Source organism: Sciurus carolinensis, chromosome 3 (assembly GCF_902686445.1).
Source record: "Sciurus carolinensis chromosome 3, mSciCar1.2, whole genome shotgun sequence".
In the NCBI taxonomy this organism is placed as follows: Eukaryota; Metazoa; Chordata; class Mammalia; order Rodentia; family Sciuridae; genus Sciurus; species Sciurus carolinensis.
This window is the reverse complement of record NC_062215.1, coordinates 147,727,004-147,871,182: the sequence shown is the minus strand read 5'-3', so window position 1 is coordinate 147,871,182 and position 144,179 is coordinate 147,727,004. Positions and strand designations below refer to the sequence as shown.

Here is a 144,179-nt window from a genome sequence, read left to right as displayed (position 1 = left end):
GCATACTTCTCTTCATTTGTTGGACCAACACAGGATGCCTTTCTCTCTACCTGGTCTACCTCATCATGATGCTCATCATCATTTATATCCACCACCTTCCACAGTTTGGCACATGAGGTCAACAGAAACTGAGCTCCCTCAGCTGTCGTTTTCAAAGTTCACTCCCTTTCTTTGGGTGATTGACACTAGGGATAGTCTTCCTATTCAGCAAGAGCCAGTCCACCTCCTGATGTGAGCTGTGTCTTTATAGACACCACCAGGACACTACCCTCTCAATAAGCCCAAGAGATATGCCAGGTAGGCTGAAGTAAGAGCAGGGTTAGTTTTTGTTGCTTCCAGTGAAACCTCTTTTGCCTGTTTGCACAAACACCCTTATCTAATGTGGTACTTTGCTCCAGTCCCCATGCTATTGGTATGGGGCTGTTTGGGTCATCACTGGCTTGATTGACAACTTTTATAGCAAAGCCCTCATTTGATTAGAGAAGAGGGTCACAACAGGCAGGATGTAAGGCAAGATTTATGGAGAGCAGGAAATATTAAGAAAATACCAAATGCTCTATCTTATTAGATAATAGGACTGAAAAGTATAAATGCCTAATCCATGCAGATGGCACTAAAATTTTTCAAAAAATTCCTCTGTCCTGAGATGTCCACTCTATGCACAGGACTATTAACATGGCAGTTGGAAACCTGTGACTGGTTTATAGGTAATAGGGCATTGCATGTAGGAAATTTTAGGACTCATCTCAAAATTATCAACCTTCTTGTCATGATAACATAACATTTCTCTTTCAACAAAAACAAAGTAAAATAAATAGAATAGACAAAATAAAAAAGTGTAAACAACTGAGCACTACTTTCCAAAGATCCTTTTGTAAAAGAAAACAAATTTAGGACAGCATTAGATACCTCTTACCTAAAATGTTGGTGGTAGAGAGACTAATGCTTTTGAGAAAAAGCTTCTCTGACCTGCAAAGAGGAATATTGTTAAAGGAAAAATAAATAACTGGATAAAAGAAGCAAAGTGTGAGAAAACAACCATTTTTTTGACTGTCATACTCTTCCTTATTATTGAGATATTGTTTTGCTGAATGAGCAACAAGCATATTACCCAAGTAGGTTCTGACACATGCTCAAGAAGTATGACTGGCTTGTCTGACTTCCCCTGAGGAGATGAAGCCACTGTTTTGGTGGCTCCATTTTAAGAACAAAAGGAAAAGTGATGAAGGTAGATGTCTGTGCTGGAAGTTTAAGTTCAGGGTTACCAAGTAAAGTCTTTCAAAGGATTTCTATATCTTCCTATTGCCATACCAAGGGAATTGGGCTGAGGGTGGAGCTATGGCTATGGTACACACACACACACACACACACACACACACACACACACACACGTTTCGGAGGACCCAAGTGAAAAAAAGAGGTAACTTTGATAGATTACTCAAGCTGTGTGATCCAGTCACTCAAGCCTGTTTCATCCATCGCTACTTCACGAGGTTTTCCCATGAAACTTTGTTCACTCTCCAACAGCATGAATGAGCACTTACAGGGCTTTGCAGAACCTCTGCTCCTTCAATTTCTGGGTCATGGTCTAATTTAAAACCTTCATTCTTAAAGAACATGAACTACCACCCAGCTAATACTTACCCAGTTTTCCCCAAGAGTGTCTGAAATGGCTGTGTGGAAAGAGGCAAGTGTCTGTAACCTTCACCAAAGATGCTTTTCAAAACTTGATCCAATATAACAGCTTCTGCTGCAAGAGCCCCCCTTAAATGCTCGCTATTTTCTTTTCCTGCAACTTTCTAAAAGTGAACCAGATGGCATAGGCTCTACTTTCCTTGATTAATAACCAGCTATATATGAAGTTATATTCAAATAAGAATGACATTTAATGCCTCTGAGCTACTCCTCCAGATGAACCAGAGATTTCTGTCAATAGGATCTGGTTGCAAGGTGCATTATTGGTCGATAATCTCTTGCTACTTAAAGCGTAGTCCAGCAGCACAGGAGTTACCTGGAAACTTAACAGATATGCAGACTCTGAGGCCCACGCAGGACCCACTGAATAGAATCTTCATTTTAACAAGATGCCCAGTGATCTGTCTGCTCCTTGACAGTTGGGAAGCACTTCCCAGTACTGATCAGATGCTTCAGCCAAGTGGTCCCCAGGAGCTGTGTGGCTTCGGCCACACATGGTACTCAGCCACTCTTCCCTGGTGCCATTAGAACTCTGGCTGATGATGGGTTGCAGGCATCCCGTGAAGGTCTGGCAGGCATTCTACAGGTCCCTGTTTCCCTCAGGTATCTCCCACGTGGTATGTATCCAGTATGGAGAAGGGTCAGGGCCTGTTGTCCTGGAAGTGATGCTGAGATGGAACCTTGGGGGCCACCTCAGGAGGTGAACAAGGAGGTCAGAGGGAGGCCAGACAAATCCCACCCGTCCAGTTCAGCCAAATGGCTCTTCTTCTGTTTCATGGGTCAACATTTCATTTATAATTTCCCTAATGTTTAGTAAATTTATAAAAACCACTGCCCAGGAAAGTGAATGCAAGAGCTGTTCCCGATCAGGCCCACAGAAAGGCAGTGCAGTGTGTAAAGAGAAATGTGCATTTTGAGCTGGATGTCCTGGGGTCGAATAGCTCTGCTGCTTCTCAGCATTCAATGACTTTTACTCTGCAGGCATTGGTAACTTCATCTGTGACATGAAGACCCCAGTACTAGGGGACCCAGGCAGCCTGCTTTGCCCAGATCAATTCCCATTTATACTCTCTGTCTTTGCTTTTACATCATGCTCTCCAGAGTGTTGCATTTTGGATGATATCACCCTAGATGGTACCTACCTTGAAGGGTTTTTAAAAATATTAACAAACCAGGTAACCACAACACTTGCTATTATCTCAGTTAGTGTATTCTAGAATCACTCATTAAAGCTTTATGGAAGAAGAGCCTGGAACCTGAGTGGCAACAGAGTTACCAGGATTGAGTAAGTTACTCTTGGCATTGGTATCAAGTTCAACTGACCAAACCAGGAAAATCTGACCCCTCCCTCCTTTCCTCCTTTCCTTTTTTTCTTCTCTCTCTTTCTTTTTTGTGATACTGGGGATTAAACCCAGGGGTTCTCTACTACTGAGCTGCATCTCCAGCCCTTATTATTTTTTATTTTGAGATAGGGTCTTGACAAGTTGCACAGGTTGGCCTTGAACTTGCAATCCTCCTGCTTCAGTTTCCTGAGTCACTGGGATTAAGATGTCTCCTTTCAAAGTAGGACATCATATTTGCCTTTTTTTGGACACCAGGACCCTTAGCTCAAGACTGCTTTCTATCCTGCTGAGAGGATATCTGAAGGGGTCTTCAATGTAGGGGCTTATTATAACTTTGTTCTACTTGGGCATGGAGAGTGGAATGCTAAGGGCATAGGAGTGGGACCAATTTACATTGAAAGCCTTCAAACAGGTAACCACCTTGCACTTTAATACAGAACTGAAGATAGAGCAATCTCACCTGATAAGTGCCCCTGTGGCCTTGCCTTCTGTGGGTCCTATTACACTCTGTATTTCAGATAATACTTCAGGAAAAGGGGTGATGTTGCCTGCCTTTGTGAAGTTAGGGTCTTAGGACATTCTTAAAATATATTTAGAAAAATTAGAATTTATGTTGCTAAACAATATTCTGGTGCCTGCTACTTTAGGTGGTACTGAGGCACATTAGGAGATGGTGTTTTACCCTCTTATCTCCAGGGTTCTTGTGGGAAAGCACTGGGAGAAATTTGCTGGACTAGAGAATGCTCCTCTGGTAAAGGACTTTGAGATGGAGAAGGAGGTTGAGAGTCAGTGAAATTGTCATTTGCACTGCTTTTCCATTGACATTGGCACCAGCAGAGGCCACAGTGCTGATCGTGTTGGACATCTTCATGGTGTTCATCTTGCTAAGGTGGATATAAGTCATTGGTATCTTCACTTCATGACTGGCCACCTGCCCAGAAAAGCAAACAAAATATTCCAGTTTATGGTGAAATTATAAATAGTAAATTTTGTTTTCTGTTTTAAAAAGTTAATAAGGAGATTTCTGTGGCAGGCGAGACCCAGGGCCCAGGGTTATGCCACATGCATCCAAGATGGCGACTGGCAGAGAGCCAAAGGGCGTGCTGAATGCGCCTTGAGAAAAACAGGAAGCGTTTACCATTGGCTGTATGATAATTAGTTCAGCCACTTAGCGTGTGGACAGATATATCTTACGTGTATGCTTGAGCTCGTGATCGCTTGACCTTTAATAGGATTGGATGGACGTATCTGATTACAATTGCTTATGCATGAGACTGCTTATATATTGAGGGTGTTATCTGAATAAAACGGGAGCTGCTTCATGAACTTCTGAAGAATACGTGTCGTTTGTCCTGCTGGTCGGTGGCAAGCGGCAATTTCAAAATCTATGATTTGGGTAAACATACAAATCATAACTTTTAAAGAATTTTAAATATGGCAAGTGCTTCTTCTACCTCAAACCTGTCAAGTGACAGTGGATGGGAAAAATCCCCTGATGCCACATGGCAGGATTTAAAGCAGGCTTATTGAGGAAGGGGAATTTGGCAAAGCTTAGCACAGATCCTCCACCTTTTCATCACCCACAGAGAGACCTGCTGGACATGTGGTAGGGGGCTGCATTCTAGAGGAGGGAGCACTAACCTTACTCTGGGGTCCCTACCTACAGAGTGACCATGAGAAAGTGAACTTGTTGCTAGGGAAATGGACAGGTTGTCTGGAACCAGGGGGTTTGAATTTGCTGTGCTAATTATATTCAGTTGTTGTCTGGGAAGGCTGGTTCCCTAGCACCTGAGTTTTGGAACCCATAAGAAGTTCTAACTGCTGCAGCCAAGGGTCAGAAGCCACTGACCCCTTGGGACACTGAGTTCTGGTGAAGTCCCTCCAACTAAAGAAGGGAGATGAAGCCCTCTTTCCAAGTTCCAGTAGATCCATTTCCAGGTAACCCAGAATGAGCTCCTAGGGACACTCGTGGGCAGGTGGTCAATGCATCACAAAGTCCAAAGTTCATATAATACAGAGTCTGGGAATATCTTACAAAGTCTAATTTTGGATGATGGCAAAATTGAAACAGCTTCTCTCGCCTGTATCATTTTGGTGTTGATACCTCGTCTGGGTTCAACTCTACCATTAGCAACCCAAACAGACCTATCTGTGTAGATATGAATCAGAGCAACAGCCTGAAAATAAAAGGAAAAATTTGCTCTTCTTGTCATCTGTCCTTGAATCTTGGACAGTGAGGCAGTCACAAATCAAATACCCAAAGCCACTGAAATAAAGCCGCAGCTTCATTGCTACCCGACCAATGACTTCTTCAAAAGTGTTCCACTTGAAGGTAGATAGTGAAGGTGCCTTTCCATGAAAACTGTGAAGTAAGGTGAAACCTAAATGCATATCTTGTTATTAGAACATGCAGACACTGTCGGGTCCTCTCACCATTTCCAGCAGCATTGACTAGTTATACTTTGCTTGCTTGCTGGGCATTGTCCTCCCTTTTGAGTCTGTTCTAGTGTAAAGTTGAATTCAACAAGGTGAGCTGCTCACTCTGCAAAGTAATAAGAACTGATCCAAGTTGTTAACAATCAGAAGAATCTAGAGTTCATTGTTCTTTGTTGAGTTACAGACTTTCTTGGCCCTTAGTTATCACTTGGGGATTGAGATTCTATCCTAACGAATACTTTCTCTTTGTTCCTCTGGGCATATTATACTTAATTGCTTCTGGGGATAAAAAGTACATAGAGAATTATAGAGTAAGATACAGCAAAGTATTAAAAAAAAAAACCCTCATGTGTCTATAGTCTCACTCTCACATACTGTGTTGTTATAAGAAAAATTGATAAATGCTAATATAAGTCCATAATCCTTTACCTGCAATTCTGAATTCCAAAACCCCTGAAAACCCATGTGGTGGATAAATTTCACCCAATCTTATCTGGTCTGGTGAGATTCGTAGTCTTTTTAAGAATCTCTTTTTGCCGGGGGCAGTGGTACATACCTGTAATCCCAGTGACTTGGGAAGCTGAGGGAGGAGGATTGGGGTTCAAAGGCAGCCTCAACTCAGTGAGATCCTGTTTCTAAATAAAATACAAAATAGGTCTGGGGATGTGGCTCAGTGGTCGAGTGCCCCTGAGTTCAATCCCTGGTACCCACCTCCCAACAAAAAAAAATCTCACTTAGCGTGAATAATCAGACACTCTGCTGCAGATATATCACCATACTCAAATGTGATGTGTTGACTACACTCTGCTGAGGATTTCACATAATAAATGGAATATAGATCATGATCTTATATCTGGCCCTGAGGGTTTCATAGGAGGGGTAATGAACGTGCACATGTTCCTAGTTTTATATGCAAACATTTTAGGAAGGTACAAAATAAAGAGTGAACACTACCTTGCCCACTTGTTAGCCCTGTCCCAGTTCCTAAAGGAAACCAATCATCAATTTTTTACAACTCCTTTCAGATTTTTTTTGTGTGAACACACCATAATTTGGTAGGATTTTTTACAAAAGATTTAATAGAATAAACGCCAACTGCTCTCAATTTTGTTTACTAAATATTCAATCCTGGGTATTTTTCTCTGTCAGCATACATAGAGCCACTTCATTTGTTTTAATATCTGTACAACATTCCATCATCTGTATATATCATGATTTATTTAAGAGGTTTCTAAATAAGGAATGCTTTGTGCAGGTTTCTGTTTTCTGGTTGCACTCTTGTAGGACTATCTTCCAACAATGAATATCTTTGCATATATATCTTGGAAAATAATTTTTTAAAAAGTGAAGCTGGTGCCATCCGTGTGTCCTCGGACACCCCTCATTTACCCTGTGCCCCTGGACTGAAACGATTCCATCTGTGTCCATCTCACCTCTTTGGATAACATTTCATACTTTCATTAAGGGCTGCCTCACGCTTCCTTTACATCTCTCACACTAACATGCTTTGTAACTTAAGAAAGGATTATCTCATACAATCGTCCCATAAATCCTATGAGATTTATTATACCCATCCCATTTTGCAAATGAGGAAACCAACATGGGAACTATAGACCTGTCAGGGTCAGTCATTAAACAGTCAGATGCAGGTACAAAATCAGACCTTCTGTCAGCAAATTCCTGACAGCAGCCCAAAGCCTGACGATGGTGTCGGTCAACCAGGAGGTATTGAAGTGGAAAAGAACCAAAGTAACGCCATTTTGTTCTGACCTGACTTGATTTTATGCTTGCTTAAATTGTTTTCTTTTCAGCCTCCTGAAGTTGTATCTGTGTTGACAGTACAGTAGGACCTTCCCACATCCCTGACTTGGCCCTGTTGTATAACAAAATGACTCTAAAATGTATAATCAAAACAATTCTCTCATATAATCAAAATATCTGTCTCAACAGGGTCTTTCTGACCTGCATTAGCCTCAACTGTTCTTGTGGGTTTTTGCCTTTATAAACTCTGTACTTCCAAAATTCAGGTGCCGGGAGTTCTTTGAGGCATTAGCCTGCTCCCAGCCACTGCTTGCCTGGCATGCTCATTAAAAAACCCTTTTTTCTGTTTCAGTTTGGTTCAATATGCATGGTGGTTTGTCATTCTCATGAACTCCGTTACAGTATCAGTGATGGTGTACTGAGTTGACCAGGCTCTGGGTCTTCCTTCTTGACTCGGAGATGACTGAGGTGACTTGAGAGGGGATGTGCCAAATGGAATTTTAAGGGAGGCAAGAGGTTTTACACACCAACCCCACCCCTGCCTCATTACAGTTTTCTTGAAGCTACTGCTTTTTCACTGAGCTTAATGTTAAGTTGGTTTCCAGGTGCTTTTCTCCAGGTAAGGTAGAAAGATGGTAAGTGGGAGATGAGAGGGACATTCTCACACAGCAAGGTTAGGATGCCATATATCAAACTACTGTCTATGTGTATGAATGTTTACTCATGATTATTTGCATAGGAGAAAGAAATGGGAGGATGTGCCCCATCCTGCTAAGTTTGGTTACCTGATGGCTGGGGTGGAAGGAGAAGGCTGGAGGAGGGGAGGAGACGATATTTCTTCTAAACTAAAACAAAATAGAAAAATGTTCAAATGTGTCTGCAACTAAACAACATATACAAAATGATCTCAATAGCGTACAATTATATGGACATGTGTATAAATGCATAGAGACTTGTAGAAAAGGATAGTAACAAAATATTCATAGCAGTTTCTGTGATGTGGTTTTAATTTCCAGGTGATTTTAATTTTTTTCTGGAAACTTTTTGCATTGTTTAAATTTTTTTTAAATAGTGAAAATATATTATTTATATAATTATGATGTAATAAGCCACGTTCATTGAGATAAAATATTGACCACTAAAAATATATTCTGACAATTTTCTTTGAAAGGCGATGTGCTAAGCAGCAACTGATGGTTGGGTGTAAATGGTGCTTGGATTCCCCTTGACCTATGGGGCGGTCCTCTTGGTGATGTCCCAGGTTCCAACACTAAGGAAACACGGAGATTCAAGCACCACCTCTAGAAATCCGTTATTAAGAGACCGATTTTACCAAGGAAGAACAATTTGTGATTTCAGGTTACCTTCTTCTGAGAGCAGAGCAGAGAATGTTTGAGCAAGTAGAATTTTGATCAGGTACATTTTGAGGGGTTTTATAGGAATATTCTGGAAGACAGGGGTAGATCAGGGTTAAGCAACTCTTGACATGTTAAAAGTATACATAAATGTATTAATTTGAATTTTAAAAAACTAAACTAGTCCTTGTCTTCCCTGAGGTTTGTGGTTGCTTTAAATCACAATATTGGGTGTGGTCAATTAAACATCTGAAAGAAGCTTGTTTAAAAGGAAGGATGTTTCCAAACCATTCATTGGTAAAATATGAATAGTGTGATTGATGGAGGTGCCAAAGCAGAGACGAGACCCAGCTCCAGCCAACCTAGTTCTTTGGAGTTGTTCCCTCTCCCATGGCCACCCCTGGGAAGGTGTTTTCTAGAAGTTTAAGAAGTAGTTTGAGGAGTCTCATCTTTCTCAGACAAGGAGCCCATGAATATTCAGTGTAGGAATGTTTAGATATTTTCATCTGTTTTTTTCTTCTAATGCTACCCTAAAAAACTCAATTCTTGTAAAAAAATTTGTTCAAAAATCCCACTAATGATAATAATTTTCAGGGATCTGTCTGCCTGATTGAAAAAGACACATTGTTAGCTCTGGCTATTTCTACACACCCAAGATAAAATGTATTCTTTGGGAAATCGACAGACAGTAACAATGGATTGCTGACAGAAATGTTTTCTCTGTATTATCCAATTCCACTGGAACTTTGTGGGAAGGACCAAAATAAACCCCAGTTTATTTTCCTAGAACTTGTAGAGTGATTTCAAGGAAATTACAAAGGAAGAATCAATACAAAAATTCTTTCACTTTCTCATTGCATTCACCCATCTACATCTATTATCTATCTGATCCAATATATACCCTACTCATCCATCCTTCCATGCAGACACGTATACACTGTGCTAGGCAAAGAAATAAACAGATGGCCAAAGTAGGGGCCTGTCTTACAGCCTGGAGTGAGCCATAAGGGCAATCAATCATTTAAAAATGGTGTGACTGTGTTAGAGTTAGGAATCAAGGGTTGGTGGTGCAAGACAGGTTTTGCAGGTCAGAGATGCTTTCCAGAAGTAAAGCTTAAGGGATACACAAAAGCACGACAACAATGTTACATGAGATGGTGATTTAAGGCACTCCCCAAATGATCTGTAAATTCAAACTTGGTTTTCTTCTTCAGATCTTTTCTGTTATCAACAATTATTCATCAACCAATAGTCCCATGGCTCTAGCAGAGGGAACAAATGTACCAAACTAATACCAAAACCTCTGGAACTGCTAAGTTATTTTCTAAAAATTGGTATCAATAAATCTTTTATTATAAGCCTTTGGAAAATTTTATTTTAGACTTACACACATTCCTGAAAATTATCTGATGATAAATGTCATTGGATATCCAACTGTGAATTTCATGGGGATGATGGCAATTCCCCTTTTCTTCCAATAACTCTGTTGTTTAAATTCCTCTGCAGCTCTTTTCCTGCTGTTGTATGAAGAATTTTCTATGCATTTCTCCCAGCATTTTATCAAATCTTTGTATCAAATTCCTGTTTGTGGGTTGTCCTATCAATGATTTTGTACATGTTTAACTCTCTAACCGGGTGGACGAAAATGTCAGACTTCACAACAAGATCCACAGGGAGTGAGTCCCTAAGAGAGGTTTGCTGTAGAATAGTAAAGAACCAGCATGAGAGAACACATGGAAAATAAATTAAACATTTAAGAGAAGGTGATTTTGAGAATTGAAAGACTGCTTCTATCTAAAGACTTTTTGGGTGATCAGTTTGTCATCTTCTCTGGTGGTACGGGGCATTTGGCTACCACAGTTGTCATCCAGGTCCCTGTTACAAATCCTCCCTAGGAAAAATGAAGCCCCCAGAAGGCTGTGTTGGATGGCAAATTGGTGTCCCAGACTCAGCCTCAGACATGCAGGTTGGGGATCTGATCAGCATTTTCAAGTTTGAGCAAAGCATATTCAGTGCTCCAGTACGCTGTACAAAGTCCACTGAAATCATGAAATCTGGATTGATGTCATCTTAAGCAGGAAGTAATCAAATTCCTTGTCAAGGAAGGAGGAATACTTCTGAGATATATTTCTTTATCTGATCCTCTGCATCACTGTAGGAGGAATCACATAAGTTCCCCAGTCACCTACACCTACTTGAGTGACCAACTACTTAATTTTAAATCACATGCACTTCACACACACACACACACACACACACACACACTCACATACACACACTCAACATGTATATATGCCCACGTTTATAGGAATGGATAAAAGACATTTCTGGGGCTGAGGATGTAGCTCAGTGGCAGCACGGGCTCAGTATACATAAGGTTCTGCATTCAATTCCCAGTACCAAGAGGGAAAAAAAAGGAAAAGAGAAAGGCATTTCTTCAATTTATGTTCTGAATTTGGTAGAAATGGAAACAACTCAGTGTTGTTAGCTTTAAAAAAAATTCTCTGACACCCCCAAAGTGTTACGAGTGTGTGAACCGTCAGTCTTTTATTTTTTTCTTTAGGCTGGAGACTTCAATTTCTTTAATATTTCCTGTGACAATTTCCATTTTTTCTTGCATACTTAAAATATGAAATCTTAGCAAAGCCCATGGTTTCTGATAATGACCCAACAAATTATAGCCAACTCTCCACATCTGTGGGTTCTGCATCTGAGGATTTAACCAACCTCAGATAAAAAATATGCAGAAAAAAGAAAAACTGTATTGAAAATGTACAGGCACTTTTTTCCTTGCCATCATTCCCTAACAATATAGTACATAAAATTTACAATGTATTTGGTATCATGGGTGACCTAGAGATGATTCAAAATAGACTGGAGTGGTGTGTAGGTTATAAGCAAATGCTGTGCCATTTTATATAACAGACTTGAAGCATCGGCAGATTTTGATATCCTCAGGGGAACCAATCCCCCACAGACACTGAGGGACAATTGTGGTTTGGTATTTATGGCATAGACTGACTCTCCTGAAAATATTACAATAGTGCCTTAGAAGAGGAGGTGCTGTCCTGAGATCCAGCAAATAGTTGTTTGTCCATCTCATCAGAGAGTTGGGGGCAGTTGAACCCATCTGCATAGCTGTTCTTTCCACTCTTTTTTCCACCTGGAGTCATATGCAAAATCGTTGTCACTGTTGGTTAGGAAGAGTGTAGTTCTAGTGTGCTACCATGCTCTTTTCACTAGGAATCATATCAGTTAACAGTGATTTTCTGGTTGCTGAGTCTTCCCTGACTATAGTAGGTACATCGTCTAGACTCAAGGACGGCATGCCTGGCTGTTAATCATGTGCCACCAGTTCATTATGAACTGCCATTTGACTTCCTCATGTGCACAAGCTGCATCTCCAGCAGGATGGGTACCATGTGTTAGAATTCTGCCAAAACTCCTCGCATAATGCCTTGTATGCAGTGTTTGGAGTTGGAAAGAACTTGAGAGGTCATCTGCTCCAAACTCTTCCATGGCAAGGCTTCTTGCTGGAGATATGCCTGTGTCCCAAGCAGTTCCTAGAAATTCAGATTCAGAGTGTCTGGGTGAGGCACAGGGGTCTGCATTTTTACAAACATCTTCAAGGCTCTGACACAGGTACTCTTTGGTCACCCCAACGGAAATGCCACTTTGTCCAGTGCTTGTCAAACTATCCAGTGTGGCACATTAATAAGTAATGAAATTAATTAGAGTGAGTTGGTACCAACATATTTTAAAGAATAAATAGAAGAGAAGGAGGGGGAGGAAACAGGAATGGAGAGGAAAAGAGAGAAAGAAAGTATCAGTGCATCACATTTACTAATTGTAAATGTGTGTGTGTGTGTGTGTGTGTGTGTGTGTGTGTGTTTATGTATGTACTGGGTTCCATCATAACGTGTATTTTATGGGTCATGGTAAAACAGTCAAGAGGTGGCCTACAGCATCCCTCCAGTTGACCAGCTGGAAGAGCATCAAGGAGAGAGCGGTTCCAGTGCTGGCCAGCTCTCATAGGGGATGGAACTCTGTCTTCCTCTTGTGCCCACTTTTCTGGCTCTGCCTGCCATCAGAACATGAAATGACTCTACTCCCTCCTTCCACAGGTCTTCAGAGGAGGGGTTGCGTCCTGGTTGTCTGGGTTGGGATCTGGGTTGTCTAATCAGCCAATGGGAAACTGAAGAGGGGGAGCTGCAGCCAGTGTCGCGGAGCTCTGGTGTGGTTACAGCAGTTGTAGGAGCGGGGAACCTGACACCCAGTGAACCCCAGTTTACAGGCTGCAGGACGGGGGCAGACACGGAGGGGGTCTGTTCTACGTTGACCAGTGATGTATTTTCTTTTAGTCACCCACACGAGCAGTCCTCCCTCCCTGGTGTGTTTCCAGTCTCTGGAGAGGGGCTCGCCCTTGCTCCTTAACTAAACATATTGCATTTTTTTCCATTACATTTAGGGGCGGTTCACAATCCCTTTATTGTTTTGGCTGACTCAACTGATGCTCTCTGATGGTCTTATTAAAGGACCATGAATGGGTATTTATCTGTTGAATGAATAATCACTCCAAGGAAAGCAGCTTACTTGATGCTCATCTTGCCTGACCTTCAAGTCCTTTAAAAATGTCAGTTGTCACCTGCTTATTTTGACATGTGTTGATAAATCATCTTTGATATGCTAGATACTAGGAGAAAAGAAAGGCAAAGACAGAAACTTTACCTCCACAGAAGAAACCAGTGGTCTAGTAGGGAGACAGACTTGTCCCTGGCCATTTGATTCAGAATGAGATGTCCAAGGCTAGAGGTCTGTGTCAGATACCCAGTAGGGAATGAGCTGGATGTAGTTTGTGGGTGTAGAGGGAATTGAATCTGTAAGGATTTGGGGCTTAGCTGCAGAGCGTGATATCAGATCAGGGGTTTGCTTTTAATCCACAGTGGAGTGAGAAACAACACAAGAATCAAGTTAGAGTTGATAAGATTCTATGTAAGAACAAAAGGTCCTCTCTTATGGACTGAAATCCCTAGGGCTTAGAGTTGTAGTCTTGTGATGTTTATTTTACTGCTTATTTCTTGGTAGTATTTTCTGCTCCCTTCTAGATATCAGGCTATGTTCCATGAGACTGAAGCTGCTAGAATACTATACGTCAAAGAGGTGGAAGTATGTCTATAACTAGATTAATGAATGCACAGGATGAATCAAACTTGGACAAGTTCACCACAAATCCAAACACATCTGTATTCCAGAGGTCCCCAGAAATGGGGATACCTGCAGTTGCCAGAGCTTCTGTTCACACTTTTGACCTTTCTTCTAGTCCCTACATTAGTACTCCTTTCTCTTTTGTGCACAGTGACTCAACTGTTACACTATTTGGTACCAAAGCCTGGTAAAAAGATCCATCAATCACATCAAGTGATTGCTGATTTTGCAATTGTTTCCCATCCAGTGACCTTATATTTCCCCACTAGAGGGTGGTGTCCTTCAGTTATCAACGTGCCATTCCCACACTTTAGAATAAAATGGATTGGGCAGCCAATCCTAGGGAGAGGTAAAGAGGGTCACAATTTTAATTGAGATTTCAAGCTTGGTTCTGTGGAATGTTCCAGGAACCATTGTCGTCCATTGGCCATACAAGAAAGACTCAGGGCACAGTCACTCCTAGAAAGAGAAGGAAGCGCTGTTTTTTGCTGTTTCTTGATAAATGAGGCAGTTAGAAAGCTGTGTGTTTCAGGGTTTCTTTTCTTTCTTTTTAAAAATTTTTAATTAATTTTTAAAATTTGTTCTAATCAGTTGTATATAAAAGTAGAATGTATTTATACATTTGGATAGATCACACATAAATGGAGTATAATTTCTCATTTTATTTTCTATTGATCTTAAGTGCCATGATTGAGAAACCTTTTGTAGTTGTTTGGGGATCTGATTCATTGTTTTTAAGAGTGGTCAACAGCTATTCATTGGATTTCCCCCTTGGAGTAACTTGGGAATTTAAAAACCCTCTGAAGTCTGAGCTTACAGTGATTCCTTAATTCATTTTACTGACCAGATTCTTCATTTATATTAGTGGTGTCAATAATTAGCTTATCTGCAAGTTCAGTTTTAAGTCTTAATTGCTCACATTCTTTATCTGAATACCAATTCATATTCAAATCCTGCCATTTATTTCTCCTGCTACAGCATTTCTCGGATCTAATTCTCCTCTTTCAACAGCCACTCCCTGTGCTGAGCCTTTATTTCTTTACATTCAGACGACTGTAGTTATTGCAATTCTGGAGTCTTCTCTGGACCATTTCCACCTTCAATCTACCCCGTAGGAGCAGCAGAAGCCACCTTCCAAGGAAACATCACTTTGATTATGACCTATACAGAAAAACCTGAGGGTGTCCATTTAGCAGATTGACCTAACCTTCCCTTCTTTCAATATTTCAGTAAAGATTATCTCATTTAGGAAATTCTTAGGCTCATCGTCAACCTAAATTTGGTTGAAACTACTAAAATTGAACACATGTCTCATGTCTTTGCATTTGTGTCCTTTTCTAGAACTTTGTGCGTGTGTGTGTGTGTGTGTGTGTGTGCGTGTGCGTGTGCGTGTGCGGTGGCCCATGACCCCTGGGTACTGCCCCTAGATACTTGGTTACATGAGAATAGATCTGGTCTGCTTTAGAGAGGCAGACTTTATCATCTGGTCCTCTGAGCATTATATCATTATATTCTTTCCTAGCTGCATGCATCGGTAATGTCTGTAAATAATTTATTTTTTGAATAGGTAGTACATGCACATGTCACAGAGTTTAAAAAGCCAAAAGGGTGCTAAGTGAGAACTGCCACTTCTACTCTGGTGGCCCAGTTATCTAGCTCTTCCAGGAAGCACAGCTGTCAGCAGTTTCTCAAGTGTCCTTCCAAATACATTAAATTTTTAATGTGTGATCAGCTGTCCTCTTCCTTAAGAAACAGTAAGCCACCCAAGGGCAAGATATTAATATTCTTTTTTTTGTCCTACTTTCTATATTGATGAAGCTTTGCCCATGTCTCAATAAATATTGTTGATGAATCAAATTGTCTGTTTCAGTTATTCTTATTTCCCTTGCTGGCAGAGATAGGAAGGACTTTGAACTAAAAATACAGGGAAAAAATCACATCAGAATCCACCCAGCGCTATGGACTCAGCTGGAAGAATAGAGTGTGTCCAACTCGGCTTCATACTGTAGTGACCCTCCTTCATTAGTCCTGGAAGGGGTCAGCAGCCCTTGGCCTTTATCCTTACTTGTTGTTGATAAAACTCTGGAATTTAATAGGAATGAAGGGCTAAGAATTGGAATACAGAGGACCCAGGTTCCTGTGAGCATGGATCACAGATAACACTCACTTGTGTGCTTGACTTCTCCCCAAAAGATCTGCCAACCCTTTTCACACAGCAGCTGATCCCATTCTTTGGAATGCCCAAGGTACAAGCCAGCATTTGCTGTGAGTCTGGAGTTGTTACAGAAAATTGCACAGTACATGCATGATAAGCAAGAAGTTCATTCACAGGGAAAGAAATTTCCTGTCATTTTCCCATTGTCCAGAATAAAAAAATATATTTCTTTATCTATTTGGGGAGAGTGACTTTAGAAAATGCTATAGATGCCTGCAAAGTCCCAGTTGAGGGAATAAATTAATATTTCCTTTCAAAATTTATTAGTGATAGATCACAAAAGTGATCATACTGGGTTCCCCATTCTTCTCTGCTCAGCAGCCCCTAGTGTCCTGTACACGGAGATTTTTAGAGATCGGTATATAAATGAGCTGCCAGGAAAGACAGTCAGAGGGAACTCTGTATCACCCAGAAAGAAATAATAAAGATGATCCTGAGTCAGTCAGGCAGAGCTGACCAGCAGTCAGGTGCAACATGGAGATAAATCAAGGTCTGCCACTGACCCAGGGAGAGGCTGAAGTGGAAGCCAGGGGGTTGGAGGGAAGCTGGTAATGACACCCAGCAGCAGGTGAGAAGTGATGGTCTGAACTCGGCAGCAGCTGGGCAGGAGGAAGTTTACAAAAAGACACCTCCATTCTTTATATGATCTATGCTTCTGCTCAGTGGAGGATCCATGTTTAACTCAAACATCAATCAGGAAATAATTCTTCCAGCCTCACTGGGCAGAATGTGGCCACCAGCATAGAATGGAGAGCTTATACTTGGAGCAGAATGGTAGAAAGTAGGGCTGGAGGGCAGCTGGTAGAGAGGTCATGGGCAAAGCTGGAGACATCCTCTGCAGCAAGCACTAGGGAAGCAGCTCTGAGGAATCATGATAGATAGATTTAGTGTCTGTGGACACTGAGAATAGCCTGTGTGGTTGGAGAAGAGCCTGAAATCAAAGATGTGATATCCACAGAGCTGTGTAGGAGTAAGAAAGATACTGGAAACACAGAAATACCATAGAACTGGGGCAGAGAAAGAAGAAAAGACTTTAACTACAAACGGCTGAAGGTTTACCAGTTCTTGGATGAGGAATGAATAGAAAATGAATACCAATGCACCACTAAATATAATTTTTATTTTACTCTCTATGATTACATTTAAGTTATATAAGGTTTTAAATGATTTCTAATGGCTCGTAGATGCATGAGAAATTCTTGATACAATTCTGGGAGAAAAAAAAATCGTCCTTCCATAGATTTATAAACAATAGCCATCTGAATTGGGAGGCAAGCAGAGAATCTTGTGCCCAGGGTTTGCAAACCTGATAAGTAGCTTCCCCTAAAGCAATACTTTTTTTTTTTTTTTTTTTTACAAAATTTGCTGGGGGCCCACACCCAGGATTTTGATCTAATTTGTCTATGAAGGGGAAATAAGCATCAAAGAGCTCCCAGGAGATAGATTACATTGTGCACCAGGGATCAGAAACCCTGGTTCCTCCCCAAAGTGGAATTAACTGAGTCATTTCCTCCTGGGACTGATGTGAATCACAGGAATACCCCAAATACCAGGGCTAGGGCTAAGGGGAATTAGAGATGCAGATAAAAACCCTGGGTCCCAGCTTGCATCTCATATGTGGGGTCACACCTAAATAATCCATGGTGGTAGGTGGGCAGTAAATGGTACATCACCATCTCCAGTGTGCAAAGACACTGAGGAAGAGTAAATTATTAGTAATATTTGTGAAAACGCTGGGATCCATGAAGAAATCCTTATAAAATCTGAAGGTAAGTGCAAATACTTTGGTAGTGAAATATCAATATCTGAAGCATTATATTCCACCATTAATATTTATGAAGGTATTTTATGTAATAAAAATATTGAACTACAATGGAAAAACCATTTAAAATTTAATATTTAAACAAAAATAAATGAACTTAGCTGTGTGTAAATTGCCATAAAACATTAAGCCAAGTAAACTTGGAATTTGGTGTTCTGGCTTCACACTCTCCCTGGGAAAGGTTGTAAGAATAAAAAGAAAGCTTAAATGTGACTTACTAGCTTATTGTTGGTAGTGTTGAAGGTAGTGATTCTGAAACTATTTTGTGTGTATTACAGGATTGAGCAAATGAATAAATGTAAAGTATATTGTTGGAAACCAGGGTTCTCACTGTGGATGAAGGGAGACACAATATGGAAAGGAGGAATGAGAGAGGGAACCCTGGAGTATTGGACTGTAATTATTGCATCAGTACGATCTTATGTTTAAAAAATTTTTGTTCCAGCTCTGAACACTGAGGGAACCTAAGAGCACTGACACCCCAAAAGCAGTGAACACACTGAACACTAGATTTGGTTTCTAAATACCATTCTCCATTAAAAGTAACAAGAGTTCAATGAAGAAAGGCCAATCCCAGGTCTGGGTCAAGTAAAACTCACAATAAACCTGACACATCCACTGAGCCAGAAAGTTAAGAAAGTTCTGAAAAGCTGGTAGATTCTATGTCAAAAGATTGAAGAAGGCAGCTTGAAAGTGCTCCTACTGGACAAATTCAGAGTAATTTGAGCACCGAAAATCATGATCAATGCAATGCATTTTAACACCTTAATTTTTTTTTAAAGAAAAATCTATAAGTCCATATTGACACAAAAAAGTTTGAAGCTCTTTTTGCAAGAGTGCTAAGTAATAAATGCAAATGTACAATGGAGTTGGAATCTTCAGAGAAGAATCATCAGTGATACTAAAACCTTGGGAAAGAGTTGTATACTCAGACTTAAACCAGCAGTCCACAGTTTGCTTCATTACAAAGGGGAAAAGGTACCTGTACACAAGAAAAACCTGGCAGAATTGACTTTACATGGCAAACAGAAACTTGTACAAATGACATTCAACCCTTCATAATTTTTTTCACTTGTTCTTTGGTTCAACAAATGACTACTCATTAATGGGCCACAGCAACCTTGTGTGCCTAGCCCCTACTATGATAAGCTCAAAAGACATTCCTGTGATGTTCATGCCAGAAATGTTCATCCTGAATCAAATCAGGAGGAAACAACCATCAAGTCCACATTAAGGGATATCCTGCTTGGCTCTTCAAAAATATCTATGCTGTGGAAGAAAATACAGTCTTGGAAATTGTTTTAGAGTAAATGAGATGAAAGAGACAAGCTATGCATGATCCTGGATTCAATCTTAGATCAGAAGAAGACAAAAAGACAAAAAAAAAAAAAAAAAAAAAAGTACAAAATCTAGGACATTAGTGAGACAATTATAGAAATTCAGCATGATCCGTCTAGGAGATAAATAGGGTTTGTCAATGTTAAATTTCCTAAGGATGATTATGTTGTGATTGTGAAGGAGACTATTATAGGAATATATGTATTATATGTTTACACCTGTATGTTTAGCATATTTTATTTCCTTCTCATGTTTTACTGTTTAAATTCTTACTTTAAAAAAGTTTAATCATTCATCATAAAAAGAAATTCGAGAGAGTAGCATCTGAAGAGTCAGGAGTGTGAAGAATGTCAGTGCCCAAATGGTCTTCAGTGTGGAAGGCAGCAGGGACATCCAGGAAGGACAGGACATCTTTGATATTTGAGAAGTAGCAGGCAACTGGTGACCTTGGCAGAAGCAGTGAATTGAGGCATAAATGGGAAGCAGCAAGTATAGGTAACTGTTCTAAAAACTTGTATTAGAAGAGGAAGAGAGACAAGCAGTAGCCACCAGGTTACTTGAACAGACTTGAGTTTACAGAATGATAAGGAGAAAGTGGAACCAAAGGTGCAGGTGTAAAGTTAGGCCTGGAGGGGAGGGAGGACCTCTCACCTGCAGAGACTGTGCATGTGATGAGGATGGGGAGGGGAGATGGGGACCGGGGCACTTCAGACCTGATGGCCTCAATTTTTTTTTTCTAATGAAGTAGGTGACTGTCATCCTTGGTCAAAGGGGTAGGGAGTGGGTAAAATTTTGTAGAACACTAAAGGTAACTAGTAAAAATTGGGGCTAGGCTTGGTTGGCCTCTGTCCCGATGTTCAGCCTTTGGTTAAACATTATCTCGTTATCTTGGTTACACAGCTATAAATGCCTCATTTAGAAGTTCTGCAATTGTGACCCAGAAGTCTTGACTGGAAGGGAAGTCACCTGTGTGAACGCTGCATTCTGGCTTGACCTGTATATGTCCATTTCTTTGTCCTTTGTCTTCGGTGCCACGCGTACACTTTGAGTCTCCCCCTGGGGCTCGGGTTGTGTCTCAATGGTAGAGCGCTTGCCTGGCACATGTGAGGCCCTGGGTTTGATCCTCAGCACCACATATAAATAAATAAATGAATAAATAAATAAATAAATAAAATCTTACCTTAAAAATTAAAAAAATGTTCCTGAATGCCAAAGTGCACTCTCCCTTTTAGACACAGTAAGCACAGGTGCTTTATCTTTAGAGAAACTTAATTTATATATATTCAAAACAGAATGTAGTATGTTTTACTAAATGTTAATATTATTTTTTTTTTCAGGTCATGGGGACAACATTTTGTTTCCTGTCTTGATTTCAAATAATCCTTGGTCAAGTTTCTATTGGCAACTGTTGTTACATGCAAGATAATCGAGCAATTAACATTCAATTTCAAAAATCTCCCACACATCTGGCTCCATTTACCTGCCTTCCTACACCAGTGTGTTCTCAAGACTAGAAACTAATTTTTATTGACTTGAGCAACAAATCTTGATCATCAGGGAAGAACAAAGAATAAGATGCTTTCACCTAAGTTAAAGCCATCTCTGTAATGCAACTGCCTGGGGGCAGAATTGACTTTACACAGTAAACAGAAACTTGTACAACAAGTGACATTCAACCCTTCATAATTTTTTCATCTGTTTGCTGGAAAGTTTAAACCCCAAACCACAACTCAGCCACCACTGAGTTGAAATCTCGTTCAACTTCGTTAAAACCCACAGCAGGGCTGGAAGAGTAGCTCAGTGATAGAGAGCTTGCTAGCACGTGTGAGGCCCTGGGTTCAGCCCCAGCCCCACATAACAAATAAAGAACCCCACGGGACTTGATGTATGAAAAGTAAATGAGTGTATGTGAGGGAGGAAAAAAGGAAAGAAGTAGAGGAAAAGTGTCTCTCTCTCTCTCTCTCTCTCTCTCTCTCTCTCTCTCTCTCTTTTCAAATTTTCCCCAAGTGGAAAAGAAAAACTTCAGAGACCTATGACTAATCATAGGTTTTTAAAGATAAGCTTTGTTTCCACTCAAGAAGAAGGAGATGGTATAGAAAAGCCTTGGGCAACTCATAGATATAAATTTTAAAATCATTAGTATCAAAAATATATATGGGTAGCCTTGATTCTAATCCTGTGTCCTGGAGGGACATTCTGGATTTATTAGTTCATCCAATTTTCTATTTCTCTCAGTAACAGAAATCTGGTATCTAATAACTTCAACTGCGACTGCCAGGAAAGATTCTATCTTTAGACATTCTCTCGCATTATGTCTGTCTTTTCCCACATTTCTGCTATGAGTTTGGTAGCCATAATTTTCGTTAATCATTCATAGCACTAGATTACACTAAATTTGGTCTGAGGGTGTCTCCATGCCTTGAACACTAGGTAATGAACTACAAGCTAACTTGGTACATAAACTGAAAGCCTAACTAGGAGTATTTATTTATCTATTTATTTATTGTAACAGGTAAGTCTTAGACATTCACAGTAACTGAGTTTCAGCTAATCATAGGCTGCCAACTGACCAGGACGTGTCCAAATAAGGACAGCCTGAGATATAACGAACTGAGCTGTTTCTGGACTTCGGTTCTGTTTCCTATCTATAAATCTCTGCTCACACTATGGAGCACAGCTTTCTGAACCTCTTCCAGTTCTGAGGGCTGCCCAATTGGAGACTCATTCTTTGCAAATTTAATTCAATTAAAGTTTTTCTCTCAACAATAGCGATTTCTCTTCTCTCCTCCCTCTTGATATCAGATTTCAGTCTTAGATTACTTGTCTTTTTATTTAAGAGTCAGGTCAAAACCTCTGTTGAAGATACATATTTTATTTTACTTTATTTTTTTGGTACCAGGGATTGAATTCAGGGGCACTAAACCACTGAGCCACATCCCCAGACCTATTTTGTATTTTATTAGAGACAGGATCTCACTGAGTTGCTTAGTGCCTCGCTGTTGCCGAGGCTGGCTTTGAACTCCCGATCCTCCTGCTTCAGCCTCCTGAGCCTCTGGGATTATAGGCATGTGCCACTGTGCCCGGCTAACATACATATTTTTTAAATGAATTTTTGGATATCGTTCTCTCCTTTGGTAACTTTGTTTATTTTCATGGGGTCTTCCAAACTCCCATCTCTAGTCCAGTATTTCTCAAAGCACTGGAATTTCTTTCCAACTGCCTGTGAATAATGCCCATGAATGCCTGCTGGCCCCTGGGAACCCTCATCTTCTGCTTGCCTTCATATGTCATAAAGTCCCCACATTGTTAGTGATATCACTTCTCCCCTACTCATCAAATCTCTAATTTCAGAGTCTTCTGGATTCTCTTTTTGCTCTTAATACTAGTCAGTACCTGACTGTCTCTTGCCCTACTCTATTGCAACAGTTATCATCTCTCACCTGGAATGCTGTAATGACCTTTGACCTTGTTTGCTGGTGGACACTTTCTTCCCATTTCAATCCAAACTGCACTTCCAGGTTCATTCAAGGGCAGTTTTGATCCTGTCACCTTCTTTTCCAAAATCGCAAATGTCTTCCATAGTCTGTAGATCCAGTACAAATTCTTTGGCCAAGGAATCAATTTCCTTCATAAAACTCCCTCCTTCTCTCTGAGTCTGATGTTCTGGATTGTTTTTCTTCTAATTTCCATGAGAAGATATTAAGATATATAAATTTCACTTGACTTGAATAGAAGTAACATCAATATATCAAAAACTCCCATGATAAAAGGGGGTTTTAGAATTCACCTTCAATGATTTGATGACACGTTGAAATGCATCGTCAATGTTTCCTTGTTCTAGTTTTTTTTCAGGTCCAATGAATGATTTATGTTGTATTGCATCCTGTGAAAGGTAACAAATAGCAGGTATTACCAATGTTGCCAAATTCAAGGTTTCTGACTTTGAGCATCTTCACATCCCTCACACTGAAAACTACATGTAATGTTAACAATTCCCTAGGTCAGTGCAGATTTCAAACATGACTTTCTAGTGCCTCAATGGGAATGGCTTCACTTTTCAACTACATTTCCTGAGCTAGCACATTTTAGAGAGTATGATCACCATATAATGGAGTCCTTTAAACCTCTTATGGAGGCTTAATGTTAAATTAGTCTAAACCCTGCAGGCAAACTTCAGAATTCTCCACCTGTCTCCCATTCCTAGCTAGGATTTTGATAAATATGTTACCAACAATGATTTCAATACCCGACCTGCCCAGAAACGGAACCTTTTTTCCTTAGTCAAGTTGTTCTCAAACTCAAGTCTGTTTATGTTCTGTAGTTTACAATTGAACCCAGGGCTTCATAGGCACTAGGCAAGTGCTCTACCCCTGAGCTATCTTTATCAATTATTCAAGGGACTTTTCCTTTTTTTTTTTTTTTTTTTTGCAGTGCTGGGGATTGAACCCAGGGTCTTGTGTATGCAAGGCAAGCACTCTACCAACTGAGCTATATCCCCAGCCCTTTCAAGGGACTTTTCAAACTTACACTTAAAAGTTCTTTTTCAAAGTTAGACAATGCATTCCAATAGTTTAAAAGTGAAACAGAATCTGAATGTATCTGGTGAAGAGTCCTGGCACCCCCATCTGATTTCCACCACTTCCTCCAAGGATCATTAGTTTCCTGTGTATCTTTCCAGAACTTCTCTATGCAAATGCAAGCAAATATGAATCTGTTGGGACTAATGACACGTTAACTAACTCAGGCTGACTCCTTACTCCATGGCAAGTGAGCAAGATCAAGGCCTCAAAGGCGGTTTCAAAGTTAATGACGATAAATCAGACCACTGTCAGGGATTGGTTAAGGACAGTTCCGTGAACGTGATCAGCTCCTGCTTGCCATATAGTCCTATGGGACTCTCACCTGCCTGAACCACCGCGCTCCCCTTGCTGACCTTTAAGCTGATTGGTTCCCGCCTACCCCCACCCTACATAAAAGCTGTGTGACTTCCTCATTAAGTGAGTTCCTGCTGTGACTGGTCTCCCTGACGCGTCTGATTGTCCTCCACCCGGAGGGCTGGGTGCGGGCGGTCATTCGGCCCTACCTATCCCGGTCTGGCCTTGTTGGGGAGTGTCCCCTTCCCTTGTCGCTGGTCGAGAAGAGCAAGGGGGCTTAAGACCCTGACATGAATCTATTTTACTACACTTTGTACACCTTTCTGCATTTTGTCTTTTGCTTGTCTGAATAACTTAGAGATTCTTCTATCCCATGGAAGGTAACAAATAAAAGATATTACCAGTGTGGCCAAATTCAAGATTTCTGACTTTGGTCACCTCCTCATCCCTCACACTGAAATGTGAGAATGTCCTCATTAAAATGTTATGCCTCTACTTCATGTACAGAGAAACAAGATGTATCCCATTTGTTTACAATAAAAATAAATTAAAAAAAATCAATTCTAGGAGAGTCAAGATCATGATATAAAGGAAAGAGTATCTTGAAAGCCAATTGGCCAGAACTGCTTTGTTTTACCTTGATCACAGGATGTAGCACTTGTGGCTATGTTACTAATGTGTGCTGCATTTTATATGAATTTATATCCTTTTAACCATCAGACTGTCCATAATTGTTTCCTTATCACATTATCATAATTATATTAAATTGTGCCATATTTAATTTAATTTACCCACATTAATAAAATTATTTATGGCACGATTTTTATTTTAGTTTAGTTTTGTTTCAGAAATTTTCCAAATTAGTTGATGTTTATCATGTTGTTAGGGATAGGAGCTAGGACTCAAAAATGGGGCTTCAAGTTTCAAGTCACTATTAAGACTCATTTAATAGTGAAATCAGTGAGATATTAAAAAAAAAAAAAAAAAAACAGTTTACTTACCAGGATACAAAGAAATAAATGCTTTAGAAAAAAAAAATACAGCCACATAGAAGGCCCTTCCATAAGTAGATAGACACTTGATTTGTTTCTAGTAATTTACTATTGCCAACAACTGTACAAAGAAAAACATTGAAAATACGTTACTTTACAGGTGTACAAGTTAAGCTGTAGGATAAATTCCCAGACTAAGGTTGCTGGTTAAATGGCATATACATTTGGAATTTTGGAAGATATTGCTTAATATTTCTTCATAGAATTGTGCTAGTTTGCATTTCTATCAGGAAGATAAGAAGGCATCTGCTTTCCGATAGCCTGACAACAGAATGTGTTGTCAAACAATGTATTTTGCCAATTTGTAGGCTAAAAATGGCTTAATGGTCTAACTTTTCATTTAAATGTCTCCTGTTATTGACCAGACCAATCATCTCTTCCTACCTATAAGGACCATTTTTATGATTTATTCCTGTGATCTTTGTGCTGGCATCCTCTGCTCATTTTTCTATTCTTTCCTTTTCATTTCTAGGAAACCTTTATATAATTAAGAAATTAGGAACAATTAAGAAATTATTGCCTATGATATGGTTGACAACTATTTTCCAGTTGATGTTTATCTTTTGACTGCCTATTATGTTTTTCTTTTGTTGATGTGTGCTCCTTTCTGTAGTTGAACTGATAAATCTTTTATGGAGTTTAGAATTTGAGTAATAGTCAGAAATACTATTGAGGAGTCCCCCATGCTTTCTTTCTTGCTCTTCAGATTTATTTCACTTTTGACCTTTTAATTTTTAATCCTTTTTTCTTATTTTATGTTGGTGTCATGGGGTAGTATGTTAAGATTAATTCTGATCATTTCTTTTCACTTTGAACCTGACCTCCAGTGCGAGCAATTCCATGGCATTTATCTGTGAACAAATTTTCAGCTTCTAACCTTAGAAGGAGCAGAGGGTCCAATGACCTGGCCATTGTAATGCAAATGATTCCTCTCATTGTCCCACCTCTAGGCAATGTTGTTATGTCCCTCTTTTTAGTGTATCTATCACAGAATGCACAGAAGGCATCATTGCAGATTTATCTTGGAACCTGGCAAAAAGTGATGAAGAGCCCAGGCAACAAAGGTTACTCTCCACATTCAGTGAGGAATGAGCTAGTTAACGTGGGGCAAGAGAAAACTTAAGGGCAATGAGGGACCTGGGCTTTTGGAACCTGGGATAGGAGTTAAGGAAAATAAATTTCAAATTTACAAATGTTAAAATCCACCTAAGAAACAAAGGTTTGAACTTTGTAAGATTCAAATGTCAATCTTGGAATTTGAGACTTTCCCTTTAGGGAAAACCAGAAGCATTTTAGGTGTACTTAGAAACACGGGGCGTGATTACAGTCTGTGGTGGGCTAAGAGGCACATTTCCAGCTAGAAGTACCTGGTGGTAAGAGGAAGGGAAACTGAAAATTTCAGGAGAAAATAAGTTTTCCAGTCTGTGTTATATCCATAGCCGATGGAAATCTCAAGATTAAGGGTTTTCACAAGTACTGGGGTAACAATATTCTTTGGAAGTGTCTTTCTTTCTAGACAAAAGAACAAGCAGATGCTGACATTACCTGAATACTCAAAATCACAAGCTCCATATCTTGATACACAGTCTTCACTATTTTTATGACCTGTTTGTCATGGGTGTATGAATCTTCAGCCACAGGACAGACAATTTGACCCATACAAATTACCTGCAGAATAAAACAGACCAAGGAATATGCTACAAGGGAATGAAAATGTGCACCAAAAAGACCCTTGTCAACTGGGGTGGGGGCAGACATGCCGGGAATGATGTGTGGGGTGACCTGTGGCATAGAGATGGGTCTGGGTTTGCATTCTGGCTCTACCACTTGGAGCTATAGGGCCCCAGACAGTTTACTAAGATCATCTAAGCCTCCATGTCTTCATCTTAAAATGAGACACTGCCACCTTAACAGGGGTCTTAGCTGCTTTAAGTCTGCTCCAAAACAAGGCTTAGTACAAATCAGCTCCAAAACAAGGCTTAGTACAAATAAATATCCTAAGGTTGTGAGACGGATCATACGTGGTCGTGTGTGTGTGTGTGTGTGTGTGTGTGTGTGTGTGTGTGTGTGTGTGCAAAGTCGCCTGAAAGACAATCAGTTCCAAGGACGAGCAGCTGCCACTGTTACTATGGTGCTGTGAGGGTTCTGGGCGCCATCATGGTACTACCTTGTCCTGGGTGTACAGTCTTCTTCACTGTCATTGTCACCAGAAGTGTCCTGAGTTATCATATCAGCAACACCAGGCAGTGCCAAGGCCTCAGATGCATAAATGGAACTGGGGAGGAAACAAAGCCACACAGGAGCTGCAGGATCAAGTGGTTCTTTTCCGGGTAAATCTGCAAATCCCAAGAACCACACTGGAATTCACAGGGGCCAGGCAAATCCCTCAGGGGAGGTGTGTGAAACTGACACTGTGGGAAGAGGGGCACGTGGGCTCCACTGGGTGGAGAGGCAAAAATAAAAGTGGGGATCCTCAGGAGAGCACTTGTTACTCTCCCCTTCCTGGGAAGGAGTATCCTTGAGCTTCCATGACAGCACGCTCAGTTGGTGCTGCTTTCAGGAATACAAGGCTCCTCTGAAGACAGATTCAGAAAAAAGGGAGAGAGAACCATCGCTCTTTGGGTTTTCTTGAACCAAGGAAGTTGTTCTCACTCCTTTTCATTCTCAGATAACAATGACCAGATACCGGCTTCCTGTCTTGACAGATGCTTATAAATTAACAAATTCACATAAAACCTATTTCTGACTTCTTTTTATTTGAACAAGGTATATTCTGAGATTTGTGTGTGTGTGTGTATGTTTGTGTGTGAGTGTGTGTGCAGTCCTTCAGTGTGCAGAGTTGAGTTGATTGCTGACGGATGACGGTGCCCTTAAGTGCCTTCCAAGTCTGGCATTTGGCCTGGCGCAGGTTACCACTGCCAGGAAGAGTTCCTCCTCACAAAACACTGCCTCCCCTGTGGCGTGGTTAATGTCAGACTAATGCATGATGGGGTGTCCGCCTGGGTCTTACAGGGGTTTCTGGGGATCAATGAACTGTGTTTAAAAAACAAAGCATAGGCACAAAGCAGACTGATGAAGCAGGAGTGTTATGAGTCAGCAGCATCCACAGAGGAACGGGTACATCTTTCCCTACTCTAGGTGCCTCAAGCCCCTGTCGAGCTCTAACTGGAGTTTTCTTCAGCCTCACTGCTTATTTGCATGAAGCTAAAGAGGGTACATGTGATGAGGATGAGGCAAGGTGGGGCCTGGACCAGGGGAGTTTGATTTTGAGAGAGCTGGCCTATGGGAAACTGCTTTTATGAGAAAATCCACGTGACTTAAGCAGTTTTTAGTTAGAGGCCAAGTACTTGAGGTAAAATTTCCCATAATTGGCATGTCCCTGTTCTCTGGTTAGGTCGTTAAAAATTGAGGCCCCCTTCAGGCAGGGAGGCAGGGTTGACTGAACAAGCTTCAGGTGGGAAATGGGGAGACACAGGTTCTGGTCCCGGAACTGCCATATGTAACTTTGGGCAGGAGTTTTTGTCGGTTTGCTTGTTTGTTTTCAGATTCTTTGGGCTTCAGTTTATGAACCTGCAAAATGAGGGTGTGAGATTAGATCCATGCTTTTCAGCTAAAACAACATTTTAAACTTGTAAATTTAGAGACTTTTTTTTTTTCATCAGATATTGAACCCAGGAGTTCTTAACCACTGAGCCACAGCACTATCCCTTTTAGTATTTTTAATTTCAAGACAGGGTCTTACTAAGTTGCTTATGTCCTCACTAAGTTGCTGAGGCTGGCTTTGACCTTGTGATCCTCTGGTCTCAGCCTTCCAAGTTGCTGGGATTACAGGCGTATGCTACTATGCCTGGTAGACATTTTTTTTTTTTTTAAACTAATCTGGATCTGGGTCTATGAATTTGGAGCTGGGGTGAGGACGAAGTTTTCTCTTCCTTCATTGAAGGCAAATTTTATAACACAATAGCAAAGATCTTTAAAAGGTGTCAGTTCTCATAGTCTGTGATTTCAGATAATTGAAGTTACCCAGGACCCTAGGTACTGGGAACTCTGGCCCTGGAAGCTGTCTCATGGTGATCTTGGGGATGAATACCTGGCTATTTTCCAAATAATAGGTTATTTTCTTCATTTGATAAATATACATGGACCAACAACCAACCCAGCTTCAGAACATCAGTTGATTTGAGAGGGTGGACCAGGCTCTTTGGGAAAAATATCTGGACACTGCTCTGTCCTCTCGCCCCTGAGGCCCCCGTGTAGAGTGGTGGGTTAGCTTGGGGCGATGAGGGTTACATGCAGATGACCTTAAGTCCTCCTTCTAGCTAGAGGGCAAATGAAAAACCCTTTTCTCATGTTTCCTTCAGGCTTCCAGCTGCCCTCTGGTTATATTTTGTCCTTCGAATCTATCGTTAGTGTTCATTTTAGGAGATTTCATCAGCATAAAAGCATAACAGAGTTACAAAGGGCTAGTGAACATCTGAAAAAAATAATTTCACTAATAATTAAAGTAATGCTAATCAAAATAACTAGATACAATTTTTTTCCAAACTGTGAAAGATTGAAATACATAATACCCAACGTTGGTAAGGTAAGGGTTGCTGAAATGGCTTGCTAACCGTGTGAATTGAAACAATCTCTCTAGGCTCTTTTTAAGTTTAAGAAGTAGAAATTCTACAAGTAGGAATCAGTTTTAAGGACATAATTAGAATTGTGTACAGATTCATGTACTCGAGTATTTGCTAAAACCTTCTTTGTTCCCCCAAATTTGGTTTAGTTAAGTAAATAAGCGCATATCCATTTGAATAAAAAACACATTTCTGTTAAGAATCCCATTTTGAAAAATATTTAATGATGTTGAGAAAGGTTCATGATAGCACTATTGGGTGAAAACAGAGGGATGTAGGAGTATAGATACAATATGATGCTCATTCTATAAAAATGTATTTTATTTACTTATTTCTTATACCCTAATAACTCTTAAGATATAAAGTAAATCTATTAAAATGATAATAGCATGTTAAAAACATTATCCAAAACTTGGAGAAAGAGACAAAAGAAGGTTGCATATTCTTTTAATGTCACACTGGAATGCAGGCCAGCAAACCTGCTCAATGGTTACATTGTTCTTTAGGGGATCATTTAAATAGAAAAAAACTTTTTATTTAATACTGAGTAGGCTGAGATTCTGTGAAATTACGTAGTAACATGGAAATTATTTTTCTAACAGAGAATTAAGTGATTTCTTCCCTCAGAACCGACAACCTTAAATTTTACAGCTTTATTCTAAGATATTTACCACTCTGTATATACACCCTATCTACACCCGCCACAGCTTTCATTATTCTTTCAGTGCCTTTAATAATCAGTCTCTCAAATTTATTTTCGTTCAATTGAATCATTTTTCTGGTTGCCTCATTACTGAGCTAAATAAGTCTGACACATGCTTACTTTAGATTTGCCTGAGAATTAGGTTTTTAGTATTTGTAATATACTTTGACAGTGAGTGTATATGTATACATGAAAGATTTCCAGTAGATTTGGGTTTTCTTTATTTATTTTTTTTGTATCTGTCAAGTGTTCATTAAAGGGCGTTTTACATTTTGTAATAAGAAAGTTCAAACATGCATGTGTGTGTGTGTATTCATGCATTCTATATTGATTTCTCAATCCACACTTTTCATAACCGGGCGAAGGGCACACCATCCCAAGGATCCTTAGGTGGTTGTACAGCTGACAGGACAGATCCTGACTGTGATATGGAAAAAAGTTTTATCACGCTTCCTGCTCATGTGTTGAAGTCTTTGTTGTCAACCTGGGGTGCTATTGGGAGGTGGTGGATTTTTTAGGGGGTGGAACCTAGTGGAAGGAAGTTAGGTCACTGGGAACGTGCTCTTGCAATGGCTATTAGGACTTTCTCTCTCTTTCTCTCTCTCTCTCTCTCTCTCTCTCTCTCTCCATGACTACAATGAGGTGAGCAGTTCTATTCTACCATTTGCTCCCTGCCACAAAGGTGTTGCCTTGCTACAGGCCCCCAAACAATGGAAGCAACAGGCCATGGTCAAAACTACTGAAACCATGAACTAAAATAAGCCTTTCTTCCTTTTCAGTGGATTTCCCCAGGTGTTTTGTCACAAAAGCTGACTCACATACTCCCTGAAACCTAATCTGCACTGCTGGATACATGCAGAGGTGTCCGTCATCACAGCCAGCTGAGTTGGACATGGGTCTGTCTTCTGCAGTGGAAGACATGGAGGACTCAGGCCTCAATAGGCAGCTCCTTTGTTGATGAAAACTGGAGTCTGAATCCCATGGGAGGAAATGGGAAGCTTGGGAGGGTCTGAAATTCAAAGCCCAGGGATGACTGGAGAAGACCACCGGTGGAAATGGACCCACATCACAGGAAAGAGCCTGGAGGTAACAGTCTGCCAGAAAAGTCTGTGATGGCCCAACTGCCCCCTCCCAGGCAGGGAAGGGAACAGGGTCAACCTACTTCCTGCCCTCATGCTCTGATTTTTTTCTTTTACCTCCCCCTCCCAACCTCACCTCTTCTGCAACCCCAAAGCCCTGCAGCTAAGATGACTACAGTCATTGCTGTTTGCTTAGTAATGCAAATGAGAATTTCTGACAGTGACAGTTTCCTTATTAGTTTCATTGTTCTCCCTCGTTTATTAACTGGAAAGGACTCTCAGTGAAATACTCAGATTTGAGTGTCAACTCTTCAAATACCAGCTTCCTCAGGAACACCACTGTCCCACTCAGGACAAACCAGGACAGAGGTATGGCCCTCCACTTGGTCTGATGGTGGGTTTGACTAGATTCCTCGCCTCGGGCACATACGTCCTGGCACGGGCACATCCTGGCCTGGTGAGAAGGCCTGAAAGATAACATTGAGTCAGCTGCCACCTGATTACTCACTGTCACCAAGAAGATGACAAGAACTGAAAGTACATCTCTCTTCTTGCTGTATTCAGCCAACTCAGAAAGAAAGCGTGTCACTGGAACACAAGGAGGCAGCAGGGAGGTCTCTGCTGCCCCCTGTTGCTGGGTCCTGGGAACCCTGGCCGTTTTTACCAATATGCTCTCCAGCTTAGGTAATTTTATTGTATGAAGGAATAAGATCGCAAGCAAAACTTCAAATTTCATCTGTCCTGGCTATTGCCAAAATTTGAAATTGTTGCCAGTCTGAGAGATGAAAGTTATATCTTGTTTCTGTCTTAATTTGCCTTTTAAAAATTCCGAATGAGGCTTTATAAGTTTAATGGTTTTATTTCCCCCAAGATCTGCCAGTAGGAATGCTTTGCTTATGTTTCCTTTTTTCTGACTTATAAAAGTTTTTTGTTGCAAATGATTTTTACTTATTTTTTTGTAAATAAAACTTTCCCTCTTCCATAGTCAAATTTGTCTGTCTTCTCCTTTATAGCTTCTGGATTTCATATACCCAGAAGTCTTCCCCCAGCTATGGACTTAAAAAAAAAAAAAAAAAAGAATCATGCATATTTTTTCCTAGCAATTTGCTGCCTTTGATTTTTAATTTTTAAAACTTTAATCAATCTGGGATTTATTTTCATTGTAGGATGAGATATGAGACAGTTTTATGTTTCTTTGTCTTTTTTTTTCTTTGTTTTCCTAGTTTAAGTTTATGCTTTATTCTTAAAATTGTAATTTTCAACCAGAATACACAATAGGTACGAGTGGGGAAGATCAAAGTTACTAAGGTTTTGGTTGGTCTAACTGAGAAACTCAAATTTTTTTTTTTTTTTAAGAATGATATATCACTCTTTATTTTGTGAAGTAAAATTGATTAGAGGAAACAATAAATATAATTCTTTAACCATGAAACCTAATATATTTTGAATACGTGGCTGGGCTGTGTAACAATGGCCCTGAGTTCCTTTTCTGAAGGAGGCTGGGCTGAGCCAAAGGCCTCCTGGTAAACAGCCCTCACTGTATTTCTTCTTCTTCTTCTTCTTCTTCTTCTTTTTTTTTTTTTTTTTTTTTTTTTGCCTTTTTTTTTTATTGTAAACAAATGGGATACATGTTGTTTCTCTGTACATGGAGTAAAGGCATACCATTTGTGTAATCATACATTTACATAGGGTAATGTTGTTTGATTCATTCTGTTATTATTTTCCTCCCCCGCACCCCTCCCACCCTCTTTTCCCTCTATACAGTCCTTCCTTCCTCCATTCTTGTCCCCCTCCCTAACCCTAACCCTAACCCTAACCCTAACACTAACCCCTCCCACCCACCCACCATTATGTGTCATCATCTGCTTATCAGCAAGATCATTTGTCCTTTGGTTTTTTGAGATTGGTTTATCTCACTTAGCATGATATTCTCCAATTTCATCCATTTGCCTGCAAGTGCCATAATTTTATCATTCTTTATGGCTGAGTAATATTCCTTTGTATATATACCACAGTTTCTTTATCCATTCATCAATTGAAGGACATCTAGGTTGGTTCCACAATCTGGCTACTGTGAATTGAGCAGCTATGAACATTGATGTGGCTGTATCTCTGCAGTTGCTGATTTAAGTCCTTTGGGTAGAGGCCAAGGAGTGGGATAGCTGGGTCAAATGGTGGTTCCATTCCAAGCTTTCTGAGGAATCTCCATACTGCTTTCCAGAGTGGCTGCACTAATTTGCAACCCCACCAGCAATGTATGAGTGTACCTTTTCCCCCACATCCTCTCCAACACCTATTGTTGCTTGTGTTCTTGATAATCGCCATTCTAATTGGGGTGAGATGGAATCTTAGGGTAGTTTTGATTTGCATTTCTCTTATTACTAGAGATGTTGAACATTTTTCCATATGTTTGTTGATTGCTTGTAGATCTTCTTCTGTGAAGTGTCTGTTCATTTCCTTAGCCCATTTGTTGATTGGATTATTTGTATTCTTGGTGTAGAGTTTTTTGAGTTCTTTATATATTCTGGAAATTAGTGCTCTATCTGAAGTATGATTGGCAAAGATTTTTTTCCCACTCTGTAGGCTGTCCGCATTGCTGATAGTTTCCTTTGCTGAGAGAAAGCTTTATAGTTTGAATCTATCCCAGTTGTTGATTCTTGCTTTATTTCTTGTGCTATGGGAGTCCTGTTAAGGAAGTCTGATCCTAAGCTGACATGTTGAAGATTTGGACCTACTTTTTCTTCTATAAGATGAAGGGTCTCTGGTCTGAGTCCAGGTCCTTGATCCATTTTCAGTTGAGTTTTGTGCAGGGTGAGAGATATGGGTTTAGTTTTATTCTGTTGCATATGGATTTCCAGTTTTCCCAGCACCATTTGTTGAAGAGGCTATCTTTTCTCCATTGCATATTGTTGGAACCTTTGTCTAGTATGAGAAAATTGTATTTATTTGGGTTTGTGTCCATGTCCTCTATTCTGCACCATTGATCTACCTGTCTATTTTTGTACCAATACCATGCTGTTTTTGTTACTATTGCTTTGTAATAGAGTTGAAGATCTGGTATTGTGATACTCCCTGCTTTGCTCTTTCTGCTAAGGATTGCTTTAGCTATTCTGGGTTTCTTATTCTTCCAGATGAATTTCATAATTGCTTGCTCTATTTCTGTAAGGTACATCATTGGGATTTTAATTGGAATTGCCTTGAATCTGCACTTTTGGTAGTATGGCCATTTTGACAATATTAATTCTTCCTATCCAAGAACATGGGAGATCTTTCCATCTTCTAAGATTTTCTTTAATTTCTTTCTTTAGTGTTCTGAAGTTCTCATTGTAGAGGTCTTTCACCTCTTTTGTGAGATTGATTCCCAAGTATTTTATTTTTTTTGAGGCTATTGTGAATGGGGTAGTTTTCCTAACTTCTCTTTCTGAAGATTCATCACTTATGTATAAAAATGCATTGGATTTATGAGCATTGGATCTTGTAACCTGCTACTTTACTGAATTCACTTATGAGTTCTAAAAGTTTTCTGGTGGAATTTCCGGGTTCCTCTAAATATATAATCATATCATCAGCAAATAGGGATAGTTTGAGTTCTTCTTTTCCTATTCGTATCACTTTAATTCCTTTGGTCTAATTGCTCTGGCTAGAGTTTCAAGGACGATATTGAATAGAAGTGGTGAAAGAGGGCATCCCTGCCTTGTTCCAGTTTTTAGAGGGAATGCTTTCAGTTTTTCACCATTTAGAATGATATTAGCCATGGGCTTAGCGTAGATGGCCTTTACAATGTTAAGGAATGTTCCCACTATCCCTATTTTTTCTAGTATTTTGAGCACAAAGGGATGCTGTATTTTATTGAATGCTTTTTTCTGCATCTATTGAAATAATCATGTGATTCTTAACTTTAAGTCTGTTGATATGGTGAATGACATTTATTGATTTCTGGATGTTGAACCAACCTTGCATCCCTGGGATAAAACCCACTTGATTGTGGTGCACTATCTTTTTAATATATTTTTGTATGCGATTTGCTAAAATTTTGTTGAGAATTTTTGCGTCGATGTTCCTTAAGGATATTGGTCTGAAATTTTCTTTCCTTGATGTGTCTCTGTCTGGTTTAGGTATCAGGGTGATATTAGCTTCATAGATGAGTTTGGGAGGGTTCCCTCCTCTTCTATTTCATGGAATACTTTGAGGAGTATTAGAATGAGCTCTTCTTTAAAGGTTTTGTAGAACTCCACTGAGAACCCATCTGGTCCCGGACTTTTCTTTGTTGGTAGACTTTTGATGACCTCTTCTATTTCATTGCTTGAAATTGATTTATTTAAGTTGTGTATGTCCTCCTGGTTCAGTTTAGGGAATTCATAGGTCTCTAGAAACTTGTTGATGTCTTTGAGGTTTTTTGTTTTGTTGGAGTATAGATTTTCAAAATAGCTTCTAATTATGTTTTGTATTTCACTCATGTCTGTAGTGATATTTCCTTGTTCATTCCGAATTTTAGTAATTTGAGTTTTCTCTCTCTTTCTCTTTGTTAATGTTGCTAAGGGTTTATCAATTTTGTTTATTTTTTCAAAGAGCCAACTCTTTATTTTGTTAATTTTTCCAATTGTTTCTTTTGTTTCAATTTCGTTGATTTCACCTCTGATTTTAACTATTTCCTGTCTTCTACTACTTTTGGTGTTGGTCTGTTCTTTTTCTAGGGCTTTGAGCTGTAGTGTTAAGTCGTTTATTTGTTGATTTTTTCTTCTTTTGTTGAATGTGCCCCATGAAATAAATCTTCCTCTAAGTACTGCTTTCATAGTGTCCCAGAGATTTTGATATGATGTGTCTTTGTTCTCGTTTACTTCTAAGAATTTTTTTATTTCCCTCCTGATGTCTTCTGTTATCCATTCATCATATAATAGTATATTATTTAATCTCCAGGTATTGGAGAAGTTTCTGTTTTTTATTCTGTCATTTATTTCTAATTTCAATCCATTATGATCTGATAGAATACAAGGTAGTATCTCTATCTTCTTGTATTTGCTAACAGTAGCTTTGTGGCATAATATATGGTCTATTTTAGAGAAGGATCCATGTGCTGCTGAGAAGAAAGTGTATTTGTTTTTTGTTCGATGGTATATTCTATACATGTCTATTAAGTCTAAATTGTTGATTGTGTTATTGAGATCTAGGGTTTCTTTATTCAATTTTTGTTTGGAAGATCTATCCAGTGGTAAGAGAGGTGTGTTAAAATCACCTAGTATTATTGTGTTGTGGTCTATTTGATTTCTGGAATTGAGAAGGATTTGTTTGACGTACATGGATGAGCAAATGTTTGGGGCATAGATATTTATGATTGTTATGTCTTGCTGATTAATGCTTCCCTTAAGCAATATATAATGTCCTTCTTTATCCCTTCTGACTTGTTTGGGCTTGAAGTCCACATTATCTGAAATGAGGATGGATACTCCAGCTTTTTTGCTGTGTCCGTGTGCATGGTATGTTTTTTCCCATCCTTTCACCTTTAGTCTGTGGATATCTCTTTCTATGAGATGAGTCTCTTGCAGGCAGCATATTGTTGGAGTTTTCTTTTTAATCCAATCTGCCAGTCTATGTCTTTTGATTGATGAGTTCAGGCCATTAACATTCAGGATTATTATTGTGATATGATTTGTATTCCCAGTCATTTGACTCATTTTTGTTTTTTGACATGATTTGGTTTCTCCTTTATTTGGCTATTCCTTTAGGCTAGTTCCTCCCGTTGCTGATTTGCATCGTTGTTTTTTATCTCTTCCTCATGGAATATTTTGCTGAGAATGTTCTGTAATGCTGGCTTTCTTTTTGTAAATTCCTTTAGCTTTTGTTTATCATGGAAGGATCTTATTTTGTCGTCAAATCTGAAAGTAAGTTTTGCTGGGTATAAGATTCTTGGTTGGCATCCATTTTCTTTCAGGGCTTGGTAAATGTTGTTCCAGGCCCTTCTAGCTTTTAGGGTCTGGATTGAAAAATCTGCTGATATTCGTATTGGTTTCCCCCTGAATGTAATTTGATTCTTTTCTCTAACAGCCTTTAAAATTCTGTCTTTGTTTTGTATGTTAGGTATTTTCATAATAATGTGCCTCAGTGTGGGTCTATTGTAATTTTGTATATTTGGAGTCCTATAAGCCTCTTGTACCTGGTTTTCCATTTCATTCTTCAGATTTGGGAAATTTTCTGATATTATTTCATTGAATAGATTGTTCATTCCTTTGGTTTGTTTCTCTAAGCCTTCCTCAATCCCAATAATTCTCAAATTTGGCCTTTTCATGATATCCCATAATTCTTGTAGATTCTGTTCATGATTTCTTACCATCTTCTCTGGTCAATTTTGTTTTCAAGATTAAATATTTTGCCTTCATGTCTGAGGTTCTGTCTTCCAGGTGTTCTATCCTATTGGTTATGCTTTCTATGGAGTTTTTAACTTGGTTTATTGTTTCCTTCATTTCAAGGATTTCTGTTTTTTTTTCTTCAGTATCTCTAACTCTTTATTGAAATGATCTTTTGCTTCCCATATTTGGTCTTTTAACTGTTGATTGGTGCGATCATTTAATGCCTGCATTTGCTCTTTCATCTCATCATTCAATGCCTGCATTTGCTCTTTCATCTCCTCATTTGCTTCCCTGATTGTTTTAATTATGTACATTCTGAATTCCCTTTCTGACATTTCTTCTGCTGTGCTGTCATTGGGTTTTATTGATATAGTATCTAGGTTTGTTTGGGACATTTTCTTCCCTTGTTTTCTCATATTGGTCAGATGTCAGTGGGACTCTGAGATATTGCAGATTTCCTCTATTGGCTTATAGTGTCCCTGTAGATTTCCAGTATATCACCACCCAGCCTTCAGTAGCCTGAAGTCTTGGAGGAACTTGATAATGCAGTGCTTCCGAAGAAAGCTGCCCCTAGCCTGCTACTGGGTCCAGAGCTGGGGGCTGGTTCTGCATGGAAATCTTCTCTCTGGGCAGGCCTGCTCCTAGAAGCTGGCTATAGACAGGGCCTGTCCCTGCCTGAGGGAGCCGGGCTGCTTGGGGAAGTCTCTCGTTGCCCTGCCCTGGTCCCAGAAGCCACCTGTGTGCTGGGGCCTGCTGCTGGGTCCGGGACTTGGAGTTGGCTCTGTGTGGAAAGGCTCCCACTGGGCGGCCTGCTCCTAGAAGCTGGCTGTGGATTGAGCCTGCCGCCGGAGAAAGCAGGGCTGCTTGGGGAAGACTATCGCTGCCCTGCCCTGCTCTGAGAAGCTGCCCCTGTCTGGGCCTGCCGCCTGGGCCGAGCTTCACCTGGTGGGAGAGACTCACCCGGTGGCTCTATGTTAGTCCGAGTCTCTCAATGCCTCCCCTTCTTGAATCCTGAGTTCTGGAGCGAGGAGAGTTGCAGTCACCCTCTAGTCTGCCATCTTGGATCTCCCGTTTCGTTGTCTTTAAAAGGGTTTACCAGTTGCACCAATTATTTCTGCTTAAATACTCCATCTTCTTACTTAATTAAAATGCATTTTTATTGCTCATGATGCCCCATTCTCTGATCTATTTCTGGACTCTGTGCTGTTCTATTGGTCTTTCAATCTCTTCTTGTAACAGTATCTGTAATGTTTAACATCTAGAGATGTATACTAAATTTCAGAAGAGTACAGGGTTAGTTTACCCTTGTTACTCTTGCTATTTTTCACAAATGTCTGTTATTATCTTTCTAGATAAACTTAAAATAAATATCCTGTTGATATCTTGTTTGGGAACAACTGTAATGGATAGATCATTTAAGAGAAACTGTTATCTTTTCATTTTATGTCTTCCTAGCTAAGGATTACATCTTTCCCTTTATTTATATCTGGTTTGTGTGTGTGTTTGTTTTTAGAGACTTATAGTTCTACATAGTGTTTGAATTCATCTGGAAAAATCAGATCTTTTTTTTTTTTTAAATTTAAGTTTCACCTCTTCAAGTAGGCCCTGCACACTTCTTGTTGATTTTATTCTTAGAGATGTTTTTGTTTACCATTTTGTTAATGGGAACTGTTTTTTCACTGCACTTTCTGATTATTGCTTGTATCCAACATCCCATAGCTGAGCTTACAGTGGTTACCTGAAATTCAAAAGGAAAGCAAGATTAGAGGGCAACTGTAGCCCTACCTATCTGTTCTTTTCTTTCAGAAAATGTATGAAGCTCAAATGACTGAGTGCCCTGAGGTATGGTTAAAGGGAAGTCTTCTAGGACACTGGTTTCTTGGAGTTTCTTGGAAATGTCAGGATATGCGCAATGGTCCTGAAGTAAAGATGCTTTTATTATTTTAGTAGAAAGTATTGATTGTGAAGATCTAGTTGATTAATATAAAAACTTTAAAAAAAAAATCTATATTGCTGCATGGTCTTCAGATTTTTATTCTCATTGCTTTGTGGAAATTTATATTAATTAGAGGAGCTCTTTGGGTTTCATCCACTAAGGGACCTCAGAAACATAATTCGAAAAAGATCAAATAAACACATGGTACTTATTTAAAATTTGAGAGGGGCTGGAAACACCTGGAACAAGCTTTCTTCCCTAGAGCAACCAAAAGGCAAACTTATCTTTACCCCCATCTTTAATTGCTGCAAAACCTCTGAGTAGAATTGAAGAGGAAGCTGATTGTGAGAATTCTTCAGTAGTCTTCCGTTTCCCCAGGGACAGATGCTGGGAGGGTGATTTCATCTAGAACCAGACTGCAAGCTTCACTGAACATTCCTTCATCCCAACATCTAGATGAAGAAGAAGAAGGAGGAGGAGAAGAGGGATGAGGAGGGGGAGGAGGGGGGGAGGAGGAAATCCAACCAGTACAGTAAGGAATAAAAAGGTGTGTAATGTTTACCAGAAAATGAATTTTAAAAATACAAATGAAGGTTGCTAAAACTTACTTTTCACGTAGGAATATCAGAACCCACACATGGGCCCTAGGGCACACTTGTTTATTTAAGGTATTGTTTTAAATAATCACATATTCTAAGATGCTAAGATGCTAGAGAGGAGACAGGGACCCCTTTGAGAACCATGTCAATTATCACTACTTTAGGAGCAGCAGACTTTATTTGGTATGAAGTGTAAGTTTAGAAATCACCTTCCAATAAGCGACTAACAGGACCTGTTTGCACTGCTGTAGAAGGGCCCACTCCTCCATAGGAGATGCTGAAGTCCATAATGGTGTTTGTGCCATCTTTGAAAAGGACTCTCAGTCCAGCGTTCACAATCACAGGGGCATTTTACTAATGTGGGGCCTGTCTGGAAGCTGACACAAACTCCCACGGGAAAACAATACGAATGTCTTTTTACTTTGAAAAAAATTTCAAATCTACAGACGTCTCAAGAGCAGCGTGATAAATACCTACGTACCCTTCACCTAGACGTGTAGATTCACCAATGGTTGACATTGTGCCGCATGTGTGTGCACTCTCTACTGCACGTGCGCGCGCGCGCACACACACACACACACACACACACACACATGTTTTAGCTGGAACATCTAAGAGTTAATCACAGGCATTATGACATTCATCCCTGAGTATTTCATATGTAACTCCTAAATGCCATGGCTGTCTCCTGATAACCATTGGCCAACACACTGTCATAATAATGAACCTTATTAATGAGTAATGATTCAATACTTCTACTTAACTCACAGTTCATGCTCAGATTTCCCCCAGTGTACGAGAAGGGACTTTATGGCTCCCCCATGACAACTGCAAAGGTGTCATCTTCATAGCTCTCTTAGCTTCTTTATGCTAGACTACGCTGGGAATTTTGAGAGTCACAGACTAGTTGCTTTGCTGACTACCCTCAACTGGAGCTTATCTGATTATTTCTTCATGGATTGATTTACATCAAACTTTGGAGGGTGACAAGAACACTACATGGGTGATGTGATGTACAACCTGCTGCTTCATTTACTTCAAAATCACCCCATTCACTGCTATGGACACCCTCATGGAAACTCGTGAGCCTGGGTTAAGTTCCATTCTCAGAACACCATCTCTCTTCTCATTTGGTAAAACTTCTCCCAAGTCCCAGCATCCTTAAAATGAACCAGCAGTGAATCCACATGTTGGGTTCTGCTGATCAGTGATAAGCTATCAACAGCAAGTCTTTATTTAATTTCCCCCCCTCTACTTTATTCTTCTGTATTTCTGAATTTTAACCAAAGTTTCTATCTAAAAGTTGTGGGACAGAGAAGACACCTGTTAACATTTCTGGTCAATGGTGGTGACTATCTGTCTTTGGTGCTCATGTAGCGTCCAGCAGATTTTGGAACCCTATTGAGTGGGTGAGTGATACCAGGGAAACGTGCCCACAAAATGGGTGATCCACTTTTCAATTTCTGGCATTGGCAATTGATTTTTATTTACTGACTGAAGTAATTTGGAACACAAGAACTGAGATACAATGGTAACATTCACATTTGATCAAGTTTCCAATTGGCGAACAGATATGCCATCAAACAAAGAGCAGGTCAAAGGTATATGTTGCCCATCAGTGACTATGGAATCCTTAAATGCTGACAGTGTCTTAGATGATTAGAGCTCATTTGGTTGCTTGTGCATATCTTTGTAGTTCTTATTAATTTGAAGAAAATATTAATCTTGGACAGTAAGACCTAAATGAAAGATTTTATAAATTATTCTTTACTTAACCCTCCTAAGGCTGATGATGGGCTTCAGTTCTGGTTCTGCCACTCATTCATTGTGAAAGGATTAAACTTCTTTGGACTGTAATTTCCACACCTAGGTAATAAGGCTATTGGGTTACTGGTCCCTTTTAATTACATGAGTTGTGATTCTAAGGATCCTGGGCTTTAGAGCATTTGAAAAAGAGTAAGAAAATAAGGCAAAGACCTGGAGTTCTCTAATGAAACTGATTAATGTTTAATCTGTCCTTATTGCTTCCACCTAGGCATGTGCAAAATATTTGCTACAAATTATATTTTTATGATGCTGTTTAATTCAAAATAAAAAGAAGACAACTAAAATAAAACAGATAGAAGTGGATATTGTAAACTTCTGTTTATCTGTTTCATTTCTAGAGACAAAAATGAAAACAGAAACTAGGATTTGTTCTGGCTTCAGGCTTGCATTTGCTGCTCCAGCAAGAAAATGATCATTTAAAGGAATTTGCTGTATCCTTTCTATGAAGGGGGAAAAAAAGCACTTACTCACAAGCATATAATACTGAAACTACTTTGTTAAATTCAGTCATATTTCTATTCTGAAAATACATTGTAAAATTAAAAATTAAATTGAAAAATTGCTGCATGTTACATGGTGACTCTCCCACGATTTGGTTTGTATCCAGGTGTATTGGGGACTTTGTCTTGGAAAAACAGTCTTCTACCTGTACAGAGCAGGACTCCTGTGGTTTGTGGGAAACACTGCTAAGCTTACAGTGCATGATTTATAGGGCAGAGTGATACAGATCAGTGGGTAGATGTGACAATGGCAGACAGATGGATGGACGGGGGAGATCATTTGTTTGAAGAGCTGAACTGTCTGGGGAGGGATGGGAATAAGCATGGGCACATTACTCCTGAGAACAGTGACATCCACAAATGAAGTATCAATGACAGCAACAATGTCAATACATGAAACAATCTTAAACCCATGTGATTCTTTCAAACCCACATCGGAAAACATGGACACCCAAATAAATGTCACTCTCCTTGAAACAGCCACCTTGGGAGAGAGGACAGATTTACCTCAACAGTGCTGTCCTCCTGTGACATTCTGGGAACTCTGGGGGAATGTGCTTTCAGAGCCTTGGTGGTGATAAATCTTTATCCATTGAGGGTGAGTCTGATTTGTGGTAGGAGGTAAAAGACACGTAGAAGACGGTTGCTGGATAAGGTGGTGGGTCAAATTGGCTAATACACAAGTTTGGTCCAAAGTCAATTGAATATATTGATTTTTTTCCATAGTTTGTAAACCAGGAAAAGTTCTGTTTTGCCTTTTGTTTCCCTACACAGGGGCCACATTCCTGGCCTGGTCCTGCTTGAAATATCCTTTCACATAAGTCTATCTGACAAGGTTGATATAAAATTAGATGGATTATATTCAATAGGCCCTTGACACCATGAAAGACATCTTGTGATCCTCATGAATCCTCTTTTCCACTACAGCTATGATTTTTCCCATAAAAGATAGCTGTGATATTGTGAAATTAAATACATATGTTTAATTGTGAAACTAAAACTCCTAAAACCCTTGTAGGCAAAAGTACTAGAAGAATCTATTGCTCTAATATTTGGCTTTCCATCCAGGTTGCTCCTAAGATCTTTGTAATTTCCTGAGGGATAGGAGCATCTGACACAGCTTCTAAATTCCTCAGAATCTGCTGATAAATAGGAGCATCATCTGTTCTGATGAGGTGACTTTTGGTGGGCATCTGGACAAACTCAGGATGGCAACTGGGTTGCCAGGGGAACCAAGCAAGTGATTAGAGGATTATTGATTTTAGCAAAGACCAAGTGATGTCCTCAGTCATGCCCACATAATGATAATTCCATACTAACTCAAAAGGCCTGGGGTTCCGGCCAGTTGGAGGTGGCCGGAGATTGAGGCTCAGAGAGGACGGGGAAACTACCCTTTCATGCACGCTTTGCCCTATGCATTTCTGCCACTTGGTATTCTTTAACATCCTCTCTAATGAGTGGATAAAGGTCTGTGAGCCACTCTAGAAAATCAGTGGAACTTAAGGGAAGGGTCATGGGAACTCCAGTATGTAGCCTGTTGGTCAGAAGTTCCAGAAGCCTAGATTTGTCGTTGCATCTGAAGTGGGAGCAGTCCTGGGGTCTGAGCCCTCAATGGGTGGGATCTGATACTATCTCCAGGTAGCCAGTGGCACAGTTGAGTTAATGTCTGATGGAGAACAGCTTGGCAGGTAAGGAAAACCTTCTCACTCTGACATCAGAAGCGTTCTACGTTGAGTGGTGTTTGAGAATCGGAAAAAAAACAATCAATTAAGGCACCTAAATGCAGGACAAATAGTACATCATAAAGCTCTTAAAACAAAATTGCCAGTAAACTAAAACTCTATGCTCTGTTCCTTTAGAGTCTTGCTCTATAACGTAAGTCGATGGCAGGATTTTATTTCAGCGGTGTTTTCTTCATGGTTTTCTGGTGCTGGGGATTGAGGCTAGGGCCTTGCCTCTGCCAGGAAAGCACTTCACCAGTGAGCCCCAACCCCATGGGCTCACTTTTAATAATGAACAGACAAGAAGAAAGACAAGTCGAGATGCGTTTACTGGTGCTTCCTGATTCCTCGAAGTGTCGTTTCCACCCACTGTCCTTAGATATGTGTGCTTTCAGCTCTATTTGCAGCCAAATGGAAAGTTAGCATTGCATCCAGTGATGTTGAGGAGGAGTTTACATTACCTCACTACTCTGTGTTTGATGTTTGTGAAATGGACATCAGTACCTGTAAGGGAATTCAGTGGCTCACCTTTGGAAGCCATTTGTGGATGCGATTGCCTACACCAAAAACGGAGTTGATGTCAGGAGTTGGCAGTCTGCTCAGAATGTGACCACCTAAGGTCTAAAAGCAAGATGAATAAGCAACCTCAGGGCTCTTATTGTGAGTGCTGAGTTAAATAGAGAATGACATTTCTTTTCAACCTAACTCAGCAATTAGAATAAAAAAATGCCAGCATGGATGAGAGATTTTCTTGCAAACCCTAAAATGTTTGAAAGGAATCATTAATTCTTTTACTTATTTACTAAATAGAAACCAAGAAGACAAATAGTGAAAAGTCACTTCAATGCCACCACTAGAGTCTGGTGTGAAATGTCCCCCAAAGGCCCATGTGTTAAAGTTGAAGGGTATCCTTTAGTAGGTGGGGCCTCTTTGGAGGATGTTAGATCATCAGGGGATACCCATTAAGGGATGCCGTTTAAAGGTGACGAGTTCTGCTCCTTCTAATGTTGAAGTTTGAACACTAGAGAAGCACGCCAAGGCAAGCATATTAAGCAGGTTTTATTTAAAGGTAATAAACGGACTTCTCCTGGCAGGAAGAAGGGGGCCATGGCTGATGTTCTAAAGTCCCAAGAAGTGTGCTCACCCTACATCTTTTATAGGTTAAGGTCTCTTTTGTTCTCCAGTTCTCTCCGCCCTTATCTCTCCTTCCTGCCTACGTGACTAGGTCTGGTTTTGCATTAAGTGAGAAGCCATGGGCAGTGGGAGGGCCAAGGTGATTCAGGCAGGTAAAGGCCCAGGGGTCATTAATTAGCAGCTCCATGCTTGCAGTCCTTGATAAAGGCAGGTAAATTTGGTAATCAATGAGCTCCGGAGATCCTTGACATTTCATTCTTCCAGGGGCAGTCTCCAACTTCCAGAGGCAGATGGCTTCATGGATTCATTTCCTCTATTTGACCCGATACCCCATTTCTACACTAACTACCTGTTCTTAATTCTGGCTTCATTGGGATCCCGGCCCCTTCCTGTTGCTCTCTCTCTCTCTCTCTTTATCTTCCTGATCACAATAATAGTTCTCCTCCTCCACAAGCTCCCACCACATGGACTCTGCTGCCACAGGCCTAAAGCAACAGGTCAAGCAACTGTAGACTGAAGCCCCTGAAACTGTGAGACCAAATACACCTTTCTTCCTTTTAAGTTGTTTATCTCAGGTATTTTGTCACAGTGGTGCAAAACTGACTAACACAGCAACCCACTCCTAAATTCTGATTTGGAAGGGACTTGAATTATGATTTACTTATGTATGAAGAATTCATTCTGAAATGATGCATGTGAAACTTGCATGAAAATAGGAAAGAATTTGTTAAACAGAATAACCTCAGGTTCTCAGAGCTGGTGGTAACTGGGTGGGGTTTTAGAGTTTATATGCAGTAAAAGGGACTGAAAGGTGCATGGGGTGAAGTGTGGGGTGAGGTAGGGCTGAGGCAGGGAGTGTTTCGAAGTAGGGAGCAGGCAGTATCTTTGGGATAGTAACATCTACAGGATGGGAGAAGTTGGTATCCTTCGAACTGTGCACTGTTTAATTCTTTCCAGGGCTGCAGTGCCAAGGAGCCTGGGCGAGAGACTGAGATGTGAGATGGGGCAGAGGTGAGATGGCCTGTAGGCGATACACAGTAACAACCTTTGGGTCTGGGGAAGCAACCTGCTGGGAAAGACATCCATGAGGATGCCATTGGTGAAGAATTTACTTCCAACAATGAATTGCAGATAGAATGACTGAGATTACCCTGGCTGGTTAAAGGCCCTCATTTAAAGAAAGTACAACTATTCCAACTCAGGCAGCCTGAAATGTGAACACAGAATCCTGAAGAGGCCAGCAGAGACAAAACCACAGCAATCAAAGAAGAGGATTGGGACTGGACCGCAAAGAGAGTCCAGCAATTCTTTCATGTAGTGGAATTAAAGGTTAACAAACATAATGCTGCTGGATATAATTTATAGTTTATACTTATTTACATGTATATTATGTTTAGTTTAATATTTTATAGCTCTGTATTATGTATTATAGTTGTAATATAGAATTATATTAAGATGTTGAGTAAATTATGTGGTTTGTATGCATATTTGTTATCAAGTCAATTATTCTCAATAAACCTATCAGTTGTCTTTATAAAGTAGCAAGTTGAAGAACCCCTGTGGGAGCTGTTAAAGACAGACCTTTCTGAACTAGGTAGATCCTCAAGAGACAGTTGTAGATAAGTTCCAAGTCATGGGTGGGTGGACCTGGAAGGCATCTCCCCCCGACTTCCGCAACAAACCTGGTCACTGAAATGGCTTTTGCAACAAAGGTGTGAAATTGGAAGTGCGTGATTCAGGCATGTGAAATCACAGATGGACACAGCAGGACATGGTAGAAACAGGGAAGGATACAAGCTCTCCTTCCTGTAGGACCCATACTCAGCTGGGGGGTGTAGCAACCTAGTGCCATGTTCCTGATCCGTTGTCGGACCAGGGTTCGCAGATGCTTCAGGAGAGCATGGTATGTCTGTGACTTCTCCTTGGGGAACTTGGGGACCACATCAACCAGGATGTCCTTCATCTGGGTCAGGCTGAGGCCAGTGCCCAGGGTCAGTTCTGAAAATGAGACAGCTTCTTTAATATTCTGTAAGTCTGGAGAAGAGGAAAGCAAGTAGGGAGAGAAAGTCATTGTGGGCGGATGGCGCCACCTTTGTCAGAGTGCTCCATTTCACTGATTATTAAAGTAACACGTACTCGAGGTAGAACATCTTGTAAATACAGAGAAGTGTGGAAAAGAGCACAAATAATACGGGCTCCCCGAGAAGGGATCAGGACCCTTAGCACCATGCACGGCTCTCTGCTGCATGGACAGGTGCTCCCTCACCAGGCACTGCCTGGCGCGTCCCTACCTCTCCTCTCCCAGCAACAGGTGCTGTTTTCAGCCTCTGGCCCTTGGCACATGCTGCTCCCACCTTCTCTACCTGATCACTCCGGCCCTGTGACCTCAGCTTGGCAAATCTTCCCTAACTCCCAGGGAGGGGGGACCGCCCCGTTACCTGCTCCTATAACGTCTCGTGCCTCTCCTGTATAGCACAGGTCGCAATTGCAATTTTGCATTTTATTGGTATGATTATTTGTGTGAAACGGTCTTCACCATCAGTTTATGAGCTTCACGAGGGCAAGGTTCAGGCCTTTTTCTTTAAACCCTTTTATCCCCAGCACCTAGCCCCATGTTGTTCCCTGTCTAACCTCAAATCCTCCCCACAGGAAAGCTGAGCTTGACTTCTACACCCTTCACCACACCTTTGTGGTTCTTTCCTTCTCCATTTCCTAGTAAACTTGTTCTATGTTATTGACACTGAATTGTCCTCTAATGGAACCATAATCCTAAGAGCCACTGTGAGTTAATGCTGACCAGCCTCCCTTCCTCCATCTCAAACCAACATTTCTGAGCACCTACTATGTGCACTGTTCTAGGGGCTAAGAGCACAGATAAGGTCTCCTCTATCAGGAAGTCAGCATTCAGCAGGAAAAGATGGTTATAACCAGGCAAATGAATAAATGATATGTTTCAGATATCAGGAGTGCTGTGAGGCACCAAAGGCAGCTAATAGGGTAGGTATGAGAACAGGGGCTTGAAACCCCTCCGGGTAACTCATCTCAGTGGGTAATAAGCAACGCCTATCAGCTTAGGAAGTCTTGTCTCGAAACTGAGGAAGTTCAGCTAATGAATTTTTACTTTGTAAATTACTTTTCTTTACCTTTCCATTTCACTTTGTTCTACAGTCATGAGTTCTTTAAAAAGAAAAAAAATATGATTCATAATTTCTCATGTTTCCAAGACCCGAACAGGCTTATAGGGAACACAGGGATGTTTTGGATTTTGTTTCATCAACACAGACTCACTCAGCAGAGGGAGCTCACACTTTAATTTTGGGAAGTTGGACAGAAAGTGATCTTGTGAAAAGAACCTGAAGTAAGACATTGTGACTCATTTAAACAAGATTTGCTTGCAGTGCTGCATGGAGCTGAGACCTTTGATGAAGGAAGGCTTGATTTTCTTTGGTGTAAATAAATGGAATGATGAATTTGTCTCAGGGTGAAATTTCTTCAACAAGGTTCTGCTATGCTTACCCAATAGGCTAACTGAACAAGCTGAGCCTCCGGCTCAGGAGGCTAAAGGTTCATCTAGAAGGTGATTGTGTATGTGTCCACATCTCCATGGCTTTTCATATTACACTGTGAACTTGTTTGACCTGTCAACATGGCCATGATTTGTCATTGAACAAATAGTGTGATCTGTGCCCTTTGAGATTACAAAACATATTTATTTAGACCTCAAAAGAGGTTCAAAGGAAGTTTGCTACAAAGATGATCAAGTTTAGAGAAAACTAAACAAGGATTGAAAGAATGAGTTAATATCTTAGAGGTCAGAACTGTGAAGGTGACTCAGCAATGTTGAAACCACAGGTGAAATCCGTGCAACAGTAGCAGCTCTTGTGCATATGACTGTGCACATGTGTGTGTGTATGTGTGTGTGTGTGTGTGTGTACACACTTGTGTGTGTGAGTCACAGTTGTCCAGTTATTCAAAGGACTCTAAAATGTCAGAGAAGAATGTTTCTGTTGTGAACTTTCCTAGTATCATGCATGCTCTTGTTTACTAGACATTTCTACAAGATAGAAAGCAACATTTTAAAAAATGCTTTCTTTTTTCTACTTATCCAAGTCAAGCAGATGTGTACATACAGGCAAAGTGTTAAGAAGAGCTTTAAAAAACACAAAATATTTTACTTGGTGCTCGTAAATGTATATCTGACTTTAAATTCTATGTATGCAGCATTTTAAGTGGGTATTTATTTTTGCCTTTTCCTTCCTTAAAAATCCCAAATTCTCCTTAATAAAACTTTAAAAATAGATAAACCAAGCATAGAACCATCTTGAAAGTATCCATTACATTGTGGAAGAAGATTTCACTGATGGTAACAGAAAATATTTATGTCAAATATTGGTTATTTTACCATTGTATACTAATCTTTGTCTATGGCTATCATTCCCAAGATATGGTGAGTTCTTGGGAAGAAAGCAAAGCTTTTTTAGGAGGTTGATTTACCAGCAGGCAATCCAATGCCTGGCACATATTAAAGTCTAATATTTATAAAACTAATCAACAAATAATTGTTTAAAAGTTTTATTCCACACGTACTTTTCACAGAATGATGTTGATCAAGAGAATCAGCTCCACTGAGTCCTAAATTGTGGGGGGAAACCAAATCATGCTTTTCCTTGTTCTGTAATTTTGGGACAGTCACTGAAATTGGATCTGCTGAGCGGGAGAAGGAGGAACTGAAGGAATACCTGGCCCTTAACTCTGGCCTGTGAAAATGCTATGGGCTATTAACAGGAAACATGGTAGCTGTTCTTTGTTGCTAAAGGAAAGAAATAAGATAAGCACACCCTGAACAATGACAGTGTTGGAGATAGCTGAATTAATTTCTGGATGAATCAACAAACATTTGTTGAACTCTGGCTTTGTGCAGAAGATTGAGTTTCAAGAGAGGATGTGCAATCTTTACTGGGGAGTTTCTGAATTTAGGAGGTATTCTTTTCAAAAGATTAGTCGTGGTTCAGCATTATGGTGCCAAAAATGACTTCCTCCAGCTGCAGGGCCCTGTGTTTTGGTTAACGTCAAATAGCCTTTTCTTTCTTTAGCCAAACCATCTGCAACACAAGAACATTGTTATAATACATGAGAACACACCTTCTTTTGTGTTAGTCACTGTGAATAATTCCAAGATCCTTGTAGGAGAGATGATAATTGGATAGAAAACTTCTTTGAACTTCATATCAGGCCCTAAAGGAAACAGAATTATTATCATTAGTAGGAAAGAAGCCAGCTAGATTTCATTTTGCAAAAACACTACAACTTAGAAGTTATTCGTACAGACCAAGTAAATAAAATGAAATAAAACTATGACAAAGGAGACTTGTCTTCCTCCTTAGTCATTTCCCCCATATTTGAGCTGAATCTGGTCCAAATAGTAAGCCAGGATTTCATACTCTAGAACTCAGTAAGAGGACCATCTATTTTGCTATTGATCGATGCTTGAAAACAAATGGAAATATTTACCCCAGAAAAATGTAATCATGTTCTAGAGTTCGAATGAGAGACCCAATTGCTTTTTTAGGAGCCAGAGAAATTAGTTAAATAACATGGTAGTCATTAGCCAGGTGAAAGGACAGAGTGGAATCATTAGGTATGTATTTTGATTTGTGAGTAAATGCCACACTTATAACTCCACAAATTTAGATTTTCAATATAGGAAGTTGGAACTGGGGTATTTTTGGTACCCATTGAGGAAAGTGCTCCCCATCACAAGAGGAGTGTTGGAATACTTCATTTTCAGTCCCAGACGTCTTTTAAGGGTTCCTGGGGCAATCCAGGTAGTCCTCTCCCCATGGAAACTCAGAGCCTTCTGTTGGGGATCCTATGCCATCCTCTGTAGTGTTTCAATTTATAGTCAGACTTAGTGCTAATGTCGATGACGAAACAGACTTCTTTACAACTCACAGGCTGAACAAGAATGAATGGAACCTCTGTGGATAAGTAAACAAAGACAGAAATTTGTAGAATGGTGGCCCTAATCAATTCATGATTAAATTCACTGCTTTGCATATTTATTTTTCCATCTGTCATAGCTTTAAAAAACGAAGTGGATTTTAATTAAATTTTAACTTATAAACTTTTAAGAATCCTATGTACCAGGGATGAAACGTCTAATGTCAGATTCCCAACTGAAGAATAATTATTGACTAAATTACAAACCACGATGGAACATCTACAGAGAATTAACTACAGGTAGGCTGGGGGCTGTGTGCTATTTATTATCAGGCAAGCATGTACAATGGAAATAGCCTAAATAAACCAGCAATCAGCAGAACCAGGTTCTTTCCCCATCTGGGCACTAACTAGTCAAGCAAATTTAGGAAAACCTGGAAACTCTCTAGATTTGGCTTGCTTTCTTTGAAAATCAGGAATTTGACTAGATGATTTCAGAAGATCTTTTGGCTCTCAGAGGTCAACTGAAGTGTGGGGTAAGACACTGTTTTACTGAACAGCAGAAATTCAGTAAAAACATAGAATGTCAAACCTATTAAAGCCAGTGGGGACCTTTCTCTCACATATGATTATTGTTTCCTAAGTGAGATTGAAGGGTTTCACAGCTACATTTGAAAATTGGATTTTTCTCAATTAGCAGTAGTTCATGGGTAGAATTTCTTTATGGTTTCCTTTAGTCAATTTCTCTAACAATAAGAAGAAATGAACAAGTATGAAATAAATATTTATGAGGATAATTTGAAAATATTGACCATGTTTAATCCAGCAGCCTTTTTCTCTTCTCTTCTTTAATGGGTTTCTGTGCTCTCAGTTTTGGTTCAATACAGGATTCATTTAATACCCTCATATTTTCTCTGTCTAAAATTGTTCCTATTTCACTGAGTCTAATTAAATTTGTCACTATTTCCAGCAAAGAATATGACATTCAAAGAAAAGCCCTTGACTTCCTATTGCTCTTTCACTTGAGTAAATCTGGGATCATCGGTCTAGTTTAACAGAAGAAAAGAGTGAGACCCAAAGAGGAGAAGTGACCTGGTCAAGGTGACACAGATGGTTAATGTGAAGAGGACCGTGAACCCAAGGGCACCAGGCTCCTTGCCCAGAGCTCTTTAAAATTGAAATAGTTCCATGCATCTGGAAGAAGCCTGGTTTAAATGATTTGCCAGTTAATAATAAACAAAGAAAACCTTCTTTCAAGCAGGAATTGAATTGTTTAATTCATTTGAAATTATGATGATACTCTTGCAAAAATATTTTATGAAAAACTATTTTGTTCTTTTGGGGAGCATCCAAAGGACAGATCTTTTGGTGGAATTTCCATGTTTTCATAGATCATTTCACTCTGAAAAATTTAAACAATGAACAAAAATCATGGCGAAGGCTGCCCAATATAAGCAGGGATTAAAAGCAGACTGGCTAAATGAACTTCTTTTTTATCATGAAGTCTGTAAATGTTGCAAGTTATATGTGGTGTTGGAAAGGGTGACAGAGACAGGTGTCCTGGGAATGGGTGGAAACTCTGATTAATGAGATAACTCACATTCCTCGTCAGGTGAGGTTTACACCTCTGAAACTATATAGTGCAAGGATTCCTGGGGGTCCCTGAGCCCTCTAAGGGGTCCCAGTGAAGGATATTACCTTCCTTCTCATTCTCTTGGGAGTGGCCAGTGGAGTTTTTACAGACTGTGTGACATATAGTATTGCAACTGGCTGAAGGCCGAAGCCAGGTCTGCGAGTCCAGTTGCCTCTTTCTGACCAGGATTAAATAGATTCACAAACGTGTAAAACAATGCCACTCTTCTCGCTGGTTTTCTCTTTTGGAAAAATATAGTTTTTCTTTGTGAACCATGTGTTTATGTTAATGGGCTTATTCTTATTATTTAGGGACATGAATGGGTGAATGAATATTTAGAATATTTTCCAGTTTTCATTTCAAATACTACAAATGTCAATAAATGTAACTCATATTTAAAAAAAAAAAAACAAAAAAAAAACAAACCTCACTTGGTTTATTAGTAATTTTTAAAGACGTGAGCTGCTCTGAGACCAAGATGCTGAGAAGCACTGTGTGAGGCAGCTGTAAGGAAGCTCAACACACTCAGCCCCTCCCGCACAGGGTGGACATGAGCTCGGACCTGGTGAGCATACCTGCAGCCACTACTGGCATGAAAATACTGGATAGGTAAGGACAGAGCTCTGCAGGACATACGGGGCCTTCCTCAAATATGGAAGAACCATGAGCTCTTTGAGGCAGGCTGTTTGTCTTTTTTGTATTCCAAATGCCTCATTCAGTGCCTGACATTCAGGACTCTCCTAACAGAAGTTTTTGAAACTAGTGAGTCCAAGGGAGGTCTAGAGGAACAATTTTTAAAAATGGAAAGGAGGCTGTTAAATGCTTTAAACCTATGTCAAGCTGTTCGATAACATGAAACAGGGAGCTTGGAGGAGTCTCTGTCTGATTACAGTTTGTATGCTGAGTTTTCCCTGCATTTTAATAAAGATACCTATGTGCCAGACTAGACTGTGCAATGTCCTGCCCTAGACACAGAGGGAGAGGAGATTTGCTTCATGGATGATCAGGGACAACTTGGGTTCACCCAGGGGCAAAATCTGGAAAGAAAAAATTCTTTTATAGGTCTCTGAAGATGACAATGATACAAAGTCCCTCGCAGGGGCAAATCGTGGCAGAAACACAACTGGAGATGAGCCAATGGGAATGTCCTTTCCCTCTCAAGTGTCATAATCAAGGAGAACAAGAACACACCATTAGTTCAGGGGGAAAAGTTCCTGGGTTAGGTCCAAGGGCTGAAATTATTCTTTTTCAAACAGTTTGGTGCAAACCTTAAGAAAAAAAAATGTTTTAGTCTTCTTGGCAACAACAAAGTAAAAAGTCGATCAGACTCATGATCCCTAGCAGCCAAGTCCTGAGTGTCTCCTGTTTGAAAGGTCTGGACTGTGGACTGGGGACACAAGGTAGTGAGACATGCCAACTCTTCATTTCTGCTCTGGCTAGAGCAAGCTGGCTGGGGGACCAGGAGCAGAAGGAAACTGGCAGCTGTTAGTTAAGTAGTGGCTGTGAGCAGGGGCTGGGCCAGCTGGAGACAGCTAACTACACTGAAGGGTAGCAGGAGACAAGTGTCAATGCGTGGTACAAGGAGCAGGCTCCCTGGGGGGTGGGGGCAGGCTGCAAGTGGTTGCCAGGGCTTCCTGGAGGAGAGGAGAGGGGACAATGGAGCTGGCAGATACAGATGGGAGGCTGTTCACAGGGTGCAGAAAAAAAGTCAAGTAGACCCTCCTGACTGCAGGGGAGAGGTTAGTAAGGAGGAGACAGAGTGAGAGGCAGGTCAGAAGGAACTGCCAGGAGTCTTCAAAGCAGACTTCACATCTAATCAGCATTCTGGGGCCAGAAGGAGTTACTCGCCATTTCTGAGCCAATATTTCTGGGAGGTTTCTTTGACTGTGGTCTGCAGTGGTTCTCCACTCCAGGCCGGCAGACAGAACTGCATCTCTCCCCTGAGGAGGTCTGTGAAAGTTGAGAGCTATGTCTAGGCCACACCACAGAGGGTCTAATCTGGGAAAACCTCAGACAATCTGATTTTTAGAAAGCCTCCTAAGCAATTCTGGGAAATTTGGGAACCCTGCCATGAGTTGGGTTGAATGGGACATGTTGGAAGGAAGGTGACCAAGTAGGGAATTTGCTGCAATAATCTCAGTGTGGATGAAAATGGTCTGGGTCAGGTGAGTACTGAGTGCAGATGAGAAGGGATAGATGAGCTTGAGGGCCAATGGGTGTGAGAATCATCAGGCCGTGGCTCTGGGGAAGGAAAAAAAAAGGGATGGTATCATTAGCATAAATATGGAAGTCAGGAGACGGGGCTAGTAAGTGGGGGCTATGATAAACTCAGGATCAGGAATGTAGGCAAGGGTCAGGAAAGAGAACGGAAGCAGAAATGGATTTGGGAACCATTTATGGAGATGTTACGTGGAGTCTCGGGAATGGGCAGCATTAAGTGAAATAAGTGCATGAAAAGTACTTATTAAAAAGGACAAAGGAAGGTGAGTGCAGTTGGGGGACATGAGTGGCCGCTTCAAAGAGAAGGACTGTCTCAAAGGTGGGGGCAGATTTCCTCAGGGCTGTCCCATACATGGAAATTACAGGATAGCAGAACTCAGCTCAGAGTAAGACACGACCTTCTAACAGACCAGCTAAGGGCCACTGACTAGCTCTGGCTGCCAGCTAGCCCAGCTTCAAGAGGGTTCACCAGTCAGAAGCTTAGCAGTCCCAACAGGAACTCATAGTAATAGGGAAAATCACATGTGAAGAATTAGCAATGTCATAGTAATAGCATGAAGAATAAGTAATGTAGTAACAATAGCTTGAAGGATTAAATAGGCACTCTATTAGATTTTATGTAATGTTATTTTATGCATCTGAGAAATGAGGCCTGCCATCCTAGAGTATGTTCTTATTTATATTCTTTTGATATCATAAGCACCAAATCACCTTCAAGGAGTGCTTTCCCGTGTTGCTCTTAGACTCCAGATCACTGGGTTCCTGCTCTGGCCTCATCTCATGCCCCTCCCCAGGGGGAAGGAGAAGAACATTCCACTCATATCCTGCACCCCATCTTTTAGCCATACATAGGCTGTGAACATCCATGAGCTCAGAATTTTTTGCCCCAAAGACCACAAACCCCTTCCAGGGCCCACGTGGTCTTCGCTCCAGTCCTTCTCTTAGAGAAGTCAAGTGCTTTAGCCATGGTCAAGGGGCAGCTGATTGGAGAGTGGGGAGTGGATGGAACTTGAACTTGTGAACCAGATGTCCAACCTGTGATACCAGAAGTGTGGGACAGAGTTGGGGCAGGAAGAGAAAAGAACTGATATCTTCCATTTGTATTTTTGCTTTGGGTCTGCAAATGTCAGGGTCTGGCTGGACCTTTCCTGTCACTCTAGAAAGTGGCACTTGCTGGCCACTTGATAAATAGCCCACACTGGCCTTTAAAGTATCCTCCTTTCTCTTCCACTTTAAACTGGGAAACAGACCAAATTTGGCTTTTAAAGGGAATTGTGTTTTTGCTGTAACTACTATACCATCCATGGGAATTTCTTTTTGTTCAAACATTTTGTGTGTGTGTGTGATTATAAAATTAATGCTCATGTAGAAAAATCAAGCAGAATTACTGAAAAGTCTATAGCAGAAAAATTATTTTGTAATACAACTGTGTAAAGATAATTACCATTACATTAAGTGCATTTCCTTCCACTCCTAATTCTTGTTTTTGCATTTATGCATATGTTGTAATTATCAAAAATATTTTTTCCTACAGATTCAGTGTCAAGAGTGCTCAGTTTTTAAAATTTTTCACTTCAAATGTATCATTTTTATTTTCAAATTTTAAATGTTACAAAACCAAAGATTTTTCTAAGATAGTTTAAGTTTCAACCATATAATTATACTTTGATGTATTGAAATGACCTTCTACTGTTGAACAGTTAGGCTATCTCTAATATTTTGTTATTATAAGCAATATTATGACAAACACTCTGTATATAATAGGTATTTGACCTATCTATAATTATTTTCCTGGGGTAGATTTCTGGCAGTGGAATTGCTGAATCAAAGAGTACATAGAAATTTTTAATTTCCTACATACTGTCATTTCTATTGCCTCTATGAGCCATCTCATGCCAAGATTGACTCTAAGGGTTATTCTGAAATCAGTTATTAGGGAAAATGGGCATTTAGTAAGCAACTGTTTTGTGCTAGTCACTTTAAATGAGGTTTTTATATACATCAATTATGTCTACTACTTAGTCTTCCCAACAAATTATTTGACATATGATACCAATTATAACTGAGGAAAAAGTTAGACTTGAGCTGAAAAATTACAGACCTGGGACTTGAACCAGGCCCTATTTCTGAATCAGGCATCACCATGCTGGTGCCATCTTTGAACAAGTACTATTTCTTTCAGGCCCAGTACAGGGAACCCATTAGCCAGTTAGATTTGGGTTAGCAATGATTGAGAGTCAGTGGAAGGAGAAGGATAGAAGGACTGGGAGAATGACAACTATGTTTAGAACTTCCAAGCCTACTCCATCGGCATCCCACGTCCTGTTACTTAGATTAATGAAACACACTCCATCCAAACATAAAAAGCTTCAGGTAAAAGAGGAAAGATAAAGACTTACATTGACTTTCTTCTCAGTTTTGTTTTCTTCTTGATTCAAGCAACATTTCCCTTCTCCATTCATTTGACAAGATAAACTCTATAGAAGAAATTCAAAATAGCAAAATTGGAAAATCATATAGTTGTCAAATATCAAAGGAGATGATGATGGTGGTGGTGCTGGTGATAGGATGTGGTTTCAACCTTTGTCCCCTCCAAAACTCATGTTGAAATTTAATTGCCATTGGGATGGTACTGGGAGGTGAGTTCTTTGAAAGGGCAGAGCCCTCATGAATGGACTAATGCCATTATGGCTGGAATGAGATCTTATTAGAAGGATGAGTTTGGTCCCCTTTTGCCTCTCTCTCACTTTCTTGCCCTTCCACCATTGTGATGCCTGCTTCCATGTTATGATGCAGCAAGAAGACCCCTGCTAGATGTGAACCCTGAATCCTGAACTTCTCAGCTTCTAGAACTGTGAGTCAATAAATTCTGTTCCTTATAAATTTCCCAGTCTGCAGTATTCTGTTATAGCAGCACTAAATGAACTCAGACGTGGTGGTGGTGGTACTAGTAGTAACCATATTAGTTGTAGTCTAGGTTTTGTTGAGCACTCAGTGTCCTGGGCATGATTTTTTGTGTGTGTTTTGCAGATATGATGAAATTTAATCCTGTGATCATAATCCCATTGTACAGATAAGGAAACAAATAGTTAGGTTTTGTAATTTATCAAATTATATAACTATAATATAATTTAGAGAACAGTGCAATCAGAATTTGAAGCTTTACTAATCTGATAATAGAGTTGTTTCTTGCTTATACAACATAAACTTATATTCCTTCTAATTTTTAATAATAATTATGATTTCTTGGTTGTCTTCCATAGTCTAGGCATTGCGTTCAGTGCTTTCCAGGTATTCAGGTCTTTAATCCTCAAATAACCTCTCCAGAGAGAGAAGTAGTGAGTGGATTTCCCAAGGAGGAATGAAAGGCTGTCCTTTGCAGCCTCCAAAGTTAGGACAATGTACTCTGGGTTGCCACCAAACTCAGGGATTGAGCTCCACTAAAGATTTCTTCCTACTACCTGATCTATGACCTCTCCACCCCATTCCACCCTGGGAATCAGGCATAGGTCTTTTCTCTATGCTTATATGACCCCAATGATTTAGCTAATTAAGCTGATTCAAGTGTTAAAAACACAAGGGAACTGAAAATGAGACATAGGTGATAATGGAAGGTACCTAGAGTCTATAACATATGATTTTAAATAATGAGTGAATGACTTGAATTGGAAAAGGAATGAACAAATAAATAAATCTTACTGCAATTTGTCTTACTTCTCCAGCTCAGGTAGATAGTACAAGTAATAATTGTGCCAGGTGTAACAATAAATATTTCACATGGCTTATTCATGTCAGTTTTGCTTACATATCCCTCTAACCTCCCTTCTTTAAACTTTCCTTTAGACATATTTTCTTGCAATGTCCTTTTTGGTTATCATCCTAACTCTTTCTTACTTTTCCACATTTTAAAAATAATGTGGGAATCCAAATATCTCTAAATAGATAATTTTTGTATTTTATAAGGTATATCTTTGCAAGAATAGGAATGCATTTTTTAAATTAATGATTTCATATAGTTTGTTTAATCTATTTACAATAGTGGGGGTTATGGAGGGGAGGGTAGAATATTTGATCTTTGTCCTTGGTTCCTGGCACAGAGCTCCTAAAAACCTTGGCTTTCCCAAGTGATAGGAATGTCTTAGTTATTCATGGTGAGCCCCTATTGATCATACCTGAGTTTATGTTGAGGTGACTTAGGTGAAGACCCTAGATAACCTCAGGATGAAGCTGGGCAACAGAAGATCAAGAGATTAGAGGCTTGGAATTTTCACCCCACCCACCTACCTCTGAAGAGATAGGGTGATGGAGATTGAGATGTGTAAAACCTCTTGCATAAGGAGATTTATGAGCTTCTAGGTTGATAAATGCATCCATGGACTAGGAAGGTGCTGTGCCTCAACCCTAGGGAGACTCAGGATCCTTCTGCCCTATGCACCTCTTCATCTGACTGTTCATCTATATACTTTAAAACAGATTTTAAAATAAACCTGTGAGCATCAGTAAGATGTTCCCCTGAATTCTGTGGGTCTTTCTAGCAAATTATCAAACCCAAAGAATGGGATATAAGAACTGCCACTTTATTGCTGGTCCCAGACTTTCAACTGGCAGATGAGGGGAGAAGTGGTCTTGTGGGACTGAACCCTTAATTTATGGGCTGTGACGCTAACTGCAGGAAGAGTGTCAGAACTGAATTAAATTGTAAGACACTCCACTGGTATCTAAAGAGTTGAAGAATTGCTTGGTGTGGAAAATCCCACACATCTGGTGTCAGAAGTTCTCTGTGTAAGAGTGGAGGAATAGTGTGTGTTTCTTCAGAAAGAAGGCTGTGGAGGGAGTGGGCAGAGGAGGGTCTGAAGCTTATGCAGTGTGGATGTTGTAGGATGTTGATTCTATACAATGTGAAAAATGGAAATGGCCTCTCCTCTCTTCCCCATCTATTAATCAAAGATGAAATCACAGTACTCAGGCATTTATTTGGTGAAAATGTCTCACTTTGCTATGACTCAACAAAAAGTGTTGCTGAAATGGCAGTATGAGAAATAGATTCTTTGCTTTCCCTATCACAAAGCAAGATGTTAGGAGGATGGCCTAATCCATTTTCACTTAGAATATGCTATTTCATGAACTTTACCTTCAAAAATTCTATTAAGGTACCACCTGTGTGTATCACAGAAAAAAAAAATCTAGTTCCCCTTACTGAGATGGGTAAAATGGCAAAGCATCTTTTTCTAATATATAATTGAACTTTCCTTGAAAACCAATCCTATAGATGTGGGGTATGAAGATGAGTAGGCAGGAGAGGGCAACATGCTTTGCTATAACCCAGGACTGAGTCATATTTATAAGACTAAACCTTTCCCCACTCTCCATTATGTGTCCGTACGGTACAGTGGCATAAATTACCTGGGTAGAAAGGAATACATGATGTTTCAATCCAAAGGCCATTTCTGTCTCCCTCATTCATAAATGGGTCTCCTTTCATCCTCCCCACAAAAAAAAAAAAAAAAAAAATCCCAATAGTTTTTCTAGATTGAGCTAGAGCTTTCAGAAATCACTTAGGACAAATTTCTGGGACGCACTCTTGGGAAAGATGCAAAACAGGAAATCAGTGAAAAGAAAGGACAGAGAGAATTCTAGAGGGGATACAAGTCGCATGTCAGAGATGTGCATATCTTATGAGCAGAAGCACAAACTGCTTTTGGTTCATACTATCTTTTTGAGGATGTTTCTATAGTGAAAAGCCTTGAAAGAAAAAAACAGTGTCTCTGTTCAAAGGAATGAGCAGAAATACCTACTTCCAGTAAGTATGGGAGCATTACCACCCATTTGCATGACATGAATTCCCTTTATTCAGGGTTTTCCTGTACAACCCAGGCACACTTGGGCATCAGCTGGTCTTTTTCAGATTAACTTGTAGAAACTGGTGCTAATGATACTATTCTAGCTATTGCTAGTGCTGTGAGTAATAAAGTCCTCTGTCTCTGGCCCAGGAGTCTCATGTCTTCCATCAGCATCCATCAGACTGTGATAGTCTAACTTATTAACTTGTAAGTATTGTAAAAAATCTCAGGCCTTCTGCAGTCCTTGGCACTCACTAAATGGTTTTAACATATAATATTGGAAGGACTGACCTTGACACCCAGAGAGAGTGTCTCTTACAAGGACTGGGAAAGTATGTCTGGGAATGGGGCAGAGCAACTAGATCTAATCAGGATGTTACTGTACTATTCTGCATCTTTTTAGATTACTGACTCTCACCTTTATTGGAGGGGTTCATAGAGTCTTTGAGAGTCAAGTCTGATGATATTTCCGTTTTGTAAATATACACACAATGTTATGCACAAAATTTGTGGGCTTATGAACCTCTTGAAGACATTAATTGAGCCTGAATTAGAATCCCTGTTCAGGACTGATTCTTCCCAAGGTTAAGGACCACAAGTATATAGTACATTACACAGTAGGTGGTCATTAATGCTTATAGAGGGATGCATGACTTAATTAGAGAAAGAAATAAGTAATTAAGAAGATTGAAACATACATAGATGATACTCTGAAACCAAAGAGAAAAATAGCTCTACCAGGGGAAAGTAATAATAAAAAAGATCTTAGTAATTCCCTGGGGAAAATAATAAAAAATGGTCTTGGAAGATAGATTTAGATGAGATAGACAAGATCATGGATTCTACAACCAGATTATCAGGGTTTAAGTCCTAACTTTTCCACTTGCGAGTTATATGATCCTGGGCAGTAACTTCACCATCCATATCATTCTGTACATCAGTTTCTTTGTCTGTACAATTGGCACATAGTGCTTAGCACAGAATAGTGTTTTCAATACAGAAAGTACTAAAAAAAGTTGGTCGCCATGATGGTGTCAAGATATCAAGGTACAGCCAATCCAAGAAAAAGGAGATAAAGAAACAATGAAAGTAATGGGGCAAAACTGAAGATGAAGGTCCTTCTCCTCTCTGAAAGGCCCCACTCTCTCCCATGAGAGTATCCCTTTCTCTTTTCTTATCTGTTCAATAAATTCATGCCTGTTGTTCTGAGGCCATGCCTGAAATCTTCCTGGCATGATTGCAAGAATCAGCGTTTGAAGAGGGTCCTCTACCTGAGTCAGCCTTGCAGCAGATCTCTGCCTTGTAACATCTGGAGTTTGCACCCAGTTACCATTGGTTACCCCAATTCTTTTCTGGTTACTTTCTTCATTCAGCTTTTTTTGAACCTCTGTTCTTCACCTCAAATTCTTGGTGACTAGAGGAAAAATCTTGAGATAATCCATAGTTCTTCAGCTAGAGCACATTCTAGTAAGAACCAAAAGATCTCTTGATTGAAATTCCAACACTGTAGCCCTTAGGGGTAAAAATGGGAATTTCACCCTCAGTCTCTTTGGGGGACAAAACTCGTCTACTGGCAATTGAAGGACTTATGGTGAGGGTGACACCCTTGTAGAATCTGAAGGTCAGTGATCATGAAATATTGAATCCTGAAGCTGTTAGGGCAAAGAGACCTCTTTCTCTTCCTCTTACCCTCTCATTTTTATCTCCAGACCAACAGAACTTTGCGGAATTTCACTCAAGGGTCAGATCAGTGGGAACCCTAATTCATGTTTAAACATGATACCTGCCCTCAGTGTGCCTCACCCAGTCATCCATCAACTGTCACCAAGGAACTCTGAACTATCCTGATGCTACTTATCTTTAACTATCCATTCCTCACCTGATAGAAAACAAAGACCTTGACCACATCCCCAACTTTGCCCTCTTTCAGCAGGAAGCAGCCAGACTGAATTGATGCCCAAATAAACTAAAATTATATAGAGATCCAAGTCCTTAAGTGGAGTGATGTTAAGTAGCTAGTCAGTCATGAATTGATGAGCAGGGAAAAGACAATGAAGGATGACTGGAAACCACAAGATGCCTTATCTAACAGATGAGTACCTGGAAGATGAAAGGCTAGAATGTTGAAACCTCCTGCCAGCCGTAATTATCTCCCTTGAAGAAAAACTATTGCTTCAAGATCATGACACATCCTCCTAGGTGACCTGGACCCTCTCTTTTGAAACTATCACTACTCCCTATCACCCCAATTACCTGGGCAACTAAAACATCAAGATCCTCACAAAGAAAGCTTGCTGGAAGCTATTCAAAGGGTAATAAACTAATTAAGGAGACAGGAAATTGAGGCAAAAACGGGGGGGGGGGGACTCAGTTTCCTTAAAATCTCCAACTCTGTGTGCACTACACCATTCCCTCTTGGAGGCAGTGCGTGCAGTTCCTATGCTGTCAGTCAAAAGTCAAAAGATGGACCTGGGCAGATTCTCTGGAAACTTCCCTAGGATTCCCAATAAAACTGAAGGGCAGGAGAGGCCGTCTCTTCTCTGAGAGGACCCACTCTCTCCCTTGAGAAAATTTCCTTTCTCTTTTCCTATCTTTTCAATAAACTCATGCCTATTACTCTGAAAAAAAAGAAAAAGAAAAAACTGAAGATGAAGGAAAAGTCTGTACAAAGCAATATTAAGTTGGCTAAAAACCAGACAGAGATAGATTTTGTGGAAAATACCATCAACAACAAAATGTATCAGAGGGAGAACACATTGCTCAACGAAGATAGAGTGGTATTAACAGATATAAGGGAGAAGGCAGAACTATCTCATTCCTATTTTTGCTTCCATATTTTTCACCAAAGAAATATTTGGTGAACCAAATGCATCAGACAAGCACAGTTAAAAAAAGACTTAAAGCCCAATATACATGGAGATTTTAAGAGAGCACTTAGCTTCTTTTAATTTATTCAAAAGGTCAGATGGATCAAGGTGAATTATGTCCCATGCCTTGAAAATTATTTATAGATAAGTTTCTCAAACTATGGTCAAGAATCCCTTTGAGATATCCCAATAAACCAGAGTGGTCCTAGAACATTGGAGACAGGCAATCATTGATCCTGGTTTTCAAAAAGATGGATATTAGATGAGCTTGACTTAGCTCTTGGACAATTCTCTGTATCACCTGGAGTGGATTATTGATGACAGAGCCTAGGAGCAGTGGTCCCTAAGAGGAGATTGGTACTCAAGACAGCTATCCTCCCTCCCTGTAGGGATAAGAATTCTAGACTGATCAACACCCTAGACCAAAGCACAAGAATTTCACAAGGCATTTGACACATCTGTGCTCCTCTGGGAGAGGAGAGATGAATGTAAATTCATGATATGTGAAAACAATAGTACAATGTTCACCATGTTCCCACAAACCTCTGCTTGTCTTACCCTGTTCAATATTTTAGCCCACAACTTACATAAAGACAGAAGGCAATGTTTATCAGATTTTCAAATAACAGAATAGAAATTAAAAAGTATATGGACAGGGTAGAATACATATATAAAATTTTTTTAAAATAAAAAAAGTTCCAAAAGGACAGAGAGGGAGAAATGCCATTTTTCAAATCTCAAGGCATTCCAGTTGGATGCAAGTTTATGAGTCATAAATGATTTCCTCCTTAATTCCTAAGAGTCTATGATTTCATAGGCATTAATTACACTTCAACCATGACTGCAGCAGAACAGCCACAACAACAAATGAAAACAAACCACAAGGTCTCTGCTTCTTTCAGCTAGCTCTAAGAACATAATTAAAAGATGCGAAAGTCCTAATATTTCCAAACACCATTTCAATAACATTGCAATTGCATCAACGACACCCACGCAAAGCATATGCCTCCCAAATATATATTACACTAACTTTACCAGAAACAATTGCTACGATGCCAAGAATGTAACAGTCATATGGAAAATTCACTTTACTTCCTGTCTGGCTACCTCAGTTTCTCCTCCCATGAAATTGGGATGAATGATACTTGCCAGAACAACTTTAAAAGTATAGATTATAAAGATGAATAAATACATCTAAGCTAAACCCTTTGGCCTAGTCCCTTAGGTGAAGTCTCTTTAGTATCCATGCTTCTCTTGTTAAGGATAACAACCATCCTGCAATTTAAGATGTTAGTGACTTTACACTCAAGGTTTCCATTATCTGCTCTGTGGAGGGTGTAGATGCTCAGCACCATTCCCTGGGTGCAGAATCCACACTGGGTACCATGGCCTTTAGCAATTCTTTCCTAAATTCAAAGAACACAGGAACTCCAACCTGAAAGTTTAGGGGTAGGAAGCTCTTGGAACTGAGACAGAGACCTTTGATTGAAAGGTACAGTTCTGTCAGCTAATGAGCAGAAGAGCTGTAAATGTTCACTTTTACAGTGCCAAGGAAGCTTTCTGTAAAAAGATTCCACTGAGGATGGGGAAGGAATCCTCAGGGTCAACCTGGTGCATTACTTCAAAGGACAGTTTGGAGTCAACCGAGACCACGGAAATAGAAGTGACCAACTTGCATTTTGTCTTCTCATTCCACCACCACCTGGATGATCCCCCCACCCACACCCACATGACAGAATTTAAATTGGAGTTTTATTATCAAGGCCTGTCCCCATAAGGAGAGATCTGCCTTTACTGCGTCTTTACTTTTTGTTCTGACCTGGATGTGTACTTGGAGTTTCATTCATGACATTTTTACTAACCTGAATCTTTAGTAAATGAGTTTGAAAATCCTACAAAAACTTGGCTCAGAGACCAACGCCCAAATCTGTGTCTCTGATGTGAGGACTTCCTGGGGGCAGAAGGACACACAAACCTGCTGGTGATGTTCCTCCCCTCTGATCTGTCTGCCAGTAATCTTTATGGAACACCAATTCCTCATGGTATGGGAAGGTATTTTTAGAACAAGACATAATTCTTGCCCCTAAAGCATTTATAACTTAATTTGGGGGATACTCATTATATATAGTTTTGATGAAAGACTACTACAGAGCAGCCAATGACAAATTCATATATCTAGGTCACAAAATTATTTTTTCTGGTTAGAATTAGCAGCATGACTCTTTACATAGACCACACATAGAATATGCATTCCTGTTTTTCTACAGAAATGAAGATAAATGTAATTTTTCCCCTTCTGTATCTTTGTGGTAGGACCCAAAACATTCCTGGACGGAAGACTCCTCTCTGTAGCCACAAGATGGTCTGAAGGGACTCCAGTTGGAGCCATGACCTCTTTACCACCATCTCTACCTTTCTGTGGAGCTACAATAGGAAGGAAGGAAGGAAGGAAGGAAGGAAGGAAGGAAGGAAGGAAGGAAGGAAGGAAGGAAGGAAGGAAGAAAGGAAGGAAGCTACAAAAGGAAAAAGAAACTAAGAAAAAGGTAATGCTTCTTTTTGTAAAGGGGAAGAGAACTTTGTCTGCCATCTGTGTCCTCTAAACTATAAGCCAAAGTCCAGAAAATTAAAGAAGCCACCTAAACCCATGTTTGTCCTAAATGTGTTAAAACCAATGTGATCCTGCAATATCTATAATCAGAAAAATGAGAGATTATACTCTATATATATATGTATGATCTATCAAAATGTATACATGCATTCTACTGTCATTTACAACCAATTAGAAAAAATAAAATAAAAAATTTTAAAAATCTGCTCTTACTTGAACAGGGTGAATTCTGGTTTTGGTGCTTCCTATGCCTTCTACCATAGTGACAGCAGCCCCATAGAGAGAACAGTTGGGCACCACTCAGGCAGTGACAGAGAAGTGACTTCAGAGTTCCCACAGGGAAGCCAAAAAGAATTGGCAAAGACAACAGTGGTATTAGGAGGAAAAAGAAAGAAAAATATGTACTTAGATGACTATGTATGTAATTACTTTGACACAAACATAACTGAGTACAAGTTAAAGCTGAGTCATCACTATGATTTTCAATTTAAGTATGGCTATGTAAAAATAAATTTCTATTACTTGGAATTAAGAAAGCCATTTATCCCCTAAAACTGTCTTATTAACAAAATATCTCAGGATAGAATTGGTCTCTATTTGTTCCTATGTCCATTTCAGTTCGTCCATCATGATATCTGGACAAATAATTAGCTTGTTCCCCTTCAAACAATCTAGGCAATGTATGACATTAGAAAGAGTCTGGGAGGCACAGGGAAGAAGTTAAATGAGATCACTAGCAAAGCAAGTCATGCACCAACTTCACCCAAGTGTAAATTCCCTGAGTGCAGGTAACTTTGGTTCTCAGTGCCTAGGGAAAGGGTAGCTCTATAGAAAGTGGTCGAATGAATAATGAGGATTACTGGGCATTTAACCAAGTGCTTGGAGGGTTCCATGCATATGAGATTCGTTGCACCTCTCAAGAGGAGAGTAAGAGAAATTGAGTTTGACCCTGAACTTGGTCATCTGTCTTCAGAAGGAATAGTAGGAAGGGTGGGGCAGTAGGCTTTCAAATCTCTCCTTGGCAGACCTTGCAATGAGAAGAATCTGGACTTTTCAGTCGAATGGTCTTGGGCTTCATGCTCTAACTCTCACTTGTTCGTAATGTTGGTGAAAACACAAATTCCCTTAGAACCTCAGCTTCCCTTATATGAAAAAGGAGGATGCCAAGAACTGGTGTCAGTTTTGATAGCAGGATTAAGTACAATCCTGTGCCTCTTCTCTCCAACTGTCAACATGTAAGATTGTTAATTTTGCTCTAGCTCATAAAAATAGATGGTTAAACTTTATAGTTTGAATGGAACATGGGCCAAAGTGTGCCAGGAATAAAATTTCATGGGAAATCAACACAGGAGTCAGTTGCATGGACTAGTCTTGGAGGAAGGATACCAGATCTTCCCAGAGATGCGATCGTATCTTAAATCATCACTATACAGGTGCCACATCCTCCTCCTCCACAGCCCTACTTAGTCTCTCTGAGTTGAACTGGAACAGTTATGGTCAAGGAAAAAAGAGGAACTTTATCCATCCTTAACCTTAAATTTTCACTTAGGGGAAGAATGACTTCAGGACAGGCACACGCCTCCTTGAAGTACCTTGCTTGCCCTACAAACATTGGTATTCAAGTATAAATCAGTTAGAACACGGCATCTCACAAGAAACCACCCATTAATCTACCAACCAATGGAAGCAGCCACTTGCCATGGAGGAAAATCATCAGCCTCAACAAACTCTGGGTCAGGAACAGAAACCTCTTGGCACTTTGAAGCAAATCCTGTTCTTGGTTTATAAAGACTCCTGTCTTAGCCAGTCTTTCCACTGCTGTGACTAAAAGACCCAACCAGAACAACTTTAGAGGAGGAAAAGTTCATTGGAGGGCTAATGGTTTCAGAGGTCTTTGTCGGTAGAATGCTGGCTCCAATCCTCTGGGCTTTTAGGGAGGCTGAACATCATGGTGGAAGGGTGTGGCAGAGGGAAGTGGCTCACATGATGATCAGAAAGCAGAGAGAGAGCTATTTCCATTTGCCAGATACAAATATTTACCCCAAAGCCATGCCCCCAAAGTCCACCTTCTCCAGTCACACCCCATCTGCCTTCAATTACCACTCAATAAATCCCATCAGGTGATTAATTCATTGATTGGGTTAAGGCTTTCACAACCTAATCATTTCTCCTGTGAACCTTGCATTGTCTTACATGTGAACTTTTGGGTGACACCGTGCATTCAAGCCATAACCAATTTTGATTTCTATTCAGTGCTATCTTTTTTTTGGGGGGGTGTCGGGAATTGAACTCAAGGGAATTTGACCATTGAGCCACATCCCCAGCCCTATTTTGTATTTTATTTAGAGACAGGATCTCACTGAGTTGCTTAGCGCCTCACTATTGCTGAGGCTGGCTTTGAACTTGAGATCCTCCTGCCTCAGCCTCCTGAGCTGCAGGGATTACAGGCCTGCACCACTGCATCTGGGTCAGTGCTATTATCTTTTTGTTCACACAGTTGGAAGAGAGAGAAGTCATCTAAAAGCCATGGAAGTCATTGAATAGATGATTCCCACTATAATCAGAGCCTCCACAATACCACCTCTTTTAAACAAGAAAACATGGAGTGATTGGAAAAGAATATAATACAACTTTGGGCACTTGACCTAAAACAGAGGGAAAAACATAACCATTAACACAAAATGCTTTGATTTCAGTTCATTCTTGACTTGGTGATAGGGAGGACAGAAGGGACGCAGTGCATTAGAGATGGTTTTCTGGGTGGAGGTGGGAAATGCCCCAATCACGTTGCAGTACATTTACCTAGTTTTATGAATGTGGAAATGTAAAGTGGAAAGAATGTGCACTCTCAGAGTCCTGCCCATTTAACTTCTAACGGCACATTTCAAACCATTTTGGGTATAAAATACACAAATACATGGCAAACAAAAACCAAAGACTGCCAGGGTCTTTCTCTGGATGCTGACTCTCATTTCTTGTGTGAGTACAGGTGAAGATGTGGTTTAATTTGCCCCAAGGATCAGCCTATAGCATATGCCCATCTTCATCCTGTGATTCAAGTTTGGGAATCAATCAAGCAGATTGGCAAGACATACCCTGAGGTTCAACTCTGGGAAACTCAGGCTGGTCTGGCTCTCCGGAGCTCCTGTTGGTGAACCTTTAGTTGCATGGAAGGACGGTCCAGGCAAGGACTGTGTGCTCACGGGTAGCCTGGTGTTGACCCTGGAGACCAAGGCTGGAGCCTCAGCTAAATGAGATACTGACCAAGAAGTTGAGGGTCCCCATCAAGTGACATTTCTCAGGGTGATTTAACATCCTTGGAAGCAGGGCATGAAAAATCCATATTTTAAACACTATTCCCTGGGGACCATTATCCTTGCTTAGACTGGGAACCACTGCCATATACCATTCCATTTGGAAGACAAGTCCCCAGCTTTACTCAATTACAACACGCATCTAGATGTTTGTAAGTGAGCATAACAGAAGAGAAAAGTTCAGTTACCAGAGTTTTTGATTTGCTTTGCTTTCCCAAACAAACAAACGGATTTGGATTTTCTCAAGATAGAGCAATAAATTTACACCAGGGTCTGCATTCCTCTCAATGACCTGCATAGAGGAAATGATTTTACAGATCCAGGCAATTTTCCTTTGCCCTATCATTATATCTGAATAGTAAGAATCATTTAGAATGTTTGTTGATCTTATTTGCCTGACCTGATCAAACATCACTCTACAATTATAAAATTGCATAACGTTGTATTGCATTCAGCTTTATTTTGGCAGGACAAGTGTTTGGATTTGTTTCAGAGGATAACCAACAAGAATTTGCATTCTAAAACCAGCCTGGTTTCAGGAAAACAATAAAAAGGTATGAAATATTGAAGAGCTGTATGCTTTTAAAACTCTTGCATTCATACAGTTAGATAAAAGGAGTGGGGAATTGAGTTGAGGGTTTTCGCTCTCATCAACATCAACACCTGAAAAATATTCTTTGTTCTTTGTTTTTTAGTCAATGTTGACAAGCAAGGAAGCAGTAGGCATTTTTTCAACAGCCAGGAAATCCACTGGCACCTCTCTTTAGTGGGGGTATTGTAGAAGAATGGCCTTCTCCTTAGGAGATGGGACATGGAGCAGAGGAGAGGACACAAATATTTCAAGCAGACAGATGAAAGCCAAGGCGTCCTTGGTGTTTGTTAGCTGAGTCATCTAAGGCATAGCCTTCATTTCATTTCCATGTTTGGTGTGCACAGCACACAGTACCATTAAGCTTGAGTTAAACTTTAACCGCCTTTTCCTCTTTGCCAGTAGGGCTGAAAACAAAGATACTGGGTTGCACATCACATACAATGTCAAGGACAGTGGAAAGCAAAGAGCATTCCAGTCATGGATGATGCCTTGAGAACTTTCTTGAGTTCTCAAGAACTCAGAAAAAAAGAGAGACCAGAACATGATTTAGCTTCTTCTCCTGAGGGAGTTAAGAATCCCTGCATAAAGGAGCCAAATGTTAAAATGTAACGTGTGCAGTTTATTTCTGCCCTTCGGATATGACTTCCCTTCCATTCTTGCTGGTCAAAACTTTCATGATTATTTGCAAGAGATCTGAAGGTTTAGATTCCTAATTTATGCATGCTCATGTGTCAGCAGTAGTGGAATAGGTACAGAAGTTTCCATCAGAGCTCGGGGAGGATGTAAAGAGGAGGGAGACAGGGCCCTGGAAAAAGAAAAGGCGGTACCTAATAGATGAATGCAAACATACTTACAAAATGTGGTCTGAAGACATCAAAATAATCAAGTGCTTTTCCTCTAGTAATCCTAACATATTTTAGATATATTACAAGATTCTCTGTTTCGGCTCCTCTCTCTCTCTTCCTCCTCCTTCTTCCTTTTCTCCTCTTCCTTCCTTCCCCTTTCCCTCTCTCTCCCAAGAACTACAGACGTAGATTGGTTTGGATTTGTCACACATTGCCCACCTGAACCTAATACCTTTGGCAACATTAATAGAAGATTGCTTCTACCACACTTCCTTTCTCTATAGAAATTTGGCAATAACAATGTAGAATACTTTCTTCCATTCAGAAAGAAAATAAGCTCATCCGAGTCCTTGGAGCAAGACATGATGACAAGAGAGTTGGCTGAGTTTCGTGAGGTTGTCCACCTGCTGCTGTGTCCATGTAACAGACTAGCTGAGGGGCTCCCAGTGGGAGGCAGAGGAGCCAGATGCAGAGTCTGCTGTCTGAGTGGGCTCCTGCGATCCAGGCCTGTCTCTGCTCCCAAACTTACTTCACCTTCCTCTGCTACTCCCACTTTCCTCCTTCCTTACACCACTTTGGAACTTTAATCTCAGTTTAGCTCTTACAGAACACATACTTCTCCTGGCCCCAGGGGAACCCATTGGAACAAACTTTGCAGCCACAAGAACCTACCATAGTCAGTGAAGTGGAAAGGAATCACGTAAACCGCATTCAGGCGAGTTTCTTGGTATTGAATATATTTGTTTGTCAGCATCTCTTTAAATTATTTAAAAAATCAGCTGGGAACAGTGGCACATGACTCTAATCCCAGCAACTTGGGAGGCTGAGACAGGAGGATTGAGAGTTCAGAACTAGCCTCAGCAACTTAGTGAGGCCCTAAGCAACTTGTGGTGACCTAGTCTCTAAATAAAATAGTTTTTAAAAGGGCTGAGGATGTGGCTCAATAACTAAGAACCCCTGTGTTCAATCCCCCAGGTACCAAAAAAAAAAAAAAGTGTGTACAGCCAAAAGTAAATATCCTCATTCTCAACGTCTACTTTTCAGTCATCAATCACTAGACTCCTGTGTATTCAGTCTTCCCACAAACATACAAATGTATACATGCATATATGCATTATTTTATTAGTTTTTAAAAAGTGAAATTGAACTATTTATATTAACTCAAAATTTTCTTTTTCTTAATTTCTTAGGAGGTCTGTACCTCAGTGACCTTATCTGTGAAATGGACAAAATAATGGTATCTCTGTCAAGGTCGTTTTGGGAATTAAATTAACTACTACATATAAAGTGTTTAGAGCAGTGCCTGGCACTGAGTAGGCTCTCAATAATTGTTAACTGGTTTTTATTATTACCTTAACTCGTCATGGCATGTAAATCATTTATTGATTGCTAGTACAAAGGGTTTTCAGGTTTTTCACTAATACAAATACATTGCAATGAAAATCCTAGGACTTTGCATATTTGAGAAAGTGCTTTTGTGGGATGAATTCTTAAGAGATGGAATTCTGCTGGATTCTCCTAATTTTCCTAAGAGGATCAATCATGTGGGAGGGAGTGTTCCTCTCCAGCCCTCACCAACACTGAGTAGTACTGTTGTTTTCAGTATGTGGTGACAGTTCGTGATCAGTATTTCTCCTCTTTTGTGAGGTTATCCATTTTGCTTCATAGTTAGAGATTATTTGGGCTTATTCTTCTATCCTTTGATTATTTTCTCCTTTTGAGGTTTGTTTTCTTATTTATTCGAAGAATTCGATTATATACAATGAATAGTAACCACAATCTGCTATAAATGCACAACTTCTTTCTGCCAGTCTGTTGACTGTGTACTGGGGCACAGCATCATGGAGGGTCCTACGGTTTCAAGTATCTGCATCCCCAGGGGGTGGAGGCAAGGCAGCCGTGCCTTCACTGTGCCATTCCACTGCCCTCAGACCAGCTGCTTCTGAGGGGAACAGTGTGTGACGTGACAGGTGGGTTCTGCGGTCATGGGATCATTCCCACTCTGCTGTCAAGTGGGTCCCTTCACTGTGCTGTGAATCAGTCTGACTTGACGTCAGACGGAGTCTTATGCCAGTGGGTTTCATACTGTGTGAGCCCTTAGAGAGGGGCAGCAATGATTATCAGCACTGCAGGCAGGAAATGCAAACCTTTACCCAGAAAATGTATCTATTTCTGTTCAAGTGAATCCCTGTTCCTCTCAGGATGGAGAGGGTTAATGTGGTCAGCCAGCTGGAGGGATGCTGGCAGATGGAGGGAGCTTTGCTCTCTGCTGGGGCAGACAGACCCTCCTGCAGCAGGAGCTGTTGGGCCACACACAGCCTGCACCCTGACATAATGACGCCTCACACCATGGTGTCAGCACTGGGGTGAATTATGACAGAGGCTGTTGAGTGGCCATGTCATTTTGTCTACTCGGTTGTTTGGCACTTCTTTTTTTCAATCATGGGAGCTGCCGGCTGGGTGTTAAGCTATAATATAAAAATCGTCACCCATTAGGTTCACTCCCATGTGTCCATTCATATGCTTTTTGTCCCATTTCCCCATCTTTCCCCTCCCAGGCTCCTGAGCAGCTGGCCAAACTGTTTGCCACTCCATTAATATTTTGGACCTTGGGCACTTCTATTCTCTATGTAAAATGGGTAACCAGCTGTGCTACCCAAAGCTCTGCCTGTTGGGAGACCTGCCTCTCGCCACTTCTTACAGGGGCCCCAGAGCACACAATGCACAGCTAATGTGTACCTGCATTTGGAGCCAAACCACTTGACTCAAGCCCAGCCTGTTCTCCCCTGTAAGCCTGTCATGGGGGCCCTCCACTCCACCCTGGAGCTCTAGGTGTGAACTGAGGCAGAGATGCTGATGCAACAGCAGCGGATGACTGGGGACTGGGGACCTGCTCTTGCCATTTGCTTACTCCTTACTTTCATGCACAAGTTGGATCCTGCATGTTCCACTTCCACCTTACCTTATTGCTTCTGAGTTTTCCAAGACTTTAGGACTTGCATTCTAACAAGATCCTCAAGTTGCATTTGCACATTTAACTATTGAGAAGTTTAAAGAGGGGTGGGAGTGAGAGCACCTTCCAGGCAGAGGACACAGGCAGTTTCCAAAGTGAGAAATCGAGTGGGAAATCCAGATGGCAAAAGAGAGGCTCCTGAGACAAAGCTAAAGAGATGGTCAAGGGCTAGACCACATAGAGCACACGTGCCACCTTGGGGAATTGGAACATTATTCTGGTGGGATGAATAAGAAGCCATTGAAGGGTTCTAGGCCAGGACTGAAAACATGATTGTGTGTGTGTGTGTGTGTGTGTGTGTGTGTCTATAAACCCACACAAAACTCTGGCTTCAATGTAGAGAATATTTTGAAAGGAAAATAAAATATATGCAAGGAATTCAGAAGGAGACATTACAATAGTCAGTGGAGCAATGAAAGTAGCTTGGAATAACATGGTAGCCATGGAAATAAAGTGAGAGGCAGATTCAAGAACAGGTGTCTGAGTTGAGATTGGCAGGATGCCTGAATAGATGCATGCATCAAGAGAACAGAGCACCTTGGATCACTTCTCTATTTCTGGCTGAGCACCCATGGATGGTTGTACTGACAAGGAAATCTGTTTGGGACACCTTAAATCTGATGGACTTTGAGACAACTAAGCAGAAGTAAAAATCAAGTATTAGGTTTAGAGGACCAGAGCCAGAACAAGAGAGTCATCCCTGGCCATGGGAGTAAAGGTCACTCACTAGGAAAAGGGTAGGGAATCCCAATATTTATACAGATGTGATAAAGAGGGAAGAGTTGGCAAAGGGACAGAATGAAGAGAGAGGGAGAAAGCAGAGGAGAACTGTCTCGCTTCTACCCCAGCTCTCCTCTGGCCTATGGCAACTCGGCATTTGAGGTGATCCTTTAAAATAGAAATAAGTTCATGCTGCTTCTTTGCTCTGCGTCCACCTAGATTAAAAGCCCAAGTTCTCATAATGACCTGCCCCTTTTTCACTCTGCACCAGTCATGCACCATTGCTGTTCCACAAACAGACCAGGCACGCTTCCTCCTGAGGGACTCTGCTCCAGTGCTCTTTCTGGAATAGTCTTCCTCTGGACACCTGCTTGGCACACACTTCCACCATCTCCATTTCCTCAGGCTTTCCCTGACCTCATCCAGCTGTACCCTGCTTCCTGCCTCCCTCTCCCCCGACTGGCCTTCACCTGCTTTATTTTTACTTTTTCCCTTAGCACTAATCAGCATCAATCCCACTCCTGACTTACTCGTTATGTTTTTTATTTTGTCGGTGTCCCCTGATCAGAATATGATCCTCCCAAGGACAGGGATCACTGTCTATTTATTTTTCAACTGATACACCCCGAGAGCCTAGAACAGGGCTTGGCACTGAACTGATGCTCCATAAATCATTGTGGCATGAACAAGGGAATCTGTTCTTTAGGGAGTTGCTTATGGACCCTAATAAGACGATCTTAATCACTAGTCTGAGCAACTGATGAACTGCTACCATCTCAACCTGGCCCTGGGACAATCTGTAGTGGAGGATGCCACAGCAGAAGAAGTGACAAGATATCTCTAGCACTTTATATCTGTATGCAGATTCCTCCCATGGCTGTCAGTGGAAACAGGGGTTTTCGCTGATTACATCTTGCTGCTAACCTCCCTTTGAGGTTTCCATGTTTCTGACATTAGTGGGATAGATTTCTTACGATACTCATAACTTCTCAAACTTTTCCAAGTTTTTTTTTCTCTACAGTTGCATTTTTAAAAAATTGAGATATAATCCATGAACCATAGAACTGCCCTTTTTAAAATGCACAATTTAATGGGTTTGTTATATTCAAATATTACCACTCAGTTTTCATTACTGCAAAAGGAATCTCACACCCAATACAATAGCAGTCGCCCCCCCTATTCTTTTTCCTCTCAGTCCCAGGCCACCACTCATCTATTTTCTGTTTTTCTGAGTTTGCCTATTCTGGACATTTTGTATAGATAGAATCATATGACGCATGGCCGTTTGTGTCTATTTTCTTCCATTTAGATAACATTTTCGGAGTTCAAGTATGTTATGGCATATATCAGTACTTCATTCCTTTGTATGGTTGAATAAAATTCCCTTGTAGGAACATAACATATTTCATTTATCCATTTTTAGCACTGATGGAAGTTTGGGTTGTTTCTACTTTTTGCTATTATGAATAATGCTATGAACGTTTGTGTGTAAGCTTTTGTATGAACATATGTTTTCGATCTTGAGTAGTCATATGGCAATTCTATGTTTAACTTTTTGAGGAACTGCCCAACTATTTTCCACAGTGTCTAAACCCCTTTTCATTCCCTCCAGCAACGGATGAGTGTTCCAAGTTCTCCATATCCTTGCCAGTACTCACTATTGTCAATCATTTTGATTACTTTCATCCTCGTGTGTGTGAAATGGTGCCACATTGTGGTTTTGATCTGAATTTCCTTAATGACTAATGAATTTGAGCATCTTTTCCTGGCTTATTGGCCATTTATGCATATTCTCTGGAAAAGTGTCTATTCAATTCCTTTGCCCATTTTTTTTATGTTGAGTTATTCTCTTTTTACTATCAAGTTGTAACAGTTCTTTATATATTCTGGATATGAGGCCTTTGTCAGATATGTGATTCACAAATGTTTTCTCTTATTCTGTGGGTTTCTTCTCAATTGTTGGTAGTATCCTTTGAAATACAAACACAGTTTTCATGAAGTTCAATTTATTTGTTTTCCCTCTTTGGTCCCACAGACTCCTTAGACACAGTGTCTATATCCGTTCTGACAAGAAAAGGGGCATAGCAGATAGGAACAAATGAAAAATGACAACTTTACAGTTCATATTAATAAAAAAATTATTTAGAAAATTGCCTTTCACTAGACAGTATAATTGCTGTTGATGAATACAAGCCAAATATGAATCACATACAAGTCATCATCTTTCCATTTAGCTAGATGGATCCAAGGACAGAACAATAAAGAACATCACCCTAGAGGAAGCCAATTAGTATTTATACTATTTCAAAATATGATTTATAAGTGGCTTAAGCATAGCTCTCAAAATCTGAATGGAGCATTTCAAATCAGCTTCCTATAAAAGCAGCACTCCATGGAACAATTTCTGAGCTGGGCAAATCTGTCTTTCAGATCTAGCATCTTAGAGCATAGAGGGTGGATTAATCATTATGTGGGAAGAGTCATCCCATCGTCTCCAGAAGTCTGCATTTGATTCAGATGTGTACATTCCAAGGGACATAGGACCCAGGTTCATCTCTTGGAATCTAGAACAAAAGAATAAATTTGAATGTGTGTGATTTAGGTGAAAAATAGCAGAACATAAAGTAAGCCAAAACTCACTAGAGAGTAACCAGGACAACGAGGGGTTAGGGAACAAGAGCATGTCAAGTGTGGAGGGATCCAGGAGAGGACTCACTGAGAGGGAGCTACAGGCCATCATCCCACACTTGAGGGACTGATGACAAAGTATCTGTCCAGTGTGGAAGAGGCAACTCTTGGGGGCTTTGAAAGACCATAAGGGATGCTATCTGTAGTCAGCACAAGAGTATAGGAGGGGTTTCCCCTCAATATGAGGAAGAACTTCCTTATAGTCAGAGGAATAACTGAATGGCATGACTTCTCTCCACAACAAAAAGTCCTGTCAAAGAGTACAACCAAGAAGACCCGAGATGTTTGCTCCACAGGGATGTCATAGCAGGAAGGAATACTGTAGTTGCCCTCTCCTGGGTGGGACTAGAGTGACAACAGACTATTGGAGCAGCCTGGTCTTGGCCTGGGTTCAGGGCACAGTCCTAAATTCTTATTCCTGACATAGATGTCCCAGAAAGGACAGAGACAAAGAAGGTACATAAAACTAAGGGGAATGAACCTCCCTTTTTCAAGTGGCCTAGAACTAGGCCCCAGAGTGAGCCAAGCAGGGCCATTCTGAAGGAACAATGCAACTGAAGGGGCCCACATTCAAGGGCTCTTCTGCTCTTCTGCTCTGATGCCTGTTCCCTTTTCTTCCATGGGAAAACCGCAGCAGTGGGTTAAAGAAACTTATGGTTACAGATATAGGCCCCAAATTTAGAATTTTATAATTTTTTTTCTACTAGGAAGAACACACCATCTTTGTGAACTTGTCCTCACAAGCCATTCTGATCTTCTCTGGAGTCAGGGGGCTACTGAGTTTCAAAGGTCCAGACAGGCCTCTCTCCTGTCGTGCAGCGCTCACTGCATCACGGATGGCAAAAAACACCGAACATCCCAGGAACACCCCAGACTCTCCCAGGCCCTTGGGGGAAACAAACCAATTAGATGATGACACTTTCTCTATCTCTGTGCATAAGTATGTAGTGCAATATGATTGTATATATGTGAAGTATTACCTATGTCAGTTTTTTATTAAAAAAAGGAAATGAATCTTTTGACCCAACATTCCCATTCTTAGAATCCTAGCCTAAGAAACTTATCCCAAGTAGAGAAAGCAGATACAATCATGAAGATGATTATTGCAAGATGGAGAATCAGACACAAGCTCATGGCAATAACATTCATGTTAGGCTCCAGGATGTGCAATATTTAAAATGTTTCTTATTATGTTGCTAGATTATTTTATACTTAAAATGTTTTGCAATCCTGGTGAAAACACCAAATAAGCAAGAGATGACTGCAGGCCTCTCTCTGTCCCAAAGCTATCATATGAACATGCATTTATTCAAAGCTTACCTTAGATGAATACAGGGTGTTTGATTTTTCAGACGGAGGCAAAAAAGAGATGTGTAGTTCTGTAGGGATGTCACAGATGGCAGGAATTTTATATTGGTTTGGACCACGAGTGTGCAGAACACCCTGAGGAGAATACTTCAGTTCCTCTATTGTATAAAGTCCCATGCCTTGAATAAAGGCACCTTCAACCTGAAGCCAAAAAAAAAAAAAAAAAAAAAAAAGAAAGAAAAGAAAGAAAGAAAGAACAAAAGAAAAGAAAAAGAATTTCCACATATGAGAATACTTTCAATAGTAAACAGCATTTAAACCTCATGCTGTTTGTTTGAATTTTTAAATTATAGCTTAAGAGGGCTTTCAGGGTGTCTTGGAGCATGTCACTGGAGCATGTCACTGGAAGTCTACCTAAAGGAATTTCTATACATTTCATTTGGGGCTAAATTTCAAAGTCAAATGACTTGGATTCTAATCTTATTTAACAGTTAAAATAATAGCTCTAGAAGAGTCCTCTTAGAGCCTGTCATTCAAATATCCTCATTTTTCCTGCCACTGAGGTGGGTGAAAGCCTCTGACAGACCAGTCCACAGTGAAAAGTTCTCAGGGCTCCGGATCCCATCAGCTTGCGCCATATCCTTGCTCCCAAGCTAGTACCACCTCTCTGGACTCCGTTTCCTCCCCTATAACATGAACAGTCTGAACTCTGTGCTCTCTAAACCTCCTTTACAACTTTAAAATGCTCAAGTTCCTAGACATGGGCACAGGTCAAAGTGCCTTCTCACGCCTTTGCCTCATTTCTGGGTCTCTTCTTTATTTACTTCCTTCCTGTGACCACAGGGATCCATCATGATGTTAGCTGAGATTTCCTAAAACTCCAGGCCATTTCCCATGCACATCACTTCCACCCACTAAGCTAACTGCCTGTCTTTGGAGACCCCTCACCAATCAGTTCCTCTTTCACCACGGCTCCAGTCTCTTGGCCTGCTGCTCCCACAAAGGCACCACCATTCTCAGCCCCGGACCCATGCCAGCCAGGAACAGCATGTGCTTCATTTCATGTCCTTCTTTAGGTTGATTTCCCCTAGTCTTCCTCCACCTGGAAGGTCTCTCATTCTTTCCTTAAGAACCTGGTCCAAGCTCACTTCTCCCCTGAAGCCTCCTTTGACTTCTCCATCCCACAGATTCTTCCCATTCTCTAGAGCTGGAGAGGTGCTACACTAGGCCCTGTTGCAGGTAGTGAGCTGAATTTGCCACAGGTTTGAGGCAGGTAAAGCAAGTGTGTGAAGATTTCAGGTGGGTCTTGTATCACTGGTGAATTGTGCCTTCCCAAAGATGCAACCAATCAATCCCTGTTTTATGGAAATGTGAGTTCAGTGTTGGCAAATTTTCTGTTTTCAAGAGAAGCTAGATATTTGTGACTGTTTAATCTTCTCAGTTATTTCAAATTTAAATGAAAAATGTCTGGTTGGAAATCAGCCCACAAGCTACCTATCAATAGCTACTGTTATAACTATTTGAAGTTTGTTATTTCAACCTAACTTTAAACTCCTTGAAGCCAGAGCCATCATATGCCCAAAGCTCAGCACTCAGCACTGGATCTTTTTATATCCCAGAGGTTTGGGGCCCATTGGGCACCTGTAGGCTTGGTCTTGCTTCAATCGACATCCCAAATCACAGACCATGTATTTCTTCAAAAACTACCTAAAACTACCTTGTTTCCTTGCCCCTTTAAAAGAGTAAGAAATTTGCGTTCTGCAGTTGAATGAATAGACTTTGACTAGAGGGGTAGGAGAACAGGATGAAGTCACCTGGAACACTTTCCCTGCAGACCTTGCAGCAGCTTTGGCCTGTACAAAGAGGAAGCAGGACAACTGAGTTACATACCTGGCCAATGTCAAGGGCTGGATTTATACTGTAGCCAACATCCATGACGATGTCTGTTCTAATGTTCTAGTAATAAAAAGAAAGAAAAGTTCAACTGCTTTTTTTACTACAGGTAACTTAGAAGAAGTTGAGAAAACTTCTTGCCTGCCTGGCATTGGGATAAAACCTTTCTTTGGGACATATTATTCCAGGAGAAAGAAGTCACGGCAATTTTATTAAGTGACAAAGTTTGCTATGTAAAACTTTTAAAGTTATACAAATACTCTTGATCAGTTGAAACACTGTTTTCTTGGAAATGATAAGAGAATAAAATATTTACTTGATTTTGATTCAAGCTGAGTGATACAGCAGATTGAGAGCTTAATCCACTACAACAAACATAACAGGTGACATAATAAAAGAAAACATTTATGGCCTTCATGATTCCTGTTGCACAACTTTGTGGCTACTACACAACCCAACATCCAGAGTTCAATTGGCTGAGTGGTGTTTACAGAAACATAGAGTTCAGGATGCAAAAACAGAAAGTCTTTGAACTGTAATCTGCTGTTTGAGATTTTTCATTTTGGAAGTGGAGTAAAGAATAAATCTGACATTACAGCTTGCTCTCTGATAACCTGCAAATGAGGAGAAGAGCAGACCCGGCCTCGGTGCTGCTAACACCATTGCTCTCCAAAAAGTCTGTACCTTCTTTGATATGACATGTTGGTCTCTGCCATGACAAACAGAAAAATTCTACTCATAATTATTAATGGAACAAAGGGAAGTCATCAATTTTCTTGTCTGAACAGGGAAGTTTCATTTAACATTTTTCTTAAAAAACTTAGATAACGGTTGAGAAAATCTGACTTCAGGTGCTTACCTCTCGTTAAAAGGTACAACAAAATGTAAAATCCTCTTTGGCACCACTTAGCAAGACTGCTCTTCCAGGAAGTAAGCAGTCTCAACTGGAGGTGAGGGGAAGCCATCTGAAGTTTAATGCCAGTGAAGGTTCTGCTTTCAGAGGTATGAACTTCATACAGTCTGTCATTGTATTCTGACCAGGCTGGGCAGTGGTTCTAGGCTGTGATATCCTGCCCCAAGAAGACCCTCACTGATCCCCACCATCTGGTATTCACATCACATGTAGTCCCCTCTCACCATACCTATAGGGTCAGTCTTGTGACCATTAGGATGCAACAGAAACAATAATACTGCCTTCTGGGATTAGGTTATTAGGTTATTGCTCTCTCACTTGCTTACACTCTCTTTCTATTGGACCAGCACTTCTCAGGGAAGCCAGTGGCTATGTCCTCAGGGAAGCCAGTGATTAGACACTCAGGCAACCTACAGACAGGTCTGTGCAAGGAATGGACCTCTTATCAAGAACAATGCGATGATGCTGGGTGCAGTGGTGCACACCTGTAATCCCAGTTTTGCAGGAGACTGAGGCTAGAGGATTACAAGTTCCAGGTCAGTCTTAGCAACTTAGCAAGACCCTGTGTTGAAATACAAAATAAAAAGGGCTGGGGCTGAAGCTCAGTGGTACAATGCCCCTGGGCTCAATCCCTAGTACTGGGTGGGATAGGAGACAATATGATAGAGCTTAAGAGCAGACTCTCCAGTCCCCACTGAGCCTTGAGATGACTGTAGCTCCCACCAAAAGCTTGACCATAGCCTTATGAGAAATTTTCAGACAGATTCACCCAGCTAAGCAGTTCCAGATGTCCAACCTCAGAAGTGGTGTGAGCTAATAAACATACATTGTTTTCAGTTGCTAAGTTTGGGAGTAATCTGTTGCATAGCAGTAGATAACTGATATATAGATAAAGGTTGAAAGGAAGGGAAAATTTGCAGGAATCAGCACAATTCTATAAACACAAGGAGAATGACTGAGGAACAAGCCTCCAGAGAAGGCCTCTGTTAGAAAGGCACATGATGGCCTTTTGCCTAGGGGAGACACCTTCCCTTAGCTGACCAAGCTTTTATGATCAGACTATTTATCACACCTCTTAAGATTGTCCAAATAAGTTATAAGAACATATCTTAAAAGTTCATACCAAGGTTAATTATGACCTCATTCTTGGATTGTGACAAGGTGAAGGCATATACAAGGTATAAGAAAATCCCAAATGATTAAGTTTTCACCAACTTTCTCTTTGAGGGAAAAGGGATTTAAAAATCAGTTGTCATGGGAACTCTTCCTGGGGGAGTGGAACAACCACTCTAACATGAAAACCATGCTTACAGGAGTCACTATGTTACCTCAGTCCAAAGTCCCCAAAAGCAAGCCAGTCTGAGTTAGAATCCTGGCAAGTCAGATACTTGAATAGGCAAGTATAATACAGGTGTACATAATTTCAAAGATCAGACTGACTATAGTTTTAAAAACACACATGTTGGGGACAAAGTAAATGAAAGCTTACATGTGATCACAATCCAAGAATGTAAACCCAAGGGATATTTGTTAATATCAAGAAATAGAGCTTTCTTCTGGATAGGTTTTGGGACAGATTATCACTAACCAGTAGGTTGGTCCATGATGTTGGTGAGGGTTATCACAGAACCATTTGTTATTATTGATCATTTATTATTATTTATGATTATTGACAGTAACCAGTAAGTGGCTTCTTTAACTCCCAAAGGTCTAGGTACAAGAAGAGAAACTAAATCCTTAAAGCTGGTGTATGTGTGTGTGTGTGTGTGTGTGTGTGTGTGTGTGTGTGAATTTAAGTGTGCATCTCTTTACAGTATCACTTAAAAAGCACAAAGATGCTCTTAAACAATCTAAAACGAAGGACCTTTTTTCTCACTCTTATTTATTTATTTATTTATTTTTGGTACCAGGGATTGAACCCAGGGGCACTTAACCACTGAGCCACAACCCCAGTCCATTTTTATTTTTTATTTTGAGACAGGGTCGCACTAAGTTGTTTAGGGCCTTGTCAAGTTGCTGAGGTTGACTTTGAACATGCAATCCTCCTGCCTTAGCCTCCTGGGCTGCTGGGATTTGAGGTGTGTGCCACTGTGCTTGGCAAAAGAAGGATCTTCTAAAGGATTTCAAAAACTGGCCTTTGCCTACCCTGGGCTGGCCCCTGGTGCTTGTTAGCAGATCATGGATGCCTATGAAATCTTTCAAGAACACCATATGATGGCAGTTCTCATAAGAGGGCAGAATTTCTAGTTGTGCCAATGGTCTACATGAAAGCCCTCTTTCATGTATTTCTTTCTTGAAGTGGTTTCTTTCTTGATTCCATTTAAGGGGTTAGGGAAACTAAAAAGAGGGGCTACCGGTTATTTTCCATGGAAGCAATCACACCACCAAGACAATTGCTGAACTTCTATTATCTTCTGGTAGTACAGAGAAATCACCCTTAGGTCAAAGACATGGTGCAGTCACCCGCACTCAACTGCCCTCCAACAGATGGCATATGTGGAGCCTAGGTGCATCCTAAGTGCAACCTGCAAAGCTTCCCAGTGGGTACTGACCTTATGGTCCCCTGTTAGGCAGTCTATTTCAACCTCCGAACAGGCAGCTCCATAAACAAAGTACTCGAAGGGATGCCCTTCACCTTTCTCCCAGTTCATGTGTGACTCATAACCCCTGAAGGAAACAGAATTTTGAGGGGAATTGTTAAGTGATTGAGTCCTTTAATCACAAACAAACCATGCTTAAACAGACCCTTACAGAACTGTGCAAATCAGAGGGAATATTTGTACAGTGATTGGCCAGTATGTAAGCATGCTCCACAAATGTGCTGAGTAAATAAATATTTGATTCTTTCTTGTTGAACTCACATTGTCTAATAAAAACATCCAATTATTCCTGACCAGTGACTCCTTACTCCTGTAGGTTAGCTGCTGACTTTATGATTATTTATCCTATTGCCTTTAGCTAATCTTATTGTCATCAGATTGGGGAAATTCCATCTGCATTTTACACCAAACGCTATTTCAAAGGTGCACAATTGTCTGCTTTGTCTATCTTTTTGGCTCCAAGATTCAACTTCTTTGCAGGATTATGGATGCCTGGATCAGATCCCTCAGCTCTCATTCTTTGCCTCTACCATCAGGCCCCATGGCCTGTTCTTTCTTTAAGGACACCAGGTGAATGTCATTGGTACAGGACAGGAGCTTGCCAATCCTCTCTAACCTCTGCAGCCTGGAGAAGGCCATTAAAAATGCTCCCAGTACCTATTCCCAATCATCAGTCAGTGACCCCATACTCCCGTGACAACTGGCAAAGTACAAAAATCAGGTAAGACTCACTGTATCACCCTGCTCTCTGATGGCATTCACTCTCCACTAAAATAATTGGATAAATCGTTTCCCAATGTATGCTAATTCTCATTGTTCCACATCTTGACACCACAGTTATGATCAAGGTTTTTTTTTTTTTTCTCTAGGAAATGCAAATGGTGTCTATGTTATTGTGAGTTTCATTTACACCCCCCCTCCCCCACCTTTGTTTCTTAACTTAGGGCTGGACTGTGTTTTCAACAGAAAGTCAGTCACCGCCATGGGTTCCCAGCAAAAGCCTTTCTAGACATGGATTAACTAGCAGCTAAAATGTTCTTTATAACAATGGGTTAACTGAAGATATAAAATCAATTTTTTGTCAAAATTGCAGACAGAATTGTAACTCTTCCTCATAATACCACTGCTATTTTCCATAACATGTGATTGAAAGAACTATTTACCTGAAGTATCCAATAGCCGAAAGGCTGATACTTTCATCAAAAGCAGTCTGTGCCTGTGAAGGAGGAGCACAAGGTGATGTAATAAGGATATCTAAAGAAAATCCCTCAAGACTTCAGTTTTGATTTTACTATGCATTAAATACAGCTATCCATAACAATAACTAGGGAGGACAAGATTAACTTACTCCTTTCAGCAGTCTTCATCTCCACAAGCATTTGTGGTATGCTGTAGGTGGTAACCACATTTGTTCAATGTATGTGATTGTAATAAATAACTTCTGTGGTATGTGATGAATCACAGAGTGAGTCCTTACTCTATTGAATAGCAGGAACATTTTTGGGGGGTGCTGGGGATTGAACCCAGGGCCTTGAGCATGCTAAGCATGCTTTCCATCCTGGGCTATACCCTGAGTCCTGGAATCATTTCTAAGTGGGATTCCCTCAATATTATCTCACCAAACCTGTATTTTAATGTTGCAAAGTTTATATTCTAGAATAGTTAGTATGACACATGCTCCCAGTGTTTATGGATGTCTATTCCATGCCATCTGACACTTCATAGTCTATTACTTTGAAAAGTTTGCTAGTTGACTTTAGAATGTGTATTCTCTTCCAACTAAACTGTTAAGTTGATTAAAGGAAGCAGCTGAATACCTCTATCCCTACTGAAGGTCTACTATTTCTAAATGAGTGCCTACATGATTTTTACTTTTATGGAATGATTCCAGTACTGTTTTTCTATCTTAGGAATGGTGAAATCTGAAGAAGAGAACACATTCACAGATGTTATCCAGAAAGTGCCTCAGTTCCATAGGACGAAACAGTAATTAATTCTAGCTTAAAACAGGAGTTTTGTCAGAAAAACCATCTCTTTCTCTAACAGAACATTTCCCCAGATGCAAGAGTTCCTCTATCATATTATGATAGAAACTTTACATGCCGAGAGCCAAAGGGTCTCTCATTTATAATGAAGTGGTGGTGCCGTTTGTAGTGCCCTTCCTGAAGATATTTAATTCACACATATCCCTCTCAAACTCCCCCCTCCTTTTTTTCTAACATAAAACACAGAGAACCAGTGATTCTCACCCAGTCCTTCCAAGTTCCTTGAGGATTCTTGCTGATGATGGGTTCAAGGCGTTTTAGAAGAGTTTGACAAGCATCCTAGGGGTTATTTTTTAAGTTAAAATTATGATAATAATTTCATGCAAACACCAATTTCAAAATAACATGACATGTCATTCCACAGGCTTATCTAAGAGATCCACAGAAACATGGCAAGTAAGAGACCAACCCTGAAAAAGGATGATGTGAAAGGTATCACATGGGTGCACATAGCACATATGTCAGCAGTGAGCAGGGCTTCAAGATGGTGCCCTTGGAGGCCATGTTAAGTCAGCACCTAATAGAAAAACTGTGGGCAAACCACAGACCACTGTTTTCAGATAAGGTCAGATTTCACTTATGGGAAAGTTCACTCAGGTAGCATAAATCCAGGGTGAAAGGTAACGAAGCTGGAGTGAGAGACAGAGGTCTTACCATGGCCCAGGCAAGAGGTGGGAATCTGACTCAAAGAGATATTAACACAGTATGGAAGTGGAAAGACAGAAAGACAGTTTCACGTAGAATTAAAAGGACTTGTTGCCCAGTGAAATGTCAAAAGTGAGGGAGAAAAAGAGGTGGTATTTCCAGTGTAAGAGAACTGGGTGCTGTGCCACTGACTGAGCCCAAGACTTGGGTAGGGGATGAAGAGTTGGATGAACTCTCAACATCTGAGCTCCACCCACGTATTTCGTCCTAGAGAGGTTAATGATTTTGACACCATTGCAGTAATGTTTACCTTTACTGCCAATCCATTGAGATCTGCCACCACAGACCCTCCAGAGATATTGGTATTAGGAACAGTTTCTGTGCTTGTTCCACGCAGGTGGACATTTGACATTGGCATCCTTAACTCACGACTGACCACCTGGATTTTAAAAGAGAGCTTCTTTTCAAACATTTTGATTAGTTGTAGACCTGTGCATATGCCCAGGTGGTACAGCATATATGTGAAGCCCTTTTACACACCACAAGCACAAGGGAGCAGGACCATAAATGCCTCCAGTCACAAAAAGTTTGTCTTTTCTAAAAATTCTACAGTTAGTTCAGACCCTAAGTTTTGAACACACTTTATTTTTCTTTGACTTTCACATGTGCAATAGCATCAAGAAGAAGAGGTAAGGCCCCAGGCCAAAGCAGGAAGAAATGCTTCGCTCATGTCTTTATAGTCATGAAATTGATACTTTTGAGGCTACTCATTCCACCATACTGTAAAATTCTAATGAAGTCAAAGTTATCAATAATAGAAGATGCTTATCTCCTATGCACATAACTGAGCTGCTCCATGAAAAGCATCTCTCCTGAGAAAGGACAATGACCTTGGAAAAGTAGCAACATAGATATCACAAAAGAAGAGGATGGTGCTGAAGCTGAGACCAGCATGAGAGCTTAGGATGTTCTTCACTTCAGGTTCTTAGAAATGGTCTTCATTTTTAGTGCTGGAGAAGATTATATTGCTAACTTTAGTTGATTCAAATCTCTCCTCTACTGTTAGCAGTACAGTTTTCCTTGTCCACAATTCCAAGGACAGGGGCACATGGAGCCCTTCCACAATGCTTGGCTCTCAGAAGAGCACAGAATGCACAGGTTTACAAGGTAAAGGTCTCCAGTGGCCTGATAAGACAAACACTGAAATCTCACTCACAAAGTGGGGAAAGGTATGACCAGACAATTCCCAAGTGATTGCAACATAAAAGAAAACATATTCAACATGTCTATAATCAGAAAATGTAAATTAAAACAATAATGAGGCATTTTCATTTACCTAGCAAATTATCTAAAATGTTTCAATAATCCATCATATTTAGTGTTTGTTAGGGGTATCATAAAATGGACAATTTCTGGAAAACAATTTGGCAATACGTGTTGAGCAATTTAAAATATTTATATCCTATGACCCAGTAATTCCATTTCTGGTATGCTATTTTAAGAAAACAATTACTGGAAGGGTCATAGGGTAATGTACAAAAACACTAAATGAAGTGTTCACAATTGGGGATAATTAAATAAATAACACATACACCCACACACAGTCATTAAAATCATGATTGTTAAGAATCCTTAATGACAGGAGGAAGTGGTCACTAAAAAGTACATTAAAAAATGTCAGTAATCTTTTGAAAAATAAAGACAAGATATAAAGTGCCAAAATAGTATTGCTAAGTGGTAAAATTATGTAGGATCTTTCCCCCTTAATTTTCTGCATTTTTGACATGTTTTATAGACTATACTATTATTATCATGATTAGTAAAATAGAAACAGTAGCTTCATATTAATCTAAAATAAACAAGCCAAAAGAAAAAACCCTTAGTAGGGTTTGGCTAGAAATACTGAATGTGATTTATATTATGAATTGTTCAGAGCCCTTAATATAAAAAGGTCAAGAAATAAAGCAATAAATCAGAATTCACAAATCTTTTTATTGCCTAGCAAAAATTTGAAAAAAGGCAACTCAGTTGTTAATATATCCAAAGAAAAGCAACAAACACATGACCTTCTTTTGAATAAAACAACCTGAGACCCTTCTACCACATTCTTTTTAGGGCCTTAGTTTTAAGATTGGCTTACAATTAAGTTTCTGCTCAGCTTAGCAGCTTATCTGTCAAAGCTAAAGTAAGTCTCCTATCCTTTATTCTGGAAAGAAAATATACATTCACAGTTTTCTTTTATGAACTTATCAATAAGGACACACCCAACAGAATACAATTATTGGCATCCTTACCTGAATCATTTTAGTGTGGACACCCTGCCCCATTTCAATTCCACCATGAGTGACCAGTGCAGAGCCATCTAGATAAATGTGAACCAGGGCAGCAGCCTAAGCAGAAGAGATGAGAGCAGATGAAACAGAGAAGAACTTTTTAATTGGTGTTATCACATACCGTGTCACTTTCACATACCGAAATCACATACCGAAAACACTTTCCTCAGAAATGATCCTTTTCCTTCCATTCCCCCCCAGACCTTGCCAAAAATATGCATAACCTGAGCAAAGTCAGGGCAATGGCAGGGCAAGCGCTGCCTTGTGATCACTCCACAAGAGGCCACACTCTGTATTGGTGGCAGGACTATGCACCTAAAGTTGCTGTTTCCTAGTTAGGGCCCTTGAACACACCAGTATCTCTAGGGACTGCTCTCCCTGCCTCGGAGTGGAGCAATATTTTGGGTTCTTTGGGTGTGTGTGTTTGTAGAGGCCCTTCATTTAAAAATGCTCAGTTAAGTATACGTAGGTTGAGGGGGTGAGAGAATATTCTCATAATTGTAAGAGATATTGAATATCTCTCAATATTGCAGAGAAGCAAAAATGAAAATCCAAATAAGATGGACAGACATAAATTTTTTTTTTCTGCAAAATGAGCGTAAGCCCATCTTAACTCATCCTGGCACAGAATTACAAGCTTTGAATTTGGAAAGAAACTTGCAACAAATCTTATCTAATTATGTAGCTCCCCACAAGGACCCACAAGCAACCAAACTGCTAACAGAATTAAAGGTTCCTCTAGAAACACCAGACTGCAAGCTAAATATGCTTTACCATTAACAAGAATGTGCTTCCTTGTAAGTCTGCAGGTGCTAAAGTACAGAGCCTGTAGTCCAGGGGACTGCTAAAAATCAGGATGACTTCTTCAGGGAGTCTCCAATATGAGAGCAATATCAACAGTGTATGGCTACAGAAAGTGCTTCTACCTGGTACCACTGTGATCTAGGAAGGCCTGAGAGGCAACCTGTGCAGCTGTTCACGGGGGAAGGAGGGCACACTCATGGGTGTCTGCATCAGCCAGGGGTCACTAAAGCTCTGTTAGCTGGGCTCCTTAATACCTAAGTTTCTGTACAGAGTGGCATAATAATCTATGATTTATAAAGAAGGTCTTCAGAAAATTCTGATAAAAGTTAATTTCTACTTAATGAACCTAACATTTTATTACTATTGTATTTTGATTTACCTACTTAGAGTACTTAGAAGCAACCCTGGTGATAAGTGGAAGTTGAAGGACTTGCATGTCACTCACCAGATAAACCCAAGAAAGGGACTGTATTCCTAGATCATTTATCTGCCCACCAGAAGGCCCTTCATAGACATTTGTGGGCTGTGGACAACACTTGGAGAACTATTTCTTTTTTGGTATCCAAATGTTCACATTACTCCAGTGACAACCAGTGAAAATGAACTCTTTTTACCTAGTCAGCAGATGTAAACTGGGGATGTATTGACCAAATGGGGACATGAAAGTATTCTTTCTCTAAGGACAAAGGCACATATATTCATGGTCCAATGGAGAATTTTAGACTCTTGTGCCATAATAATCATGCTTGGGGCTCTGAGAAGATGCAGCAGAGGGTTTTACTGTCAATTGACATATGACTCTACCATCCTGTGCTCCTGGCTGTATGATAAAGATAAGAAGAGGTGTCCTCTACTGATGGCCCAGAGCTGGCTGCCCTGGGGATGTGCATCAGATGCTAGGTGATGCCTAATGCAATAGGCACTTCTGGACTCTCTTCTATTGCACTTAATTGTACCCTGCTAGCATGTGAGCCCAGGAGGGGCAAGAGCATGTCCTAAGGCATCCCTTAAAATGTGATTTGGTGTGTTGCTTATGGTAGGTGCTCAAGAAGTGTCCAATAAATGAATTTGCAAAAGCATAATGATTCAATTTATTTCTTAAGTTCATAGGCTCTGTTTATGGCCTCCTTGACTCTGCTGAGCATGGAAGGACTTAGCACATGTGACTCAGCTACAATTACACATGACTGCGCCTGTCCTCCATTGTGTGACCCTGCTGGTGACTGCGCTCTGCCTGTGGGTTTAGGGCAGCATTTCTATTGTAGACTGCTGATTAATTTGTTCCATGTGGTGCTGCAATCTGCTCAAGTTATTAAAAACGTCAAATTTGGTCCAGTTAAGTGGAACCACTAGATGGCTCATTGTTAGACCACAAAAGATAATTCCATAAAGTTTCATCTACAAAATTGGCACAACTGGAGCACTGGAACAGATGACTCTCCATTATTAATAGAGAACTTGGTGCAATTTAAATCTTCAAGCTATGACTGCTGGTATTGGTGAAAAGTTAGCTCTAATCCTACAGATTCCCCAAATGCACAACCATTCAACATTTGAGTTCTTCCTCTATGCCAGGTGCTGTAGCAAGGCCCTGGAAATGCAGAAGTTAATTAGATACCGTCTGTACCCTTCAGTGTTCACACTCTAGGAATCAAGGCTACTGTAGGAGAGTTACATTTAACTCCCTCAGCTGGTGGGCAGGAGCTGCTTCTGCTCAGGGAGGCAGCATGGGAAGATAAATGGAACATGAGACCAGGCATGTGAAGGTCAAATCTTTGTTCAGCCACTCACTACTGGATGTCCTTCTGCAATAGAGCAAATCTCTAGCAACTTCAGTTTCCCCATCTATAAACCAAAATTACCTGTACTCAACAGAGATAAGATCAGGGTAATCAAGTGGGAGATTACAAACCCCAGCCCAGGTCCTTCCACGGAGAAGGCACTCAAATATTTCTAGCTCCCTTCTCTACTTGATTTGCTTTAGACAGAATCTTTCAGATTGTGTCTTTTGGGAAGCAGCTTGTGACTGATCTCAAACTCTTTGATTTAGTCCTAAGCAAAGCTTTTAAGCACAGCAGTTCGCTGGCAGAGGCTTCCTAGTAACCTCTGAGAATGAATTTGTATTGTTGGCTCTTATCTAGTTTCTTTTTGGCTGAACTGAAACCTACCTCAGTTCCCATCAAAAGGTGCTTCAGGAGCTGCCCAGAGCTAAGTTCCAACCCTGGTCCAGCTTCTACCAGTTATGGGACTTTGAGCAAGATATTTAAACTCTTCGAGTCTTAGTTTTCTTATTTATAAAATGAAAATACAAATGTTATAGGCTGCTCTGAGGATTGAATGAAGTAAAATCTTAAAGGACTTAAAACAGTAGGTACTCAACTATTATTATCTACTTTTTGAGAAATTTCTGGTAAGAGAAATGGGACAGACCTGGTCTATGGTAAAGGCTAGATATTAAGTAATAGCAGCCATTAAATAGAGGCAGCCTACCACGTTTCCCCACAGCCTAACACTCAAGATTGCCAGAGGATGCTGGGCACAGTGGCATATGCCTGTAATCCCAGCAGCTCTGGAGGCTGAGGCAGGAGGATTCCAAGTTCAAAGCCAGCCTCAGCAATTTAGCAAGGCCTTAAGCAACTTAGCCAGATGCTGTCTCAAAATAAAAAATAAAAATGGACTAGGGATGTGGCCCAGTGGCTAGTTCAATCCCCAGTAACAACAACAAAAAAAGATTGCCAGAGTACCCATAAACGGTGGAGTTATTTTCCTTGACGAACCTGTCCAGTCTGTTTAAGCATTGACTGACTTCTTTGCTATCTGCCAATTAATAAGTTTAACCCAAAATTGTACACAAAGATTCACAAACCCTTTTCCCAGTACTTTTTAAATAACTTTGTTTTTGCCTTTGTTCCTCAACAATGGCCTCTTGAATATCTCCCTTGTCTGAGTAAATTGTGTGCAGATGACCAAATGGCTCTGTGTTAATTTTTGTCATTGCAAACAGGCAAGGAATGAAAAGACTGCAGTAGGACAACCCCTGGTAATGCTCTCCTGAGCAGCAACTTGCCTACAGTCAGAGCTGCATGCAAATGTTATAAAGATTACACCAAAGCTCAGCTAGGCTAGTTAGGTGTGTGGCTGGGCAAGAGACTTTCTTACCCACTTTTCCCGGCCTCCTCTCTTTCCTCAACCTACACATTAATGCTCCTCCCACAATCCACCCACCCCCATTTTTCATATTCTGTTATCACTTAACACACCTGTCACTGAGCCTTCTTCATGACTCATTTGAAGGTGTGAATCCTTCAGAGGAGGGGCAACCAGGCTCTGTGAGGGCTCTGCTGGATATCTACATACATGTAAATTCACATTATGGAAGAAGACAGAAAATGGGAGTCTGCATCTCTGCTGTACAGTGAGTTGGAATACAGCAGTCTTGGATAACTGTTGGGGTAAGTTTCATTCCAGAATGGAGAAGTGGAAACAGCAAGTAGAATTTAGTAACCAAGCAAGGGGATTTATTTTATCAGTTAAAGAAACTGTAAGAGTAAATTCCAGTCTTCCTCTTTACACTTTTAATAGCTAGGAAGGGAACAAACTCCTAAATTTGTGTTTAAAAAAAGATATTGAAATGATTTAATTTTCTGGATGTAATTTACCCCAGTCCACCCACAGGAGTTGAGAGCCCAAACACCCTGCAAGCCTACATCTTTTTTCCTCTCCAGAGACAGAGAACCACAGTAGATGAAAGGAGTCCTGGAGTCACAGGTCCTACCCTATTACTTTCCTCATGAGCCATTTGAGGCCCAGAGAAATTGTCTCAGCTGCTTTCTGATGCAACAAAGCACAACTATGGTTAAGTTTAGTAACTGGTGCAGCAATCACATGGCTAATGCAACAGAATGAAAAGTTTCTTCCATGCTTTGTTTCACCTGGGCCACCTCCAGTTGGCATGCCAATGTGTTTGAACTGACCTGAGAGAAGGCAACTGAGCCAACTCCAACAGGAAACTTCAGGGGAACCATGGCCAGTCCTTTCTTCTTCCAGTAATTCTCTGCATTGAATTTTTCCACGGCTGTTCTCCTCATGGAGTAGGAAGACTTGGCCATACATTCTTTCCAACATTGGCTGAGATTCTTGGCATTAATCTCTTGTTTGTAGGGTGTCTGATCTATTTCCTTGTACATATTTATCATTCGAACCTAAAAAAGGTTATTAAAAGTGAGAGGAAATTGGCAGACATAGTCTCATCCATCCACCATCTTCCTAGTCCAAATCTGCCCATCCTATGTGGTCCAAACTGAGTCCTGCTCTCTGAACAAAATCTTTCAAGACACAGAGTCCTTCTCTCCCCCACCTGGAGCATCTATCAACTATGTGAACGCTGACTTAACATGTTTCTATGCTGTTCTTGTACAAATTCAAAGAAAGAAATCCTTCCCTTAGACTTCTTTATCTCAACAGTCTGGGTCCACTGTTGACTCTTAATTCTAGTTTCATTTGTGGGTATCTGTTGGAAGGTATCTGGGCTAAATGGTTTATTCAAATGCTGTGACAAGATAAGACTGACTTCCAAAACTAACAGGAAAGTTTGTTTACATATAACTGATATCTAGGAGGAAGGATAAATTAGAAGACTTTACTCCAAGACGTCTGATGAGCTGAGTACAATTCTTTCATTCCCAGAATTGGCAGTGAAGACTTTCCAGCAGAGAAAAAAAGATGCCAAGTACCTTACATTTCAGTTGAGAAAACTCATGCAGTTGTGGCTAGGCCCCTTCCCAAGCTGACAGAGGCCACTACAGAGACACTCACCTCACTCTATCCTCCCTAAAAATTTCTCAGATAATTATTATAGGAAGACTAGAAATTAGTGAGCTGAGTCATTGCTGGGAAAGCAGTGTTTTTAAGAGGCTATTCTTTGAGAAGGAAGGTTTTCACATGATTCTCTTCCCTCAGGCTACTAAGTATGACAACATCAAAGAGAGAAGCTGTGGTGGGGGGACAAGAAGGAAGGAACAAATTCCATAGACAAAGATGACTCCTACCTGTGACTATACAGTTCAACATTGGGAACTCTATAGGAAAAAGTAGGTACATGAATTGGGGACTGGGGCATAGGGAAAAGAGTGTGGTCACTAGAGGAATGCTACATGAGCTGCCAAAGAGAGGACAGTACTCACTGGCAGAAGTCACATGGGGGGGGGAGCCATTTGTTTTCCCACATCCTCCTTTTCTTCCCTGCCTCGGCATCACAGCAGAAGGTACAGGGAAGGGTGGGGAGAGAGCTTACCACATCTCCCTACCCAACTCCACTCTAGGATCTGGGGGTTGGAAGGGGTGCCAGGGAGGGAAACATCCTTGTTGAGAATACACTTGGGGCTGAGACTCAAATCACCAAAAGGAAATCCCATTAGCCACTGAAATGACAAACTTCATGACAGTTCACTGTCACATTAAGGGGGAACAAGGAAATAAGAGTTTGACAGAACTTGGAGGTGGGGTTATACATCTACTACAGTTTGGTGTGGTTTATCCTCCAAGTCTTGGTCCTCAGTGTAGCGGTGTTAAGGTGTGGGAAACCTTCAGAGGTGGAGCCTAGTGGGAGGTGGGTAGGTCATTGAGGGCGCTCCCCCGCAAAGACATCAAGGTAGTTCTTATGGGATCCTGGTTGGTTCATGTGAGAGTAAGTTATTACAAAAGAGTGAGCCTGACCCCTCAATCTCTCTCTGACTTCCTGTTTCACCATGTGATCCCACCATGATGCCATCTGCCATGAGGTCCTCCCCAGAGTCAAGATGAAGCCAGCACCATGCTCTTGAGTCTTCAGAACTATGAGTTAAATAAACCACTGGCATTTTGTGTATGAAAGAAAATAAACTAATAGAACCTTCAACCAATGGAAACTTCTCACTAATCAGGTGAGAATCTATTGCTCACTCCTCAATATACCCTGTTTCCTGGAGTTTTGAGAAGGTGTCTGGGTATAGCAAGCATCACTGGATTTTGGTGTCCTCGTTCTGTATGAGCCAGTTGGCTAGGTGACCTCAGGCAAATCATATGCCCCTCTGATCTCAAATTCCTCAACCTGAATGATCCCCAGAGACCCTCTCCCATCTCAGATATTCAACACCTTTTATATACAAGACTAATTTAGTGTTACCTTCTCAGGGGACAAACCGCATTTGGCTGCAACTTCTACAATACAGGACTCGGTGATCAGCCCTGCCTGAGGAAAGCCAAACCCACGCAGAGCTGTGTTGGAGGGAAGGTTGGTTCTACATGCCCAGCCCCGGCAGCGCAGGTTGGCAAACTTGTAAGCATTGTCCATTTTCAGAAGTCCCATTTCTATGACCTGGAGAAATTCAGAGTTGGTGTGATAAGGGCCTTGTCCTTCTGGATCTGTTTTACCACCCTGAGACCTTGGGCCAAATTAGGCTGGAAACAGCATATTCTCTTCATATCACATCACACATGCCAAAAATATACCATGCCCCAAATTAAATGCATTTTACTCTTAAATTATTACAAAGGTTTTAAACATTATTTTTCTTTTCAAATTATTGTTTAATTTTAATTTTTATATTTTAGAACAAATGCATTTTTTTCATTCCAAAAGTCTTAGGAATGTTCATAGGCCCTAAACCCTGCGTCTATAGAATGCAGTATTCTGCAAAACAGGGAAAGTGAGGGAGAAAGTTTTGGCATTCGAATGCACTGTTTCTCCATCAGGGTTAATCCCTTCCTCTACCTCCTGAGGACACTTGGTGAGGTCTGGGGCTATTTTTGGTAGTTAAGACTGGGGGAGTGGGATGCCAGTGACATATACTAAGTAGAGACCAAGGATGCCTACACATCCTCCAGTGCACACGGCAGGCCCACAGCAAGAGTTATGCAGTCCAAAATGTCAATATGGCCAGAGCTGAGGAAGTCTGGTCAATGTTTGCATCTAAAAACAGATCTAAGTATGGGAAGCACAAACAGCACACAGATGCAGACTTAGCCAAGATCTCTGGGCTTACTCTGTGGGTACCAGTGAGTGAAACTTGGCTATCCTTGCAATGATGGACTCTATGCTTTTATAATTAGATATTATTTAATAATTGAACATCTTTTTCTGATATAAATCATGTTGTGTAATACTCTTTGAAGAATGCAAGCTTTCTTTTTATTTTTATTTTTTTGCAGTGCTGGGGATTGAACTCAGGGCCTTGTGCTTACGAGGCAAGCACTCTACCAACTGAGCTATACCCTCAGCCCACAGGTCTGCTTTTTAAAACACTTACCCATAATGACTCATCGAGGGAGCTACCCCCATTGTTATAGTGCTCCATGTCCAGGGCCAAGATTCTGCCATCGTTCATGAATCCAACCTGTGCAGAGAGAGCTGATCTTTGATACTAACACTAGGAATCAAATTTCTCTAAAGTGTACTTTGTCACTTGTGAACCCCCCACATGTGGAAAAAGCTTCATCATGTAGACTTGGCAGTAAGTTCTTGGATATATAACTAGTTCTGTGACCTCAGAAAAGCTCTCTGTGAAATGGAAATAAACAAAGTAATACATGGAAAATTATAGGCACATGAGCAACACACAGCAGATGTTCTACGTATAAATTATTAATATTACTATTATAAATATTATGAATATTATCTCCTGTTCTCACAGTACTTTCCATTGGAAAACATTATCTTCTCATAGTTTTAATTGCCACTGTGGTGATGACTTCTACAATTATAATCTAGTTCTTTCAACAAAGTCCCCTATTAGTGAAGGACATTTGTGTTTCAACATCCTATCATCACTTCTTCTCTAACACTTACATAAACCAGTTCATTGTCATTCCAGGTTGGTTCTCTTTCAACTTGACTCTTTCTTCTAGAAATTGCCAATTCATGCTTGTGGTTTTATTCTCCGTTGTGTTTTGCCACGTTTTTCACCAAATCCTATCTCATTTTACACAACAATGACTCTAGAACTCATTTCTTCTGCCTCTTACTATCATATCAAATGCCTCATGTCTGAACGCATCAGCTGTTTCCTACTGGTTCATCTGCCCATCTTCCTCCCTCAGGCCATCCTGCCCTATCTCATCAAATTGCCCTCCATGATGCATCCATGTTTAATTATGGCACTTGACTGATCAAGAATCTATTCAGTCTCACTTTTTCTTGTGAGATAAAGTTTAAACTCCCCATTTTGGAAATCTAGGCCCATCTTGGTCTTGCATTGCCTAATCCAACTGATCTTATTTTCACTATCTTCTGGTAATTGCTCTGTGTTCTAATGCACCCTTCCTGCTACCCTTACCCCTATAAACATGCCATGCTCATTCCACCTTTGCATTATTCCTGTTACTAGTTCCAGCACCTGGCATACTTTTTTGGTACCTATTCATTCTTGAAGGTCCATTTATGTTTTACCTCTTCTAAGAAGTCTTTTGTACATACTCTAACTCATATTCACCTTTCCCCATAGATTTGCTACATGTGCTTCATTTTTTAACTGGCAGTTATTTATGATTGCATAATTATATCATAAGTTTTCTCCTCTCCTCCTTCTCCAAAAAATAATCTTTTCAAGACAAAGTTCACTCTAATGAATCCTTTTGAACTAAACTGAGTGCAAAATGCAGCTTAGAGTAAAATAGATTCGTTTGCTAGTTTCTAAAAATATATGTTCAGGTAGACTCTTGTAGAGACCATGATACACATGCAACAAGTCTTTTGGTCTCCATCCTAGGCACACAGGAAGATGTATTTGCCAACCACACTTTCAGTTAGGGAGCAAAGCTCTGGCCAAAGACACCTGGAATAGAAGCAAGGTTCACCTCTTACAGACCTGGTGTGAGAAATACCTTGCACATCACTCCATGTGCTTTCTCTTTCCTTGTCTATTGCAGAAAAGTCTGTAGAGGACTCAGAGTCCCTGGGCAGAGTCATCTAGTAGAACTTTCTGTGATGATGGCAAGGTTCTGTGTCTGCACTGTCCAGTACTAACCATGAGTAGTTATTGAATATTTAAAATGATGTAAATGCAACTATGGAACAGAATTTTAGTTTTATTTAATGTTTTTATTTTTTATTTTTAATGTTTTTAGTTTTTATTTAATTAAGTTCACTTAAATGTGAATTTCAATGGCCATTTCAATGGCCTAGTGCCTGCCATATTAGACACTACGATTAAAAGGGATGTTGGTAGCACTAGATGAAAAAAGCTTGAGTCTCTGAATAATTTTGTGGAACAGAGTTCTTCCCCTAGCCCCTCTTGATTACATTGGGTTGTTACTTGTCCAAGAAATCACATAATAAAGACTTAAGACCCTGAGAGTTTTTAGTTGTTAGTTAGCCCACTTTGATAAGTAGAACTACCTCTTTCAAAGCAAAATAATAATTATTTTCTACTATGGAAAGTTTTTTAGGAATTTCTAGAGCACAGTTTTACAAAAATACCCTTGATACATTAAAAAATGAGGAAGTCATTTGCAAATAATTCCAATTTCACATAACACTATTGTTATGGGAATTATTCTATTTTTACCTCTTTTATTGTACAAGTAAGTAGTTATTAGACCTACTTTCATGGTCACATAAGCTCACAGGTTTTCTAATTATTCACTGTGTTATGTCCAATGCCAGTTAGTCCTTTTTTCTCAAATTGACATCTTTGAGCAAAACAGAAAAGCTTCATTGGATCAGCCAGTAATTAAATAATCAGCACAAGGAATAGAATGTTAAATAGAAGTGCCATTTGTTGATTTGTTCACTGTGACTCCCCATTAGGAAGTAGCTAAATGCCACCCACTGCATTTCTGTCATGTTCTGTTTGTAGCAAATCCTTCCCTCCACCCATCTTCAGCTCACTTTGTACTTTGCAAAGTATGGATGGCGGCCTCCAGTTATCAGTATGTCTTCTCCTCGTTCCAGAACGCAGCGGACTGCTCGACCATGTCTGAAACAGGAAAAAAAAAAAAAAAAAAAAAAAAGCAAGAGATGTAAATTCTTACAAGGAAGGTGTTATCTGGGGTTACACAGCTCCTAGTGAGACCTTGAGTGGCATCCACACACATAACAAAACAACTACTCCCCACACCTGGCCTCTGCTAACCTCCAGGAAATGTGGTAACTCCCCTCTGTTTGGTGAAGGCATGACATCTGGCATTTGCTATTTCTTAGAGGGAGGCTCTTGGGTGCCAGAGGCTCCAGGATATTCAAGGGGACATTTTCCTTTGTCATAAAGACATCCGACTATAGGCAAAGTCTTAAGGCTGCACTTCAGTCTGGTTACAAATGGAGGAAAACAGATGGGGTCTGACTGCCAAGTACTCCCAAATGGGACAGGTCTAGAATTAAGGTCTCTGCTTCTGAGCTAGAGGAACTGACCTATATTACTCTGCAAAGGTATTAAGTCTTTTAGGTGTGTCTGCTCCAAAGACAATTTCCTATGATGATTTTTTTTTTGAGATTCTCAAAGGAAAATGACATAAATAAACCTAACAAAAGCAAAGTCTCTATTTAAATCAACCAAGAAAATATATATATGCACACATATATACATATCTATATCTACATATATTTCAAAAGTGTGTATATGTGTGTGTGTGTGTGTGTGTGTGTGTGTGTGTGTGTGTGTGTACTTCAAAAGGTCATACATATGCTTCAAAAGCTCTAACAGATGCTAAGAACAAGTAACCCCATTCATTCAGGACCTATTTCTGTCTACTTTCCAGGCATTCTAATGTTTTTCTGTGGCTTTCATTCTTATCAGTAATTGATTCTTATTTTGGTCTCATAGCTTGACAATAGAGACAAAGGAGTTGCCATAAGCTGGCAGTTCATTTGTGCCGTTTGTGTATCATGTATGATTTTTTAAAATCTCGGTTTTAGATTCTTCCTCATTAATCCTGGTATCGAAATTTTCAGTCTGACTCCATTTTATTTTCAATATATTCAGAAGATTTTCTCCACTTACTTGCTGGCAGCAAATGCAGTGATGGCTGCCATGGTGCTGGTTTTAACCACCTTTCCCCCAAATGCCCCACCGACACGTCTTACATGACACATGACTTTGTTAGCAGGGACCTTCAAGACGGAGGCAACTACATCCTGTGAATGATAACAACTTTCATTAATCTGACCCATCTTTGGCAAGGACTTAATTGTGACCATCACTCACACCCACAACCTTACCAAAAAGAAACTGTTTGCTGAAACAGGAGTGTGACAATCACTACACATTTTGATTCCATCATGTTGTATATACTATATAAACCATGTGGCTATATAAAAAAGTCCAATAACCTTAGCAAGCATCCCTAATTGATCTCAGCAATACTTGCCTATAGTGGTACTGCCAAAACTATTATTAAATAATTCTTTCAATATCAGTGGATAATTTTGGACTAGTGGTTTTTTGTCTTTTGGTTTTTTTTTTGCATTTTCCCAATGAATCACACCCAAAGTATCCTTTCACACTATCCCTAGGGATGTGTTTCCTGAAGCTGCAAGATTTTTGTGGCTTTCCAAGCCTCTCCAAGCTTGGATCTTTCCCCTGCATTCTGCTGTCTCCACTGAAGCATGCACACTTCTCACCCCATTTGGATTACTAGGAAAGTGGAGCCATTGGTCTTCCCTGGATGCAGGTGCCATTATTTTTGCTTTGAAGTCCTTTAGTCTTAACAACTGATTTTTACAGATGGGGAGTCTGAAATAGACAGGTCCAATGTCACACAGGGAGTGAAGATCAGATAGGACTGGGGTGAAGTTCATCTGACCCTTTCTGAGTGCTCCGCCTTCTACAGGGCCTTGTTCTCCACTGACCACACTCACATTCCTGCTGCTCTGGTAACAGCACTGGCTCCTTAGGACCTGCTGGATCAAGACCCTTTGCTTCCCTTACTTCCACCCCCATGCTTACACCTAGCCTCCCCATCTCATGTCCTCCATCCCAGCTCAGGAAGTGTCATCCCTCCTTACTGGCAAACATGTTGCCTGGGAGAGGGGACACAAGCAACAACTGCTTGAAGAAGAGATGAGTAGGAATGAATGAGTGGCATGCGATCTTGTTGTGACATGGTCTGGAAATGCCCTCTCTTCTCTTACCAAGTAAGCAAACTTCAAAAGGAAAGTGAACAAACTTTACTCTGACTCTAAATCCAAACTTAAGGCTTTTGTTTGGGTGTGTTTGAGAATCCTGGGTCATTTTCTCTGCATTCCTCTACCCATGTTAATTTTGACTTAGCTGATTTAGCACCTGCCCGTACTTTTTCCAATACTGCTCCCTACCTGCTTCTTGAGAGTTGGATACTATAAGCTTTGGAGGACAGGCCTTCCCCTTTTTTCTCTTATTTTCTTAAACAGTGCTAAGAGCAGAGTGAAAGAGACCTGCTGATTGCATAACTGGTTTTAAAGTATTAGATTTATAAACAAAAGGCACCTACCTAATAAAACCCAAAAAGTTTGGAAATTACATTGCTATTAATACCCAAACCAATATACCTATTAGTACTCAATATTTCTTTGGTTCCTGAAGAAATGACATTTTTGCATTTATATATTTGATCTTGGTAGGTTTTGTGGCAGAAACCATTTAGCCGTGCCCCCTGCACAGTGGCCCCATATTACCTGTATATATTTGGGACTCTGTGTGGACACATAGATGTCTATTTCTTGATCCTCTCCTTTGGGAACAACAAGCATACTTTGGGTTTCCATATAAAAATGTTCTTGACCTCCCATATGTATTTCACCTGTTAGAGGAAAATTCCTGGAAGTCAAGGAAGCACTCAGAAAGAACAGGTAGTGCCCCCCAGCTTATCCTGTTTCTCAGGAACTCCACTGACACACCTGCTGAGGCAGCAGGCTACATAGTGAAGTGTAGCAAACAAGGATGTTTAACTTTCAGCATGTCTGAAGAGTTGAAAGAGAGTACTGTAGGGAAATCTGCAGTGTCTGCCAAGCCAGGCCACAGAGCCCTAAGGAAAGATGCGTGACTTTCTAGAGTCAAAAAATGATAGCAAGGAGGCATTTAGTTCCAAGGCAAGATGGAAGAGCTATAGTTCTCCCTGTTCCTCCTGTTAAATACATTATGTATAAACAAACACAAGTGTGAGAGCTGATTACACCAAATGGAATCATTTTTGTCATTCCCCAAATGAAATGGTATCCAGAGGACAATAAGGAGAAACACTCAGGTCACAAATGCCTGTTCTACAACTGTCTTGCAAGCCCAGCCCCAAACTACAAGGGCCTAACTGTAACCCCAGGATTAATAGATTAAAAGTCTAACCTACCAACCATCGACATGTGCCAATCACAACATGCTATAGATGCCAGCATCACTGCTGTGCCAGGGGCCTTATCGCTAAACAACTTGAATACCCTTCCATCCCCAGTAAAATCTTAACTTCTCCTTTATTCTCTGGACAAAGCAGAGGCTACCACTAGTCATGTGTATCTCCCAGACTGCAATTCTTCTTGAATTTTATTTCCCAATAAATCCTTTCTTGGTGATTTATCTTTATTATTATTTTTTTAATTTCAATTTGACAGAAGACTTAGGAGGAGAGAAGACAGACTGATTAGGAATTGAAACACAAGTAAAGATATAGTAGTGGGTTCAGTGGGTTTTGCAATTCTTGTTAATGCTTGCCACATGCATGCCAGTCTTGGATCTAGAGAAGCCAGCAATCCAAAATCATTAATGGGAAAAGACAGGGAAAAAAGCCCTGTGAAAGCCTATTACTAATGGTTGGGGGTGTAGCTCAGTGGTAGAGCACTTGCTTAGCATGTGCAAGGTCCTGCCTTCAATCCTCTGTCTGAAAAAAGAGCAGGTTTCTCATCAGAAACCATGGAGACCATAGAAAGTGGCACCAAATTTTTCTAGTGCTAAAAGACCTATCAACTTAGAATTATATCCAGTAAATAAAAAAAAAAAATTCTTCAAGAATGAAATGGAAGGGGCTGGGGATATAGTTCAGCTGGTAGAGTGCTTGCCTCACATGTATAAGGCCCTGGGTTCAATCCCCAGCACCACAAAAAAAAAAAAAAAAAAAAGAATGAAATGGAAATCATGTCATTCTCAACCAAAGGAAAACCAAGAATTTGTTTTCAACTGACCTACCCTAAAATAATGACTGAAGAAAGTTCTTTTTAAATAGGCAGGAAATGACTTTAAAAAAGGAAACTTCGAATGTCTGTAAGAAGAAACAACTTCAGAATAAAAAATATAGGTAAATACAACTCTCCTCTTGAGTTTTCTAAATTGTGTTTAAAACATAGTTATAGCAGTGCTTCATGTGGTTCCCAAAGGATGTAGAAGAAATTTTTAAGACAATTATTATGAATGGAGAAGAATAAAGGGACAGAAAGGGAGGTAAGATTTACACTTAAACTAGCAAAATCTTGATATATTTCATATATATATACCTACATATATATGATATCACAGACTATAAATACATGTGATATATAAATATATCATGGTTATTTATATATATTTATCATAGTTATCTATATATCTATTTATCTATATCTATATAGAGAGAGTTACCACTAAAGAAAAAGTCTATACAAGGAGATGTACTCCAAATCACTACAGATAAAAAAAAAAATGGAATTCCAAAAACTGTTCAAATAACCCCACAGGAAGGCTGGGAGGCAGGAAATGAAGGAATTGGAATAAAAATATGAATGGTCATCCATCCATAGATGGAAGGCAGAATTTTAAAAAATGTTTAAACTTACCCAATAATAGTGATTTGTAAATTGTTTGGGGAAGATTCTCAAGGAAATATTTTGTATTGGACTCTAGACTTCCTATCTTAAACAAAATCTGAGTAAAGAAAATCTGAACCCAAAATGTAACGTGTAGAGTAAGTATCACACATGCACGCACAAAGAGAACAGCAGAATGAACAGATTCTGTCTCACTTACATAACATAAACATTAAAATTTCGAGATCTAAGATCTTAACTTCCATTTTTAACAACATATGAGAACCCCCAGGTCATCACTAGGCCTAAATTCAAGGCTTGCCATAGTACTGGTAGTACCAATCCACTTGGAAGGTATTTTGTTCAATATTCACTTCATTTAAAATAAACAGGGATGAGGAGGGTGGTAAGAATGGAGGAAGGAAGGACTGTGTAGAGGGAAAAGAGGGGTGGGAGGAGTGGGGGGGAAGGGAAAAAAATAATGAATCAAACATCATTGCCCTATGTAAATTTATGATTACACAAATGGTATGCCTTGACTCCATGTACAAACAGAGAAACAACATGTATCCCATTTGTATACAATAAAAAAAAAGAATTGGAAAAAAAATAAAATAAAATAAACAGGACTAGAACAATATTAGATAGAGCTGTTCCTGCTAAAACCTGTGAAATTAGAAAAGTTTTTTGGTACTGGAGATTGAACCCAGGGGCACTTTACCACTAAGCCACATCCCCAGCCCTTTGCATTTTTTATTTTGAAGCAAGGTCTCGATAAGTTGCTTAGGGCCTCACTAAGTTGCAAAGGCTGGCTTTGAACTTGAGATCCTCCTGCCTCAGCCTCCCAAGCAGCTGGGCTTACAGGTGTGCACCACCATACCTGTCAAGTTAGCAAAGTTTTAGCACCTTGTTGCATTGTGCTGCCCACCCCTATAGCCTCACCCACAGCCCTCTCCCTTCACCCTAGGGTGTTGATCTCTACTCTTTAGGATGGAAACCAACTTGATCAGCTAATCCTTGAGATACAATTTTTATCCCACTATTGGCTTAGGAGTGATTTCTCCAGGCATATTTACACTTTAATGAGGCCCTTAAAAACCAAAAAGCCACTAAAATATGAAAGTGTCTACTGGTACCTTGCCTGACAGGGCAGGTTTAGGAAAAATAATCTCAGTGTCAGGGTTCCTTTTAAAGCCCATACCAAAGACACAGGGAAATGTGTCTGTGAATGAAGTGCCTATTCCACGGGGTCACACCCATCAAACCTATCAGGTGATTTTTGGAAGGCAAAGGAAGCCTTAAACTAGGCCTGCTCAGAAGGCTTCCTGGGTTGCTTCCCCTCCCCCTATTTTTTCAGATAGTTTTACCTTCAAGAATTTGATCAACCACTTTAAATGCTTTATCGACGTTTCCATATTCCAGTTTCCTTTCTGTCTTGAAGAAGGACTTGTGGCGTATAGCATCCTAGAAAGAGAAAAGAGAAGTGAGCAGCCTGAGCAAGAGATTCAGTCCTAGGGCAGTAGCCACATCCTGGGGCACATTTCAGAGTCTGGGCAGTATACTCCTCCTGTTCCCAATCAAAGCACTTTCCCTGAAATCCTATGAGCTATGGACCAGGCCTGGGAGACTCCCCAAGGAGCCAATGGAAAATGTGCCTGTTGAGTCCAAAGAAACTGAGTATACGCAGAAAAAACCTGGCACTGAGGTGATCTCAGAATGGAACTAGTATTTTCCAGGCAGATTATTCTCTTCAATCCACAACTTATTTTATGTAGTCACGGCCACATAGCACACTGGTTCAGATTTGGGGCTCTGCCCAGAGTGATATCCATTTTCTCCACTTACCAGTTGTTTTACTGTGGGCTGTTACTTCCCCTCTATGAGTCTTATCTGAAAATGGAAGTAACAGTTGTGCATATAGGTCCAAGAAGGCTGTGAAATGAGACACGTAAAGAGCTTGTGTGGCATATAGTACGTGTTCAATAAAAGCTAACTGAAGACACTAATAATGATTGGGATCATGGTGGCTCTGCCTGCTGGCCTCACCCTCCTCCTTTGGAGAGATGAGCACTTCATTTGCAGAGGGCAGTGGCGTACCTGGGACCACTAGTACTAGAAGTAAGTGTCTATTACAAGCCTTGTCCAGGTGCCACCAATCCCCTTACACACTGGCTTCCTGGTGCCCAGAGAAGGACTGCAGGCGTACACATAAACATAGCTACAATAGCCTAGATTGGTTTTTTCTTACCCAAGGTTTTCTTACCTATCCCAAGGAATTTATTTTACTGTGATTTATGTGTCTACTGGTGAATGGGACATGTGAGTTCCTGCCAGCATATCCACCATGGATTATCGTTCATCCATGACATTTCCACCTGCTGGAAGTTGGGGGTTCTCCTAACTCTGGATCCCTCTGGCTACCAGTAGCTATCTGGACCTACCCTGTCTACCTACCTTATAGGGATGCTCTTTTGTCATCTTGTTGTTTCCTCCACTGACAAAATGGGTTTGTTTGTTTTTTCCAGTGTGAGACCCAGGCTGTTTGACAAATTGTTGACTGCTCCTATTACAGTTAGCTGTGTGACTTTGGGTAACTGTCTTTGAGTTTCCTCATCAGCACGGTGATAGCAGTTGTTTGACATCATAGGATTGTGTGAACACTGAGTGAGGTAATACTCAAACCACCATAGACCCATGCCACACATGCAGAGCTCTGCATAGGTGCCAGCTCTGGTGGAGCTGTTGATGATGATGCTTAAGGAGAGACTCTGGTGGGGGGCATATTTTTTCACCATGGTCCTCAACTTTCCCCCTGCATCCAAGAGTTTTGATAGAGTTTCCCAATTCAAACTACCAAAACCAGGCTCGAACCAGGTTCAACTTTAGTGTTAGTGACAGTTGTGTTTGTTGTTATCCTATTTTGTTTGATAACATACTTCCTATTGGAATTAATTCACACTCAAGTGCTTTTCTTATTAATTGAAGACTCAGATATTCCAAATTGAAGAAAGAACCTAAATTTTGTAAATTCCATTTTTTAAAAGTTTAATCTTTTTCAACTTCACTTTCTTCCTGTTCTTTGAATAACTCTGAATCAATTTCCTGAATATCCCTTGGCCAGGAAAGTGATACCAGGACTTTAACACATAGGGAACCAGGCATAGCTTCCTATTATAAACTTTGATTAAATCAACTCTGATCCAGTTGACTGGCCTTGGAGAACTTAGCCTCTGACCAAGTGGGAGGTAACTCTTTTCCATAATGCTGATATTCTCTGACAGACAATTAGGGATCTTCGGGTTGGAGGGGGAAAGATAGGGGAGGAGGGTATCTAATTGTTTATTGGACTTTCATTTGGCTGGAAGGTGGGGAAGGGAAGGGTAGCTATTCAGTCACTTGTACTGGGAAAGGACTACAAAAAAATTATGAAGTATTATGTAAATAATTTCTTAAGAAGTAATTTGAATTCAGAAGCAAAATTTGAGGAAAGGAATACAGGCAACATAAGAATGACAGGGCCTGAGAAAGAAATAGCATGTTTGAATTTGAATCTGGCCAGGGACATTTGCAAGGTGTAAACCAAACTTCTACATTTTTATTATCTTGACATTATTTATTTTAATTTTAAAATACAAAGGAAAATTTCTAGAAACAAACACCACGTTCCTAGGTCTAAAATCTCATGACAGCAAATATTCCCAAGGCCAGGTTCTCATGGTGACACTGACCTTGGCCAAGTCATTTCCTCTTTCTACCTCAGGTCATGCTAGTTACCTAGAGAACAATGTGTTCATTATGTTGCAAGGGTAATCCTGAGTTCTCAGAGTACATGCAGCCTGCAAGGACTGAACCTAGTCTACTCGGGAGGTTTCATACTTCCCTTATTCAGTAGATTATAAGAAGCAAAGGAATATTCAGAACACTTACTGTTTCACAGAGATGGTTCTTACCACTCTATACACTTCCAACCTCCATCTAAAATTAGGATAGAAAATGCAACTCTCTAATTTGTTCGAGTTGCCAAAATTCCCATAGGCATTATATGCTCTATGTCCACATTCATTTAGGATATGCATTTAAGTATCTGAAAGTAGTGTCTCCAGTATTTGCTTCATAGAAGATCTAATCAGTCTGGATCCTGAGAGGAGGTGAATCAGAGCTATAGGATGGATCCCCTGTCCTGGACATTGCTGGCTGTCCATCCAACATTCTTCTCACCTTCCCCTTTCCAAGCAATGCTCAGATTTCTGTTTAGGTTTCCTGCACTCGCTCTATATAGCTCATGCATTACAAAGGAATTGGACCCCACACTCAGCCTCAGTGCTAACAAACAGCTCCTACATTTTTCTGAGCAGTCATTAATTCACTATGTGACCCAAGTGGCCTCATTAGGGTGGTCTCAGGATATGTTACTGGAATGCTAGGACAACAGGTTCTTCTTCTCACTGAACATGAACAAGGAAGTCCAGGATTCCCAGTTGCCATCTGTGTGCACAAGGGATAAGCCCGTAGGCTTATCCACAGTATACTGGGGGCAGCAGAGAAGAAAGGCAGAGAGAAACTGGAGAAATTGTTCATACTGATCTAGTTTGAGCTGACAGAGTCCCTGTGTGTTGGGAAGTCCCTTTGAATCAGATTTTCCTGCTACTATACCCAAAGCATTTTAACTTTGAACTGATACTCTTCTGATGTCTGCTCTTCCAGTCCCTAAACTGGCACCACCTCAAACTCATTACCTCAATTGTCAGGATCAGAGGCTCCACATCTTGGTAAACAATCTTTACTTGCTTAGCAGCTCGTCTTGACTGAGTCTCAGAATCTGCAATCACGGCACAGACAAGCTGACCCACACAAAACACCTACGACACAGAAAGACCTTTGTTGTCAAGGAGAGCAGGTATTCAGTCATTATCTCCTCCTCCCCACCGCCCAGCCCAAGGCTTGATATACACAGTAAATGACCCCTTCGCATCTGCCCATGCCTATAGAAGCTGCTGACCCTGCGGCATTGGGGAAGTGTACATCTCTGCTGTATCATTGGCAGGGGTGGCTGCAGAGGGGGAGGGGTGATGCTGCCTTGAGGACAGAAGACTCAGGCTCCAGGCCGAGTCAAGCGGGTTCTTGAGGGACAGCTGGCTTATGAGAGCCAGTCCTGTGGCTTAGCCTGTGGCTACCCCACCACATTCAGGACCAATCTGCAGGCGAAGCATCTGACTTCATGGAGAGGGAGAACCAAAAATTTGTAGTTCATCTACAAAGCGGGTGAGATAGAAGGGGTGACTTGTGAAGGAGACTTCTCATGTGATTACACCACACTGCTGGTGAGCAAGTCTCTGCTCACAAATTGTGCTGGAACCCAGGCTTCTCAGGAAAAAAATGGGAGACTCACTAGCCAAGATATGACCAAGCACAGGGCATCCCTTCCAGGGGGGCCACATTCAATACCATGTCACCTGCAGGTGGGGTAGGTGGACTGGGGAGCTCACACAGGCACCAGGATAGAAAGCCAGATGGGGGAAACCAACCAAGGCTCAAGAAAGTCTGAACTGGGTGGCTGAGCTCTCTCCTACCTTATTCTATGGTTCACATCCAAACTTAAGCATTCATTTAAAAAAATCTACTTTAGACCACTGTGTCTCTTCCACAGTGAACACAGAAATATTATCAGAAAAAAAAATGGTATCAGGATTGGAGAGCTTAGCTCAGTGATAGAACAGCTGCCTAGTATTTGTGGGGGCTTGGGTTCAATCCCCAGTCACACACACATACACACACACACACACACACACACACTGTAGTATTAAATCCAGTACACACACAAAAGAGTATGTCGTTGGGTGCGGTGCATTGGGGGCAGAGGGGAGAGAGAAATGAAACATGTTGATTGTTGAAGCTGGATGATGTATCTATGGAGTCTCTATTTTGTGTATGATTACAAAAATGTCTGCAATGAAAAGATTTTTAGAAGTCATAAAGTGCTATAAATCAATGTTAGAAAAGGAATCAAACCAGCAAAGGCAATCATTCAATATGGCACTGCTCTTAACTCTCCACAGATTCTTGACTTTGCCCTTGTGACTTGGCACATCGACAGGGCCCTTGAAATGCTCAGTCTGCATAAGCACACTTCAGAGAGCAGGTTCCAAGGTGTAGCCAGGAAATCTCGCTTAAGTTTAGTTAACATTTGCACACAGACCATAATTCTCATCCCCTCTGTCAGTGCTACACAGCCCTACCTCAGGGGAGTTTCAACCTTGAGTTCAGACGTCTGGTCATCAAGCTTTCATTTTTATCTTCCAGTGAGAACCAGAGGTAGTGACTATTTCAAAGTTCGAAGCTCTTTTGTGTAAATATTAAATTGAGATGTCTGAATTAGTTATGCAGAAAACTTACTAACCCCTGTCCTTGATGTGTTTTCTGGTAACTTGAGATACAGAAGACCAAGTTAACCATTTGAAGTTTTCGAATGGTAATAGCGTTATCACTGTTTTTCTACTCTTTTATCTTGCTATGTGGGAAGCAGTATACTCTTTTATCTTGCTACGTGGGAATCAGACATGGGCCCTCACTCAAGGAATTTTTTATTAGGGAAAATAGATAAGATATATGAATTAATAAGCTTAATGTAAGAAAGAAAGTGCATTAAAAGCCCAATTTTTAAAGACAGACTTTAAACTCTATGAGGGAAGGGACCACATGTCTTGTTCAGCTATGGTGATCTGACAAAATAGACACTTAAGAAATGACCCTGAATATGTGGCAGTGTGCTTGAATGAGTCAGAATTGTTCAGGGAGGGAGATAGACCATCTGAATTCAAGGATAAGAAAAGGCTTGATAGTTGAGATATCACTTTAATGCAAACCTAAAATCTGGACACACAGGAACTGGGGCAATAACAAGGATTCGCAGGGGGCTGAGTTGAGAATAAAACTTGCCATAATCCTCTTTTTATTAATTTTTTCATACTTGTGAGCAGAATACTATATTACTCCTACAAAATATAAAACACCAAAGTATCTTCCATATAACTAGTAAACATGTGGAAATGAATATATTTGAATGCATTCAATATCTATTAGAATATAATGTTTGATAATAAGTGTTCAAAGTATATTGGACTCTTTTATGATGTAACAAATTAAATGCTAGCTTTAAGAAAATATGAAGTGCCATAAGCTGAGGAAGTAATTTTTCAAACAGAAAGCAAAATTGAAGTACCTCATCTGTCGCCAGAAATGTCTCTGTGGAGAAGGAGTTTACGTCTTGAAGATGATCTGCAGTCACAATGTCCACCACACCTGGCAGGCTGAGAGCTTCTGATAGATCAATAGACCTAGATGACAACACACATCACCAGGTTCCTCAAAAGAGCCACAGACTCCAAAGATCATTGAGAATGTGGTTAATTAGAAAATAAGGTCTGAGAGAGGTAAAAATGTCAAAGAACCGCTCTCATAATTCTTTGCCAGACAACTAGGAAGAAATTTGGGGGACATGGAAGTTATTATATGGAGGGAAAATTTGTTGTAAATACTAAATTTCAATCCCATCACATCTTTAGTCTGCACTGGACATCACCAACAAATAGCTTGCCCTCTTCATTCCATTAGTTTCCACTGATGTGACTGATTTAGACAAAAAGGCAATCACTAATGCCTGTCGAGAAAGACTACTTACACAATCTTAGCATGAGCTCTTGAACTAGTTACAAAAGTCAAAAAAAGCTCCCGGTCCACTGCAGGCATGTCGTCACAGTAGATGGCCTCTCCTGTGGCATGCTTAATACCAGACAGATGCATGATGGGACGGCCAATTGGATCTCCAGGAAGCTGCTTTGGGTCTACATTCTGTTTAATAGATAATCAACATATAAGTCTTACATTTCTGTAGAGAAAGCAGGAATAACCAAATTATGTACATCTCCCGTAAGAGGGGAACAATATAGTTTACACACAAACCAGAACACTTCAGGGAATGAAAACAATCACTATTCACAATAGCACCAGGATAATAAGCCTATTCCAATAATTCAATAGGAAACCTGGAATGTGTAGCCATCATACGGTTTTTATAATTTTTAACTTCTTTTGAATATAGGTCCCAAACATCTCTAATGAAAATTCTATTTGCATAAGCAAATGAATTTAGATCTTTCTTCCTGACCATATAAAATTGTGGGGGGGCGGTTTTGGCTATTGTTCATGCATTTCTTTAAATTTTATTATCAAATTCATCTTACTGCTTGTATGTAAACATAACATATGGAGTATTTTGTAAGAGTGTGATGATATGGTGACAATCTTTACAGAAAATGAGGGTATGGTTTCAACCAGAGAAGTTTTTTCCCCCCATTTTGAGTGAAGAATTCTAAGATACAACCAGTAAAACTCTTAACTTAGACAATCTGGGTAGACAATGAACCTGAATTTGAGTGATTAATTGGTATTTGAGTGATTGACTGATGTTACTCTTTCTTAGAGACCCACAGAGTAAAATGACTTGCTCCCAGTTATGTGAGTACCTTAAAAATGTTGTACCAACCAAAACAGAAACTAAGCAACTTGACATTTCCCCTGACATTTCAGATAAGAGAACTGTTAGCATTTCTAGTAGGGCAGGTACTAGGAGGAGAAGTGGAAGTATGAAGAAAGGAGGAGAAGGGGTTACCAGACATGATCTAGACTGAGTTTAGAGACCAGGGTAAAGGCTGTGGCTGAGGAGCTGCCTGCTAAGCAGTAATGGGCAACCTCTTGCATAACTCAATGCATTTGGTGCAGGGCTGAGGCCAGGCTCCCCAGAGGCTTCCTTGGGGCACATAATCAGGTCAGTACAGGAAGATGTGGGCAAAGTTAGGGACATCTCCCATTCCTGTCCCACCCATTTCCCCATACTGCAGTTCAGAGGGTCACCTTGAACTATGGATCAAGAAGGGATTCTTCTTTTGAGATAAACCCATTGCACTAGGCTATATTATACAGCAGGAAGACAGAAGTCACCAACAGAACACATACCAATTCAAAACCTTGACTGGAAGGGAAAAGAAGCTCTAGAACCTGCTCTGTTTCCAACTTTGTATGATTTAAGGCATCTACATGTTTTTGCACTCAATTACCAGGACGTGTAGTTTGAGAAAGCCTGTTCGGTACACAATAACAATAAATGAGATGTCTAAGTCTCATTTCATTAATCGTTACATATTTTCCAGATTTGAAGTGATTCCTGGTTCAATGAAAATGCTTCCAGGACTCTTGTTCTACAGAAGCCAAGGGAAAGTTGTCTGAGATTCCACAGATCCAGGATGTTTTCTTTTCATGCAGATACCTGGCTTTTTTTTTTTTTTTTCTTTTTGGATTTGGATTAATTGGAGAACTCCCATGAGTGGAGGGGAGACATGTTTACAATGGTGAACTTTATGTAAAGGTAGCTATGAAATATACAATTCCCCCAAGCCCTCTCCTGCCCAAGGGACTACAGAAGAGTGGTCCTCACCCACTGCCCACCCACTGAAGGGACTCAGGAAAAGAAAATTTCAGCTTGAGATAGATCATAAATTCTCCAGGCAGATAATAGGCCTAGAATATCACAAGGGAAGGAGAGAATGGTGTGCATAATTCGGGAACATGTTTGGTATCCTTGTGGATCATTTGGAAAATGAAAATAACCCAGTTGTTTTCAAAATGTAAATAAGAAGTAAAATGTCAACCAAATTTTGGCTGATAAGTATGTCCAGAAATTGGAGTGATTTTTACAATTGACTTGGCATGTGTATAGGATGCACTGAACTTATTTCTATTTCATAAAAATGTGCTGTTTTACAATAAAGTAAAAATGGATTGATAAGCATTTATTGTTTAAATGTCCATATTAACTTTACTTAAATGCAAACTTCAATTTTGTAGTGACCATAATATAAAGCACAAAAAAGGAATACTGGCTCAGTCCTTTTGGTTCTTGTTGAGTTCATCCTGATTCATAAGCTAGAAAGCAGAGAATTATTTTAAAAAGTAATTTAGAACTGAACCCAGGAACAATTTAATCAATCCACGAATGCAGGAAAATAGAGGAAAATGGAAGCAAATTTTACGTATGGTGGTTCAGACATGAGCAGGGATCTGAAGAAGTCCCACCACACACCAACTCCTTTGATAGAGCTCACTGCCTCCTCCCCATGACCAAAAACTTTCAGTAATTCTCTTCTTCTCCTTTAGGGTACTGAGGTGATGTTGATCAAAAGGAAAAAATAATTGAAGTTTCCATCAGGTATGTTTTTTCAAATGGTACAGATGATAGGAATTGATTCCTCTGTAAAATATCCCCCAAAGTGTTGAGTTATTGGGCTCTCAGCTTGCACAAGTGAGTGAAAAATTATCCACATTTTTTAAAATCCTCAGAGTTTTTTTTTTTTTTTTTTCATTCTGTAAAGCAAAATGTTAGGTGATTCATAAATTTGGACACTAAAGAAACAAATTCATATGAATCTATAAAGACTCTGGGAGTTTTCTATTACTAACACTTTTTACTGTTAAAAAAAGTATCACAGCATTAAAAAAAGTCTTTTGAAAACTTGCTGTGTAAGACTTATCAAAAGATTGAGGGAGAATTCCAAAATATATCTTTATCTTATTGAATAACTGAATATAGCATTATTTTAGCTGAGTTTATAATTTTTTTCCATCTTGTGATGAATATGCTGGAGAAAGCACGTGATTATGTGATGGCTTCCTTGTGCTTTTATATGACTAAAGATACCATGGATGAAACCTGTCATCTTAAACAGCTGATTTACTGAAGCTGCATGCTGTCGTTTAGTTCTGGAGTGTCCCCCAAAGTCCTAGGTAATAGAGGTGATTGAGAAGTAGTGGAAACTTGAAAAGATGAGGCTGAGTGAGAGGTTTTTGGTCAATGGGGCTGTGCCCTTAAAGGGGATGTGGGACACCAGTCTCTTCCTTCTTATCTTTTAGCTTCCTGGGCTTGAAATAAACATTTTTTTCTGCTGTGTGCTCTCTACTTTTGCCACCTGGCACCTACCAGAGACCTAAATGTAGTGAGTCTGCCTGATCATGAACTGGAACCTCCAAAACTATAAGCTATTTTCTTTTTTAAGTTGGTTATTTCAGGTGTTTGTTATAATAATGGAAAACTGACAAACACTGTCAAATGCTTTCAATGCAAATAAACTGATCTGGAGAAAAATGCTCATTATGAGGGCTGAAGTTGATCTAACAACATGAATGTTCATACATGTGTGGGGAAAAAAAAGACATAGAAAAAACAAAAACAAATCCCTGTGGGAGTTATACTGCATCCAAACCTTTGTCTTGCAATCTATAATAACAATTTCCTTGAAGGTCATCCACTATGTGAAGATTTTCAGTTCTCTTTGGATGGTTTGAACAACAAATTTGTTGTTTCTTTCTGAAATGTATTCCATTGCCACGGTGATGTTAGGGTATTTATAAGTTGAAGATTGAGGATACCATGTTTTACAGAACACCAAGGAACATGGCAGCTGTTTTCAACTTTCAAAATATTCACTTCCAATGCTGTTTGGCATATTTGAATTTTTGAACATATTGAACCTAAAACCTCAAGGGGTATACAGCAACTTCAGTGTTTATTACAACATACTCAGTTTTATAACTGAATCCAACAACAGATTCACTGAACTGATGTTTTAAAAACACTCTTTCTGTTCTTAATACAACTCTCAAAGTCAAATTTCTTGATAATAATTTCAAGGAAAAAAACTACATCAAATTGTATCCAGTTTACCAACAGAATGACTTCTGGTGATATTTTTAGGATGCTCTGGTAGAAAATTCCTTTTGAAAGCTGTTAGCAGCTCTGTTTTCCTGTATAGTCAGCCAATACTAGGAAAACTTGAAAACAGTTCTTAGAATGCCCATGTGATTCAACTCTAGAATGTAACTCACAGAAAAATCATTTGAACAGGAGGGACTGGGTGGGTAAAAGATCTCCATGTTTGAACAAAACCAATCAGTAGCTCTCAAAAAAAGTGTCATTGAATTTTCATCAGCCTCCAGGGACTGTCTTCTGCTTCTCTGGAATGATACCAGAGCAGCCTACAGTCCTGACATGGAACTCAGCTTTGACTGAGCTTTGACAACCACAAAGCCAAGGGCAGAAAGCACTCAGCAAGCGAGTGGCTCATTCATGTCAGCCGCACAGGCCACAGTGAAAAACATGTGGCCTTTAAAATCGAAACACATTATTCTTTAAAATAACCATTGCTAGATCTGCTTTCAGTCTTCCTCATTGGTTTATAGTTCTTTTTCTTTTCATGGTACTGGGAATTGAACCCAGGGCCCAACACATAATAGGCAAGCACTCTTCCACTGAGCTACAGATCTAGCCCAGTTCTGGGCTTTTAATTAGTACTCCAGGAGGCTGTGAGTTCACCAGAAGGGGTGCTTGGGCCTATTAAGCTTGAGAGTCACTGGGAAGCTCTGGGAACCTCCCAGTGTGCTATAGCTCAGACTCCAAGTTTAAAAAGAAAATGTAAAAAGCCACTAACCTGGTACTGTAATGTACTCCAATGATTTCTGGAATGAAGATCTTCCAAAGCACTCTCATACTTTTTTGCCAGGCTAGGATAGTGACCTGGGTCCTGAGAAGGAGAACCATGATAGATATTCATATAACCTCAAATGTGCCAGACTGATTTTAGAAGGGAGGCTAATGTTATTCTTAGCAAGGATCTTTTTTTTTTTTTTTTTTTTTTGTACTGAGGATTGAACTCAGGGGCACTCAACCACTGAGCCACATCCCCCACCCTTTTTTATATTTTATTTAGAGACAGGGTCTTGCTGAGTTGCCTAGGGCCTCACTAAGTTGTTGAGGCTGGCTTTGAACTCATGATCCTCCTGCCTCAGCCTCCAGAACTTTGTGATTATAGACCCAGGGACCATATTAAGCCATTTGTCTACAATGATCCATTTCAAAATAATCTTGGACCGTGGCTGCCACCATCACCATGTGAGTGAGAAAAATGGAGCTGAGCCCAGAGAAGAAAACCAAACATGGGTGGGTCTCAATGAGTGGAAGAAAATGTATTTAAATCATTAGCCAGTTTCCTAAACATTATCTAGAAAAACAACAGGTCGGAAACAAAGTAACTGAGTGGTGTTAAATAAAATCCTGCACAACACAGTGTTACACCTGCAGTTCTTCCCCAAACTCACACCCATCCACAGACAGACCGATGGAAGCCCAGTAAGTCCAGGCACTTCTGATGTGGATCGTCTTTCTATTCTACTCAGCGGGCTGCCTCCCCTTTGGATATCCCCAAAGCCCCCAGTCCTGGGAAAGCTAATACATGACCAGTTCCATTTACCATCCTCCTCAAAATCTGTGACACTTCCAGGTAGAACTTGAAGAGGAAGCTGATGATGAGGGTCCTCTTGAACTCCACCTTCCCACCTGGAGCTGAGCCCGGAAGGGAGACTTCGTCCAGAATCAGCCTGCAAGCTGCATCCAGCGTCTCTTCACTCCATGGCCTGGGAGAAGTAAGTTCTGCTTTAAGCTCTGTATATTCATTCTCTCGTTTAATCATCTCATCTGCCCTATGAAGTGGGCAGATAAGGAAACGGAGGTACTGTAAGATTGAGTAAGATGACTGAGATCAGGTAGTAGTGAGGACTGAGCTGAAAGTTGGATCAGGCAGTCTGGCTCACTAACAGTTTAAAGCTCATGTTTTAACCACTATTCTCTATTAGTTCACCTAGTCAATGCTCAAGAAATATTAGCTATTAATGTTACCTATAAAGATAAGAAGTCAGGTAAGCAAATATATTTTGGAATTAATTTTAGAACAAACTCACATAATCTATTTCTCATCATGATAAATTATTATCCCACATTAAAGAATGTACATGTACCATAAGGATATTGGCATTACCCCTCTCTCTCTCTCTCTGTCTCTCTCTCTCTCCCTCCCTCGCTCCCTCTCTATCATGTCTCTCTTTCCATCATGCCTACTTGAGAATTCACTAAAATCAAGACAGGGAAATAATCATGAAGTATTATTGGAATCCCCTGCTATGAAATAGAAAGGTACTAAGCATTTTTCTTCTCACAATTACTTCTCCCCATAGAATAGGCTGCTCTGTTATTTGGAGTCTAAGGATAGGATGCCTTACCTGCCGGTGAGTTTCTGGCAGGAATTCTTGGCACAGATGATGGTTGGACCAACACCTCCATACAGGATGGATAGTTCTCTGATGATGCCATCCCCCTTTCCAAAAAAGACTCTCATTCCTGAATTGACTATTGCTAGTGCATTCTGCTGCCGCTGGGCCTGTCGGAAGGCTGACACAAATTCCCACTGAAAAAAAAACGTTAAATGGCGCATGTAGAAACACACTGAAAACCACCTGCCTCAGGCAGTATGTGTATGTTGCCTTATCTGATCCTTATCGCATCCTCTTTTATGGATGGAATTATGTCCACCCCAAATTCACATGTTGAAGTTTTAACCCCCAGTACTTCTAAATGTGACTAATTGGGGACTAGAGTTTTTAAAGAGCTAAAATTAAAATGAGATCACTAGGAAAGGCCCTACTCCAAAATGGTTGGTATTCTTATAAGAGCAATTTTGCACATACACATGAAAGAGGGAAGACTGTGCAAAATCAGAGAGAGAAGCAAGCCATCTAAAGCCCAGGTCTGAGGCTGCAGAAGAAACCAACCCTGCTGATGCCTTGAGAGCAGACTTCTAGCCTCTGACATTTCTAGAAAATAAATCTACGTCATTACATCTGCTCAGTGTGTAGTTCTTTGTATGGCAACCCAGCAAACAAATACATCCTCTGAGGCAAGTGTGATCATTCCCATTTTGCATATGAGGAATCTAAGACTCAGTGATTCAGTGATTAGCTCAGGTCTTGAAGCCAGCTGTGAAATCTGAGTCCGTTTGTCTCCGAAGCCCTTGCTTTTTACCAAATTCTATTGCAAATGTATTTTTTAGCCTCATTCAAACCCCAGATACAGGCAGAGGTATAGTCTTTGTGTTTCCTGAAGGGAAAAAGCCTCATGGGACAAAAATTTTTTAAAAAAATATGTTAGGAGGTCAGGGGAGTGCATAACGCAAGCAAAAGGAAGTGTTCACAGGTCCTACAAGACAAGGACCTCATGCCACTTCCTGAAGTTGACTTTTATCTTCCCTATCAACACTTGATGCTTTTCTTAGCCCACCCTATGCTGGAATAAACACACTAGGGCATTTAAAGAAGGACCTTCTCACCTTCCTGGAGTAGGGGATGTTCACTGAGATCAAGATTTCTTGAGGCTTAAGATCTGCACTGGGGTCCTTGCTGAGAAACTTCTCATTTAAAGGAATCTGTCGTTTTCCTTCTGTGGAAAGAAATGACACTTTCTCTGGAATTTCAGCCTATTAAATAAATTCACAGACCTTGGGAAATAATTCTACCATATACCCCGGGGAAACTGACTGTTGTCAAGCTCCCAAAACTCTCACCCTCCGTGAGTGTCATGCAGCCCTCCTTTCAACCCAGGCCCCACCTTTTCTGCCTTCTCTGCTGGCTTACAGGTAAAAATATCTGGTTTAGGGCAGCTTAGTTTTGGGTAGGACAGGACCTTAGCAGTCCTCTTCCTGAACAGCATGATTTGCCTCCAGCTTCGCCAATGGGGAGTAGATATTAATATCTCTTTTGATATTTTGATCAAGTCAGTCAACAAACACTTATTGTTTATAACCAGCAACGCTGCTAGGTATAGTAGTGGATTTTAAAATTCCCCTTAGTTTACGTACAGTGAGGTGTCATCTTATGTGTTTGTACCTTTTCCCAGCACTTAAGAAACTTCAGTTCTTTAAGCAAAATACTGGGAGATGGAACAGTTTAAAGCCATATTAAAACGTGACCTGGGGATGAAAACTAAGGAACTATTGATGGTTGTAGTCCCATGACAAAACCTGCTTCTCATGGAATGACTTTTTAAAGGGATATTACCTACATTGAAAACTCTGAATTCAAATCTTCTTCCTTAAGATAATTTAATAGTTCAGAGGATATAAGGAGTAGGTATTTCATAATGCAGGTAATAGAAAGTTCATAGTTTAAAGAGAACATGCCTCTAGATTTATAAAGGATCAATTAGAACTTTTTAAAAATTATTTATTTTTCAATTTTTTACTGACTGCATTTTGATTCATTGTACACAAATGGGATACATCAATTTCATTTCTATGGTTGTGCACAATGTAGATTCATACCATTCGTGTAATCATACAATCATACATGTACATAGGGTAATGATGTCTGTCTCATTCCACCATTTTTCATACCCCCTCTCTCTCATTTCCTTCTACATAATCTAAAGTTCCTCCATTCTCCTCTCACTCCCCACAGTGTAGAGAATCCTTAGAAAACTTGGAATGGACCTACCTTTTGATCCAGTTATCCCACTCCTTGGTTTATCCCCAAAGGACTTAAAATCAGCATACTACAGTAACACAGTCACGTCAATGTTTATAGCGGCTCAATTCAAAATAGCTAGATTGTGGAACCAACCTAGATGTCCTTCAAGAGATGAATGGATAAAGAAACTGTGGTATATATACACAATGGAATATTATTCAGCCATAAAGAAGAATAATATTATGGCATTTGCAAATAAATGGATGGAATTGGAGAATATCATGCTAAGTGAAATAAGCCAATCCCCCCAAAAAATGACCAAATGTTTTCCCTGATAAGTGGAAAACTTTTTAATAATTTTGCTCAAGTTGGAATAAGAGATATAAAATTCATAGTGAATCCCAACATCGTATTAAATCCACAATACTGCTATCCTAATTAGAATAAGATATACTCCATGTTTGTATAAATATGTCAGAATAGACTCTACTGTCAGGCATAACTAAAAATAATAAATAAAAAAGAGAAATAAAATTCCTGGACTTAGTTTCAATAATCAAGTAAATAAGTACAGAATGAGGCCCAGCCACCGTTCAGCTGGAAAAGACCTGTAGGCATCTGAGAACAAATTAAGTATGAGCCCAAAACATGATGTGGATGCCACACACTCCTGTACCCGCTGGGGAATCTCTCCAATAATGAGGCCTAAGAGTTCTCCATGGCTTATAGTTCTTTTCAATCATCAGATCACATCAGGACATTAACCAGCACAACATGTTCACAATGCTAGGGTGGTCTTTATGTGAAAATATCTAGCACAAGGTCTCAAAAAGAAACAGATGAGGTTGGGAGTGTGAGATTAAGATCAGACTGAGCATCTTTCCAGCCTCCAGAAAGACAGAAAGAAGCATTAACATTATAGGGAAGAGTCATTTCCAGAAATGGACTTTCTGCCTCCCCAGAGAGAAAGAGGGGTGAGAGAAGCAGATTTAATAATCTCCCACTAGAAGCTGTCACTTACCTTCAGATAGCAGGTTGAGGGTACAGTTACCCACAGCCAGGAGAGGATTCAGATCTGAATCTAGGTGCCTGCTCACAATATGGCCCCCTAAAGACTTTTTAAAATAATGAGTTATTTTTACTTCAGTTTTGTAATTATAAAAACAAGAATGCTAAAATAAGGGTTAAACAAGTTTTGGAGAGCTATTCTTTTTGTTTGTTCCTAAAGAACAAAAATATTTTCTGAGGGACAGTCACCACAGAGTTTACTGCCATCAAATACATACAGCCATGTTCCTGATCTGGGACCCAGCCAGGGTTCTTAGATGCTTCAGGAGAGCATGGTATATCTGTGTGTTCTCTTCTGGGAGTTTCTGGACCACATCGGCCAGGACGTCCTTCACCTGAGCCAGGCTGAGGCCAGCACCCAGGGTCAGCCCTGAAATAAGGTCGTGCATAATTAAAGCCATGTGGTCACTTCTGACCTGAAAATGTCCACTAGTCCAAAGCCACAGACAAGGAATCTTTAGAGTAGATACATGCTGTCCTACTTGTTGGTGGTGGTAGTAGTGGTGGTGGTGGAGGTGGTGATGGTGATGGGGTAGTGGGGGTGATGATGGTGATGCTGGCAGTAGAGGTAGAAGGAATGATGGGGTGGTGGTGATGGTGGTGGTAGAGGTGGTGGTGATGGAGGTGGTGGTGGTGATGGAAGCGGTGTATCGTGGTAGTAGAGGTGAGGGAGTTGACTGGAGGTGATGAAGACTAAATTCTTTGAACACTCACTATATCAAGTACTATTAACTCTATCATGTTTAATCTCCACAAATCTGAATAAAATTATGACATATTAATTGCCATAGTAAAGAACTAGATTCCAGAGACTATACTCCAAACCCACACTTATTTTACTTCTCATCATTGCCATTAAATCAACTTCCTTTCAGGAATGGAGAGGCCAGTGCGTAAGCTGCTTAATATATAAACTTGCTTTGCCTGCTTCTGGAGAACAGAGACTGTACTATGTTCAACTTTATCTTCTACCCAATACTTAGCCCAGTAACTAATAAGTCTTACCTTCTCTGATGTTGCACACAGGGAAAATTTCTTCAGTAAAAACATCTGACTATTCAGAAATTAATATCTGTTATAACTTTAGAGAATTCTTCCTGAAGCCCCTCCTGATCTGGAGAATGTTATTCTTAGAAAAGAACTTCTGTGTATGTTATAATGAGAAGTAATTCTCTGTCTGCTTATCTGCTGGACAAGTAACTAAATTGATTAATGTGTCTTAACTAAGAGAGCGAGGACCTTAAGAACTTACCACTGCATGCGTGATTTACAACATTTAGTTCTTCAATTCTACCAGGAGAAATTATAACTGGATGGAAGACACCTTTAAATTTCATTTCAGGCCCTAAAGAATTAGTGGGAAAAAAACCCAAGAAGATAAGATTAGGGTAAATGGGGGCTCACTGTCATTTTAATGTTGAAATTATAAATCGAAATGATGTCTTTAAATATATAAAATTTACATCTTTCTACTAGTCTCCTTATTGCCAACCTAAGCACAGAGAAAATGACTGGATACATTTTCATTAAAATTGGAGGACTCTTTGGAATATCAACCCTAAAAGATGGGCCATAGGCACACTCAGAATTCTCTTTGGCAAGACTCTGGGGGGCGTTCCTCAACAAGGTGGGTAAAATGAACCTACACTGGCTACCATAGGAAGGTCCTGTAACTGCAGTTTCCATAAAACACATTCTCTTCATTGAGACACCACCCAGAGGAGGAACAGAGAGCAGTTTCAAAATGAAGCCCAGGTCAATTCCCAATGGTAAGACAGCCGCTGTCAGCTGCCCTGCTACTGGCTTGCTAGGAGCTAGCCTGTGAGGCCCAACTCTGTGCGCTGCTCCAGTGAAGGACACAAGGGATTTAGTTCTTCAGTGATAAAAAGTCTCTTGAGCAATGATGAGGAAGTCAAATCCAAAGGATTAAAAATGTTATTTCTGACTATTGTTCCAGAGAACACACAAATGTAAGGCTGTTTCCCTCTAAGTCCTTTTCCTTGATTTCCCTGTAAGAAGTTTCTGGGTGTCTACATACCCACAGAAGTGTTCCCCATGACAATAGGAGCCTGGGGGTACTTGAATTTAGTTTCCAGAAGTTCCTTCAGGGTCACTGGCGAAATCCATGTCATTCTATCACCATGAAAAACCCTGGTTTTGGGGGGTCGTTTCTCAGCCATTATCTATTGAAAAAGCAATAGGGATTCAAGATACCTATGACAACATTTCCACCTGTTTTTGCTTTATCATTGTAGGAACAAAGAAAAGAAATACAGACTTTTCTGAAAAACAAAATAGGTGACCTAAAAGTAGAGCTTTACAAGGAATCAGAGTTCAAGATAAAAATATGACAATATTTTTCTCCTCCTAGAGACTTCATGGAGATCCCTTTGGTACTCTTATATCTCAAATTCATTTTAATGTTTAAAAGATATTAACATGATGAATTTTGTCAAATCATCATATGAAAGAATGAACTGCAGGAAAACTGGAAGCAGAAAACATGTCTACATTTACATGCATGTGACTGTATGGTTTTTTTTACAGATAACACTAGTTACTTCTTTCAATCAACTGACCCCTCCTGTTGGTTCGACCCTCATTCTTCCACCTCTTCCTTGGTCCACACTCTATTTAGACCTTGAGATAAGAATGACTTATTTGCAATCAGCTTTGGAAAGAATCCGGAAGCATTTCACCATGAATTCCTCTAGGAATCAACCCTCTAGACACAACATTGCCTGCCTTACCATTAGCTCTGGAGGAAATATCAGCTCCTGGGTTGGATCCAATGGCAGAAACTTCTCTTCTGAGAAGAGTTTTGAACTTGTCTTAAAGAGAGAAAGTACAAGAAGTTACAGTAGTTCTCACTGTTCTAGGTGGATATGTCCTGAGACCCCCCCAATGGATGCTGGAAATTGTGGATCATATTGAACCTTATATATGCTGTTTTATCCTATTCATTCTTACTATAAATCTTAGCAATCTCAGTATGCAATTTTCTTTCCTTATTTTGTTGAGAACTTTCACCTTTTCACTTAAAGGAAGCATGTTACATTTACCCTTTGGTGCATCTGAATTACCAGCATAACGACTCTTATGCTTTGGAGCCATTATTAAATAAAAGAAAGGTTGAACACAAGCCCTGCAATACTGTGACAGATGATTTGATTACTAACATGACTACTAAGTGACAAATAGGTGGGTAGCATATACAAAGTAGATACATTGGACAAAGGGAAGATTCACGTTCTGGGTGGGATAGAGGAGGACAGTATGAGGTCTCATTACACAGAATGACAAGCATTTCAAAACTGCAGGATAAATGACATGCCTATCACCTCTGATATTTATCACTTCTTTGTGTTGAGAACATTCAAAATCCTCTGTACTAGCTACTTTGAAATAATCAATTAATTATTGTCAACCATAATTATTTCACTGACTGCAGAATGATTAGAATTTATTCCTTCTATTCAACTGTATCCCTGTACCTGTTTACTGTCCTCTAACTTCCCTTCCCCTTCCCAGGCTGATTTTTAAAATAGAAACAAAGTGAGAACGAGAGGGAACATGTTAATACAGCTCAACCTTGGGAGGAATTTATTCTTTCTAAGAGCAAGTCAGCCACTGTGCATGTCCAGAGAAAACTTTAAAACAACTTTACATTTCACTCACTTTATTTCCTTCCTCAAGTTCTGGTAATCCATTTATTTCTTGATCCAAACAGCAAGTCCCATTTTCTTTAACTTGACAACAGCCAGAAGTCTAATGAGTGAAAAAATGAATAAATAGGAATTTAATGCTGATTCTGCTGAATATTAAATAAAGCGGGTAACTACCAGATGAAACCTCATAACATAGAATCATGGTTAGGTATCATGAAGGAGAACTGTTTGTACGAAAACACATCTAAATAACTCTAATGAAAAAACTGAGTTTATAAGGAATTTGGAATAGCAGTGGACATTAGATAAGTTAAACTATGTGAAGCTCTTATAACAAAACCTGGCTCACAGCAATAAATATTATTGATGATCAATGATTAATATTAATAATATCAAATATTTTAAATACTTAATAAATATTCACAACTATTAGCATCAACACTCTGTTCTCTTTCCTGTTCTGATGTACTTTTTTCACAGTTTAACTTCCAAAAGGCAGTCTTCTCTTTTCCATTCCAAGGTTGTTTGTTCATTTACTCATTCAATAAATGTTGATTGAGTAACCACTCAGTGCATGGTGACTGTCCCTGGAGATGTACAGCCTCTGCTGTCAAGCAGTACACAGTATGGTGAAGAGATGGAACAGCATATGGGCAAGAGCACCACACTGTGATCAGTGCTATGCGGGGACATGCACATGCACATCCCAGGTGCACAGAGAGCTGCAGGAGCTCCTGGGCAGATACCTGACCCAGACAAACAGATCAGGAGTGGCCTTTTGCAAGCAATGAACTGCCGCCAATGTCAAAATGCTTAGGTGCTCACCATGTGACTACTAAGGAAAGCTCAATGGATGGGGTAAGCCTCCTGCCCAAGGTTGAATAGCAAATAGCAATTAAAGAACTCAAGATAGAAAGTAACCCTGTATTACAATAGCTATTCCCCTAATCACACCTGATAGCCCCTACAACTCTCTTCATTGGGGAAAATTATACTCATTCACATATTCTTCTCTACTTACTTTACAGAAAGTCTTGCACACATCAATTATGGGCCTGTATCCAGTGCAGCGGCACAGGTTACCTGAAGGAGGAAATCCCAGCTCTGTTAATCGAATGACCTAGACAGAGGCACAAGCTTCCCAACACATGATAGAAAAAAGGACTTAATCCCATAAGAAAGTTCTGTTGGACATTTCAGTCCACCTAACCTGCAAAGTCAAATGATTATATCAACAACTTGGGATATTTAGTTGAGAATCTTGAGGTAGATTTTAACAGCTCAGCTATCTGCACTGTCTCTCTGTAGACTGTTTTAATGCCCACTGCTTGTAATAGGTGCTCAAATGACACAATGATTTTTAATCCCAAAATTTATCCTACAGTCACATTTAAGAGTTAAGCTTAATTTTTTTTAAAAAATTACCTTTCACAGTATTAAAGACATACAAAAAGTTGTACATATTTAATGTATACAACTGGATGTGTTTGGAGACAATTATATACTTGTGAAACCATCTCCACATGCAATGCCATAAAAGCATTCATCACATCTAAGTTTCCTCCTGTTTATTTGTTTATTCATTCATTCACTCATTCATTAACAAGGACACTTAACAAAAGATCTGCCCTCTTAGCAAATGTTTAGGTATATAATATGGTATTGATAACTATGAGAACCATTCTGTACAGTATCTCTCTAGGACTTATGCATCTGGCATAAGAAACTTTGTAACTTTGACAATCACTCATTTTCCCTTTCCGCAGTCCTAGTCACCATTCTATTTTCTGCTTTGCTGAATTTCACTATTTTAGGTTCTTCATATAAGAGGACTCATGCATTATTTGCTCTTCTTGTCTGGCTTATTTCATTCAGTTAGCATAATGTTTTCAAGGTTCATCCATGTTGTTGCAAATGGTAAGATTTTCTTCTCTTTTTTTAAAGAAGAAAATCGCTCATTACTAATACTTACTATGGCAGTTATCAATTTATTGCAAGAGAGAGGAAGAGAGAGATAGAGAGTGTGTGTTAAGCTTCAGTTGATAGAAAGAAAGTATTATATAGATGCAAAGGTAGTTATTAAACTTTGGAAGCAATTGGGCCCACAATTTTTTTATAATAAATTGCTACTAGGCCAGTGTTTCTCTCACAGTGGTCTCGTACGCTTCTGCCACCACCAATCTGACATCTTATTTAAAAAACAAGACCTTAGAGCCAAATTATATATGGTGGGTTCCAAAATTTTTCATTATTTATAAATTTCCCATATATTTCTTTACCTTAAAATTTGAGAACACTTATCACTTGTTTACATAAAAAACATGACATCAAATGCATGACTAGACCTAAAGGAAATTAGGTAGAAGAAAATTTTTGTGCTCTATCTCTCCTGCTTCTGTTTGCCCTGGTTTTCCCTGGAACATTTTGCAGAAGAAGTGTAGACATGGGCTTTAGTCTTGTGCTGTCTGAGCAGAGAAATGAGGTCTTCAGGAGACAAAGACAAATAGAGCCATGGAGAGTATCAACAGACATAGGATTTGAGAGTCTGTGTTTTTGGTTTTGGTTTTGTTTTTTGTTTTTTTGGTCTGGGGATTGAACCCAAGGGCACTTAGCCACTGAGCCACATCCCCTGCCTCTTTTTTTTTTTTTTTTTTTTAATTTTGAGACAGAGTCTCACTAAGTTGCTTAAGGCCTTGTTAAGTTGCTGAGGTTACCCTTGAACTTGCAGTCCTCCTGAGTCACTGGAATTCCAGGCATCCACCTCCATGCCTGGCTGGTTTGTTCATTTGTTTGTTTGTTTGTTTTAATTGTACAGAATCTCATTGATGAAGATCTTGATAAAAATATTTCCAGAGTGGCCACAGACAGTTCTTTGAAATAAGAATCACCAGAGGGTCTCAGTCCTTTTGACTTCATGCAATGTTCCTCAACGGCCTTCTGATTTATGAGATGTTGCTGAGATCATCCACCCAATAGGAGAGAGCAGCTTGTAAAGGTAACTGGTCTCTTTCCAAGGGTAAATGAATAAGCTGGCTTTTTAATGATTATAAGAACAAGCAAACAACTGATGAAAAGAGGAAAATCTTAAAGATAAAAGAACAAGAATTACATCAGTTAAACCTGATGTGTGATCTAATTTGAAGCTTGATTTCAACAAACCAACCTCTTCTACACGGAGGCGGCCTACTTTAAACTACTGTCTCCAAACCTCAATTTCTCCATTTATGAAATGGCGATTCTAACAGTACCTGTCTTATAAAATTATTGTGAGACGATCTTCAAATGGTATTTAATACAGTATATGGCACATGGTAGGGGTCCAACATCAACTGTTGTCATCATTATTAAAAATAACACACACACACACACAACCTACCACCAAGGGCATCAGTTAACTGATCCAAAGTGGGCTCTGGATGGTTCCTCAGCAGCGTGTAGATGGACATCACCATTCCAGGGGTGCAGAATCCACACTGGGTGCCATGGCACTTGGCGATCCTCTCCTGGGAGGACATAAACATGATAAATGCATATTCTGGGCCCCATTTAAGACCTTCAAAACCAGAACCTCCATTTTAACAAGATCTTCAGATACTTCCGGGCATATTAAATTTGGAGAAGAGGTCCCTGAAAATCCTTTTATCCCAGAGGGCCTCCCATTCTTGGGTTGGTTTATCAGGATCGCTGCTTCTCATCAGCTTTTGAGCTTCACCTACAGTGGAATCACCAGGAGGGCTAAACACTTCCAAGGCCCCAGCTACACCCCAAATCTATTGACTTAGAGACTCTGCAAGTGAGGCACAGGTATAATATCTTTTAAAGATTCCTAGGTGTTTCAAGGTGCAGTTGAGGATGTGAGTTAATTAGATCAAGGAAATTCTTCAGAGCAATAAGTCAAATTACACTCAAATTGAGAAACTGAAGAAGAAAAGATCTCTGAGTATTTCTTGAGTGCCTTTTATCTGTCGACTGCTGTACTGATGCTGTAACACAGGGGTTTACGAAGGCCATCACAAACCCAGATGATGAAACAGGAAGTACTGCCTTAACTGTTCCTGTACTTTTTGCCCCAGTATTTTCTCTTTGGAGTCTAACTTCCAGGTCCAGTTTGCAAACTGCCTTCTGGCAACATTGTGAAGATGAGAGCTGAGCAGTAGTTGAGGATGAAAGAGTTCCCATGCCTATGTACAGTCAAGTCCCACAGGGATACCCAGGAGAATCCTCTCCCACTTACAAGTGAGGTTTCAGAGGAAATAAGCAAGATTCCTTCATGCCTACAGAATCTGAAGCTGGGCCATTTTCTATGCTGCTTCTAATGTTTTCCATCTTTTTCCCACTCCTCATAAATGACCTTCATTAACTTAGATCAAAAGAAGTAGCAGTGGCATTTTAGGGGGCATTGTACCCATAACTTAAAGAGCTTGATTCTGAAGGTGCCTTTCACTTGGGGCATAAGCTCTAAGGTGGTTCTGTTTTAGGAGAAAAGTCACAGAATTCACTGACAGGACCTATCAGCTGTCTTCTCAACAAGCTGTATGTTTAACAAATCTTTTTGGTAGCTAATACTTTTATTCAGCTTTAAAATCATGTAATTTTCCACTGTACAAACAAATGAAGAAAAATCAAGAAAACTATATCCCTCAATGCACATGATTCTCCTTTCTTTATGTTTGGAACATACAATGGAAAGGTCCCATCTAATTAAAACCGAGAAAACATGAGAGGTCATGTCAGCATTTTCTTAAAAAGGGAAAAGTCCTCCAGTCTTCCAAAAGCACCCTTCCAAGACAGTCACAAAATTATATTGCAGTATTCTAGGTTTCACTCTCAGCTCCAGCTGGGTTTTACCTGTTAGCAGCGACTAAGCAGCAGGGTCTAGGTGGCTCTACTCTCAATCTCAGGGACTTACAATGTCATTCATGGTTTTCCAAGCATAGGGACCCTGTGAGAAAGAGACACACCCGCACCTGAACAGGATGAATTCTGGTCTTGGTGCTTCCTATGCCTTCAACTGTGGTGATGGCGGCACCGTACAGAGAACAGATGGGGGTCAGGCAGGCGTTAGCAGGATGATGTCTTCAGGATGCAAAAAAGAAGCACAGGTTATAAATGACATCATGTCTAGTGGGAAAGAGGACTGGGCCCTTACTGTACCAAGTCCTCACCCTACAGGGCAGGTTTTGTATGACCTCCCCAGGCTTAGAATCTACAATTGGTCCTTAGTTCACACTCATTTTACAGAAGTATAATCTGAGGTTCAGAGTGATTTACTCAAGGTCACAGTGGGAGTGTGGAGAGAAGCTAATTCCAGAATAGCTTCAGCTAACCTTAGTTGTTTTTCTTCTTGAATGAGGGACTGACAGTCTCTAGTTGCATGTATCCACGCACCCACCCAGGGCTTACTCCATCTTCCAGGCAGATGCTGGGCTAAGGATGGCTGGTCAATAAAGTGATGTCATTCTTCAGAGAGATGATAGAGTGTGGGATACAGAACTCTTCAATCCCACAAAAAACACTGCTGGAAAATGTTCAACTCAAATGACTCCTAAAATGTTCTTATTCACCAAACAGAACTACAGGTGGCCAATGAGTACTTGAAGTAAATGTGCAACCTCAAAAATGATCACAAGAGATTCAAATTAAGAAATGAGAAATACTGAATTATCAAAGAAAATCACAATTGTTTTTTAAAATTATAGTATCTATTATTAGCAAAAATTTGGAAAAATGGGATTTATGTTGTGTTTATAAGATGTAAATGAAGCTCTCCCAAAGCTCTTCTGGAAGACATTTCATTGGAACACATTAAAAAACTTTAAAATATGCACACTCTTTCACTCTGCAATCCTATCTCTATAGATGTTTCATAAAAAAAATAATCATTGACACAAATCTAACTATAAGAAGGTTAATTGATGTACTGCTGATATTAGTGAAAATTAATTTTGTCTAAGTGATCCCTATTTGGGGATTAGTTTTAGTTCATCAAAATGATAGAATATACATAGCATTGAAATCTTATTTACTATTTAGAAAATATACTTATGAAAAACTAAGTAAAATATCCAGGGTTTTAAACACTATGTGCAGTATTGCCTCCACATAATAAAAACAAAACACAGACTGGAAGGACAATATTCATTGATAAATAAATGTAAATATTCATTGAGTGCCTACTATGTGCCAGGCAGAGTTCTGGGTGCTAAGATTCATTGGGAAACAAGATGGAGAAAATCCTATAGCTGCAGAATGTATATTCTGGTTGAGGGAAGATGAACAACATGTATGTACATAGATAATACACAGGTACACTTGTATGCAAATTGAGATGACCAGAAGTGGTATGAATAAATTTGGCTAAAGGAATAGAGAGTTGTGAAGGTGAATGGGGCACATAATGGAGAGATGTTTGAATATTGGCTTAAAGGCAGCTGCGCATGCAGTTCAGACGTAGTAAGTTGTAAAAGACCATCATGTTCTAAAACCAAAACAAGCCACATAAGCTACAAAAACATTAAAAAAAAAACTCATCCCATACTGAGTACATAAGAAAGCTAAGTAAAATTCCTTATATGACAAACCCTTGTAAGAGAGAAGATACAGCTGCTCTCATTCCTGAGGTACAGTTGTTCTCTTCCTGAAATTGGAGGAGAAGGAGGAGGAGGAGGAGGAGGAGGAGGAGGATTCTTCCTTAGATGGGAAGGAGGAGAAAACAGATGGACTTTCAACAAGCTATGAATGGCCAGTTGTGGGTGGATATAACCGATTAAAATACAAAGCTGTACTGCATTATCTACAAACTCTTCTTCACCAGAGTGCTCTGAGTGTAGAGAGCAAAAATGGAGGTGGGGAAGGAGAGATGAAAAAAAAAATCTCCAGGCAAAGAAAGAAGACTGGGAAAAACTAAGAAAAAACCTTAGGCACTCCACCTTCATAGACTGTTGCCATAATTTAGGGGCTAAACACAAGACAACACAGATGCAAGAGATCTCCCAAAGCACGCAAGGGGAGACAGGAGAGCAAAGATAACTCCCAGTGACCTATAAAGCTGGCAACCAGGCTGTAAAGTAGGGTGAGATCTCTCAGAGTTCAGAAAGCAGGTGGCTTGGCTGTGGAACACCAGCATATCTGAAATCACACCAGTGCTTAGACCAGTAGCCTTCATCCGAGCTCTGTGGAATAACATAAAATGTCTTAGTATGCATTATGGCAGTTGCAGAAGGAGAGGGGAAAGAAAAATGGCAAAGGCAAAAATTCGAAAAGACAATGCCTTGAGCAGTTTCCAAAGCTGATGGAAGACATCACCCTGCAGAGCCAAGAAACTTGGTGACCCTGCAAGGGCACACATCAAACACAGAGATGTTAAACATAATGGGAAGCTGTTGGTGTGTTCAGGCAGAAGCAGGATAGGATCCGATTCACACTTGTGACAGATCTCTCTGCTGATGGAGGAAGAATGCACTGCATGGGAGCAGCAAGGAGATGAGTGAACAGATTGTCAGAGTAATAGAGGAGAGGAGCGTGATGACGACCTTATTCTCCACTGCCATTTTGGCCTGACCTTTGCTCCCCAGACAGCACAGGGAGTCAGCTTTGGACAGGGGATTCTTGGACCATATGTTATCCTCATTGATGTTACATTTTTTCCCCTGGCACATTCATATGCCTGGGACCATGACTGTCTTTTTATAATTGGACCCTCAGTGTTTAGCACAATTCTTTTCACATAGTAGGCACTCAATACATATTACTGAATGAAGAAATTAAACAAAACTATAAAAATTCAACCACATCTGGGCTTTGATGTAGGGCACCTTATCTTCTTGGCGATGGGGTCATACTGAGAGATCATCACCGTGCAGGCGCCGCAGCCTCCCCCGCCACAGCCATACTTAGTCCCCGTAAATCGGACTGTAAGAAGCAGGTTAAGAACAATGTGTTTTCCATAATTCTCTTTCTAGAATAGCCCTGACCTTGGCAAACAGCACCTTCACAGACTCTTAATGTATTTTTAAGTTCAGTACTTTTCTCAAGTGATGTATGTATGTCTTAACTGCTGTTTTAGTCTCATAAATTCTTGATTTCCTTGTGTGTCTTTATAGCATGTGTCCTTTCTTTGAAAGAAACTGGATGGACCTCATGTTCCAAAAAACAGGGCCAAACTAAAACAGGCAGAGTCTGTACATGTACAGATTTAAGCACTTGAAGGTATGAGGACACTTCACATTTGTTCTCATCTTTATTTCAGTCTGCAGTGACATACAAAGTAAATGTTACATTATGAATAATTCATGGCCTATTTGTGTCATATTAGCCATGTTTATTCTATTTCTCTGTCTTTCAGTGGTAACAACTGCTATTTCTTACCCCATATCTGTTCCCTCATTATTCTTTAGGAATAGAAACCTCAAATTTCAGACACATATATGGCTACCCAGAATTTAAAAGTACATTTTTCCAGCCTCCTCTCCCACTACATGGGGTCAGCAACAATGCTGGTCAATGGGAAGTAAATATGAGCACTGTGTATGAGTTCCAGATGAGAAGTATACTCAAAAGGAGAGGGCGTCCCCTTCTTTGTCCATTACACCTTTCTCTTTCTTCAAATTCAGTTGTGATGGCTGGATCTCATTTAGTCATCTCTGACGGTGAAGCAGAAGCTGCATGCTGAGGAGGGTGGGACTGACATAAGGATCCCCTGATAACTCAGTTCCCTGATAACTTTGTGGCACTTTGTTCTAACCCTGATCAACCACCCTTTGGTTTCCTCAATGTGAGTATGACGGTTATGGGAACAGACTTTCTTCAGCAGGGATGGTAACTGACCACGTCATCCAGTTGCTAGACTTAGAAACTGATCTCCACTGCTTTCATTAGAGCCATACCTCCCGTGGATTTATCTCCACCTGTTACTCCATGTGTGGAAGGACATGGAGTCCATGTCAACCATGCCCAATGGCTTTGATGTACATGCCTTGGACTGACCAAAAGCCCAGAGCCCTTCCACTCACCCTTCCCTCCCTTTCTTCCTTCCCCAGGTTGGACTGCACTGCACGAGGGCTCCCCAAGTCCTCTCTAACTCCCTCCCTCCCTCCCTCCTTTCACACAGGCATTTAGTCCTCACACATTTAGCTTTATTTTTGGTGTCAGGTTCCTGGAGATCCTGAATAAACACAATGAGAAACAAACTTCTGTCTTCTATCCTGTCTACTACTATTTGGGTTTTCTGTCACTTGCAGAGAGTCAAACTTTAAATATTACACATAAGGAACTGTGGTTGACCAGGAAGTCAGTATTCATTGTTTTTGTTTGAAGATCATGGACGACTTTAGGAGCATGCTCATGTGTCTAAAAAGTAGCTATTGATGCTTTGGAGTTGTGTGCTCTTATGGGAATTTCATGTCCCCTAGGTGGGGGAAATGTCAAAACTTTAATTGTTACATAATTTTGCATATACTTTAGTGAGATATCCCTCTGGAAACCCACTGGGGCTCATGAAGTTAAATAATTTCAGGTTGAATTTCTCCATTTTTATTTTACTTCCATTTCATGAGATTTCTGTGCTTTTTTGTAATGGAAATGATGATTAATCATTACAGAAAGAGTATAATTCCTGTGTTCCTAAAGGATATAAAGGATGCTTAATTAATCCCTTTTAATATTGACTGCTTTCATTCCCATTGCTAGTTTCTCCTTTTAAACCATCTACTGAGTGCTAAAACAGAGATCAGAAAAAACCTGGTTCTCTTGACAGCCACAGTTGTGCACTGACTATAAAACAAGGTGTAGGACTTTCTAAAAGATGAACATAAAACCATAAGAGTAAGGCATATGTCTCAGTGTGGCTCTAAAAAAGATTTGAAATATCACCTGATGGGGACATTGGAGCTAAACACACACAAACAGACACACACACATAAATTTGAAGCAAAGAAAAGGATACGATTCTTCCTCAGATATGGTAACAGCATTGTTTCCGGATCGGCATTTTTTTCTATCACCTATACAACGGAGAAAATCAAGAGTTATGCACACAAAATTGAGAGAGCTCTTGTGATATTCACATTGGTAGGATCATGCAAGCTTGAGGAAAATGCACACTAACACTCATATTTTCAAGATGATTTCAAGTTTATGGAAAACCTGTGATGCACAAATTGTCTCTTAAGTATAGAGTCTAAATCTTGCCCCAGACTCCAGTCCCGTGTCACTGTCCTTGGTCCTGAATTATCACTGTTCTCTTAGGTGGTGGTTGTTTGTACTAACAGGAACACCAGGGACTTCTGTCCAGATTCTCCTAGAAAGTCTGCAGCAGGTGAAGGAGAAGACACCAGTAGAACAGAACAAACTGGGAGTGTGTGGAAGGACAGTCAGAGAGGGGAGCTGCTGGAACAGACAAGCCTCTGAGAAATCAATAGAGTAAATTAAAAGACTTGTTTGTTTGCCAAATAATTAGCTTCCAGAAAGAGATCACAACCAACCATGGCCCCAAATCAAAGAAGCCAAGTAGAAGATAAGACGCATAGGCCAGTAATGCAAAGCTGTTTGGCAGGGCACACCTGAGCAGGTATATGTGGGAGCTGCAGTGTAGTCATGGAACAACCACACCCTGGAGTGGAATGACTGAAATGTCACCATTGGTCATGCTTCCCAAAGTGACCATGTTGTCTCATTTTTTAAAATATTTTTTAAATATTTGAGATTTCATTTAGATTCACAGAACAGACAGAAGCATAATTTTCTTCACAGATTCAGAAGCCGGAATCATCTTTCATAATGTTGTAGTAGTTTGCCCTCCTGGGAGGAAGGTGAGGAGGGACATGTGCTCCTCCTAGGGCTGCCTCCTCACTCCTCAATTCTGATAGCCACAGGCCAGGCAAAAGTGAGGCTTATGCCAATTGTCACAGTCTGTGCCCTACAGGACTCTGCAATACAGAAAGACATGTGTGTCCTGCATGCATATGTACACATTCTACAACACAAGAAAAATGTGAGGTATGTTCCAGGCATCCTCAACATAACTGGCCCTCAGTGGAACTCTTTGTTTTATTTCCCAAACTTTTTTTTTCATCTTCCTCAATCTGTTTCACAGTCTCATTATCCAATGGGTCATCTAAGCTTAGAAACCTGAGCTATTTTAAATTTTTCTTCCTTTGAGTTCACTGCAATTGGTGTCACCAAGTTTGCACCTCCAAAATGATTCTCTAAACACCGTTCACTTCTCCTGCCACCACCTGGCATGAGCTCTTACCACCTTGAACCCTAACAATTAGAATGGCTGCCTAGCAGGTTTCCTCAAATCCACTCTTGGCACCTGCAATGCCTTCCTCTACCCCTCTAGCAGAGTGATCATTCTAAAACCCAAGTCCTGTCATTTTGTGTATCTTCTTAAAAAGCTTCTGACTGCCAAACTGCCATTCTGGGAATTACCGAATCACCCAGGGGCTTGTTAAAATGAAAGCCCTCTGGAAACGGGATTTCTGGGAGAGGGAATCAGAAAATATGCATCTTTAATGAGCAAGCTGAAAGGGTCTTAGTGAATTTATACTCAAGGGTTCCTGGAGTCCAAGAAGAAATTTAAACTCCTTGGCAATGTGTCTCTGATCAACTATCCATCATCTCCTGAGAATTGACCCACGTATCTTGAATCAGATACAAGAACTGGTTGGTCCCAGAAGTATATGGACTTTTAATTTTCACTATGTTTACATACAGGTTTCCTTCTGTAGTGAAAGTCCCCTCTCTCTCCCCTCTACTTGGCAGAATTTTGCATGCCATTCAATGTCCTGCTCAAAATTCTCTGTGGAGAGAGCTGCTACCTAATATGCCTTCCCCACTCCCTATGGCAAGGAACCATCCTCCTCTGTGATCTCCTGGTCAACATCCTCACCTGTATAGCACTGTTTACCCTGCATCAAAATTATTTGTGTTTATACAGCCTCTTTTGATCCTGGGAAAACTAATTTCTGTTATTTTTTTGTTTTGAACACTAAGCTCAGTGCTGGAGATACATCATAGGGACATAGTTAATGTTAACTAATTAAATAAATAAATGGAACATGATGTGTTCAATTTGCTATGAGAACTCTGAGGAGGGAAGAAGGATTTTTCACACAGAACAGAAGAAAAGAAAGGAAAAAAAGAAACAAAGAAGTTACTAATGGCAAAAACTGTTGACTATCCCAGCATGCATTCTCCCTTTTTTTTCCTTCCAGTTTCTTGGAATAGGGATGAAATGGCTGGAACTCAAGTTCACTTGAGTGAGGTCAAGTGAACTTGAGTTCCAGCAGGTAACAGAAACCTGGGTCCCATATAACAGCATGAACCTTCTGGAACATCTTCAAATTTTCTCTTCCAAGATATAGTTTCTTCAAAAAAGAAAAATGATTCATATCTTATTGAACTACTGTTAGTTTTAAGTTTATACCACTGAATCTGAAACAAATCCTGATTAATATATATCATGGTGAATGTGCAGAAGCCCAGTTTTAATGGTGAGAAAGGATCTGGGTAGCCTGGATAATAAAGCATATTAGGTTGGAGGACATTTACATATTTTAGGAAAAAATTAACAGAAGCTGACTTGCTGCTTTGGATATTTGTTCTAGGAGTTGTTTGAGGAGATTACAGAGCCAGCAAGTATCCTGTCCTGTAAGCTCTTAGAGTGAAACAGCGAGGTCAGAACTACCATGGTGGTCAGGGGTGGGTCTGGGTGGGGAGCAGAGTTATTCTCCTTGACTCTGAACTGGAAAGATAATACTTAGAAGTGTAGTCATGGTCATGGAATGTATCAATCTCAGGATAACTTTGGTGTTGCAAGGGTGGAATCTGTCCCTCTGTATCTCTGCCAGTTCTTTTGAGAGAGTTCAAGTTCACGCTGCACAAGACCCTGCCAGATCTAAGACAGAGGCAGAAGGAAGAAACAGAAAAAGGAACGAACAGAAAATAAGGAAGGGAAAGAAGTACATGTGAAAAGACAAGGCCTGAGTGATGAGGGAAGACCAAGGTGAACATTGTAGGACACAGTAGAGAAGAACAATAACCCACAGCAGCCTCCAAGCAGAGAAGGAGGCCTGAGGGACAGGCGGTGAGGACACTCAGGTTGCTATAAAATCCGTCTCACTCGTTGCACCTTCCTGCCTCAGCTGCGTCTGCCCCTTCCACTTTCCCTGAACCACTGCAGCCATCCCAGCATCCCAGAAATTTCTTCTCACTCACCCACAGAGAGCTCTTTCCAGATTTGTGCACTAATAATAAACGAGTAATGAGCAAACTGTGCTTATGACCACTTGCCAGTCCTCTTGACTCCTCTGAGCAGATGCTGGCTCTACTAATGAAGTTGTTTTCAAACCCAGGTATTAACAATAGTTTATACCTTGCTAACCAAGAGATTTATTTTCATCCAAGTTCCACAGGAAAAAGTACTGTTACTGGCTTCCCTTTGCAGAGGGAATGGCTGAGGCTCAGAGATATAAAGTACCCAGAGCTACCAGGTGGTGGAGTTGCTACATAGCCACAGAATTCAAACTTATTTATTATACCTTCTATTCCAAAGCCTACATCTTTAGTTTCCAGTCTTTACTGCCTGATAGAACAAAGTGCTTCAGTTCCCTGGTGAGGTTAGAAAACAGCATCTATAGTATACTTGGTCCATGGGCTCTTCCTCCCTTAAACTCATTTTCAATGGGTGACTGTTCTTCTCAGGGTCCCTGGTAGAGCAAGGAAGCTTTCATAAATCTCTCCATAACCAGGTCTCTAAGCAATGTGTGCTGGCTATCCTTTCAAATGGTTTTAGCTTCTGCCTGATGACACCTTTTTTTGAAAAAAAAATTTTGAAAAAAGATTTTGAAAAAAAATCACAGACTGGAGACCAACCACATCACCTGAAGTCTCCTAATTAGCTACTTAAGATTCCTTTCCAAAGGCAATTTTTTAATCCCAGAGGTCATGCTGACTTTAAGACACCTCTTTCTCTCTGGTGGTTTCTCTCTCACACCATTCTCCACAATACCTCACTCTTGGAATCAGAAAGTTTTTTTTCTAATTCTACCCATGTAGTAATTGGGTTTGATTAACAATGTTGGAACACACACCTAAGAGAATCTGGAAGGGAGAAGTAGAGAAAGGCTAATGTGATGTTTCAAAAATGGGGTAACTGCAAAACTGAATATCTCCAGAGTGTACTTTACAAATGATTACAGGACACTTGGCCCATAGGTAGGGTGGGCCCACAGATAAGAAGCAGTTTATATATTCTTAAAAATCCATGGGGCACAAACAGGTATTAGTCATTAGGTTAAACATCCCAACAGAATTTGTTTGAAAGCAAGAGAGGAAGAAAGGGGGAGAAGATGTTAGATCCAAAATACCTGTTGCCTCATTTAACTAAAACTTTTTTTAAAAATTATAGCTTTTTTAGTTATATATAGTATTTGGGTTCATCCTGACAAACTCCTATATGCGTGGAATTCAATTTCAGTTCATGATCCCCCCCTTTCCCTCCCCCTTTTCCCTCCCATCCTTCCTGTACTAGGCTTCCTTTTGCTCGTCTATTAATTTGTATTTGATTCTTTATGTAATCTTATCCTTCCCTCCCCCTTTCCTTTATTTTACTCAACCTTCCACCTATGAGAGAAAATATTCAAACTTTGAGTTTCTGAGTTTGGTTAATTTCACTTAGCATGATATTCCCCATTTCCATCCATTTACCAGCAAATGCCATCATTTCATTCTTTTCTATGGATAAGTAGAACTCCATTGCATATACACACCACAGTTTCTTAATCCATTTATCTACTGATGGGCATCTGGATTGATTCCATAACTTAGCTATTGTGAATTGTGCTGCTGTGAACATTGGTGTGGCTGTGTCACTATAGTATGTCGTTTTTTAGATCTTCTGGTGAAATCACTAACTGAAACCTTTATCACCTAACACACCTCTTCTAATCTGGTCTTCGGTCATGCCTCTAGCCCTGCTGACTATAAGCACAGAGAAGTCCTCCTGTCCCCAGGATCTTTTTCTCTGCCTGAAGTACTCATTCTCCAGACATTTGCCTGACTTGCTCCAACTTCACTCCAGTTCAGCTCAGATGTTGCCCCCAAAGGCCAAAATGTTCATGCCATCTAAAGTATCAGCTTCTGCCCATCTCCACCCACTGCCTTTGCTTGTTTTCATACCAGCTCCCATCACTGCCTACCACCCTACACTTCCATTTATTTAGATGCTGTGGTCTTTTCCCCTGCACAGCATAAACACCACGCCTGCAGGGATTTGTTGTTTCTGTGATCTGCTGCTTCCCATAAACGTGAACCCGGGCTGGCATATTGCAGGCCCTTAGAAACAAGTGGATTCAATAGTCATGACTACTCTTTATAAAGTGTAATGTCCCCTTTTAGGAAAGGGACTGAGCCTCTGAAAGGCTTGGTTGGATCAATGAGAGAGCTGAAATCCAATCCTTGTTTGAGTAAACACCATCACGACCACCAACGGGATTGTATTTACTCTACCATTCTGTCATATAAAAGAAAAAATTACAAACTGTCATTGCACCTCATTATCCTATTTTCCCCTCAGAGCAGTCCTGTGAGGAGATCCTAATGGCCCCCCATTACAGATTAGGAAAAACCAGCTAATCTTATCTGCTGTGGAACCTGGGAAACAGAGACAAAGAAGTTTTTATGGGGCTTAAAACTTGTACAATTTGGGGGATCCGCTTTAAGAAAACGTAATACAAAGCTACAAATACAAAACTCCTCAACCTTCCTGCCTTGGTTTCCCCCTTCAAAGCGGTGACAGACTGTGCTGAGAAAACATTCAGAGGAAGTAGAGTCAATGCCATATCTAGGGAATGTTTCAAAGGCTGTTATCCCCGAATGTCATGAACCCTACCTGGATCAGTCCCAGAATCTGAACGGCCCTAGGACAGAGGACCTTGGGAGTTTCCAGAGCCTGGCTTTGCTGAGCTCTGCCAGGAGCTTGCTGTGACTTTGGAAGGTCACAATTTCTTCATCTGAGATATGTTGAGGATGGCTTGAATTAGTTCATCTCTGTGGTCCTGCCTGACTGAAATGCTTTCTGTTCATCCAGACACGCTGGGAATTGAGTCTCCCCCATCTATACAGGTTACTCTCAATCTTTTGGAAAATATTCCGTTTATCAACTGGGGTTTCCGGGGACGGCAGGTTTGGAAGGGTTGACCTTGATGGGGAAGGAAAAACTCTTTTCTTCTTGTTTGAGAAGGGGATAGGGTTGGTAAACAGACGGTGAGCCTGGGAAATAATCGGTACACGAGGAGGGTAGAGGCCAAAAGATTCCGACAGTCCCTGGAAGGCTTCCTTTACCTGCCCACTTCTGGAGGTGGGGACCAGAACGCCCGGGCTGCCCATCGTGCCCTCCGCGGCGGGCACCTAAAGGACCAGGGCCATGTGGCAGGAGCCATCCCTGCCCGGGCCGGGCAGCCCCGCGGGCGCGCTCACCTGGCGGCCGTTCACGTAGAAGATCAGCTCCGTGACCCGGTCCATGGTGGCAGCCGCGCAGGTCCCGATCTGGGTCCGCAGAGGACGGCGGGTCCCGGAGGCGCTGCACCTGGACCGGGCGATGCGGACCGCCCAGCGGGACCGGGTTTTACGGAGCCGAAGGCCCACCAGCCCTTCCCACCCAGAGAGTGTGCTGTGACGTCCGGGGCGCTGAGCCTGAGCCAGGAAACCCGCCCGGGTCAGCGGCGTGTGGGCGTCGCCGGCGCTGTGGGGGCGGCCGGCTTGGCCAGGGGAACTGACCCTTTCGGGTCGTCGCCCTCGCCCGTGGCGCTCGGCCTCAGTGCCGCTCCCTCGGCAGCCACTGTGGGTCCTGCGACGTCGCCTGGGTCGTCTTCGAGTGATATTTTACGTGCTTTCCCACCAATTTGAAGTTTTCCGCTCTCACTGCGCCTGCTGCAGTCTTGTACTCTTAATGGAACCAATCACATTGATTTTGCAAGTCTGCAGGAAGGAGCCTACAGACAATGGATATGCTTTTTGTTTTGTTTGTTTTGTGCTGTTTTTTGTTTGTTTTAGGTACTGGCATTGAGCCAGAGGCACTTTACCAGCCCTTGGTCTCACTAAATTTCTTAGGGCCTTGATAAATTGCCAAGGCTGACCTTGCACTTGGCGATCCTCCTATCTCAGTCTCTAGAGCCACTGGGATTACAGGAGTACATCACCACGACCGGCGACAACTGATAGTTTTTACAACTTTACCTTCTGACTTTACAAATACTTATCCAAATTTACGTTTTTAAGTCAAGAGCTCCCCTTGATATGAACTTTCAAAAAAAGTTTTATCATAATTGACAATTGATCCAGTGATTAATTATCAGTTTACCTGGCAAATGTCAACAGATCTAAGGCACATTGAAAAATTCAACTATTTGGAATTGAAAAATACAAAAATTATCCAGAACCCAATGCTGAGAATTTGCCAAATGTTAAATTTTTGGCTCTGTTTTACATTTTAAAAATCTACATGAAAAAATTCATTAAAACTCAAATAGGATCAAACTCAATATTTCCCCGACTTCTTTTTACTTAACATACTTACAACATTTTCTATACAGTTTCATTTATGTGAACACAAAACCTTTATTGTGAAAAATTTCAAAATCTGTAGGTGGAAGACAAGTGTAGAAGTAGCCTCTTCCTCCCCTGGTTGAGCTGTTGCAATGGTCATTTCTTTCTGGAATTTAAAAACCAATCCCAGACACTTCTTCTTACTGCTAAATATTTCAGGACACATTAAACACACACACACACACACACACACACACACACACACACACAATTTTCTTATTCAGGCATGATACCATTACCCAGGGTCTAAAAAAAAGTCTTTTTACATTTGATTTCTCTGAATCAAACAAAAGCTACTCAATATTTGCTTGTGGTCTCTTTGGTCTCTTAATCTGGAAGA

General features: G+C 40.4%; 1 protein-coding gene across 2 annotated transcripts; it reads right to left on the bottom strand.

The window, feature by feature from the left end:
- Window positions 1-77,273: 77,273 nt before the first annotated feature.
- Aox1 (aldehyde oxidase 1) lies at window positions 77,274-143,118 on the bottom strand. 2 transcript variants are annotated; one of them, XM_047546807.1, is made up of 35 exons: window positions 142,712-143,118; window positions 136,176-136,233; window positions 134,047-134,143; window positions 131,200-131,308; window positions 129,609-129,735; window positions 127,254-127,315; window positions 126,243-126,332; window positions 125,315-125,395; window positions 124,603-124,747; window positions 123,817-123,909; window positions 122,783-122,934; window positions 122,518-122,611; window positions 120,362-120,471; window positions 119,259-119,443; window positions 118,454-118,616; window positions 117,635-117,727; window positions 112,777-112,946; window positions 112,318-112,432; window positions 109,835-109,957; window positions 106,466-106,562; window positions 103,008-103,132; window positions 101,356-101,489; window positions 100,248-100,335; window positions 97,669-97,755; window positions 96,546-96,737; window positions 94,357-94,584; window positions 89,540-89,635; window positions 87,556-87,684; window positions 86,805-86,879; window positions 85,719-85,771; window positions 84,508-84,622; window positions 81,040-81,105; window positions 79,162-79,350; window positions 78,560-78,727; window positions 77,274-77,717 (listed from the first exon to the last, which is right to left on the bottom strand). In XM_047546807.1, exons 1-35 carry the CDS (start codon window positions 142,754-142,756, stop codon window positions 77,667-77,669), a joined length of 4,005 nt encoding a protein of 1,334 aa, XP_047402763.1. In that variant the 5' UTR covers window positions 142,757-143,118; the 3' UTR covers window positions 77,274-77,666. The 2 variants fall into 2 exon arrangements, with proteins under 2 accessions (XP_047402763.1, XP_047402764.1); XM_047546808.1 differs by lacking the exon at window positions 142,712-143,118 and adding an exon at window positions 142,125-142,270.
- Between the last annotated feature and the right edge of the window lie 1,061 nt (window positions 143,119-144,179).

What these genes read in the sequence shown, in the direction of transcription:
- Aox1 (XM_047546807.1), bottom strand. Translation starts at nt 142,756, where the DNA reads ATGGACCGGGTCACGGAGCTGATCTTCTACGTGAACGGCCGCCAG. An exon ending in TCTACGTGAACGGCCGCCAG is followed by an intron (nt 136,234 to 142,711) that starts GTGAGCGCGCCC and finishes TCCGTTGTATAG; the next exon opens with GTGATAGAAAAAAATGCCGA. An exon ending in TATTTCCTCCAGAGCTAATG is followed by an intron (nt 124,748 to 125,314) that starts GTAAGGCAGGCA and finishes CTTTTTCAATAG; the next exon opens with ATAATGGCTGAGAAACGACC.